This window comes from Mytilus edulis, chromosome 4, assembly GCF_963676685.1.
Source record: "Mytilus edulis chromosome 4, xbMytEdul2.2, whole genome shotgun sequence".
Lineage (NCBI taxonomy): Eukaryota > Metazoa > Mollusca > Bivalvia > Mytilida > Mytilidae > Mytilus > Mytilus edulis.
Genome location: NC_092347.1, coordinates 70,866,039 through 71,010,217, shown reverse-complemented (window position 1 = coordinate 71,010,217; position 144,179 = coordinate 70,866,039). Strand labels below are relative to the sequence as shown.

General features: G+C 32.7%; 2 protein-coding genes and 1 long non-coding RNA gene across 4 annotated transcripts in view; all 3 read left to right on the top strand.

The window, feature by feature from the left end:
* Positions 1–81,570: 81,570 nt before the first annotated feature.
* Positions 81,571–109,310, top strand: LOC139520399 (uncharacterized). Its single transcript, XR_011663878.1, has 3 exons — positions 81,571–81,694; positions 84,148–84,293; positions 109,038–109,310. It is a non-coding gene; the product is annotated as an uncharacterized lncRNA (long non-coding RNA).
* Positions 109,311–125,311: 16,001 nt separating this feature from the next.
* On the top strand, positions 125,312–132,221 carry LOC139520435 (leucine-rich alpha-2-glycoprotein-like). 2 transcript variants are annotated; one of them, XM_071313037.1, is made up of 5 exons: positions 125,334–125,504; positions 126,631–126,702; positions 127,783–127,854; positions 129,743–129,814; positions 132,008–132,221. In XM_071313037.1, the coding sequence occupies exons 1-5, from the start codon at positions 125,431–125,433 to the stop codon at positions 132,066–132,068; spliced, it is 351 nt and encodes a 116-aa protein (XP_071169138.1). In that variant the 5' UTR covers positions 125,334–125,430; the 3' UTR covers positions 132,069–132,221. The 2 variants fall into 2 exon arrangements, with proteins under 2 accessions (XP_071169139.1, XP_071169138.1); XM_071313038.1 differs by lacking the exon at positions 129,743–129,814 and having other exon boundaries at positions 125,312–125,504.
* Positions 132,222–142,405: 10,184 nt separating this feature from the next.
* The window catches only part of LOC139520434 (sulfotransferase 1B1-like), a 13,848-nt gene continuing 12,074 nt past the window's right edge, over positions 142,406–144,179 (top strand). Inside the window, exon 1 of the mRNA XM_071313036.1 lies at positions 142,406–142,513. Coding sequence (XP_071169137.1) covers positions 142,494–142,513 — 20 coding nt within the window. The 5' untranslated portion in view covers positions 142,406–142,493. The remainder of the gene's footprint in view (positions 142,514–144,179) is intronic.

Sequence of the window (144,179 nt, the reverse complement as noted above, 5' to 3'; positions counted from 1 at the left end):
GGTATAGGAAACATGAGTAGAGCACAGGACGTTTGCGCTTTTGTACCTGTTAAGTGATAGGACATTTGCGCTCCAAATACTATATTCCCAAGCCCGAATAAAAGAGGAGGGAAGTCATAAAAACAAAATATTGCAAAAGCGCAAATGTCCTTTTTTCAAAAAGCGGACATGTCTTATGATTTGAAGAGCAAGAATCCAAAATAAAGAGCGCAAATGTTCTATGAAAAAGCGCAAACATTCCGCGCCGCATGAGTACTAAGATTCAAGTTGGTTTGACACCAACTTAATCTACCTTGACCAAAAACTTTAATCTGAAGCGAGCATTATCATTTTCTATGTTCAGTATTAGAGGGAACATGTGACTCTCTGACCATGTTTGCCATTGTCAGATTTATTCTTTTATAGATATCTAAAATATAAGATACAAAACGCATTTTACCTTATGCTTTTTTGCCATGGCGATAATTTGTTGATGCTTCGGGATTATTGTTATACTATAAACCATAAGTATTATTAACCACAAGTTTGGTTGAAATAAGTATTTCAGGCAATAATAAGGCCATAGGAGAAACAAAAACAACATTTAAATTGAATGATACTTTGAAATTCAGGCTTAAAAGTAAATGTGAGTATATTATAATAAACAGCTGCGCCATGAGCGCATGCTTCGCCATGAGCGTTTTCTAAGAATAAAGTACAATAACGTAAATGTCATATCATAAATTCATAAAAAAAAAATAGAGGGAGGTTATCTAAATAGATATAAACCAGTCATCAAAGTTTAATGGAAACTGCTCAAAGCACTTTAAAGGTACTGTTCGAAAACTGAAAATCACCCCTTTTTTATGAATAAAATCCCAAAACTTGGAAACGTAAAATCTAACGTTCCTAAAAATCAAAAGGGAAGCTTACGTCTAAAGATAAACGGGCGTATACAAACATATTTGTATACGAACTTAAAAAACGAAATTGGACTAAACTTGCAATTTTCCCTTTCAAAGTAGGTTATGTGTGTTTGTAAAGTTAATTTTTCATCCACACATCTCAACCTTACCTGTCTTGTTAGACTGCCATGCTTATCACACTTTAATATGCAAACAGCTACTTTAGGTGATTCAATGAAGTCAATGGATATACGACTATATTCTCTATCGTATTTTTCTGCTGGAAAGTATTTTGTCTCAGCTGCAACGTTGAATTTAAATCCTTCATTAATGGCATGATAAACCTTGACTTTTGGATAATATCGATTAAAACCAAGTCTACTACAAAGACTACCATACCTCGGGAAAACATTTGGTAAATATGAGGATTCACGTATATAACCTACAACGAAAATATATTACACACTCTTTATATACAAGACGAAGAAATGATGATAAACGTAATCAATTGATCAATTCAAACTTGATTGAAGTTTAAAATAATAAGGCAAATTGAATATATAATATAAACGTTCTTTTTTGTGCGATCATCTGTGCGATCATCCTCGGCTTATTGAATCGAGGCATGACGGAATGGAGCATTGACTGCATGTTTATTTAGCTCAAAATGTAAAAAACGAAAAAAATGTGTATTCAACGAGCTAAATAAACATGCAGTCTATGTTCCCCTCCGCCATGCTTCGATTCTACGGAACGCCATGACTGTCTTATGTTGATGATCAGCATTATACTGCAATCAGCTATTTTACTTTACACGTCAATGACCTCAACTAACTTAAAAGCCCCGCCTACTTAATTACCGGAACTACTCTATTTCAACAACAACGTCACGTCACAACCATGACGACGTGTAGGAAGGACTAGTAACAATGGTCAAACTTTTATGAATTTAAACTTGTTATGTCTTCAAATTGGTAATTTATATATAATACCATGTTTATTAAATGTTATTAATTAAGTTCATTTTCCCTTTCTAATTCCTTAAACTGTCAATGTCTTACCGCCTGGACTACGCTCATAAGGAAATACCCTAAAATGGGAAGAAAGGGAAATTCCAAACACTTTTTTTTTAACAATACTTGTTGCATATTTTTTTTATTATTTATTTTTTTATCGATTTCAGTATAAAGACAATATGCGTAAAGTGTCTTGAAATATGAAATTTATTTGTATTCGGCACGAAACGGGGAAAATGCTCTGTAAAACCTCGCATTTCCCCCGTTTCCCCCGTTTCTAAGCCTCATACAAATAAATTTCATATTTCAAGACACTATCCGTATATATACGTTTTTTTGTCGATGAAGGTGATGATCAGTGATGGTGATGATGATGATTGATGTATGTGAGGGTGGTGGTTCAGATTCCGTAAAAATCCTGGGTTTTTTTTAGCGGAAATTACCGAATCCATTCAAAATGGTAATGCCCCGCAAACATTACAAATTGTAACAGTTGTTGAAGTCATGTTATCAAGGTAATTCGATTGAAAAATTTATCAGAAAATATTACGCCTGCTATTGTCTGCAAATTGGACAGACATAATTTTATTAATTTATGGGAAGTTCTTTTTGAGGGAATGATGAAACTAAGAGTTGAATGACAGAGCTAGTACTGTTCATCGTAAGACTGAATGCGCATGGCATAATGTAAGTTAAATAATGAAGAAATATCGAAGGAAATTGCGTATAATATATGCCTCCAGTTCATTTCCTACTGAAGAATTTTAGCAAGGTGCCACTTTATAGTCAGTACTCAGTTTAAAAAAGCTTGAATGCATTTTAGAGGGCCCTCATGGGGTTTTTGATTATGTGATTACTTGGCCGTTTTTTTAATGATTATTTGATTATTAAGCCAAATATTTCATGATTATTTGATTACCTAGGACTGTATTTTTAGTTTATGATTATTTGATTACTAAAGATAAGCAAATATTTAATGATTATGTGATTATATTGGCAAAAAAATGGTGATTATGTGATTACTAGGACCCCCCCATGAGGGGCCTCATTTTAAATGATATTGTCGGCTTTCTATAAGACCTAACTCCCATATTACGCTATCTTAATATATATGCTGTGATAGATTCATTATTTAGCATCGACTTTTAGAATTTTGCATTTTTACATGATTAAGTAACAGATATGAAAAATGCAGTTTAAAGAATTTCATTGTAGGTGTTTAACATAACTTTACATCAATTATTCCAAATTATTTACAAGCTTTTAAACACGTCAAGAAGTTTGTATTCTAAATATGAGCAGCAGACTTATATAAAGATATAAACATTCATAAGAAAAACTTCCCTTTTCACGAACCCAGTTACATGTTTGCTTGTCATGTTTTGGAATTTTTGTCAGATTTTCGAAATCCTCTGGTGTTATCCATTTGAATACCTTAAAAAATTAGCTCATGAACCCCCGGTTTTCTTTTTATAAATCTTTAACATGTATAATTATAAGCCAGTTGATAAAGTCTTATAAAATCTTATTTATTTTTAATAGTTTTTGAGAACTTTAACTGGTCAATGATAAAGCTAAGAAAAATCAAGAGTGAACATTTTCCCGCCAAAATTCCAATGGCTAATATCTCGAAAACAAGCATATTGACCCCTATATTTATTTTGCTTTTTTGATTCCTCAATTAATCCCCCATCAATATAAAATTATACTATTTTATGGAAAGTTATTTATTTTAAAACTCAGCAGCAAACATCCTAAACATTTTCATTAATAGTAATTATCTCTCCGAAAAACGTATTTGTGGGAGTGAGTCATGCACGGTTAATATATATATATATATGTCGTGTACAAGTTGCGATTTTGTACAGGTTATAACATGTACAAAAATATTGTACATGTTATAACTTGTATAATGCAAAAATACAAGTTATGACATGTACAAAAGTACCTCATACATGTTATAACCTGTACAAAATATTGCTTAAAAATGGTTTTAACTTGTACAAACTCGAAAAATAAGGATATTTTTCTATTATCGCAACAGATGATATTGACCTCAATAACATTTTTATTATTCCTTCATGTTAGTGTGTTTTGTCCTTTTTTGATACAGTTAATGTCCAGGGGTCAGTATTACGAAACATTCCTAAGACCTGTCATAAGATATATCTTAGGACATGTCTTATGATCCTCTTATGACTACCTATGAACATATCTTTATTTGATGAATTATAATTGTGAGTGTCCACTTTGAAGGCAATAGCAAAATACTTTCATTTTAGTTGACACTAAAAGACATAAGAGGATAACCAGGATAGATGTGTCTACAAATAAAATTGGGAATTGAAATAGGCTATGTGTCTAAGACCTTGAAGAACCCGCCCATGGAGCAGACAACATCCAAAGGCCACAAATCGACATGCTTTCAAAGTAGAGGATATATATTTAAAACATCAAAATGAGATTCGTCTCGTGCAATGATCCTATAGTTTATAAACAAAAATTGAGTTATAAATTTACATAAGTCATGCTGAAGGCCAACAATGTTGAAGAGTATTTTCCAAAATAATTAGGAATCGTTCTCAAATTTTTTGGAAGAATTTAGTTACTAGTATCTAATGTAATTGTCATTGAGGAATGCAAGCTTTAAGTAAATAGTTTCACACTTATGTACAAATGTAAGCCATGATAGACTGCATAAATCATACAATTAGATGAAAACACATTTTGCCAACATAAGTCATGAAACATATATTTCTGAAAGTTTGTAATCATTGTCCTCTACAGAAAAAGACACGTTCTGGCCTATTTATTGTTGTTCTTTATGCATTGGTGAATTTAAATATATATTTTACTTCATTAAGATTTATTTTAAATTTTGTACAAGTTAAAACCATTTTTAAGCAATATTTTGTACAGGTTATAACATGTATGAGGTACTTTTGTACATGTTATAACTTGTATTTTTGCATTATACAAGTTATAACATGTACAATATTTTTGTACATGTTATAACTTGTACAAAATCGCAACTTGTACACGACATATATATATATATATTAATAAAGTAGTATGCTTGCACAGGCACTTGTCTTACAATTTTTTTCTCGATATACCCTAATATAACACAAATTACTTAACTAAAATTTTGAAAAATGTCACCCGGTCGCGAAATTCCGTATTATGCCGATTTCTCAGTTGCCAACCCCACTAAAACTTGTTAAGTCTTAAATCTAAATTGATTTTTCTACACAATGATGTATAACACGCCTACATTTGTTGTCGGAATCATCCGTAGCAATCCTACCCAAGTATGACAATCGTATATACTAATTATTTCTTCTACCGACACCAATTTGGAAACAAACGTCTCGCAGTAAAAGATAATTTCCTACTCTCAAGGTCTAAATGTTTTTCGGAGTTATCTGATCTTATTTCATTATCGACTCCTAGAAATGAACGATGGACAATAAGTCCGTGAATTTTTCTTGTTACCTGATTGGAAGATATTACGAGACGTGAATAATCAAAGTTTATAAGTCAAGAGAGAGTCTGAATGATATTAATAAAATTAGAAAATCTGATTTCTAAAAAACATCGTTAGTTAAAGTCTTAAGTGTTATACTTAAGACTTTCCTAAGTGCAATCCTATGACAATTTCACAAAGCATATCGTAAGTTTTAATCCTACACTTAGGACCACTCTTACGATTAAATATTAAGTCTTATCTTACGACCACTCTTAAGATATAAATACCTTAGCAACGTACTTTCGTTTCATCGAAGCATGCGCAGCGGTATCTCCCTATGTAAACAAAACGGGACGGAATACTTTCCACGTAGATCTGATGGAAATAACAAAAAGAAAGCCACACTATTTACAGAGTGAGATTCTTGTACTCTCTTGCACAGTTACATCCAACATTTCTGTGATTAGGGGAGAGTTCGGGCAAAATCCTGACTATCTAAGACAAAAACAAGTACCTGTTGGGCACAGGTTGTCGAAAGGTACAAAACTGGTTTTTTTTTTTATTGCCCTTGTAACAGTATGGCAAAATTAGGAGAAAAAATGGTCTACCCTTCATTCTAGTGAAAAAGTGCAATTACTTATTTATGCATTTATACATGCAAAGAAATTGCTTCGGCCGTTGAATTAACTAATGTTGATCATTTGTTACATTTGCACAGGCCGGGTGGGTCCACGTAAGGGCATAATGGGCGTATCCCCCCCTCCCACCCCACCCCTTTTGCAAAAAAAAAACTACAATCGTCATTAGCTTATATTCAGTGTATGGCAATTTATCATATTCATTAATTAAACACATACTCTGATTTCTTTTTATACTGATTCCCCTATCCGATGGGTGACTGGGACACCTTTTTAAACAACCAAAACGGTAAGTAAATCTATACATGAAATGGTTGTTTTGCGTGACACTTCCCCAATGGCCATTCTACATCTACCCGGGGGATACGTACTCACTATATATATGATACCGCGGCGGGTATGTTCCGACACACGGGGTTGCATTTTCAGCTTAATTGTTTGAAATTTGGTTAATATGTTTTTCTCCTTGTATTTGAAGGGGTCAGATTTGACTATCTAGAACGGGGTATTATAAATACAATGTTACCCTATTGTTACATAAGGGTGAATGTTTGGTACCATTAACACGTTTAAACCCGCTGCAATTGTTTGCACCTGTCCTAAGTCAGGAATCTGATGTTCATTAGTTGTCGTTTGTTGATGTGATTCATAAGTGTTTCTCGTTTTTATACGCCCGTCAAAATTTTGACGGGACGTATTATGGTATACAAATGTCCGGTGTCCGTCCGTCTGTCTGTCTGTCTTGTCTGTCCGTCCGTCTGTCCGTCTGTCCGGCGTAAACATGTCGCACCGTAACTTGAGAACGACTTATCCAAATTTCATGAAACTTAATATAGTTGTTTCTTATGATGGTCAAATGATCTGTATACTTTTTGGTGAAAATAAGATTTAAACTTTTTGAGTTACAGCACTTTGTAACTAAAACAGGGGTGTGTTTTTTTTCACATGTCGCACCGTATCCCAAAAACGTTTCTTGATTATTGCTTTAAACTTTACACACTTCTTAGTTATATTAATCTTAATATCTGTATACTTTTTGGGGATGATTCAAAATTTCATTTTTGAGTTTTTGAGTATTTTGTAAAAAAGGGGGAGGTTTTTTTTACATGTCGCGCCGTATCTCAAAAACGATTTACGATTATTGCTTAAAACTTTACACACTTTTTTGTTATATTAATCTAAAGATCTGTATACTTTTTGGTGATGATTCAAAATTTCATTTTTGAGTTTTTGAGTATTTTGTAAAAAAGGGGGAGGGGTTTTTTACATGTCGTGCCGTATCTCAAAAACGATTTATGATTATTGCTTAAAACTTTACACATTTCTTTGTTATATTAATCTAAAGATCTGTATACTTTTTGGTGATGACTCAAAATTTTATTTTTGAGTTATTGAGTATTTTGTAAAAAAAGGGGAGGGTTTTTTTTACATGTCGCGCCGTATCTCAAAAACAATTTATGATTATTGCTTGAAACTGTACACACTTCTTTGTTATACTAATTTAAAGATCTGTATACTTTTTGGTTTGATTCAAAATTTTATTTTAGTGATATTTGTAAAAAAAAAACCAGGGTGGGGGGTTCACATGTCCAGCCGTGTCTCAAAAACAATAAATGGTTATTGCTTAAAACTTCCTCAGAAACTATTTATGATTATTGCATAAAACTTCCACACAAGACGTCGGGCGTATCATGCGCTCATGGCGCAGCTGTTTATTATTTATATAGATTAGACCGCTGGTTTTCCCGTTTGAGTGGTTTTACACTAGTAATTTTTGGGGTCCTTTATATCTTGCTGTTTGGTGTGAGCCAAGACTCCGTGTTAAAGACCGTACTTTGACATGTAATGGTTTACTTTTATAAATTGTGACTTAGATGGAGAGTTGTCTCGTTGCGGCACTCATACCACATCTTTTTATATCTACTGAATTGAAAACAACGTTTTAAACCTATGATTGCGTCGGATAAAAACCGCAATTTTTATACGTGTGCATGCAAAACAAATTTCATGGTAAAGGGGTTTAATAGATACAGCACAAACGACATTTTCCCAAAAAAAGACCAAAACTTTGAAAAGGTATATCTTAACAAAACGGGTATTAGTTCAGAAAAAGCTATCGTTAAAGATTTATTTTTCATTTGTCATGCACATTTCATATAACCTTTTAACTAAAATTTAAAACTTCTACCAAAGATTTGATATCCACATGTTAATCAATACATAATTTGAATGATCCGAAGGCAGACGATTTTCACAAAGTCTATCATGGAGGCTGGTATAAAACTTCATGATTTGATGCTAAATTGTTGAAATCCAGGAGCTTCTGACCTTCCCCGTGGACCCTATACAAGGGCAAACGGAATAATGCCCCCCGTTCTTAAAATCCTGTCCTATGACTATTGAAATGTAAAGTAACGCCTTATACCCTAGAATTTGGAATTTCTAGTTATTGGTTTTCTACTGGTTGGATCCACCAACTAATTTTAATGTACCGTGGACAATTAATCGAGAGAATTCGGCATCAATCCTGATACTTTAACTATTAAATATACATGCTCCAAGTCAGGAACCGTTACATAAGTGCATTTTACAATTATTTTATTTTTTTAGCCCAAAAAAGGTCCAAAATTTTTTCAGGTTATATTCTACGCCCCCTTTTTCAAATATCCTGGAAACGCCCCTGAGTGCATAAGCAACACGTACATGTATGCAGGTCAAATCTTCAACTATTAATTGGTGCCTAACAAGGTCCACCAGAGTTATGAGCGAGGATTTCTTGGCAAATAATAGAAAGCTCAGGGTTAGGATTTATAAAACAGAAAAGGTAAAGTTGCAAATATTCATGTTTATTTCAAACGCAGAGAGGTACAACCGGCACCCGTAGCCAAAAATAAATCTTTTTTCTTTATGTGCCTTCGGACTTTATGTTTTGAATTGTAGGTCAACTTTCTATATTTGGTATTTATTCTAAAAATGTTGGTCCAACGTGGTACAAATCATGTAATGCAGGAATAGTATTTTGGAGTTGGGCAATTTCTTATTTTAAGGCGGGGACTCCATGCAGACAACAGCATGTGTAATTAACGGCAGTGTAAATTTTATTTTTGAATAAAGAGAGTTGCCCGTCCTGTACATGGATTAATCGATTAGAAAGCAATATTAAATTGGAAAGTCTCATTCAAGGGATAAACGGATGTGTTCCAAACGGAATATTTGTATCTTATGAACTCTAAATATTTAAAAAAAAAAAAATAGACTAAATGTGAATGGTCTTCTTTGTTTCTCCCATGCCATGAAATTGCCTCCGTTGAAAGTTTGCAAATACCCCATAGATCAAATTACACGGATGATAAATATTGATCATTTGATAAATTGTCGTGTTCTAAGCGACACGCGCATGCAGGTTATAAATTAGTTTGTTGAATGAAACTAAATCTGTATCTACTAATGGGTGCCGTAGGAGGTTCACCGGAGTTTTTAGCGAGGATTTCTTGGCAAGGTGCACTTTGTTTGAATACTGAGTAGGTTATAGACCTTAAAATACAAAACTATCAATGACAATTAGTAGAATTGTTAGAGATAAGCAAAAACACTTATTTTAGGCAGCTATTATGAGTCCTATGATAGTATCTCCTCAGGGTTAGCGCACAGGTACTTCGTCTTATGAATATAAGAAGGGAAATATGAAAAATAACGATTATGAGTAAAAACCTGACACATAGCTATGCATTTTTGCTCCTGTCCCAAGTCACGTGCCTCTGGACTTTGTTAGTCTGGTAGGATTTTTGATTTTAGTTTCTTGTGTATAATTTGGAGTTTAGCATGACGTCCATTATCCCTGAACTAGTTTAAATATTTGTTAAGGGGCCAGCTGAAGGATACCCTCCGGTTGCGGGAGTTTCACGCTGCATTGAATACAATGCCATATGCTGGTGCTCGTTAAATAACTTGTGATCAGAATCACCGCCTCTCCCTGGGCAATATTCATTGTCACCTTGTAATGTGTCCATACACCGGAGTTAGGCTCTCCTATGGAACCGTTATTTTATCGTATCATAATTACGTTAATCCTGAATTTCATGATATATTAGCCACTGGACATTGAGTGACAACTACGCGTCTCTATTCCAAGCATATTTACTGTTTAATTTTCATTATGAAATCCACAATATATATGATGCAAAATTGTAGATTTATTTTCTTGATATACATTAAGGTGCTAATATGTGTATGCTTTGGCCCTTGAATTAGAAAACGGTAGCGGTTTATTATACATATCTAGTGGGGACGTACGGTCTCTACATATGCTTTTTCTACGTAAGTGGCGTATAAAGAAAAAAATTGGCAACGCTGCAATCATTTTATAAAAACTTAAGATAATCGTAAGAGTGATCGTAAGTATTTCTTAGACACTTAAGTGCGGATAGAGGCACCCTTAAGTTTACGATCAAAGTTGGTCGTAAGTTTTGACGTAAGTTCTTTTGTGAAATTGGTTTTTGACTTAAGACTTGACGTAAGTGTAATCTTAGACTTACGATGTTTTGTGAAATTGGCCCCTGACACATTAGACCATTAGACAAACCTCAAACAACATGAACAACATTTATTAGGGTTTGTATCAAATAATCTTTAACGAATTTAAAATAAAAATAATAATTACTATTTAGAGAAAAGCTGACAGATTTTTTGTAAATATTTTTTAAAATAAATCAATCACTGCGGACTTAGTGTTTCCAATCCGGCGTCGGTATACAAAAAAAAAACTCACGTTGACCTGCTTCTGAGGCATGCTACGAATGATCCCGACAACAATGGTAGTCGTGTCATACACCATTGTGTAGATAAATCAATTTAGATTTACGGCATAATAAGTTAAAGTAGGTTTGGCAACCGAGAAATTGAAATAAAACGGAACTTCGCGACCGGTTAACCAGCTCTTTCAAAATTTTTAGTTAAGTACCTTGTGTTATATTTAGGTATATAGAGGGGGGAAATTAGAGACAAGTGCCTGTGTATGCTTGCCAATAGAACAACTTTCCGCAAGAGAACAAATGACACAGAAATTAACAACTTTAGGTCACAGTACGACCTTCAACAACGAGCAAAGCTTATACCGCATAGTCGGCTATAGAAGACCCCGACATGACAAACATAAAATTATTTTAAACGAGAAAACTAACAACCTAATTTAGAATGAAATTCAAAACAGTGTGGCTGTGGCCATTGATTGACACATTAAATTCATCCATTGACTGGGGCAATTTACATGAACGTTTGTCTGTAACGACCACTGTTCACGACGTACCTACGATAGACATTTAAACTGTGGGGTCACCAAAGGTTTCTTAACGCCTTTTATTATAAAATAATTCAAAAAATTAATCAGGAATAACCTTTATGTTTTGATTTATATAACTGATATAAATCAAAACATCGTGTTATTTCTGATTAGTTTTTCGAATTACTTTATTAAGGTGTTGAGAACCTTTGGTGACCCTATAGTTTAAGTGTCTTTAAAAAGTACATAGTGAGCAGTGGTCGTTACATACAAACGTTCACTAAATTGTCCCAGTCAATGGATGAATTTAATGTGTCAATCAATGGCCACAGCCCCACTGTTTTGAATTTCATTCTATGTACAAACAAATGAACGAAAAACAAACATTCAACAAAGAAACGAACGACAACCACTGAAATACAGGCTCCTGACTTGGAAAAGACACATACATACAGAATGTAGTGGGTTTAAACATGTTAGCGGGATCTCAAGTGATGTAACAGAACAACATAAAAACGAACTATATGAAAATCAGTTGAAAAAGGTTTAACTGATCAGATGGATACAAATAAAAATACATCAGAGTGGACGTGGCCAGATTCTTGTATATCTCAACAACAAAAAGACCATAAGTACTGATCTGAGAGTACAAGCAGTTACTGACAGCTAGTTCAAAGCCACTAACAACTAATAAAAAAAATGCATCAAAGTTTTGAATTTAAGCTTGAAACAAACTGTGAGTAAAAAAGAATGATTAACTATTATTGGATAGTAACGATTGTCCTAAAAAAAAAACACACAGAGTTGACGTGGTCGGATACTTGTATATCCAAACAGTAACTCTTCAGAAGCAGATCGGAATTAGTTATGACGTAGGCAGTAAATCATTCTAATCGTAGTCATGTTCATTGACCGTATCGACGATGAAAGCACATCATATAATGACGTATCGACATCATATAATGAGGTAAACCGAACCAGTCCACCTTATATTAAGATTACAAGCACATCAGGGGCGTAGCTAGAATAAAACGATGTGGAAGCAACTACCGCCGAGCGGAGCGAGGCGAAAAATTTTTGGGACCCTTTTCTACAGAAAATTGTTTTTTTTTCGGTTTTCGGTCATAGGACGGTTAAAAGAGGAGCTATATGTAGATGAAAATTTATGAATGTAAAACTATTAATAAATCTTCTGAATAGAGTTATACATAAACAACACATATTTGTCATGTTTGTGATACAGAATTTACTCAAAATTGTCCAAAATCTGCTCTTCGGGTCTGGGCAGAAATAACCTTCTCTATTACTTTGTCAATATTCTCACTGAAATCCCGATGAATATACAGTAATGCTATGTAACTGTCGTTCTTCATTGTTGATCTTACACTTGTTTTCAATAACATACGTAGTACCGTGACTGATAGATCTCCATCATGGCATGGTAGCACTCGCGAGATGTTATAAACCAGCGTACGTGTTCGGCATCGAGCGACCTCCAATTGAATTCGTCAAAATAACATGCCAGGTCAGTTTCGTATGTTTCAGAAAATATTGAGATTTGTTGGTTTTTGGATATTTCCTACATACAACACGATGAAGCAGATACAGCGCAAAGAAGCGATTTTCTGATAATACTTGATGCGACTCCACACTCAAGTTCCCTTATCATATGGTCTATGAACGCAAAAAATAATGAGACTTTCCAATACTGTTTTGGCCCTGGTTGCAGGGTGATTGGCCCCGGTAGTCTGTCGACCACATCGCCTCGGCATAATTTTAACGATATCGAAGGGATCTGATAATTCTAATGCCGATTGGTACATCTCATTCCAAACTGATGAACTGTACACTGTAAAATGTGCTTCAAAACTACATGTCTTAGGCTGAGTATTACAAATTCAAATCTTGTAAAAGATACAAGTTACCTTCCGATTTTGTCATAATCTCCAAAAAAAATTATTTTGAAACCAAATGCCGTTATTTAATAATATTTCATCAATTAAAAAAGTGACAACATAGGTGTTCCTTTAACATTCAATTTATAAATTTTTATTTTGCCGTTTCTTTCTTGCATGCCGAATCAATGTGCACGCAACTGCGTGTTAGCGTATAGGGAGCTACGATCTTTTTCTGCATTACTCGAACACTTGTAACTAGGTTGTCAAACTAATATCCGGGATAGATGAAAAGACACAAACAGTGTCCGAACGTTAACGTTTCAGTAAACAAATATTCTAATCATTTTTTTTTTTTTTTCATTTTTTTTTTGTGAAAACGACGTGGATGCACGTGCTGTCGTGCCTCCGGGTAGCTACGCCCCTGCACATTATGTAATGACACAACAACATCTTATAAAGATATTTGCACATAATTTAAGGGAAAATGCACATCTTATTATCATATAAGTACATTTTCACATCACATTAGTACATTTGGACATCATATTATGATCTTTGCACATGCATCATATAAGGACATTTGCTCATTATAATAGTGAATCAATAGTATATCTGCATATCATATAAGTACATGTGCACATCATAATAGTCATATCTGCACATCAAATTAGAATACTTGCACATCATCTAAGAATGTTTGCACATTATATAAGAATGTGTGCACATCATATCAGTATATTTGTACATCATATAAGTATATATGCACATCATATAAGTATGTTTTCTCGTCATTTATCATATACTTGGCATTGATATGATAGCTTTTGCATATGTGTAATGAGCGGAAGTACACAAGCCATAATTTCCCACCCGGGCTGATAACCCATATCAGGTGCATCTCGTGCACAAAACCCATAATAGTGCATCTCGTGCAAGTTACTTCCGGTGTTTCCGGTATCGGTTGTTTACTTTTCCATTGTGACGTCAGATATTTTTTATGACGTCAAAATTTACGGGAACTTTTGTGGGGAATGCCATTGACGAATCATTTTATAGTACAACAAACCTGGAGTAATAATGATCATAAAACTCTTCCAAATGTTTCAAAATGCCTCTATAGGAAATGTTACCATACATATATATATGGAGGTAGTGATGCTGTTGTTGGACAATTATAGTATATTTGATTCATAATTTAACTTCTTTATAAAGTTTTTGACTGTTTTGGCCTTTTCCATATCAGCCTGGGTATCATCCCGAGACCCCCATATCAGCCCGAGACGGAGTCTTGTACGAATAGTCGGGAATTATATTTTTTTTTAGCGTATTACAAGGGGGAAACTTGTCAAATTGTATAAACAGAAATGTTATTCATATATCAAAAGACAGTACAAATTCAGATTTTAATCTGCTTCCTGTGGAACCATACACATGGGCTTGATTACCGGATATGTTTGAATAATTACATTTTTTTCTTCAATTTTTCGTCGTATCGCTGTCAATTTGTAATAAAATTTTAAAGTTGTTATCAATATGTTATTGTTTACGAGCAATAAGCAATTTATTATCATTGTCCAGTACTAAAAATACGGCAAAAAATGAAATTGATTAAAACATATTTCTATCCACTAACTGAGCCCCTATTGGGACAAACTCTACAAAAACCTATTAACAAATACGGATATTTCTTGGCAATCCTTTAAAAGTTACGGTCATCCTACAAAATTACGGTCATCTTTTTTTTTTACCAATCACGGTCATCCTTGTCATATTTTACGGTCATCTTGAAAATATTTTAATGATGATTTACGGGGCAGAATCAATTTGCGCCAATTGCAGTTTTGAAAAGGTATTAATTGCGCCACTCTCTTTTATTTTGATGGTATTAATTGCGCCAATAAATGAAATGGAATTGCGCTACATTTACTTGTTAATATGTTTTACCTAAATCAAGACAAGACAAGACAAATACTTTATTAAAGTCTCGCCACTTGTTACATATAAAATATACAACTTTTTAAAATACAAGTGAAGAAGAGCCACTCTATAAAGAGTTTTGAGAGACTATAAAACAATTTTTCTTAAAATTATAATGCAAATACAAGTCAACTGTCACGAGTATAAAATACATTTTCGCTTTATTAAAATTTCATAGCAGATTTTGGCAGTATAAAATACCATATTTTCATTTTTAAAAAGAAATATAATTTTTTCATCATCAGTGTCCAGATATTAGAACGTCAATTTTTCAGAACTGCGTGTAAAAGAAAAGCAACCAATGTGTTGTCAGAGCCACCTTCAAAAATAATAAATTCAGAGATCTTCAAAATTGAAGAAGAGAATTTAGAAAAGAAAGATTTGTCTGTGTATAGAGAGAGAAGAAAACTGCGTCCGGCTTAATCTAAAATTCGAGCAGAATTTCACAGAATATTGGATGATATTGGTATTGTTACAAACAAAGATGAAGAGTTTGTATTGTGTAATGATCCAACAAGCGGTATAATTTTATTAGGATGCGAGGCTAATTTGAAATTTCAGTGTACAATGTCAGAGGAATCTTTTGCTGTTGGTACCTAGTCAATCATTTAGTTGTTATATATAAATAAAAAATATAAAATTGGCGCAATTAGATGATTATTTTATTGGCGCAAATGATACCTATAGTTTTGAAAATTAGGTGGCGCAAAAGAGGTATTGGCGCAATTAAGTTGTGGCGCAAATGAGTTACTTTTTGGCGCAAAAAGATATCGCCCGATTTACGGTCATCTAAGCATTTTTTTCAAATCGAATTTCCTGTTTCCTATAAATCTTCCAATTGAAATCTACGGACAGGCATTTCTGTGTCCATTTTTTTTATTATCCTTAAGATGTTGTTTTCCTTGTCAGGATCCCATTTTGTCCGACATTTTTCTGTCAGTTATGACAGTACTCCAGCTTCTATATTGTTGTTTTGTTTTTATGAGCTGCTTAGGTGTTTTAATACGTTATGCGTAGCGAAATGACGGATAACGTATCAATTCAAGTGTAACGAGGCTGCAAAACCATAGCACAAAGCATTTATCGGATTTACCATGCCCGGTATATTTAACTGTGTCTTTAACACAGCATTACAACACTATAGAATTTACAGCGTTGTGAAGGAAATAAAATAGTTGACAAGAGAAATATCGCCAAATTGCTGTTTTAATTTGCCCATATCAAATACTATTATTGATATAGAACGGTGCAATCTTCGTTTCTGTTGCTGTTCAATCAACCTTGATGCAGTGTTCATCATTGCATGTAAATTTATTGGATTTCAATACCCAAGCTTGAAACATTCCGTTCGTGTGTGTAAAGTGCTCCACGAGCTCCATCCATTGCCTTATCATCGACATGAGAACCAAAAGGACAGAGTTGAAGGACATCAATTTCTAAACAACATGTGTTGTATACATAAAAATAATGTATCTTGGTATATTTTCACGTGTGGTCATGGATAAAAGACAATAGATTTTGATTATTTTTCCTGTAGTGTGATCGTAAACTGAAACTATTGGCTCCCTAATTATTGACATTGGTTGTTAAGGGCATAAGATTGAACCGCTCCTGCCTTGATAGTTCATGTATTCGGACCTATACGACCTTTTTCGATTCTCAATTTTGTATATCAAAATTTCTTGTTCTTCAAAATATGAACTCACAGTCAAATATTCACGTACGCCTATACAATGTTCTTTATACAGTTCATGTTTGTAAACATTCGTCACTTGAAACTTCTGTCAACCTAAACTTAACAATAAAACAGTAGTTTAAGGAGAACCAAGAAGTTTGGAGGGAAGCAAACAGGTCGAAAAGGAAAATCACAAAAATAAACAAGGTGTGCATGATCCAACATAAGCATATGAGTGTCATTAAAATTAAACCAAGGATTCCTTATGGAACAGTTAAATTCATCCTTTCTTTTTTCGAACGCCATCGTGGTCTTGTTAACTTTTAGGAATACATATGTAATTACATTTGATCTTTTATTGATTACAGTTATCTCCTTCACATCCCATTTGTGACACCATACTGGTGACACTTAGTCTACAGTACTAGTGACACTGTAGTTAGTCTACTAGTGACACATAATATGCCTTCTCTACCTTTTAAGACACTCGCGATCAACTTAATAAGACGGCTCTTTCTGAATCTTTATACTAGTAACACTTACCTTTCATCTATACATATTATTTTAACATGTTATGTACCAGAAGCACTTTAAATTTATTAGAATAATCATAAATTGAAGTGTGCTTATTTTCATCGTTTTTACCTGTTAAACAGTTGCCACAATAAATGGTTTTTGACATTATCAGATACAATTTCAACAATAAACAATAAAAGATCTAAAAAAAAAAAATTTTTACTTTCAAATGTATTGCTTTAATAAGTGGACAAACAGTGGTGTTTAAAATGAAATTAACAGACTCAGAGAATAAATTTGAAAGAAACAGAAAAAGAGATTTGTATGCAAAACTTAATCTTGTGCCTTAATGCCACAGTCATTAGTTCTTATTTTACGTCAAACCTTTACTGGAAGGTATTGATTATCCAGTAATAGGGAAAATGTGAATCTTATTATGAAAATATTAACTGTTGTGTCCCTCTTTAAAAACACTCCAATTATTTTCGTTATAATGAGTCAGATATTGTATATCATGCTCTAAAAATAAAATACCTTTGGGATGCTTAAGATTTATAAGACTTTCTTGAACTATGTAGTGTTCAGTCTGTAAAGACATGTGTGGTTCTTTGAGTTCGCTCAGACCTTTCGTCACTTTTGATTGTTCCATCCAAAATATGTTCATTGTTTGACTTAGCGCATTTATCTCTTCTGCATATGTCATTTTTGATTGCTCTAAGATTTTCACCCATGACTCGATGCATTTTTCATTAGTTGTTTTATCTCCTAGTCGACTCACAGCCTACAAAATTAAATAATATTTCATATATCAAGGTATATTTTATCTATACACGTTGATTCCATATAAGTGTACAAGCAGTTTTATTAAGCTGTAAATGAATGAGCTAAAGGGAACAATATTAGTATATAGAATATGGAAAGTCCAGAAGAGTATTTCAGTTGTAATACCACCATTGATTTTCTCCTATTATTCTTTGTTAAATTTGCACTTTTCAAAAAAATGTGCAGAATTTATCTTTGTTTCAAATAAAGAAATACTTGGCATGAGTAAATTTTTATCCTGTCCAGTACTATAGAACAAATTTCACATAGCATTTCATTGCATATAAAGAAAATAACCATCATTGGAAGTTAACCAATCAAATTTCTCTACTTATTTTATCTGTGTACCCTGAAGGTTTAGTATGAAAGGCCGATCATGTCAAAAACCCGATAAAGTAACGCGTTAACATTTAATAAAATCAATATATTTAACGCGTTAAACTTATCAAGATTAGGATTTAACCCGTAGGTGAAAAAAAGACGTTTACCGCGATAAAATACCCGTTTCAGTGGCCACATGTGTCATAGTGAATCACATTGACGCGTTAAATTCAACACAATTTCGTTGCGAAGATACATTACTTTACCGCGATAAAACATAGTTTAGTTTTAACGCGTTAAAACATCGTTGGATAATGTTGCAAACGAATACTATGGTCTGTTCGATTTTTTTTTTGTTTTTTGTTCGAAGTATCGTGGTGTACTGGACATTACAGACGAGGAGGATAATGAAGATATTAATTTCTTCCTCTCACGATTAAACCATTCTCTTTAACAAACCAGATTTCAAAATTATAACAAACACGGTTTGTTAACTGAAACCATACAAGTTCTATTTTCCTATTTGTAACAGGTATCTTGAACAACATACTATCAAAAACAAGTGCTGCAAATGAAAACATACCACCACAAACACAAGATTGAAGATGACACCAATGAAGACGATAACATTTTAGCACACTCGGGAATGAATTACAGCCTTCAACGTGTAGCCTTGGCTCACACCGAACAGCAAGGTATAAAGGGTCTTTAAAAAGACTAGTGAAAAACCATTCAAACAGGGAAGCCAACGGTCTAATCTATAAAAAAAAAAAAAAAAAAACACTTATGAAGCACATCAACAAACGACAACCACGGTACCAGGTACCTGACTTAGGACAGGTGCAAACAAATGCAGTGGGTTTAAACATTTTAATAGGCACCAACCTTTATCCAACTTGAAACAATAGTGTAATATCAACTGAAATGGCTTTACTCAATCAAATGACATAGTAAAAAAAACTAATGAAGATACACTGAACGAATAAATTTGATATATGACTCAATGTAAATACAAAATAAAACAATGGGATTAGAGTCAAACAATATCAGAAAGACAATAATAACCTTGAACAAAATTCAGGACTGATAACAGACAGAGAAACAGACGGACAGAGAGACAGTCTCTTTCAGCTTTACAGGTAGGGCTTTAATAATAGCGCCCATTTTAGGGGGGATAAATAATCTGTTCTCCGTACATGCCATATTACGAACAACGCAGTATTTAGAGGTAACAATGTCGAAAATGAATGATTGCGCGGCGAAAAAAAAACCGACTTAGTAAGTAGTAAAAATAAAGAATAACATCCCCCTTTCCCAATGAATATCAAATGGTCAACCTCTTACTTTTGGCACAGATTCATAATCTTATTGGGCATGGTTTACTAGATGCTCGATGCATGCTCTTAAGAGCCTCTTGTTTTAAACATGTTCACAATTCACACACGATTGCTAGCTGATAACTTCATATCAGATACTAGGACTGAAATTTTGTATTTTCGCCAGACGAGTCTACATAAGACTCACCAGCATAGTAGTCAACACTTCGTTGTTGACATGAATATCAATAATGTGGTCATTTTTATAAATTTCTTGTTTACAAAACTTTGAATTTTTCGAAAAACTAAGAATTTTCTTATTCCAGGCATAGCTTTAGTTATCTTAGTCGTATTTGGCACAACTTTTTGGAAATTTGGATCCTCAATGCTCTTCAACTTTGTACTTGTTTGGCATTATAAATATTTTGATATGAGCGTCACTGATGAGTCTTATGTAGACGAAACGCGCGTCTGGCGTACTAAATTATAGTCCTGATACCTTTGATAACTATCACCAATGACGCTCGAATGAAAAAAAATAACACAGCCTCGGTTATCAGACTGACAGCCGTGTAACAATATCCGATTGTAATGTTTAACTGAGGTATGGTTGATAGATATAGTAAAGATATGTCATGTTTTCACCATCTGCAATCACTTGTAGAGACTTATCACTGGTGTCAACGTGATGATCGTAACTGCAATTATGTAAGTATACAGTGGAGATCACTTCTAACCTCTCATTAGAACTGTCAGAATATTCTGTCATAGAACTGTTCTAACTGTTCTAACCTGTCCTAGAACTGTCTAAGTAGAACTGTCAGAATACTATGCGACTATAAGAGTTACATCAAAAAGAGCAAATATGGTCAGTTTTAGTTGATGCGGTCAAATATGGTCAGTTTTGGTTGATGCTGTCAAATATGGTCAGTTTTGATTGATGCAGACAAATAATTTTGTTACATGAGTCAGTCTGAGGTATGAAAACTACTGATATTTGTTTCTGATGGATATTTTGAATAAAAATAGGAAATGCTGGCACTCTCAATTGATACTGATATTTGTTTATGATTCAATATTTTGAATAAAAAGAGGACATGCTCATTGGCGGAACAAGGGGGTCCAGGAGTTGGAACCCCCCTTTTTTTAACGATCAATGCATTTGAATGGGAGCATATAGTTGTAACACCCCTTTACTCATGGGTGGGACCCGCCCCTTTTTAAAAAGGCTGGATCTGCCCCTGCATGCTGGCACTATAAATTGATGCGAACAAAATTGTTTTCCAATATTGCTGTAACTTGTATTGTACAGTCCCTCTTGACCTAAAATGAAAACTGAAAGTACTGTGCAGCTATATAGATTTGCAGAAAGAAAGAGCAAATAATGTCAGTTTAGATTGATGTGTTCAAAAGATTTTTGTTAAACAGGGGCCGGTTTATCGAAACTGTCCTAAGTTCCGTCCTAAGAATTTCTTAGGACAGAATTAAGGATAAAGTTAGGACCGACTTACGACATGTCTCAGCATGCACATCGAAGCTATCTTAGGATTATCTCAGCTAGGACGTTCTAACCAATGTACTAAGTATTGGCGGAAAAGAAAATACAAACTAGAATTGCCATTGCAAGCAATAGCAGATGTCACCTTCCCCCTATTGCCACTAAGCAGCAGCCATTTCAAAATGGTTTAACAGTGAATGCACGTATATGCATGGCAATACATCTTTCTGTAAATTTTCAGTATATTCAGAGCATTTAAAAAAAATCACGTTTCCATGGCAACGGCAGCCATTTTGAAAATTTCAAAGTTAAAAGTCTCATCTTTACTTGCCAGTTAACAATAATATCAAGTTTTATTAAGTTCAAGGTATTTTGAGAAATTTGACTTTTTTGCAGTTTCCATGGCAACGGTGGCCATTTTGGAAATTTCAAAGTAAAAAGTCTCATCCAGACTTGCCAGTCAACTATCATATTAAGTTTCATCAATTTGGGAGAATTTTGAAATTTTTGAAATATTTGATCCTGTACCCATGTTAACATAGTAGTTCCAATGATTGTCAAAAACATTCAAAACCTGTATATAGCGGACAACTATATTGTATAAAAATTTGATGTTTTTAAGTTGAAGCATACTAAAATTATTCACCAAACCCTGAAGTTTTTTGGGCATTTTGACCTTTTTGCATTGTTTCCATGGCAGACATTTTGGAAATTCCAACGCCAAATTCCACATCTACCAATTTTGCTCATCGTTATGCTGAAGTTTCAAAAAATTTGAAGCATTTTGATATTTTTGAAATTTTTGGTGTAGTTTCCATGGCAACATAGTAGTTCCAATGATTGCCAAAATTATCCAATACCTGTATATGGCTGGCACCTACATTGTATTAAAATATCATGATTCTGAGTTCAAGCATCTCCAAATTATTCACCAAAACCAAAAACTGGAATTTTTCACAATTGTTCTGTTTCCATGGAAACGGCAGCCATTTTTTATGGTCTTAGACCCTACTGCAACTCGAAATTTTGTCTCCACCTTACAGTGAACTATCATTAAGTTCCATTTCACTCCAAAAAACCTGCAGGACAAAATAGAATGAAATTCAAAACAGTGTAGCTGTGACCATTGATTGACACATTAAAATCATCCATTGACTGGGACAATTTACGTGAACGTTTGTCTGTAACGACCACTGTTCACGACGTACCTACAATAGACATTTAAACTGTGGGGTCACCAAAGGTTTCTTAACGCCTTTAATTATAAAATAATTCGAAAAATTAATCAGGAATAACCTTTGTGTTTTGATTTATATAATTGATATAAATCAAAATATCGTGTTATTTCTGATTAATTTTTCGAATTATTTTATTTAGGTGTTGAGAACCTTTGGTGACCCCATAGTTTAAGTGTCTTTAAAAAGTACATAGTGAGCATTGGTCGTTACATACAAACGTTCACCTAAATTGTCCCAGTCAATGGATGATTTTAATGTGTCAATCAATGGCCACAGCTACACTGTTTTGAATTTCATTCTAGGTGGAAGTATAATGATAATAATAATACAGAAAAAGAAACAGAGGAAAAGCAATATGTCACCCGACATTTTCGATCGGGTGACATAATTAAATATGAAAAAATAAATATGATATCATATTTTATCAATAATTTTGTTTTTTTAAATATAGTTAATTAGAAACTAATTATTAGTGTTAGATTAAAGATAATAAATGATTATTGTATAATATTTGTACATTCAAACTGTATAAAACAAAACATAAGACAAAAATAATAACTACGTATTATATAAAAATTTAACAAACTAATTGTAAACTAGATATATAATCGGTAAAAATCATTACATTTGGAGTGAGTTGAATTCGAAGTGTCAAGGTTTCAATATGTAAAAAATCTCGTGCATTTTTCATTTTAATACGGAGAATTTCAACGATTTTACTGCTGCTTAACAAAAGACGAAATTGAATAAATCCTAAAGTTAGGACCATCCTAAGACCATTTTAAGACACCAAAATGGGTATCCTAAAGTTAGGACAATTCCTAGGATTTTCCTAAGTTGAGACATGTTTGATAAACCCACTTAGAACTAAGATGTGTCCTAAGTTGGTCTTAGGACACGTCCTTGTCCTACACGGCCGACACTCGGCTAACCGAGAGATTGGTCGGTTAATCTATATTGAGTATGCGGCTATATGGGCGATTGGTCTGTTAATCTGGTTGGTTAATACGTCTGTTAAGAGTAAAACGCTTAATTTAATGTTAAACTCTATTAAATATACAGATTTTTGGCATGTTATAAGAACCAAATAAAAAAAAGAAAAGTGTCTGACAAAATGATATCTATCATAGAACATTTTGCACTTGTAAAAACATTTCTTAGTCTGCGCAGTTTTCAGTAAAACTAAAAGGCGTCGTGCAAGTATGTAGTATTTATGCTTACACGCATAACAATACTTTTAATAAAAGGCGAAACAAACAAATTTAGATATCATTTAAAGGACAAAAAATAGTACTGTGGTTCTAAAAAATAAATTGACATTAGTAAATATTTCATAATTGTAAAATAACGTGAATAATACCACGTTTTAGTGAAAGTTATGGGAATAAAGTCTGTTAATGGGTTGGACAATAGAAATTGTGTCAGTTAAGAGAAATCACTCTAAAGAAGAAAACGGAAATGGGGAGGAATGCAGCTGCATTTGGTTATTTTAAGTTTCAATTCATTTTATTCCGTTAATGTTCTACATAAGTGCAGAGGAGAACTACAGTTGTCTATGGTGGCCGGTGAAGTCTATTTCGCGTTTTCGCGTTTTCGCCTTTCATATTCTATAGGGCGGAAACGCGAAATCGCGTAAGGCAAAATCGCGAAGTCGAAAACGAGAAATCGGTTTCGCGTTTTTGCGTTTTCGACTTTGCAATTTCGCGTTTTCGCCATATAGAATATGTAAGGCGAAAACGCTAAAGCGCTAAAACGCAAAACGGCATTAACCTGATGCATGTAAACTTCTAGAATTTGTCACCAATATAAGTACATCGCAATCCGTTACTGTTTCAACAGCCATCGGTGTTTCATGTGTGTACTCTTAAACAAGTATTATTTTTCTCTCGTTTTTAGCAATGTATCACTCTCTGCTGTCCTTATATATTATTCTATATTCTGCGTTTCCATCCAGATTTTCGTGTATACCATGAGGGTCCGTATTGGGGGTATTGTTTATTTCTGTATTCTTTAAATTGTTATGTCATTTTTTCTACATTTTATTTATCTTACTCATTATTCTTTCTTTATACTTTTCATATTTTGTCATCCCAATTTATTTTACTAGCTGATGTTTAGTTACATTACGACGTTTATCTCTGATTTATATACTGGTTACCAACGTAGATGACAATTAAACAGAATCAACATGATATACGCGATCATTCTTGGATGAAAATTAATATTACTTTAATATTACACTTCTTGAAACCATTTTTATCAATTTTCAATTTCATGTGTTGTTTCCGTATATGTTATGTTTTATTGCTCATGTAATGTTTTCGTTAATTTTAGCCGCTCGTCTTGAGCCTACTCATTTGATCCGTAACACCCTATATAGCAATAAAATTATACTTTTATTGCCATTCATAACTCTTAACAGACCAATTAACAGACCGGGTTTTATACATCCGACCCATAAACAGACCAAGTTTTAAAGTCATAAGAAACCTCAAATTAAAAAAAATCATGCATATGTTTTTTATAACTAAATGGATAGTTTTCATTATACAACTTATGTACATATACTTTTTTCTGAGGAAAATTCTTTAAATGTGTCCACATTTACAAGAAGTGTATTTGTTTTTAATTGCTTGCTTCCAGGAAGCAATTCGCAGACTTATTTTCCGTATGCATAGTGACCTGAGCGTAACCCTCCTCGTAAAAATTCGGCGATCGCAATACGCATGGATCTGTCATTAAAATAATCAATTATCTGATTGTACATGTTAAACACGTGCTCAATACCCATGCTTTTTGTCATTTATTTACTACAAGGTAACAATCGGTAGACTTCGGCTTTAAATCACGGCATTTAATGAGCAGTCATATTTTTTGAATCATAACAGACAGAGAGAAAAAAAATTGACGATTATACGATATATTTGCGTAAAAAATGACAAAATCGTGCACAGAGCTCTAAGTTTATGATATAAACATGCATTGGTTCAAGAATTGGATAAACATTATTTTTCACCACTCACTGGTTTCATATGACTTTAAATTTCACAGATAAATATTAATCTAATCAAAATTAAAAGAGTTACACATAATAAATCAGCCAAATATACCGGTGAGAAACTTATTTAGATATGAGACAGTTTTAAAAGGAATTAATTTATTGATTTATTGAATTATTGAGTTGATAAATATGAATAAAAACGAATATTGAAGTCGATGCATTGAAACTGTTATAAATATGAATTAATTAAGTCAGAGAATGAACACTAATTATGTGATGTTAGCAAGTACTTCAATTTTTAACCTATTTCGTTAATACAAATGCCAAGAATTGGTCGACGAAGAAATGGAAATGGGCGCGCACGAGTGCCCGTTGTTGAAGCGCAACCACTAGAGAGACGACGCGAAATGAGAAACCGTGGAGTTGCTGCACCAGGAATTCAAGATGTGGTGGCAGTTTTTGGTGAAGTACAAGCACCTCTTCCTCCTTTGCAAATTGAAAGACCACCTGCCTTGCAAGGTCCCGTAACACCAGCACTGAACATACAAGCGCCATTTGCGCAAGTTGAAATATCAGCTCCTGTACCAATGCCTAATCAAAACGCTGAGATAAATAATGATCCTATGCGTATACCTACTCAGTCATAATGTGATGTTTACGTATCTCAAAATTTGAAAGAAAAAATATGGAATAGAGAATTTATAGATTTGTCATTACTTCTTTATCAAAATTTTATCAGTCAAATTGACAGACCTCAAAATGTTATAAAGTTATGATAATGCAGCCGGTTCACTTGTAATCACATCAAACAAAAACAGCAAAGTTAAATCTATTCAAAACATTGAGTCATGAACTGATGCATTTATAAATTATATGAAAATATTTATTCAACGTTTTACAAATTTAGCTAGTGAATTGACCACTTATATGTCAATAATTTAAGGTACACAAGTGTCTTTTGAGAAGATTTATCTTTATGACCAGCAGTTTAGATTAAGAATGGCAAACAATACTACAAGATCTTGGTCTTCCATTGATGGCATTTTATGGTACACCGTCATAGCTAATGGGGAACCGGAGGGTAATACAATTCAACAAACACATGTAGGTGATCGACCGTGCTATGATTATAATTTTTAGGGAGCTTCTCATCGACAAAATCGTTTTTACACCCATTAATGTATGAAATTCGGAATGACCCACCCGTTCGCTGGCTGTCCACAACAAGAAAATAGCAACCAGGCATATTTTAGATTTAACGAGAGAAATTTATGTATTACTGAAAAATTATTACACCAGGGTTTTCGATATCACAAACTAGTCAAAACATTTACTAAATTTTATCATCGGTATAAAGACATCATTCGTAAATATAGCTCAACATGCAGACTTCTAATACGTTCAGGTATTTCACATCCAATTTTTTATGGAAATATTCTTTATAAAGCACAAAGGTGTCAGTATTCACCTCAGAAACTTACAAAACCTTTGAATAGACTTATTAAGAAGGGATATAATTACGATACTGTTGTCAAGTCATTATGCCCGCGTCACACTATCCCGATTTTTACGCCGATGGCAACACGATAATAGAAATTTTCAAAATCGGGACTGATCGTATCTAGATCGGGCCATTCGTAGTGCCATCTTTAACCATCGTAGAACCATCGGCCACTTTTTCTTGCCTTCGGGGACAACTTCGGGAAGGGTTCTAAATTTTTTAACATGTTTAAAAATCCCCGAAGGTGCGTCCGATGTTGAGGGTTCGTATTGAGTTTGTATCACCATCCTCACCATCGTAATGTCACCGGGAATGCATCTTTGCACATCGTATTGCATTCGTGTTTCCATCGTTTCCATCGGGCAGTTTTGACATTACGATGTCTACACGAATGAATCACGAAGATACCCGAAGGTCTTACGATGGCAACACGACATCGTGAAGACCTCGTAATCCCGTCGTGATGCCATCGAATAAAAGTACGAAGGCGACAAGATGGAACTACGACGACAATAAATCCAGCTAAATGTAAGTTAATTTTCGCGCTAAAATACATTTTTAAAAAGTGCCATGCGTGATATGCACTGGTCAGTCTAATACGACAGTTAAGAAAGACGTTCACAAAACATGGAGCTCATATCATATGATTCTATGGGAACAAAAAAGGCGACAGCGTTGTTTCTATTAATTCAAATGGAACATGAAGAGCAGCTATTACAGGCTCAGGATTTACTTTTACAAGTAAAATATTATTTTTTGTCAATTTTTCATATCAAGTAACATAATGAAAATTAAACGTGTCTCTTTGACACATTCCCCATTTCCTTTCTCAATTTTATATGCTCGTGCTCAAAATGCAGCCAGAGTTGCTTGAAATTTTGCACCTAGAACTCAAACACATTTTCAAAGAGCATCGAATTCGAATCAAGGATTTAGACCTCGAGGAAACAGATTCCCTGCCCTACGAATGGCCGCATCACATACAATAAACAATTACATTTTATATTTTTCAGAATCTTTAATTAATCCGTTGGACATATGGTGTCTTGGCTTTACTCCGATCAATGTCACAGAATTAAATAAACTCCTTTTCAATTACCCAAATCAACGTGATGCAATGATATTATATAAGGGATTTTCTGAATGTTTTATGTTAAATTATTTTGGACCACGATGTAGGATTGAATAAAAAAATTAACATTCATTCATCCAAAATCCTGGGATGCCATGGGAAAAAGTCATGAGCGAGGTAAAAAATGTTCGCATAGTTGGTCCGTTTTTAACTAGACCTATATCTAATCTAAGGTGTTCGCCTATAGGTGTAATTCATAAGAAAACTGGTGGATTTAGATCGATTACGCACTTATCTTTTCCGCCAAATATGGTGTAAACGATTTTATTGATGAAAAGTATACTACAGTAAAGTATTCGTCTTTTGACAATGCTATTGATATGATTAAAAGATTGGGTTCAAATGTTGAAATTGGAAAAAAGGACATTAAATCCGCCTTCAGATTGTTAAAAAATTATCCAGGGGACTATGATCTATTAGGGTTTAAACTTAATGAATATTATTTTATAGATAAATCATTGCCTATGGGGTACTCAGAATCAAATTGCTTATTCAATGGGCCGTCATGAATGAGTGCAATTCAGATAATCTTGATCATTATCGTTCCTAGTAACGCTAAAACGACAAATACATGTCTTTTATAAAATTATTTGAAAAATAGTTCAAAATCTTGTTTTCCGAATAAAATGCACTTCTAGCGTAATAAAAATATTGAAACTGAATTACTCATAAGAAATAATGACTTTTGATACCAAACATGACTGAAAAAGAATCCAATGCAAAATTTCACAATTTCATGCATTTTTACAACATGACAGTACTACAATGTATGCAAGGCCATGACATTTATTGATTGTAATTCAAATCAGTACAACACGCATTCATTTCGAAGTGCAGCTACACATTTTGCATAATGATGAAGAAATTATGACTTTAGGTCGTTGGAAATCTGCATCCTTTAAACGTTATATAAGAATTGAGCTAACCAAATAACTTATAATTTCAGCTTGTCTTAGTAATGAAATATGGATTATTGGTACTTCAATAATATGAAGTGCTCGTGATCACTCGAAGAACAGACCAGTTAGTAATTTAGGTCTTTTAAAAACAAATAATTGTTTTTTTGCGATGGGCAGGCAAATCTGGTATGAAATGGGACGATGTTGTTGGCACCGTTAACAGCATAATTAATTTAGGCAACAAAATTCCACATGCGTTGATATTGCATTGTGGTGGGAATGACATTGGAAATGTACATAGTGGTGCTCTGCTATATCACATTAAGTTCACAATAGCAGTTCTGTCTCACATGCTCCGGGAGTCCCAAATTGTTCACTTATATGGTCAAGCATTCTTCCCAAGCGTTCATGGCGTTACTCAAGTGGTGACCATACCATGAAAGTTACAAGAAAGAGAATAACTAGGGGAGTGAGATCTTATATACTCAAAGATGGAGGATACGTTATCAAGTATTCAGATTTTGACGATCGTCATCCAGCGCTATATTCTGACGATAGAGTACATCTATCATTTATTGGAAATGATATTTTCTTGAATCAAATTCAATCAGAACTAGAAACATTCATAAAGTATCCAAATTGTGTTGTATTTCCTCACGATCACCTTTAATTTAACATAAAGTTTAACATAGTTCATACTGACAATGAATGAAAATACATGATATTTTGTGAAATTTGGTTGTTATATAAATGTTGAATTCGCAATATCTTTTATTATTTTGATTTTTTAAATGTTGTTGATAAGTTGATTATAGAATTGGAGATAAATGATTTGTCATGGGTAAATTTTGTGGCGGATTATCATTCTGTACTTCTAGTCCGAATGATAATTTTGGCGAAATTAACTTCATTTTATGCAGACTATAGATAGCCCGGCTGCTAATTCTGAAATATTGCTGAATTGACCGCCCTTCAGTACACAAGCTTTGGATCGCCCAGCTGTGATACAATGATTAATTTAGTTTAATCGTCATCAACATTTTATTGATTGACAAATATTTTGGTTGTGTACTGTTGTTGTAACAGTTGTTGTTTTTATGCCCCACCTACGATAGTAGAGGGGCATTATGTTTTCTGGTCTGTGCCTCCGTTCGTTCGTCCGTTCGTTCGTTCGTCCGTGCGTCCGTTCGTCCCGCTTCAGGTTAAAGTTTTTGGTCAAGGTAGTTTTTGATGAAGTTGAAGTCCAAACAACTTGAAACTTAGTACTCATGTTCCCCATGATAAATCTTTCTAATTTTAACAGGTCGAGAACTCTAGATTTTCTGACGTCAGAATATATTTGCATAGTAATTTCCAAAACACAAGGCCTATATGGCCTTGAAAAACTGACCAATCGACTCAATGAACTACAATGCATTGTGGGCTACTACGAGTAAACTACTACGTAAAACACGTGGAATTAGTGGGAAAACAGTCAACTAATATATTGTCTGGGACTCTCATTACCAAAGTTTTTATTCTGCAAATATATTTAATGTAAAATATATAACGTAATCTTCAATTTGCATGCTCAGATTAAAAAAATATTGTTTATGTGCTTCACGATTCGACTTTCTTTTTCGCCTGGCAAAAGTAGTTGGACCGGTTTTGTGCAGTGTCATGAATTGAACCTGCATTAATTTCACGACATGACACAGTGAAATATCCAATGAAGTGACCACTGTCCAGTAAGAAAATCATTTGAGCTCTTTTAAACCTGCATAATGTCATTCCAAAATCATTTCTGCCTAGAAAAACACGAAAACTTTCATTGAAACACTTCTTTCTGTACTGAATGTGTATTTTTTTTTATCAGGACGTGAACTAATAGTAAGAACATCATAATATTCAGTATGCTGAAAATAAGTGTTATGAATGCCGCAGTAGCGGATCCAGCAATTTTAAAAAGGGGTCCTAACCATGGACAAAAAGAGGAGGAGGTTCCAACTACATGTCCCTTCCAACTGCACTGATCGTCCAAAAAGGGGGTCCATCCTCCGGGACCCCTCCCCCTGGATCCGCCACTGAGCGGGTACGGTATATAGCTCAATACATTTTTTATAGTTTCATCCATCGATGATATCCGTTTGTTGCTAATTTTATCACAAAATATACCTCAGAGGTTTCTTATCGTTCGGCTGCTGTCCTGTTGACATATGTAAAATATCTCCAACATTAAAAGTCTCTAGATCAGAGTGGGTGCCATATCACCTATTATTTTTTTCTAAAACGTGCTTTGTATATAGAAATAAGAAGATGAGGTATGAGTGTCAAATGAGACATCTTTCCAACAAAGACATAATTTAGTAAAGTAAGCAGTCATAGGTTCAATGCTGAAAAGTAAGCTATTAATGACCCAAAAATTACTTCTGTAAAACAATCCAAACAAAAAACGGCCCAATTAAATATATAAAAGGACGAGAAATCTATCCAATAAAAAAAAATATTGTATAGGAGCCTGTATTCCAATGGTTGTCGTTTGTTTAAGTGTTATATATACATATACATATTTGTTTTTCGTTCATTTTTTTTTTATATAATTAAGGCCGTTAGTTTTCTCGTTTGAATTGTTCTACATTGTCATATCGGGGCCTTTTATAGCAGACTATGCGGTATGGGCTTTGCTCACTGTTGAAGGCCGTACGGTTGTCTATAAATGTTAATTTCTATGTCATTTTGGTCTCTTGTGGACAGCTGTCTCATTGGCAATCATACCACATCTTCTTTATGTCAAGTCTTCGACTTTAGTCGAAAAAGCGAGACTAAGCGATCCTACATTCCGTCGTCGTCGTCGGCGGCGTCCACACATATTCACTCTGTGGTTAAAGTTTTTGAAATTTTAATAACTTTCTTAAACTATACTGGATTTCTACCAAACTTGGACAGAAGCTTGTTTATGATCATAAGATATTATCCAGAAGTAAATTTTGTAAAAAAAATATTCCATTTTTTCCAAATTTTTCTTTAAAATGGACTTAGTTTTTCTGCGGGGAAACATTACATTCACTCTGTGGTTAAAGTTTTTAAAATTTTAATAACTTTCTTAAACTATCCTGGGTTTGTACCAAACTTGGACAGAAGCTTAATTATGATCATAAAATAGTATCCAGAAGTAAATTTTGTAAAAAAATAAATTCATTTTTTCCGTATTTTACTTTTAACTGGACTTAAATTTTCTTCCAGTTAACCATACATACATGTACAGTCTGCATTTGTTTTTAAAACATTTATAAGATTCATAAACAATCCTGGATTTTAAACAAACTTGGACAGAAGCTTCTTACAATCAGAAGATTGTATCAAGAGGAATATTTTTATTGAGTTTTTTCCTCATTTTTGTTGAGCCTGCGATTTACAGCAAAAGTAGGCGAGACACCGGGTTCCGCGGAACCCTTACAATTTTTTTTATTATAGATCCAACGCTGCAATTTTCACAAAACATATCAAATGTTCCACCTTGTCGCACATACATATGGATAAAATCATTACAGCTTATTTCCTAATGCATGTATAGCAAAACTTTGGTTAGCTTGCTTGCTTATTTGTATATTGTACAAAATATAAAATATACAAGTTAAACTATGCCTATATATATATATTGTTTAAGGATGTCAATCTTATTTTCAAAGCTTACATATATAAACAACTATACAAACAAAGCAAGCAAGCCAACCAAAGTTTTAATTTGCAGGTAAAAGAAATCAGCTGTAATGAGTTTATTCAGTTTGGCAAATGTCCGAGCCCGTTAAAAAACAAATAAACCGAAATTACAGTTGCTGACTTCACTACCTTCAAAACAAAGGGAACAGTTTGGAAGTCCAATATACTGAAATGTGACAAAAAAAAGTACTTATAGATTTTGTTAACACTGCCATGTATGTAAGTATTTCTTCTCCTATTTTACGAACACAAAATTCAAGAATCCCACATTTGCCTTTAATTATCTATACGAACATTGCTGTACTCGTGAATATCAGCACCGTCCTTTATCGACGGATTACTTTTCACTAGTAAGTTTGTCTCATGGGTAATTGTATTTTGCTGTTGTTTCGTTGCTGTCTGGTGGGCAAATACATAAAATCTCTGTGCCATCATCAAACATGTTAATGGCTATATATCGGGTAACTCAAATCCTTTTTTCTTCGCATAGAAACAACTCTTCGTTAATCTGAGCATGGAAGTAACACTTTATATCACGAACTATAAATGAGGATACACAAAATGAAAAACTAAGCGAAATTGAGAATCCCGCATTGCACGAAAAAATGTGTTGTATTTCAGTAAATAACACGTGTTCATGGTTGATGGTAAACACGTAGTAGTCCATCATGCATTGTGACTCATTAAGTGGATTGGTCAAAAACCTAGGTAAAAATAAATTGCGTCACATGTAAATAAACAATTACATGTGCGAGAGCATAAGTATGCTAATTTATGCATTTCCATATAAGGTAGTGGTCCCGACCTGTTTAATGCCAAATTAAAATATTGACCCCAATTTCACGGTCCACTGAACATGTAAAATGATAGTGCGAGTGGGGCATCCGTGTACTATGGACACATTCTTGTTGTTTGAATTTTTTTTTGATTAAATGTTGCCATGACAATTCAATATCCAAACAAATCAGTGTTTGTTATTTGTTATAGTGAAATACAAATCAAGGCATCAATGTTGTCTGTTCGTCAATTCTGATATTTGGTTAATTTACACCAAGTGATAACTTTGATCAAATGATATATTCAATAAATAAGGAAATGACATTATAAGGAATAACAATAAGGTGGAAAAAAGGAATAAGGAATTGACAGTCCCATTCTTTGTCAAGCCGTGGCCGTACAATATTGTACTTTTGCCAAATACAATATTTTTTACTTATCTTTGTATGTCATTTGACCCTACGTTGTCTCAGATAATCAATTATATCCGTGCAAAGACACACTTACAGTTGACATATTTCTCCATGCTGTGTAGAAGTGATCAGTGTCTATTGTATGTATATCATGTTGAAACAGATTATGACTGTACCATTTTATCCTGGCAAGATCAGATCCTGGAGTTGTCTCCTCTTTTAGTGGTAGACTGTTAAACCCATTAATGGGAGGAACAATTGATGTCAAGTTTTTTATCAAACATATCATCAACTTGACATCAAATGTTTTTGAATCAGGTAAACCTATAATATCGAAGACAATTACTATAAGTTCTAAAATTAACTAAACTAAACTAAACTAAACTAAACTAAACTAAACTAAACTAAACAAACTAAACTAAACTAAAAAAATAAAAAGGAGGTTTGATATTAAAAAAACATATGTTTTATATATGAATTAGTAATGAAGGTAACAATCCAAAGACACAAATAGCAAAACAAAATGTATAGGGAGAAACAATAGTGAACAAAGCCAAGAACACATGTACTAAACAGAATTACACACTGTATGTACACGTAAATGCTTTAACGTACAAATAGAGATATCTAATAAGTTGACAATATTCGGTGAAACCAAGCTAGTTACATTACTTTTTGGGCATATAAACATGATGAAATGTATAATTGACTACTTGCATTCATGGTTGTTTGAATACACATTCTTTGCTTGCATATATTTTGGTTCAATACGTATTTTACTCTTCAATTTTCGATATTTTCCCATTGACAATGACCTGTTAAGGGCATACGATACAGGTACAGGGGAGGTAATGACGTTGCTAACGTAAATTGTTATTTTTGCGACGTCAAACTATGACTATCGGGAAAAGATTCAGTTTTCGACTGATTTTTATCACTCAAACTTATTTAACTTGACAACGGGTTCATGGATCCCTCTTTTATAAAATGACATTCGGTTTGAATATGCGAGAAGATTATGTGTGCCAATTTTCATGAAAACGTAAATAGTGCAATATTTTTTAATTTGATAAAAATATAATTTAATTTTGGATATAACGCGTCTTCTGATTTGCTGACGTTATTTTGTTATCAGCCCATAGACATAATTTAGTCACGTGACCGTGACGTCATCAACGTTTTTTTCATGGTTTTCTACGGTTTAAAATGAAATTTATAATTAGATTATAATCTATTCGAAATAACATAAAAAATACACACTGTTAAATAACCCACTACGCGTGTTATTCAGTGTGCACCAAATTTTTTATGTTATTTCTTCATAGACAGAAAAAATATATGTCATTCCTTAAATAACAAAAAAAGATGGGTTTTTTCTACATTCATGAACATTTGATAAATATGAGTTATTTCTGAATAAAAACTGTATAATTTTTTTTGAATACTTATAAAATACAGAAATTACAAATTATTTAACAAAAACAATTTGTGTTTATCTTTTAAAACAAAAAGTCTTTCTTTCGAAAGGGAAAATACGGCCACAAATCCGAATTTTACTCAAAACGTAGCACACGAAGGTATATTTTTTATTACACATTTGATTTAATCAGGTAAAAAAATTGTCTATATGGAAAGTTTTAACAAAATGTAAATACGGGATCAAAACTGTATCGTATGCCCTTAAGGGAACGCATGATCAGTTACAGGACTGGTACAAACACATGCAGCTATAATAATTCAGGAATTCAAAATGACCCATATATATAAAATATGTGCAGTGGGTGACATTTGAAGTCTGTTCTTTAATTAAACTGGTTTATTTTATATATGTAAAACTTTACTGTAATATGTATATAAATGTAAAACTTTACTGTAATATGTATATATAGATTCTACCACTGCATCGAGTGTGATACGATATGTATCCACTCGAGACAGTTGAATTTTCAAATTTAAAACGCGAGGCTCGCCGAGCGTTTTAAATATTTAAAATTCAACTGTCGAGAGTGGATAAATATCGTATTACACGAGATTTGGTGGTGGAATCTGTTTCTCTAATGATTTTCAAACAATACGCAGGCAAACTTATTCCTTCTTTGCGACTGATCTGCAAAAAGATGTGTTCTTTCTATGTGACGTCATCAGACATGGTCGACTTTTTTTTATGCCGTCACAATAGGAAATTCAGAAAAAAACAAGAAAATTCGATGTCATAATCGGATTTTAACCAATGAGGAACTGAGATCAAACGAACCACAGGTTGGTTACATTTTTTTATACAATGGGTGCAGAAAGGGATAAATTGACGACGAATTAGAGAAATAAATGTAAAATGTTACATGTAAAACTTTACTGTAATATGTATATAAATGTAAAACTTTACTGTAATATGTATATAAATGTAAAACTTTACTGTAATATGTATATAAATAAGTATAACAGATTTGTTTTTAAAGTTTTTCCTCTAAGAAGCGGTGTATATTTGACCTTTCCTAAATGGATATGTTAAATATATACATAGAAGTAGGCTACATATTTAGACGAATACATCAAAACTTATATTGGTTATTATTAATAGGGGGTAACTGCTTTTAATTTTTTTTATGAGTGAGTACTATTTGCTCAGTCGAGAAACATTTTGATTGTTAAAAAGAATTTAAATTCAAGCAAAAACAAGCATTTAAAACGAATTAATTGTAGGCAAGTGAAAGACAGTGCAAAACAAAACTTAGTAAAATCATTATTTAAAGGCAATAAAATATTATTATTATTATAGCTATAATGAGTCGCCTGACGATTTCGATTATGTTATCTCCTTTGACGTGTTCTGTTTTACAATTTAGTTTCAATTTTTCAACTACAACTTTCAAGATAGTATGCATAAATAAAACCAAAAATTGTAAAAATCGCCAGTTAAGGGCTATAATCCTATATGAAGTTGCCTACAAATGTTGACTTGATTGACTAAATCTCGTTTTACTGATATCTTTTATCAAATTTTTTATAGTGTTAAATAATTGGCAAAATACATAAAAAAAATGTAAATAAAAATAGAAATCATCTTTTTGGGGCATTTATACCTGTAATAGTCGGCTACCAATTGCGGCCATGTTTGACATTGATTTTAGATCTTTTTCCTGCGAATTTTTGTCTCTGAAATGTGTATATATCTTTTTACAGTTTTTAGGTTCCCAGTATGGGAACGGAACTACGATTTTTGATTTTTTTATCATTTGAGAGACTGTCAAGCGGGCTCCGACATCGAAAAATAACAAGTTTCTAGATGGAAAGTTTGATGAACTCAAATGTTACTATATAACGTTTTTCTGCTTCAAGATTTGGTAACGAAAACGTTCTATGTATAAATATGAACCAATCAAAATAATAAAAACAATGTATTCATCCTAAAATTTTCCGTAGAATGATGGAGCTCCGAGTAAATAAATAAAAACTGTCTCACAACAGCGATAAAAATGTAAAAAAAAACCAATTAAAAACCAAATCGTTGATACCAGAATGTACCTTGTCTGATATATAGTTTTGCATAACTAAAAGTTTAAAAGCAATTGTTCCAGTAGAAAACTAAATATATGCGTGATCTCACAGGTCGGATATTTAGATTGACTGTACAATCACTTGCGAGTTTACTGTACAATCACTTGGGCATTAACTGTACAATCGCTTGGCTAACTTGTTCCTTGTCTATCTTATTATATTCTACAATATTTGAAATAAAAATGAACATATTAAATTCAGTCATTTTTAGTAGGGTGCCCAGTATCGAAAAAGACGTCTAGTTAACGAGTTTAAGTTAACGGATAACACACGGCTATATATTTATATGCAAACTATTTGAAAATCATTATATTTTCTAATCATGAATGTCGTCGTAAGGTCACGTTTTCAAAAAATTTTTGTGGTTTCTTGGGGTACCCAAAGATACCTCACCATACAGGCCATCGGCAACACGAAAAATAAAATTATTGCTTTCTGTGGTATTTGTTCAAATGATACTTATCATTTAGCCTTAAAAATTAAATTTATCATATGACGAAAGCTGAAAAGATTTATATAATTTAAGTATAAGTATTTCATGATTTTTTTTAGCTGAAATTTACCACATTTTGAACGAAATAAAACTAATTGCGTGTTACTTTCACGGGATTTTTACTCTGACTACATCAATAAGACATTGTTCATATGTGTGCTAAATATCTTTCCTGTAATGATAATCGGTGAGAGGAAAATAGCAATTTAAATCACAAAGGACTAGGGGCTATAAGGGCCATTTTTGGCCCCACCCCCAAATTTCATTTAATTTGTCATGTTGTGGGTCTATACCATAGACCATCTGAAAATAATCGAATTTTGGGTCTAGCTCGTTTGTTCTGTTGCCTAGCAACCACTAAAATGGCGGAGTTAAACTCATCAAATATGATTATTATACAGCTTTAATATATCTATATTTGAAATTGAACCTGTTTAGCATGTAGTGAACTTTACACTTGTACACTATTTAAATATTACATAATTAATTGCACATTTTTGCCAAATTCACTGTTGTTTCTCCCTAGCAACATATCTGTGCCCATGGCAACCGCGATTTGTTTTTTATTTACAAGATTTAATTTCAAATATATTGAAACAGAAAGGCAATTTAAGATGTAAATTGTAAAAAGAAACGAACTCCAAGGTAAATATTAAGGGGGAAAGCAATATTGAAACACCAACAAACAAAACAAAACACCGGGTATTGCCGATATATACAGAATGTGCATCTGATGCTGGGTTGGGTCTCACTTATCAGCGACTAGAAGAATAATATATTAACAGTTAAGACACATTTAGCGCTAAGAAATCTTAATATTGATTATCTTAAATAAATAGATACAGACACATGCATTAAAGGGTGTTTTCAAAAGTCAGTGTATTTCCATGACAGTAGTTATGTTTCCGGAAGGGATTGGGGTTGAAGGGGGGCACTTCTATTTACACCTTTTTAAGCTTGAATAAGTGAAAGGTTAAGAAAACTATCAGATATATATGATATAACTTTTTTTCCTACGCAATTTATGAAAAGGTATATATTTTTAAAATGTAAAACTGGGTAAGGTGACAAAACAGCGGCACCCCCTATCAATTAAGTATTGAAGTACCCCCCCCCCCCCTAGACTTATGTAAAGGATCGTTAGGGTTGACTTTTCGAAATTCATCTTATTTTTATTATCTATTTCAGTCGTCCAGACTTAAAACCGTATCATTCTATAGAATTACAAAACTGGAACATGCTACTATATCAAATAAATCTGTATTCTTAGATATATATATATATTATTTGTTTTATTGTAGTTTTTGCCATGTGACTAGTTTACTTTTCGCCTTCACTAATCTTAGTGTCGTATGACTTGGTCTTTGATCATCATGACAATATTCATTATATATTCGTCAAAATTATTGAAAACAAGAATGTGTCTTTAGTACATGGATGCCCAAATCGCAAGACTAACAATGGCCAGGAAATCCTAGATTAGGACAGGCCCAAAAAATCGGCAGATTTAAACATGTTATTTTTCCGATCTCAAACCCCCTCTCCCTTTACCTCTAGGCAATACACACAGTAAAATTTAATTCAAAAAAAGTCTGAGTCTGATGTCAGATTCAACTACCTTGACCAAACACTTAAACCTGAAGCGAGACACAAGGACAATCGGACGAACAGACTGACATACGCACGGACGAACAGACGCATAGACCAGAAAACATAATGCCCACAAATGGGGCTTAACAACAAAGCCGGGTCACATTTTGAAATTTACACTTCATTTTTACGCATGATTATGAAACTATTCAAAACCTAACCTTTAAAAAGGTAACAGACATGTAGGATGCTTACGGACTTCAGGCTCTTGTTTCTATGCATGGAAAGGTCAATTATCCATATATATATACATTTGCAAATTTACAGATCTTACATTGTTGGGTTGATGTTTAGACGAGTTGTATATACATAATGTACACAGCCATGTATTACCATCACTGCTGGTGATATAATGGATAAATCTGTTGTAGAGTTGTCACAGGCTCAGGCGTACTTATATAATTATATATACATGTTTATACGGATATATGGATAGTCTACCTGATGCCATTTCCGTTTTTTACCATCAAATTTTATAGAACTTGTTCTCTATGCACATTTCCCACAAAGACACACCCAATTGGAATATAGGTAGTTTCATTTTCGAAATAAATCTCGTGTTTCTCGCCAATTATGGAAATTTAAGTAAAATACCCCCCCCCCCCTTTTCGTTACATAAATCATGGATCTGACCCTAATACCAGAGAGAGAAGATTGCCTCATTCAAACAACAAATTTTGAATTTATAATTAGCAAAAACATCAGAAATGAACAGATCTTGTTATATTGAAGGTCTATCTAAAATTTCATAATTAAAAAAAATGTCCTCAAAGTTGTTATTGACTGCCTTACACATGAAGTTCATTGCTGTCGGATTTTTTAAAAAAGTTTAACTAGATAAACTTACGGAAATATAATTAGGAATACACTTTACATTCATAAACAAAAAAAAATAAGTTTCTATAGGCATAAGAATGTATAAACTAAACTTTGTCAGATGAAAAGGTCCAATTTGGACGGCAAATTTCAGCTTTTTATTGCTCCGCTTGGCTATGAAAAATATAAAATAAACTATCGCACCAACCTTGCACCAAAAAGATTTTTTATCCGAAGTTTGATATGTATGAACTTGTCAAAATGTTAAAATTTCTAATTGGTGCAAGCATGGTGCGGTGGTCAAAATTAAGAAAAACCATCAAATTTTCGGTATTTTTGCTTATTTTCCCAATAATGACGTCATTTGCACCTTCCATTGTGACGTCATTGAACCTTTTTTAGGTAAATAAAAACATTTTTTTTAAATCATTTACTCATATTCTAATAATTTATGGAGAAAAATCTGCTCTGTTAGAACTTTTATTATCTTGTAAATCTGGGGCCATTTTAGGCCATTAAAGCCCCTACTCCAAATTTAGTGATAATTCTGCCTTGATTCAAACATGCCTTTTCTCGTGCCGTTAATCATTTTGTAGCTTACACTATCACTAACTTCATTTCTCTTTTACAGGGGCGTAGCTGCCGTTAGGCACTTTAGGCACGTGCCTACACATAATTTTTTCACAAATATTTTTTTTTTATTTAAAAAAAAATTAATAAACAACGTTATATGTAGATGAACTCCAGTGAAGTTGTCACAACTCTAATTATCGAATGTCATGTGTACACTAGTCTCTCGTCCTTAGTGAATGGAATATTGGATAGAATTGAATGTTTTTTTTATGTGTGTACCTTATATAGAAACTATAAACTAGAACTTTGGTTCAGATCATTTCAATTTTATCAACAAAAACTTGAATGAACCTCAACTTAGACACATGAATTTTTAATTAGTTGTTGTTAGTTTTCAACTAGCTTTCCACTTTGTCTTCACCCGACTTGCCAATGTTGGTCGTCCGTTTGGCTGTGCAGGATGTATAAATACGTAGTCACGTCTGGTCAGAATGGGGACATTTAATCTTATGCCTAGTTGTAGAGAGAATGCCACTCTTTGAGGAGTTCTTAGTTGGTCTACTGAAAGGCAAAAGTTTCTGCTCCTATCCAATAATCCCTCATTTTCCAATGCATGGCATTTTCAAATTTCCAGACCTTCGTCCTGTACAACACCTATTACAGGACTAAGCTCCCTGTTGTGTTTATTGTAAATAATCAATTTTTTTTTTTTTTTGTTCTAAACTTGCATAAATATTTTACACTGGATGTTTAAAAATCAATCTATCAACTAGCTTTCAGTAGTTTTGAGTACTCTCAGATCTACGTGTAATGACCACAATTATTCAAATTCCTTAGCAGGTAGGGATTTTACAGTAGATCGGGATATAATGAAATACGAATTTCTTGAATTTTGTTACGTTAGTATGAACAGAAAAGAACTTTTGCATTAGGCATCGACTATGTGTGCATGTGTTTGTGTGGCTAGGGTGAAGGTTTAAGTATCAAAAGATTGGTGGTTGATGTCTTTCTAGCCAAAAGGATAGTGTTATTATATAGTAATATCAGTGTTTACGTGCACGTGCCTATTTTTTTTAATGAAGGATCGTCAATACGTACTATCAATTAAGTTAAACGTATATATCGATCATAACGGAATAGATTTGAAAATACCAAACAGGGTGTACTGCTTAATTAAAGGGATACGCGGATCTATGCTGGGCAGTACATATTGTAAATAATTTTTTTTAATATTTGATTTTCCAATTGTACTGCGTTATTTAATTCACCATTCAGATGTTATGGTAAATTATTCATAATTCTTCGAACTTTTCATCATGTATATTATAATTATCATGATTAAATAACCAGAATATTTAATATTTTTGTGCATTAAATTTTGCAGCCAAAACGCTGAAATCTGTTTTCTGTCGGGGGGCTTTGCCCCCCCCCTGACCCCCCTATATGGGCTCTGCCCTGGACCTGCTGGGGGCCTTGAGCCGCCCCCAGACCCCCTGCCGATTTGTGCCTACAGTTGAATGAATACCTAGCTACGCCCCTGTTTTATGCTTGTTGTATGGTCAATTTGTATGTTTTGAATAGTCAAGTCATTTTGAAATCGTTGTTTTATTTTAGGAAATATTTTTTTTGTTGGTTTTTATAACTTTAATTGTTTTTTTTTTTTTATTGTTTTGTCATAATTGTAATATATAAAAACAAATCCTTCGGTCACGTTTCAGACCCGGAATATGGCACACATTCACAGTCCTGTACAACTATGCCCATCAAGCCTTAAACGAAGTAGGAATGACATATAATGGGATAAGTGTGTTATATGTCAGGGCTTTACTACTGAATTTCTTATTAATATGCGAGGAATTATTAAAAAAAAAGCTTTATCGATGCTATGAGAGCTCTGAAAGAACATGTATATTTTAGTATATCGCATGATGCTTCAGACCTAGACCATCTTCGTACTGATGATTACAAATTATCGCACCGCTGGTAAAATATCACGTTGTGATTGGTTTAGCGCCGTCACGTGGTGACCCCCTATGGATCTGGGGGTTAGTAAATTTCATAGTGGGTCCATGACGTCACGTCCTATTGTTAATGGTGACGTCGTCTATTGATGTTGTTGTCTTTCATTATTCATTTTTCTACAAAACGCAGCAGAAAAAATGTCCTGCGTGCGATAAATTCGTTATACGGTTCACTACTGACCCCCTACGAATCCATAGAGGGTGAGTAAAATCCATAGGGGACTCGGCCTACGGCCTCACCCCCTATGGATTTTACTAACCCTCTATGGATCCGTATGGGGTCAGTAGCGAACCATATAACTTATAATATTGTACCACCATTTTTGCTATAAATTATACACTAGCAGACACAACTGCAGTTATTTTAAAGCTAAACCAAGTTCTTGATCATCTGTAAAAGTGTTTCAGGTCATATATAGAAGGTCGTCAAATTCCTGACTCGAAAAAGTTTTTTTGAGTTAGTGAGAACCAGCAGGCCTTAATCAGATTTCTTGTCGAGTCGATTGTTCAGCATCATGATAGATCAGCAGTTATTATGATACATGAGGAAGTCATTTATCGAGCTAGCACTTCCAAGGACCCTAAATCTGCTCAGAAGAAGCATTCAGGTTTTTAGAATTATTTTGTACTCTCGATGAAGTAGATACTCGCATGATTGTACATGCTATTTATGTAGACAAAGAGTTCGGTGTGAAAGGAATCAAGGGTGGGATAATAACAAAGTCACAAGATACAGATGTTCTGATCTTATGCGTTCATTACTTCCCCTCCATGCAGCATACGCATGAGCAATAGTTCAAAACAGGCACTATAACTTGCACACAAGATATGAGCCTCTATATATACCTGTCCACGAAATATGTAAAAGTCTCGGGTTTGCCATCTGTAATATTCTACCAGCCGCACATGCTGTAACATGATGCGATATAACGTCATCCCTGTTAAGGATCGGTAAGCGAATGACAACCAAGCCATGATGATTTCACCGATTTGTCAAACCTTTCTAACTGTGACATCGATGAATCTATAAATGCAGGTCGAGATCTTGTTGTTAGGTTGAATGATCTCAAGTCAAAGCTCAAAATAGATCATTGTGATCTAAACAAATTGAGAGTGAAATTGGCTACAATTTAAAATTTCTCCCTTGTCAAACCTTCTCCTTGTGAGTCTACTTTTAAACAATATATAACAAGAGCTTCACTCCAGATATACATTTGATGACTTCCCATGTAGCAAACATACCCTTACATTCTCCTCTTCAGTTCGGATGGGAAAAGAAGAATGACTTGTTCCTGTCTATGTCGAAGGTCAGATGTCATATTAATTTCTGCAAGATTTAGTTTGTACTTGTAAGGGGAAATCTGTGTTTTCAAAGGGTTGCATTTGCTTCAAACTAAATCTATCATGTACAGATTTATGCCCATGTGAGGCAAATGACATATGTCAAAATGTGAATATTCGTCTGGTTGCAATTAGAAACATTGATGACGATGTATAAGATTTCATTTTTCTGTTTGTACCTTATGAATCATGGTTAGCTATCGAATAAAAATTAAGCAGTCCATAATATGTTCTAAGCAATAAATAAAACATCTACTCAATTTTGAAATCGTGGGAAATATAGTAAATAATCTATCTAGTGGGGAAAGACTTGTGAAAAAAAAACAAACAAAAAAACAAACCCTGACATATTGTATCTGACCTTGACGTGGTTGGTGGGCTTGAACTGCAGGAGACCATAGAACGAAGTAGGTAATACTACATGTAGCTTCGATCATAATTTTCTTTTTTTGCTATGCTGTTGTCAGGTTGTCTTCATTTTATAAGTTTTTAACGCCCTTTGGTTTCTCACGCCTTTTTTGTTTGCAATTGATTAAAACAAAAATACATCGATGCTGTACATAACCCTCATCCTTATTATATTTTTGGAATTATCGTAATCATTATAGCCAATTGTTGCTCATTTAGTCATCTGTATATGTAGTCTATGGTGTTTTACCTGTTTCTAATAGACGTTTTGCTTTCATAACTTTAACATCCTTTTTCTCCGTTTGCTGTTATTTTTTACTTCGCTTTATATTCAACCAAGTTCGACGTTAATTTTTCACAAATTTCGAAACAAATCATTTATAATACTCTTTTACACCCAATAACAGAAATTTTATATTTACCTAAAAATTGACGAACACCTTACTATCGTAAGAGCTGAAAAACACATTTTTTTCGACAAATTATTAAAGTTAAGATCTAAAAAACATCTTTAGATTTTACTTGTAATGAATTGAATACAAAAAAATCAAATTTAGAAATTGAAAAAATGTTATTTAACAGCTATTTGAAATTTTCAAATTTGCACCCATATATGCAAAAAAGTCAATCTAAAGTCATTTTTGGAAATAAAAATATAAAACAAGTTCTAAATGTAGATACAAAAGATATTTTTCTATAAATTAGTTGTTTTTATTTTGCCCCAAACGCATATATGTAGGAGAAACAATATATCTAAATGTGACTGTCCATTATTCTGTAATTTTTGCTTTAACCTTTGACCCTGATTTAAAAAAAAAACGTGACCACGACAGACAACGACGACAACGGTATTTCGATGAGGCTTGTTCTCCTCTTTCCAGTGATATTAAATATAGCCGTGTGTTATTCCGTTGATAATCGATAAAATTTTAAAGCACGGTAACAGTGTCTATTCTGAGACAAAATAAAAATTCGAACAAGACAAAATAAAGGGATGATAAAGGATAATACAAATGTAAAGAAATCACTAATAAGAAAAAGGATGCGCGTACAAAACAAATATCATAAAAAGATGATTTGGTGCCCCGGAAGAGAAAGCATATTGTTAGGTTGACTTCATTTATTATTTACCAGTACTGAAGAATAATATCAGGCCACACCAATTTTATTACTTGTTCGACGGACCCGCCCGCACCTATTTTTTTCAAAACAGATTTTTTTTATTTTTTTTATATTCCCGCTTCCCGCATCCGGAAATGAAATCATGTCCATTTCTCGCACCGTTTTTTTTTTGTAAATATTATAAAAAGATATCAACATTTGTTTTTAAAATCACAGTCTAACCTGTATATAATGATTTTAAACATGAAAGCACCCTGTGAGAATATTTGTTTCAGCATGAAACCTATCTATCCAAAGTGGGATTGCTACGATATAAATTTATAACAGCGGAAATACATGTAAAGAACAAAAAATTGGTTTCTTTCCCCCTTACTCATATTCCCTATCAAAAAAAATGTTCGTTGTTGAAATAAAGTACAAAGAACTTCTGAAGGATTTGCCTTCAACTGTAATTATATTGTATGCTGGCGAAACAAAACTATTCATAGCCGCTGCATGTTTATGCACCTGTCCTGATTGATTCAGGGGCCTGTCGTCAGCAGTTATCGTTTGTAGATGTTGTTCAATGGTATTTTCCCGTTTGGATATATCAATTAGATCGTTGGTTTTCCTGTTCGAATTGTGTACGGTAATAATTTTTGGGTCCTTTATAGCATGCTGTTTGGTCTGTATCAAAGCCCTGTGTAAAAGGCCGTACTTTGACCTGTATTTGTTATTATCAGGTTGAGAATAACCCTCCCTCAGACAAGGGGTCATTTTACTGATGTAGAAAAATAAATAGAAATATCAAGGATTTGTACAGTTCTTCTATACAAAACCTTTGAAAACTTAGAATTTTGTACTCAAAAAGAGGAGAGTTAAATCATATTTAAACAACTTTTTTCTAAAAGAGGGGTCAACTTATTTTGAATAATATTAAACTGTTAAGTAAATGTGTTAATTTAACATGGTTAAAGTCCAGGAATATTACAAAATTTTTGGACATGTTTTGACCATTTAATACCAGATAGATATATAGTTCTGTGAGAAAATATGAGCCCTTTTGTACAAACAAATGTATTATAACTTATATTGATCCCTCATAAAACATGTAAAAGGGATATTTATAACATTAAGGGGTTGCCCCCAAACTGATTATGACTTAGATGGAGAATTGTCTCATTGTCAGTCACACATACATAGACCAGATTTAATTATTTCTTGGTGAACAGGGAAAAAATACTTCAGAAATTAAAGAAATGTCAAAGTACAAGTGATAAATCAAGATTTAATATTGTCAAAACATACTATTTTATGTTTACCAAAAAAAATTATAATCGCTCGCCTTTACTTTTCAAGCTTCGCCTCAAAAATTTTCAAATTAAATATTTTTTTATTAAAATTTTCAAATCGCTCGCTCGCCCCAAATTTTGAGTCCAAAAATCCGTAGAACAAGAAATTAAATTGGTGTGGCCTTATTGTATAATACTGATAAAATTTATAAAAAACAGCACCGCAGAAAAAGGATACGACCGGGCAAAAAAGTTAGATAAAGGTATTGGCTATGCAAAAAAAAAATCGTTTTTTGCCTGCGTTAAGCCGGTCCATTAAAATCGTTAAATATGCATCTTTTGTCTTGATTTGTCACTGTCTCCACTAATACGTATATGAACAATACAACAAGTAGAGCGGGATATTAGTACCTGGTACAGGTATTTGAATGTGGAATGGTTGAAGCTATTCACGGAACGAAGAAAAGACACGCATATGTTAACAAATATCGTGTATATATAATAGCTACTGGTGGTACAATTCCCATAAACATCAATTATATCAAGGATTGGGGTGCGAGTTGTTATCTGAAAGACAGAGAAAACCCTATCTTCGCCAATTTCACGAGGAGTGAATTAATTAGAACCACATGTTTTCAAAGCTCATTTCTATCTTCAATATAAAAATAAGGAGATGTGTTATGATTGTCAATGAGAAAACTATCCACCAAAGTTCAAATGAAGTGGATGTATAAGCAATTATATTAGGCAACCATACAGCCTCCAACAATGAGAAAACCATATACTGTATAGTGAGCTGTAAATGGCCCCGATATGAAAAAATATGAACAGTTGCAATTGAGAAAACTAACGTCCTAATTAACAACAAAACAAATTTCGAAAAACAATTCTGACAAACATGAATCAACGACAACCAATGAACTACAGACTCCTTCATGACTTGGAACAGACAAATAAATGATGTGGTGAGGCTTAGGATGACTGTAAGCGCTTGAGCCCCCTAAACTTGGACAGTAATGTTACAGAAAAACATTAGACAAACAATAAAAAGTCAGTTGAAAAATCAGTGTAGCATGGAATACAGTAACTATCACGGGCAATATCAGACAAGGTGTCGGTTTCACAAATAAATTTACGACTAAGATTGGTCGTTAGTATACTGAATTATTCATCTTAGTTGTAAGAGTTTTTGTGAAACCGACTCCTGGGGGTGGTTTAAGTCATTTTAAAACGGGGTTTCCAGCACTTGGAACACCATGAAACGTTCACGTGATTGGAAAAAATAGGGTTTCAACCATCTGAACACCCACACCTCCCATGCAGACTAATGCAGACTAAATCCATTGAAATCGAACCTGCATGCATCAGTAACACTTTCGAATGACATTGTGTAATTGAGGTTTTAATTAAAATGTATAATAAAAAGACCAACTTACTGTTATTTAATCGTAACACTTACATACAAGTAGCAGGGAGGGGGAAATCATGCCAGACATATTTTGAATTGGATTGCAGTAGTTTTAATGAACATTATGATAGAAATTTCATGGAAAGTAAAATCGGTTCATGAATGTGGCAGAATATATATCCAGAATTAAAATTATTCATAGCCCGAAAAAGTACAGTAGAAACTCTTTTCTTCCATTAAAATATCAAATCACTTTTTGGCCTATAATGACTTCCTCTTTATTTCGAATTTGATATATGTAGGTACAGCTTTGACACACATATCCTGGTGACAATTTTTAACCATTTGAATTGCAGTAATTTTCATTTTTTCTGTTGACAAGGACAATGAAGGAGACGGAAAAAGAACAATAGTTTTTTTCTGAATCTTTTTGTGTATAACTGCTATCATATTATGAGTTCATGTCTTTCAAATAAAATTTAATATCAGTCATATTTTAGTCTCTGATGCATGATTTTTTATTATTAATTGTTTATGGCTTTTAACTCGCTGTCAGTAACTGCGAATACTCTCAAATCGTATTTTCTTGTTAATTCGACCTGTTGATACTTTTAATAATGTTTTTTTTGTTGTTGCTATTTTATATTAATATGGATCTTGTCTATATACCAGCTTTGATTATTTGGAATATCTACTAATTTTCACTTCTTCGTACTACATTTGTAAATGTATGAACGTCAAGATTATTCTCCTTAAATCTGTACAGGGAAGTTTTAGCTAGCTCTAATTGTATAGTTTTATTGTTGATATTCACCCCAATTTGTATCTAGTGTAAAATTATGTATTTATATGACATAACTTTCTTGGTATTCCTAATTATTGAAAGAATTTTATACGCATAAGTAGTATACCTAAAACGACAAAGTTATTTTTCATTTACCTGTAGATATTATAAAAACCGGTCTTTTTCAAAGGGTTGAATATTTCGCGGTGGTGTTTTGCCATGGCTTTGTTTAAAACTTTTTTGTTTGCTTTTTGGCCTTGTATGTTTGTCCCTAATGTTTTATTAACTGTGCATTTGCATTCCGGTATCGCAGATCAAATTTATTCGTTCATATAGTGTGTTAATTTACGTTTTTTTGATTGAGTTAAGCCTTCCAATTGATATTTTATCGTGTGGTTTTTTATGTTGTCATGTTATGCTATTGTTTAAGAAAAAGGGAGAAGGTTTGGTACCATTAACACGTCTAATCCCGCTGCAAATGTTTGCACCTGTCCTAAGTCAGGAATCTGATGTAAAGTAGTTGTCGTTTGTTTATGTAATTTATACGTGTTTCTCGTTTCTCGTTTTTTATATAGATTAGACCGTTGGTTTTCCCGTTTGAATGGTTTTACACTAAGTACTTTTGGGGCCCTTTATAGCTTTTTGTTCGGTGTGAGCCAAGGCTCCGTGTTAAAGGCCGTACATTGACCTATAATGGTTTAATTTTATAAATTTGTTATTTGTTAAATTCGTAATACTAGTCAAACAAATAAATCCAGCTAAGATAATTTCTACTTTCTTTCAATTTTTGTTTACCGAACTTTTGTAGTTGTTCAAGCGATTGTACAGTTTAGGTCCAAGTGATTGTACAGTCAATCAAAATATCAGATATTGAGATAATGAATATATATTTAGATTTCTACTGGTTTTGAACTTTCAGACATGTAAAACTATGTATCAGAAAAGGTACATGTGAAAATTCTGGTAGCAACGATTAGGTTTGTAATGTTCTTTTGACATTTTTTTTTATCGCTCTTGTGAGATAGTTTTGATTGATTTTCTCGGAGCTCCACCATTATACGGTAAACATTTGGATGAATTGTTTTTTTTATTATTTGATTGGTTCATATCTATATTTAAAAAGATTATTTTTTGTTACCAAATCTTGAAGCAGAAACGTTAAATAGTAAAATTGGAGTTCTTCAAACTTTCCTTCTAGCGACTTGTTATTTTCGAATGTCGGAGCCCCGCTTGACAGTCTCTCGAATGACCAATAATTAAAAAAAAACGTGCAGTTCCGTTCCCACTCTGTGAGAATGATGGACGTAAAAAAAGGTAAAAATCATAAACGTTTACATTTCCCTCCTTAATAGATAATATGAAAATCCAATAGGATTTCAAAAAATGGGAAAACATATTTGATTTAGAAAACAATACAAGAAAAAAGAGAACATATGCTACATTTTATCTTCAAATATATACTAGACAATATATTGAAAATGTTGAGATGGAGATTTCTGCATTACATTTTACCAAACAAACAATTTACTTTTCTCCTGGAAAAAGAACTAAAACTGCGTTATGTAATATATAATATATGTAATGTTATCCAAGATAATGAACATAATTTTCCACATGCAAATCTGAAATCATTTTCAATCAGATCAAATAAAACTATTACATGATAAACGTAAAATATGTTTGTAATGAATTTGAATAGAAATACCTACTGTACAGTAGTAAAAGAGTTCTCGTCATCAATATGGGATTTGACGTTGGCAGCTCTTTACCTACATTAGATAAGTTCATAATTTACCGTAAGTTTTAGATGTTTTTTTGTGGGTTTTTTTTTTTGTGTCGGTAAGTTGTTGTATCATTGACGTATAAACTACATCTTTTTTTCATTCGTATTTATCAAAACATAACTACAAAACATGAACTTATTTCAAAACATACCACGTATTGGATATAAAAGATTCCATTGAGTCTTGTTTAATATTCTCCCACGTTGCAATTGACGAAGATTATTGTAGTTTGAATTTAGCGCGGAAGACAGATTGGCAGGTGGAAACTTCCTGTCAAAGAAGGTACGAACTGCTCTAGGTGAAACTCTAATAAAAAACAAAGTCAATAGGAAATAATAATGTTCCTCTTCATTGGAAAAGGTTTTCGTCATTTTTTAAAATCTGCCTGGTTTTTTCCCTCAAATAAACCCTGGACTTTCTTCATTTATTATCCATGTCTTATTTCTATGTTTTACAAAAGAAATCTATATCATTCTAACTTCAAAATCTTCCTGAAAAATAAAATTTAAAAATCTTCCTTTATACAAATAGACATGTTACTGCGGTGATCTATATTTGTCAATTTTTCTGTCATTCGGTCTCGTGTGGAGAATTGTCTCATTATAAATGATGTCACATCTTCTTTTTCCGACGTAGTCGGTATAGTTTCGGTTTGTGCCCTTTGAACTTAAGGACGTTTAACTGTGGCACCAGAATACGCATGCTCGAAAATCCTTTCTGTGATTGGACAAAATGCTGTCATGATGGGTGATTTGGTTGTGTTTGAAAAAACGTCTCGTTAATTATATCGCAAGTGAAAAACTATAAATATTTGATTAGATCTTACAAAGATTTATATTTTTATTAAAATAATTGTTTCTCCAATAGCTCTTTGCATCCGTTACAGCTATTTATTCGGGACAATTATATAATTTTTAATGTAAACTTTGTTGTACGAACGTACATGACTTTTAGAACGCACCTACGCATGTGAGATTTCCGCGGGGTTTTGGTGAATGTAAACAGAAAGATACGAGGACCGAGAATACTGAACACAAACAGAAAACGTTATTTAAATGGTATCTTTGTGTTTCTGAAGGTTATCGAAATGATAGTTTTAAACATAATACTCAAATTTAAATACGTCGGATAACTTTTTTAAAGATAGTTCTTGTTTTATATACATGTATGTATAAAGTAAAAATAAAACCAACAAAACTAATGGATGCAAGGACCATGTGGCTGATTTACGTCGCACGTTATAATGTCCTTGATCGAAATATACATTAAAGTTTTTGCTGACAAATGGCTACACATATTTCTATTAAACCAGTAAAAATGTTTTTCATGACAATGATGTTCTCTGTTCTTTGTCATTTCTACGAAACTTTGATGGTAGTAATTAAGAACTACATGTAGGTGACCCCAGTGTATAATACCAACTTGGATCGGTTAGGGTGTTTTTGTTTAAAAATTGTACCAGCGTCTCTGATGTTAGCTAAAACTGTGTTTTTTTTTGTATAAATTTCAAGATTGTGATAGTGTTATCATTAGAATAGATTGACACGATTCATTTTAAATCGTGGTCATACTGAAGAATGATATAGGATGAAATTCAAAACAGTGTGGCTGTGGCCATTGATTGACACATTAAATTCATCCATTGACTGGGACAATTTACGTGAACGTTTGTCTGTAATATAACATGTGACACATCTAAAAAGAACGTTAATGTCAGCAGTGGATTTGGGAGACCTGGGAGATGCTTTTATTTTCATGAGAGAGGCCATTGGATAAGACAGTGTCAAAAAGTCACAAAAGAATAAGATAAGTATAAATAGTACTTACAATTTTAGTCACATAGAATCGAGCGCACCTCTGTTGTGTAAATAAATATCGGCTGATTTTAAATCGATGAAAAGTGCATACACTATGTCAAGGTAATGGTCATGTGTAGGCTATTTAAAAGAAAGGTAGACTCGTGGAAAGAGATAGGTGCTACAAATTTCGTTGTTGATATAATAGAAAACGGGTATAAGATACCATTTAGTACATTACCTCGAGACACAGAATTAGAAAACAATAGAACTGCACGCAACAACTCTAACTTTGTCGTCGATGAGATAGAAAAACTATTAGAAAAAGGTTGCATACGTCGAGTGCGAAGTAAACCTCACGTTGTTAATCCATTGACTAGCATATAATAAAGGCACAAAATTAAGATTGGTTTTAGATGCGAGACATTTAAACCCACACATTGTAAAATTCAAACACATATATGAAGACGACACAACTGCCAGACAGTTGTTTGAGACAGGAAACTATGTATTTTCCTACGATTTAAAAAGTACATATTACCACATAAAATATGTCTTGAGCAGATACAACTATTTTAGGTTTCAAATGGGCAAATGAATACTATGAGTAAAATGTTTTGCCATTTGGATTATCCTCTAGTGGGCATATATTTAGCAAAGTATTGAGAGAGATCGTTAAACATTGGAAAGGTAGAGGCATGAAAATCGTGATGTATTTGGACGATGACCTAGGTGGAGGTAACGGTTTTGATAACGCTTTAGAATCAAGTAAAGCAATCAAATCCGATTTAGAAAGGTTTAGATTTGTTTTGGTACATGAGAAATGCAACTGGTTGCCAGTTCAAACGTTAGAATGGCTAGGTTTTTGTTATGAGACATGTCGGACGGGGTTTTAAGACTCACAGAGAAACGCATCACTTATTTTAAAGGCACTTTGGTTATTTGCATTTACCAGTTGAAAAGTGGTATTAGGCTATTCAGAGTTAAATTTGTGGCCAGTGTTGTAGGCCAAATTATATCTATGCAAGCAGTATTAAGTAATCAGGCACGATTAAGAACAAGATATTTATATGAATCTATATGTATATTTGATCGCAGATTCAAAGGATGCACCATTGGAAATGTTTGGAAGTTGGTCAGTAAATGGACAAAACAAAAGCTCAACTTGGTGAGAGCTAGTAGCAGTTTTACAAATGTAATGAAGGATAAGATTATCCGGGTATACACAGATAACAAAAACGTAACGCACATACTCAGAGTCGGAAGCCGAAAAGCGTCACTACATGAAAACGTGATGTATATACATGAAATGTGTAAGAACCATTCGATTAAATTAAGTTATGTTTGGATTCCACGTAAACAAAACACACACGCTGACATGTTAAGTAGACAGTCGGAATGCAATAACTGGGAGGTACAGGACGAAATATTTACATATCTAGATCACTTGTGGGGTCTCAAAACGCCGATAGGTTTGCAAATGACAACAACACCAAGTGTAACCATTTCAATTCAAAATATTGGTGTCCAGGAACATCAGATATTGACGCTTTCACAGTTGACTGGAAAGGTAAAAATAATGAGCTTGTAGAACCACCAACTTTGATTCCAAAAGTGTTAAACAATTAAAATAAGAAAAATGCAATGCTACTTTAGTCGCACCAGAGTGGACCTCTGCACCGTACTGGCATATGTAACATTTGTAATAGATGAGAAAGAGAACATGAAAGTTTTTATAATTTATTTTTTTTAGGGAGAAAACTTGACCAGGGAGGGCCGCAGTCAAAGTGGCATATTCGAACAACAATTTTTGAAATTTAGATTGATTGGTTTAAGATCAAAATAAATATTTATGATTTTTCTCTTTTTTAACAGGAACCAAGTTAGATCGTACAGTAAAGGAGGCCATTAGAAATAGCGGCATCGATGGTGACAGTTATCTTTATGGGCTTTATCCGAAAATTTGCGAACTTTTAGTTAATAGCAGAAGCGATAACACAGTCATATCTTATTTTGATGCTTTCAAAAGATGAGAACGTTTTAATATATCTCTTCATGGACATCTTGCTTTGCCAGCTCAACCAGTGCACGTCGCACTATACCTTACAGACTAAAAAAAAATAGAAGTTCGACTTATCATCCGGTAAATAATGCAATATATGGAATAAAATGGGCACACGAAATCGACGGTTTAAAAGATCCTACCACAAACACTTTTGTTACTTCGAATTCAATACTAGAAGCGTCCAAAAAAGTCGCGCCAAAGAAGACTACCAAGAAAGATCTAGTTACTACAGACGTTATGATAGAACTTCGTGCTAATTTTAAAGATTGTTTTGATCTACTTGTTAAGAGATTTGACTATGATGCTACTTTGTTTTGCAGGTTTCCTTAGATACGATGAACTTAGTTCTTTGCGTTTACTTGACATTGATATACAAGATTCTTTTCTGATTTTACATGTAACTAAGAGCAAAACTGACCAATACATGCAAAGCAATGAGGTCATAATATCAAAAGGCTCTACAATCGCATGTCCCTATAATATGTTAGTTAAATACACACGTTTGGCTGGTTTTAGTAGTCATGAGAATAAAAAAAAATTTCGTCCTATATATAGGTCAGGAGAGGTGTGTGAATTGATTAATAAGGATAAGAAACTCAGTTACACGGCGGCTAGAGAGTGTCTTCTTAAAAGAATCAGAATTATTCGTCCTGGTTGTAACATAGGTCTTCACTCGTTCAGATAAGGTGGTGCCACAGATGCTGCTCACGCAGACGTTAGCGATAGGTGTTTAAAAAACACGGTAGATGGAAATCTGACTCGAGTAAAGATGGTTATATCGTAGACTCTATAGAAAAACGTTTGAAAATTTCTCAAGTTTTAGGTTTAGGAGATAACTGTATTGTATTTTAAGCTCCGACGGCATCAATTGAGGATTTGATGGTCGCAAATTAAGTTTACTGGCGACGCGTTAGCGGAGATAGTTAACGGGTATTTGCGACCATCAAATCCCCAATTGATGCCGTCGGAGCTTAAAATACAATATTGTTATCTCAAATCTAATGAAACTAACAGAAAACAACGTTAAAACATGTATTCAAAATGTCATATGCCGTCTGCGCTTGCGCGTACGTCCCATAGCATCATTTGACAATTGATGCCATGTAAATAAGTGACGTTATCCAATCAAAATGAACGTTACACACGTTGTTGCATTAGAATTATAGTTTCATATTTGAGATCGTGTACCCTTTTTTTGTATATTTCTATCACGTTCGACGGGCTGTCGGCAAATTTATACTTGACAAATTGTGTTTTAGTTTTATTTGGTCATGGAGTATATGTAAAACTTGTATATTCCCGCGGTTCGTATAGTAAAGCGGGAAAATATTGTATTGTCGTTACATTTTCATAAATATTCATAAGGCATGACAAAATTGAACAATCGGAAAGTCGAATTTTGTGTTACGATGTATTGGTGTTTTTCAAGCCTGTCACTTTCTAGCCGCCGTTCAACATAGTAAGCTCCGTTTTATAATTGCTGGTTGCAATCAAAGTTGTTTTTCTGATTTTTTATTTACTTTAGTATACGTATTTGCTCATTAAAGGTGTGGTCCGACACTTTTATCCTGAGATAGGCTCGAGCATTGGCATCGGGTACAGGTTAAATCATTGATATTTGAACACAAGAGATCACACTTTAAATTAGTTATCTTCATACTGTCAAATTCATATATTCTTTTTAACAAGTAATCATGCGACCTTTAACACCGGTCCGGGAATCATTTTGTCACCTTCTAGATTATATTTAATTATGGCACCCTCAACTGTAATTCTGTAACTTGTGTCACATATTTCTAAGGAACGATTTGATAATTGATCTAAATATTTATAATGATGTTTTATACCGTAACATTAAGTTATTTTCAGATATGCCAAACTTCCAGTTTGAAGCTGCATTTAAATTTGTTTTCCAATTTCTTTAATTCATAATACCGTATATGTAATAAAGAGTGGAATTAAGTTTGGACATCATCATGTGCTACTCTTTGTGGCACATTGTTATAATGAATCTTTATCCTGGCCAGCATACAAAATTCAAGTTATACTAGTGTACTCGTACAAGAAAAAGGATCTATAGCGGTTCCAGCACCCCCCTAGACAGTGGAATCAATATCAGGTAAACAATCAATAGATATTAAAATAGTTAAACTTGCAGTGTTCACTTTTAATTAGTATACAAAGGGTATAAGCACCAGTTATTGTTTATGAAATCAACAAACGTATTGCTAAGCAATACATGCACCAGTAAGTAAGACGTGTTTTAACAACTTTCCAACATGGAAGTGTATCAGTAAGTGCACATATTTAAACAGGGGCACATCATTTATAAGTTTTCAACAAATATTTCTTCGCGCAACAAACTTATCTGATCGTAACTTGGTTAAGTTAATTAAAGCATGTAGCATGTAAGATTTGTACTTATTCATTGTTTAAATACACATTGCTTGAAAGCATAAATTATCTTGTACTGTTATTTTAAATCTTTAAGTATTTTCCTATTCAATCTTGAGTGATTAAATTACAAACTTTTAATGAGATAGGTTAACAAGTTAGTTGTATTTGAATAAACTAATCAATTACAATTCAATCTTAATTTTATTTAAGTCTCATCTCTCAATAATATAGAATGAAATTCAAAACAGTGTAGCTGTGGCCATTGCTTGACACATTAAAATCATCCATTGACTGGGACAATTTACGTGACTATTATGCATTACATTTAGTGTAAAAATATATAGATATAAAAAATAACTCCTCTGTGAATAGGACATTGGAATTGTACAGTATTTTTCAGTTTCAAAACTTTTCTTTAATAAATCACATATTCAAAGTTTGTTACCACCTTTAACATGTTTAACAGATAGCACGAATTGGATTGCCACTATTGAACATACTTACTAAACTGTTTAGACACAATAATATTAAAAACTGATGTACTATCAACATATTCGAAAAATTTAAAAGATCGATTTCTTTTGATCACGTAGTACAATCATTTAGAAACTAAATTAAATGTTTAATGTGACTATTTATATACTAGGGCATATATGGGCGTTTTTCAATAAAAACGTACTTTCTTGTCCCAGACACTTTTAAAAAAATGTGTTTGATCTTTGCAAGTAATTTTTTGTGCAGTCAGTACATTGAATTAGATATAACATTTTTAAGCAAAGAAACAGTTTATTTTTTTAGAGGGATTGATAAGATATTGATTCCTGAATGGTCCAAAACAACCAAAATGGCATGTCCCTAGACCGCCTGTTCAACATTCATACTCTAAAATATCGTAAAAAAATGTAGAAATAAATATTAATTTTACTTAATATAAGTTCTTTAATAATTCAAAAGTATGTTTTTAGCCAACATATTTTAATAAACAGCTTTTAACATAGGATTTTTTATTTCAGAAGGTGTGTCCCTAACACAATGTCCACTACGAAAACGAAGTCATTAAAACTAGCTTATAAACAGTTTTATAAAATCAATGTAATTTTTTGTTTGCAAGAGATATAAACATTAGGGTCTTACAAAAGAAGTGATGCTTTTATAACGGCAATCAAACTGTTGGCAAGAAAAATTGAGCACATCAAATGGACCAGAGTGATACCGTATTTTTATAAATGTCCACTACGAAACGGGTCAAATCTCTTTCAGTAACTGGTTTTAAAATTATGAAAAAAATATCAGTGTACAGCTCAATAACGCTTTGATGAATACAGTCCGTCTTGTTACTATTGCAATATAGGGGTTGTGAGAAAAAAATAAAATATGTGAATAAGTCCCCTACGAAACGGTCCCCTACGAAACAAGTTTTGGAGAAAAACGTTTCGTAGTGGACACTGCCACTACCATGCAGTCTTTTTTTACTCTTTTTTCAATTATATTCGTGCAAAGCAAATAACAAAGGTTAGTTTCATGTAATTTTTATTATGTTTTTATTAACATAGAATAGGGTTGAGTTGTACCTTCATATGTGAAGTACTGTCTAATCTTTATCGATAAAAAATGGTTCACCAATTCAGAAAAAAATGAGATTTTTCTAGTATATAAAGTAAACAAATTGGAATGTCTATAGGAAACATTTAAAATTGCAAAAATATGTGTGTTTAGAAGCAGTTTCGTAGGGGACAAGACAAAAGTCCCCTACGAAACAGTACACAAATTATGAAAATAATATCATTTTAAAGAGTATTTAAGATTGCACTTTTTGTTTACAAACAGGTATATAATAGAGGTATTCAAAATAACTCTTGAAATTTTTTTTTAGACTAGTTGATTTTCCATTTATTTAGGTCTGAAAGGAACGCTTTTATTGAAAAACGCCCATATTTGTAAGTCTTGAACGGTTATAAACAGAAAAAAAAATGACTATGACACATAGTTGACCTTTCATATGAACATTGGGAATTGTCGTGTTGAGAATGTAACTTTCTAAAACTTTGATACATGTATCACTACCAAAGTCCATACCGCATATATATATAGTCAGCAAAAAAAAAGAAAGACCCGAAATGATAAATGTAAAACAATTCAAACGAGAAAACTAACGGCCTAAAATATGTACAAAAAATGATTGAAAAACAAATATGTAACACATCAACCAGATACTACCACTGAATGACATATATAATGTATGTATGTTGTCGGAAAATATAAAATTTAATTATTTGTATGAGCTTTTTTTCCCTCCTGTCTCTTAGCGAGTATATTTTTGTTTTACTTTATCCGACAATGTGCACTTATTGTGTTTAGTCTGAAATTACTCCCAACAGTTGAAATAAGGATAATTATTAGTTAACATTCGACTAGCAACAAAGCGACAGATTTGAACTGTATTGATAATAATTTCCAAATTTGAATTCACATGTTGTTCAATACTTTCGATTACACAACTTACGCATTCTTCTTCTTCCAGGTAAGGAACCGGATTCAATGCTGAAGTTAATGGTTCCGCGTGAAAACTTTACGCAGTGTCGGGAAAGATTTCTCTTGGCTATTTACAAATGGCATACACTGTTGACGTACCTGATCTCGTTTCTATTTGAGTTATTGTGTGATATTGTCACAGTTTTTGCTTGTTTTCTTGATCTTCTTTTTCTACATGGAATAACAAACTAACGCTTTCTACGTGAAATTATTTAATTTCAAGCCTTTATAGGTTCTTTGTCTTGAAAAAATATCTTGTATGTCCTTTCTGACTGATTTTTACCGAAGGGTAACCACAACTTCATTACGAAACAAATGATCAACAGTAAGGTGACAAGGGTGTGAAAGAATATCATGATGAACATCAGTCAACGTGACAAGGTACTAGCAGACAGGACGACGTGTTTACTCAATGGGACAGTACTTGATATATATTAACATTTACTGATAATAAATGTAAGGTTCATTTATTGATAATAAATGTCAGGTTTACTTTGTAATATAATACTTTTAAGATATGCGTAATGTTTAATTGTGCTTTACTATTAAATTTATTGGTTATATACAAGTGTGGACACAGATGAGTGTGGATAGTATGTTTGGATGTTTGACAGTGTCTTAGGACAAAAGGAGTTCTATGTTTTTTCCCACACAGCTACTTTTGCATAGGTACTATTTCTGTACTAAAAAAATGCAGTACTGGAAATTTACTTTTAATATTTAGTACTATTTCTTTACTTTAAAACTATTGTAATATTTAGGTATTTGTATTTTACAGTATAAAATAAAATTGAGAATGGAAATGGGGAATGTGCCAAAGAGACAACAACCCGACCATAGAAAAAAACAACAGCAGAAGTTCACCAACAGGTCTTCAATGTAGCGAGAAATTCCCTCACCCGGAGGCGTCCTTCAACTGGTCCCTAAACAAATATATAGAATGAAATTCAAAACAGTGTGGCTGTGGCCATTGATTGACACATTAAATTCATCCATTGACTGGGGCAATTTACATGAACGTTTGTCTGTAACGACCACTGTTCACGACGTACCTACGATAGACATTTAAACTGTGGGGTCACCAAAGGTTTCTTAACGCCTTTTATTATAAAATAATTCAAAAAATTAATCAGGAATAACCTTTATGTTTTGATTTATATAACTGATATAAATCAAAACATCGTGTTATTTCTGATTAGTTTTTCGAATTACTTTATTAAGGTGTTGAGAAGCTTTGGTGACCCTATAGTTTAAGTGTCTTTAAAAAGTACATAGTGAACAGTGGTCGTTACATACAAACGTTCACTAAATTGTCCCAGTCAATGGATGAATTTAATGTGTCAATCAATGGCCACAGCCACACTGTTTTGAATTTCATTCTACTAATGAACTTGATAATGTACTTGATTTGTACTAAATATATTTAGAGAAATAATACAATATTCCATATTTGAAAATCATAACTTTAAGAGATTTGAAATAGAAAAACTTTCAAAATGCTAAAAATGTAACGGTATACGTAGTAACCAAAAATATGTAGTACCTAAATTTCAAGTACAAATAAAGTACTGTAAAATACAGGTACCTAAATATTACAACAATTTTAGAGTAACACAATAGTACTGAATATTAAAAGTTGATTTCCAGTACTACAAATTTTTAGTACAGAAATAGTACCTATGCAAAAGTAGCTGTGCATATGGTGTTATTAACTGTGTTGCACGATGACAACCAATCTGAGCATTAGGAGTGTTATTTACTTTTTAAAAAAATGTTAAAGACGGGCATTGAGGAGACAGTAATTGCATTAGTTACCAAATGATTATGATAGAATATGTTCTAAATCTTTGATTTTGGATACATTTTGTAGCTAGGAGAGCAACACATAATAGGTTCATTTTTTCACATGTTTTTTTTCTAAATGGGAGATGCTATCTAGATTTGAGAACATGATATAAGGAGCCTGTAATTCAGTGGTTGTCGTTTGTTTATGTGTTGCATATTAGTTTTTCGTTTATTTTTTTAACATAAATAAGGCCATTAGTTTTCTCGTTTGAATTGTTTTACATTGTCATTTCGGGGCCTGTTATAGCTGATTATGCAGTATTGGGTTTGCTCATTGTTGATGGCCATACGGTGACCTGTAGTTGTTAATTTCTGTGTCGATTTGGTCTCTTGTGGAGAACTGTCTTATTGGCAATCATACCACATCTTTTTTATATGTATTTGCTTACTATTTGTATGGTTTTACTTTGTGGTGGATCGTCAGTATCATAAGAATTTTTTTTTGTTAAAATGTCAAATTGTTCCTCAGATTAGAATACATTTATTGGTTTTTAGTAATGACAATGCCTGACATGATGCTTGGGGCTAGATGAGCTAGGAAGTAAACTTCTGTGCTGATTTTTATTAATTCTTTGGTTATATCTCCTCCAAAGCTCGTCGAAGCAAAGAACAATTTGACCAATATGAAAATGATTTCACCAAAAGAACCTTTGTGAGCATTCTTCAAAGACTCACGACTGCTCCATAAGTAATCTGATAGAATTTCAAGCATGCCAAGTGGATATTTATAATATCAACATCAACTTAATTAGTCTTAATATGTCTAAAATGTAAAAAAGTTATAGTGTTCAAAAGGTATTGCAAAATTATTCCTTTTCATTTTTGTTTTTGTTATATGGATACAAATATAACTGATACATGTACCAATACAGTATTTGTTGTGGTATGAAACTGTAGTAATTAACATTTACTGTAACAATGTTAATTCACACAAATTAAGAAATAAACAAATGAATGAAAAATGTTGAACATGTACAATGAAATATAGTTTTAGAAATCGATTAGGCTAGATAGGCCTCGAAATAGAATGCTTTATCTCCCTAATACTTACATTATACATAGAGGTAATACTACTTTGACAAATCCTTGTAAATGAATGTTGTCTGTCAAATCTTTATTTCACAAAGAATGAATTGCATAACAATGAACTGAGCTCAAAGCAAAGTACTTTAATAATACACTTAGACAAAGAGCTAAATCCAGTGATATACTTTGTACTACAGTTTCTTCATGAACATCCATCGACCAAAACCATATCTCAATAACATTCCATACGACATTGTTGGATTCAGAAGTCCTGAAAAAGACATGATTTTTTCCCCGTATTTTAAGTATATATACACAGCTAGGTTAAAACTTTTGTTGTGGTATAATCATTCAGTATCTAGCAACTATCAATTTGCTTCATGCACATATTGATATAGGTTGAGTGCCCCTCTGTTGGAAATAAGAACACATATCCATCTAATTTAAGTCAACTGATGAAGAAACATTCAAAACTATAGAATGTTATGTAAGACTTGTCAGTGTCTTTTTACCATTGCCACTGAATCAGTGATATATGTACACACAATTATATACATGCAAGACTAAAACTGACATTCGGTCTTTACTACATCTTCATTCCCCAAGTCATTTTCAAATCTGACTTCATGATAAAATAAAATTCCATATCTGCAACCAATGAAAATCAAATATCTCTCTAATAGACTAGCATTGAAATCCCAGTTTTCTAAAATGGTAGCTAGGTGGAACCTAAAACTAAAAAAATTGAAACAATACATCTTAAATATTTCAAATGCATGTACATATAATAATATAAATTCTCCAAAATTCACTATATCTTTCCCTTTTCTGTCTTCTGTTCGCGCCTGTATATTGACCTCTAGGTGTCTTTCAATTACATTCAGTTTGGTGTGGGTTGATGTTTGCTTGTTGTACATAATAATACTCTGTCAATTCGCTATATCACTAAGATCAATTTATATACTATAACGGCATTTGACTATAATACTCTGTCAATTCGCTATATCACTGAGATCAATTTTATATACTATAACGGCATTTGACTATAATACTCTGTCAGTTTGCTATATCACTAAGATCAATTTTATATACTATAACGGCATTTGACTATAATACTCTGTCAGTTTGCTATATCACTAAGATCAATTTTATATACTATAACGGCATTTGACTATAATACTCTGTCGATTCGCTATATCACTGAGATCAATTTATATACTATAACGGCATTTGACTATAATACTCTGTCGATTCGCTATATCACTAAGATCAATTTATATACTATAACGGCATTTGACTATAATACTCTGTCGATTCGCTATATCACTAAGATCAATTTATATACTATAACGGCATTTGACTATAATACTCTGTCAGTTTGCTATATCACTAAGATCAATTTTATATACTATAACGGCATTTGACTATAATACTCTGTCGATTCGCTATATCACTGAGATCAATTTTATATACTATAATGGCATTTGACTATAATACTCTGTCGATTCGCTATATCACTGAGATCAATTTATATACTATAACGGCATTTGACTATAATACTCTGTCAGTTTGCTATATCACTAAGATCAATTTTATATACTATAACGGCATTTGACTATAATACTCTGTCAGTTTGCTATATCACTAAGATCAATTTTATATACTATAACGGCATTTGACTATAATACTCTGTCGATTCGCTATATCACTGAGATCAATTTATATACTATAACGGCATTTGACTATAATACTCTGTCGATTCGCTATATCACTAAGATCAATTTATATACTATAACGGCATTTGACTATAATACTCTGTCGATTCGCTATATCACTAAGATCAATTTATATACTATAACGGCATTTGACTATAATACTCTGTCAGTTTGCTATATCACTAAGATCAATTTTATATACTATAACGGCATTTGACTATAATACTCTGTCGATTCGCTATATCACTGAGATCAATTTTATATACTATAATGGCATTTGACTATAATACTCTGTCGATTCGCTATATCACTGAGATCAATTTATATACTATAACGGCATTTGACTATAATACTCTGTCAGTTTGCTATATCACTAAGATCAATTTTATATACTATAACGGCATTTGACTATAATACTCTGTCAGTTTGCTATATCACTAAGATCAATTTTATATACTATAACGGCATTTGACTATAATACTCTGTCGATTCGCTATATCACTGAGATCAATTTATATACTATAACGGCATTTGACTATAATACTCTGTCAATTTGCTATATCACTAAGATCAATTTACATACTATAACGGCATTTGACTATAATACTCTGTCAGTTTGCTATATCACTAAGATCAATTTTATATACTATAACGGCATTTGACTATAATACTCTGTCGATTCGCTATACCACTGAGATCAATTTATATACTATAACGGCATTTGACTATAATACTCTGTCGATTTGCTATATCACTCAGATCAATTTATATTGATTTTTGACTTTTTTATTTATTGTGTCTGTTTATTTAACGCATCAATGTAAAAATATCGGAAATTGATGAGACTGTCATTAAAGTGAGAGGGTTAGCGCTATAGAACCAGGTTTAATCCACCATTTTCTACATTTGAAAATGCCTGTACCAAGTCAGGAATATGACAGTTCTTGTCCATTCGTCTTTGATGCGTTTTGTTATTTGATTTTGCCATGTGATTATGGACTTTCCCAATTGGTCTTCCTCTAAGTTCAGTATTTTTGTGATTTTACTTTTTATATACTTTAACGGCATTTGACTATAATACTCTGTCAATTCGCCATATCACTAAGATCAATTTATAAACTATAACGGCATTTGACTATAATACTCTGTCAATTTGCTATATCACTAATTATATGTATATACCATAAAGACACTTTGATACAACATGGAGTTAGCTTTTCATATTATTCTGTCATTTCACTTTGTTATGAAGATAATATTTCATACTATGAAGACATCTTGATATAAAATTTTACGAATTCATTTAGTGTTTGCAAAGACATCGTCTGGCCAGAAAGGCGGTTGGGTGCACTTCAATACTCAATTGATAAGGGATGCCGCTGGGGTTCATGTACGCTACCCTTTTCGTATAATCAAGATTTTTAAAATGTATAACATTAGACATTTGCGTACATTTTGATTTGGTTTCATCTGATGTGTTAAAGAAATGACTACCAAAGTGTCGAAGAGTGACTATTTATGGTTAGAAACACAGTCATGCAGACTTTCGGCTGTGAAAAAAAAATGCCGGATTTTTTTATATAACAAGTAATGGGAACTTTTGGGGTCATATCATACGTTTTTGATATAATCTACCTATTCACATATTATTTAGCTGACAAAAATGTGACCTTTTTCAGCTGAAATAAAATTGAGAATGGAAATGGGGAATGTGTCAAAGAGACAACAACCCGACCATATAGAGCATACAACAGCCAAAGGCCAATAATGGTTCTTCAATGCAGCGAGAAACTCACACACCCGGAGGCATTGATGTTTCGATTTTTTATTATTTGAAGTTGTTTCAAAAAAGAAGTGTTCAGGTGTTAATCTTTGATTTACGTGCCCAAACCGAACGGTATTCCCCGCAACAACACCAGACAGGAACGATACTATCGAGGACCTATAAAGTGTGAAACGAACGAAAGAAACCAAAATAAACGAAACAAAATAAGAATTAATCAAACATATAATATTAAACATCGATGCGAAATATATATATATATATATACTATATCCCGTTGAGTTTTGAGTTTAAGACTGGATTGTTAATTGAACAAAATGGATGAAAATGATGAGCTAGTGTTTAAGGTCCAGTAACAAATATTACATTCATATCGGAATAGGAGTCAGTTATGGTGGTTTGAATATGAACATGTTTCATACAAGGCATACATGTTGAGTTGGATTTTATACGTGTCAATTGTACAAAAAAAAACAGTCTACAAAGACGACATTTCATCCTTCCAAGACGCATTTTTCCTACACATAGCAGACATGCTCTCCCTGCTCAACTGCACTGACACGTATATAATAAGTAACATTTCAAGTTGATTATTATTTTTTTTCCGGGCGACAGCACTAATCCTTTAACATTAGAGAAAGTGTAACAGCCACCAGAACAACAGAAGAGGTAGGCGAAAATATCAGAAATATATAAGATTGAAAAATAAATGTTATTTCTTGTTAAATAAAAAGACAGGTATTTTTTCATAGCCAACAATCTGAGTGTTTATGGCTGTGTTTCTGTCCACAAGTTTTCCCTCTTGTCACTTTGGTAGTCAATTTTTCAACACACCTCATGAAACCAAATTTTGAAATGTTATGCATTCTAAGAATCTTAATTATACGAAAAGGGTAGGGCACCCTATCAATTAAATATTGAAATGCACCCCTCCCTCTTTGACCGGAAGGTGTCTATAAAACGCTAGATAAATTCATAAAACAAATAGAAAAGTGAAGATTTGTCAACTTTCAGCATGCCAATCTGGCTGTCAGCTGTTTGTTCATACTGATATTTAAAAATACAGCTAAATTGTAATAGGTACGGGGAAAGTTTGTAAGGGATACGTTTTGCATCGTACCTGTCAACATGATTTGCAAACACGTGCTAAAAATAAAACTACCGAAAAAAGACAGGTTGCTTTCATGTTAAAATTTGGGGAAAAGAATATAGGCCATCTTTTTGTTTAAGGCTTGTATGTTATTCGTTTTTTAGCTCACCTGGCCCGAAGGGCCAAGTGAGCTTTTCCCATCACTTTGCGTCCGTCGTCCGTCGTCGTTAACTTTTATTAAAACCTTCTCCTCTGAAACTACTGCACCAAATTAATCCAAACTTGGCCACAATCATCTTTAGGGTATCTAGTTTAAAAATGTGTCCGGTGACCCGGCCAACCAACCAAGATGGCCGCCATGGCTAACAATAGAACATAGCGGTAAAATGCAGTTTTTAGCTTATGTCTCAAAACCAAAGTATTTAGAGCAAATCTTACAAAGTAAAATTGTTTATAAGGTCAAGATCTATCTGCCCTGAAATTTCAGATGAATCGGGTAACCCGTTGTTAGGTTGCTGCCCCTGAATTGATAATTTTAAGGAAATTTGGCCGTTTTTGGTTATTATCTTGAATATTATTATAGATAGAGATAAACTGTAAACAGCAATAATGTACAGCAAAGTAAGACCTAAAAATAAGTTAGCATGACCAAAATAGTCAATTGACCCCCTAAGGAGTTATTGCCCTTTATAGTCAATTTTTAACAATTTTCATAAAATTTATAAATTTTTACTAACTTTTTCCACTATAACTACTTGGCCAAGTTTATTATAGATAGAGATAATTGTAAGTAGCAATAATGTTCAGTAAAGTAACATCTACAAACACATCACCATCACCAAAACACAATTTTGTCATGAATCCATCTGTGTCCTTTGTTTAATATTCACATAGACCAAGGTGAGCGGCACAGGCTCTTTAGAACCTCTAGGTATCAACCTGTAAATTAATTATGTGAAAATATCTGATTTTGATTGTATTGTAATTTGTATGTGAGGGCCACATGGAAGATTCGCTTTTTGTAACTATCTGATATAAAGAAGCCGAAGATTTAGTGTGATTGTCAATGAGACAATTTTCCAGAAGAGACCAAATAACACAGAAATTCTAGGTTACCTTACGGCCTTCATCAATGAGCAAAGCCAATACCGCATAGTCAGCTATAAAAAAAAAATCCGAAATGGTCGAAATGACATTGTAAAACAATTCAAACGAGAAAACTAACGGCCTAATTTATGTACAAAAAAATGAACGAAAAATAAATATATTCATTAACACATAATTAACAAGCGACAACTACTGAAATACGGGCCCCTGATGAAGAATATGACAGGGTTAAACATGCTAGCCGGATCTCAACCTTCCCTAACCTTGGACAGTGTTATAACAGTACAATATAAGAACAAATTATAAAAATCAGTTGAAAAAGGCTTAACTCAATAGACGGATTGAAGAAATACAAATACTACAAATACAAGTGGACGTGGCCGGGTACTTGTACATCCCAACAACAAAAAGACGCTTTTAAGCACAAATCTGAGAGTACTCACAGTTAGTTCAAAGTCACTAACAGCTAAAAAAAAATTAAAAAATTCACGCATCTTAGACTAAATTATCAATCAGTACACATCCAACATCCAATGGATTTAGCCGGTGTAAAGACGTCATACACAGTCAGAGAAAATACGACCTTGTACAATGCCATGATACAGGTATCGACAGATTGTAGATCCATGAATGTTTATATGTATATAACATAATAGAAATATTTAGTTTGCTTTTAATTTACTGATAACAAAATCAATATTAATACCAATAAAAAACAATATTCAATGATCTAATTACAGTTTTGAATCAATTATTGGTAACCTTTTAGAATAAGTTTACCAGTATTTAAAGGATCGATAAGTGTACCAGAATCGTTTTTAAATTTCCAGGCACGGTTAACAAAATCCGTAAAAATGAGGATGATTGAAATAAGTTTTTTAATGGTACAACCAAACTTTAAAACCAAATCTTTAATTATATCTATGGAAGAAATTAGTAAAAGTTTTAAGTATTTGGTGGTAACGAAATTCCTGGCTTGAGTTTATTCACTTTTACAATAAGGATTTTTTTATACATTATTACTGTATGTGTCGCCTTTCGTGTCTTTTCAGATCCGCATAGCTTAAGTCGATAAATCCATTCATCTGTTAAGCGATTTCCTATGGTCCGCAAAACAACTTCCTTCACAGTCTTTTTTTTATTATTTACAATTGATGTTGCTGATGAGTTTCGCGGGTAATTTTCGCCGCTATTAATAGATTTGTCTTATGAGAATAATATGAAAAGCTACATTTTAACTCCATGTTGTATCAAAGTGTTTTATGGTATATAAATATATCTTAGTGATATAGCGAATTGACAGAGTTTTATAGTTAAATACCGTTATAGTTTATAAATTGATCTTAGTGATATAGCGAATTGACAGAGTATTATAGTCAAATTCAGTTATAGTATATAAATTGATCTTAGTGATATAGCAAATTGACAGAGTATTATAGTCAAATGCCGTTATAGTATAGAAATTGATCTTAGTGATATAGCGAATTGACAGAGTATTATAGTGAAATGCCGTTATAGTACATAAATTGGTCTTAGTGCTATAGCGAATTGACAGAATATTATACTCAAATGCCGTTATAGTATATAAATTGATCTTAGTGATATAGCGAATTGACAGAGTAGTATAGTCAAATGCCGTTATAGTATATAAATTGATCTCAGTGATATAGCAAATTGACAGAGTATTATAGTCAAATGCCGTTATAGTATAAAACATGCGCTTCATAATATATCTCTATCCTTAAGGATGTATTCTTCTGACTTTTCAGTCTCGTTCAGTCTCGTTGAAATCTCGTTCTTAAATTATTTCCAAAACATATGATAGAAGTGGAAAATATCAATGAATTTTAAAAATCTTATAATCAAACATAACTCTGTGAAAAAATTGTGTATTTACCATGAACGGTTTTTGAATAATCCAGTTTTCAAATTTTACGACCATTCAAGTCAGTATTTTTAGTCAAAATTTTGAGAAAATGGGTGAGGGATACAAAAAATGATTTTACAAGAATAATATACATCCCATCTCATTTTGGTCTTTTCAAAATTCTTAGATATGTATTTTTTCAATCATTTATAACAAAAAAGTTGAATTAATATGCATTTTGTTCTTTAAAATGAGAAAAATCATAAAAATACAAAATTGGCAGTATGGTAAATTTTACACAAAAAAGCATCAAAATATGATAAAACCTTCTTATATTAACACCTACCTATAGTTTTTGTAAGTTAAATTTATTCAGATTGGTCCACTTCATCTTTATGGAAAGTATGAAAAAAAGTTTAATTGTGGAACTGTGATTTTTTTCACGATAATAGCCCAAAAATAGGTAAAAATCGATGAAAAGTGAGAAAAATCATCAAAATTGGGCATTTTCAAAGGGCCGTATCAATAAAAGAAGCACACCACCATATGATTTTTTCTTCACCAATTGTTTTGTTACAGTCTTATAAACCTAAAAATCAGGTTAAGAAAAAAAGTTTAATTCTAGAAATTTTTGGCTCCTCAGAGGTGTACATCCTTAATGATATGGTTATTGTTATCATAAGGCAGCTGTGGCGTTCCATATGGAACGCCAACACTGTCTTGTTGTGACCATTTTCATTATATGATGTGCATTTACCTTTATATGATGTGCACTTGTCATTATATGATGTGCAAACACCTTTATATGATGTGCAAATATCCTTATATGATGTGTAAACATCCTTATATGATGTGCAAACATCATTAAATGCTGTGCACATACTTATATGATGTGCATATATACTTATATGATGTGCAAATATACTTATATGATGTGCAAATGTACTTATATGATGTGCGAATGTACTAATATGATGTGCAAACATTCGTATATGATGTGAAAACATTCTTATATGATGTGCAAATGCACTAATATTATGTGCAAATATCCTTATACGATGTGCAAATATACTTATATCATGTGCAAATATACTTATATGATGTGTACATATCATTATATGATGTGCAGTTATCATTATATTATGTGCAAATATCTTTATATGATGTGGTTGTGTCATTTATATATTATGTGCTTGTAATCTTATATGATGTGGGTTGGTTTACTTCATTATATGATGTCGAAACGTCATTATATGATGTGCTTTCATCGTCGTTATGGTCAATGAACATGGTTACGATTAGAATGATTACTTTCTACGTCAACTGATTCCGATCTGCTTCTGTAAACTATAATCCGGCTCAAATATGTGTCTGTCGCTAGCGAGAATGCAATTAATAGGAAAAATGAGACAATGCAATTTAACAAAATCAACGTTTCAAACATTTAAGCCTCGGTCACACCTTACCGGATAGCTCGAACGGATGCCTAACGGATAACTTTTTTTCAATCCGTTCATGTTCGTTAGACGTCCGTTCTTATCCGTTAGACGTCCGTCCATATCCATTGCATGTCCGTTAAGCGTACGTTTTATCCGTCGACCTCCGTTCTCTCCTGTTGAAACTTTTGAGCATGTTCAAAACTTTGAACGGACGTCCAACGGATAAAATGTCCGTTGAACGTCCGTTAGGCGTCCGTTTTGTACGGTACTGTCCGTTTCGTTTCCGTTTTGTATCCGTTACGTGTCCGTTATACATCCGTTGAAGGTCTGGAGGATAAATTCACCAACGGACTTCTACCGGACGTTTAACGGATAAAACGGATGTTGAACGAATGAGAAACGGACTTCTACCGGACGGTTAACGGATAAAACGGACGATGAACGGATTTGAAACGGATAAATGCTAATTGAACATTTTGCGTCAGAAATGCCAATTATTGGAATGTCAGATTTCTTAAGGTTCATGAATTCTTATTATTCATAATCAATCTTATAGAGTAAGGGCACGTCTTCACAATCAAGCAGCTCTTATTCAGGCCAGACACTGCCCTTTGGTGGCATTTTAAAGAACAAACCAAAACCAGTTACACAGAAACATTTGAATATTTATGTGATTTACATGTATTATTACTGAAACCTTTAATTTTTCCGTATATCTTGTTCATCCGTTCTACCCGGTACGCTTCCGTTAGGTGTCCGTTTTATGCGGTACTCGTCCGTTGGATGTACGTTCGACATCCGTTTTGTCCGGTACGTTTCCGTTTCTCGTACGTTGCATATCCGTTGTGTGTCCGTTATGCATTCGTTACACGTCCGTTTTATTCGGTCAGTACATCAACGGATTCCCAACGGATAACAATTTTGTCAACGGACAACTTTTATTTTCATCCGTTAGGTGTTAGGCGTCTGTTCGTGCTATCCGGTAAGGTGTGACCGAGGCTTAAGGGTCCATAACTCACAAAATTAACCAAACTCCCCCTTTTTTTGGTATAGAACCTTGTCGTACAATATCATACAAATTCATTGACTAACACTGAAGGTATAGTCAAGTTATTGTCCGGAAATCAGAAGATACTTGTTTTTGGCTCCTAATTCCTATGAAGTAAATTACTGCTACTGCTTACTATTAAATTTATTCCATGATTTTTACTTCTTAAATGAATATTGCGTGACGTTTAAGGTGTAAATTGCTGTGGATTGATGTTTCGAAATAGAATTGGCCAAGGATTTGTAAAGTCGTACTATACAAATCCTTTATTTGATCTTTGGTACCTATCATAGCTATCGCGTATTTTCAAATTTGGCTTATTCCCCATAATGTATATGTTACAGGCATTTTCTAAATTTAGGGATTTTGTAAAATGTCTTTTCACTTAAGGCATTGTCTAAAATGCCTGGTCATTCCGGTGAATCCCTTGTTTCACTTTTCAATATTGATGATCTTTCTTTATATTAATGAACTTTCTTATCACATTCATAACCTAACTATTGCTAATGGTTATATTGAAGTTCGCACGATAACGGTGTCAAATGATGTTGAATTATGCTTTTACCAAAACACTGTTTCAAATTCTAGTGATACGAATTTCGAAAAAAAATCAAAGCTTACTTTATCGTCTAGGTCGTTGATAATTAATAATTATTTTATCAATTAGGAAGTAATGACTTTCTATTGCATTCTAACCATTTATCAGTATGATGGAAAACATAGGATGTGGGTATCCTTCAATGACACACAATCAGGACATGTACAGCAAAAATCAAAGAAGCAGCGCTTTTCTTGCTGCACTTCATCATCGCAAAGTGGCCTTCAACACCATGCAAATCAAATGCTTACCTCACTGCAAGTTTAAGACGATCCTTAGCACTGGCTTGAGCGAAATTATTTGCAGAAATATTTGGATAGACTTTGTAAGATGCAACACAACCTTATATGACCCGGTCAACATAGAACATACTGGAAATCAAAGGTGAAGGACTTTTGACTTTTGTAAAACATACATTTACAGACAATTTTTAATAATAAAAAAATTTATGAAGAAAATCTAAAATTGAGGGCATTTATATCTTGTTTCTCAGATATAAAGTGCCAGATTTGGTGTATCAGAAATTCCGGTAACCAGTGCAGTAGGGTCTGATGTATAAATACAGGTAAACTGATCCCACTTCCATAAAATGTTTTGAAGTGATGCATTTAACATGTTTAACTTATATAGAAAACATGACCAAGAATAAGTCTTTTGCGTCTTATAAAATTATCGCATTTGTTTACCACGTTTTAAGTTGCTTACTATTTTCTACATAGAAAAGTTTTGTTATGAACTGTCACAAATGTAAAGGAGGAAGTTATGATATTTTTCAGGATCGTAAAGAGCAATCGAATTACAACGCTAGATTGGAGTTTATTGCAAGGCTTGACTGCTCTTCAACACTTGCAAGTAATTAGTTTCCGTTTGAAAAATCAACCACTATTATATATGCATTGTCGGTTTTCCGTCTCATAACGTCTCGCAACACTGGGTCTTTTGTTCCTTTATATTTTTTTGACATGATATTTTAAGTTGGTCATCGATTTGAATCATGATCATCCCTTTGGTTTCTACTTTGTCATCTCCCGCTTTTTATTCACGTAAAATAACATTCTTTGATTGCGTTTTGCAATTTTCCTACAATATGTGTATTTTCCTGTGATAACATTTTGTCGCTCGTTATCTGTTTTTGGCTCCCAGGAAACAGGAAACAGGAAACAGGAAAGACATTATTTTAATCAAGTATACATTAAATTTTCCTGCACAAAAATACCATTATCTATATACATCCTTGGTGATTAACTAATATCTACAGAACAACCAACACATTGTACTCTAACTATTTTCATTTACCCTTGTGAATGTGAACGTTTAATATTTTATCCAGTTATACACATGCGAAAATACGAGCATATAAAATTGAGAAAGGAAATGGTGAATATGTCAAAGCGACAACCACCCGACCATAGAGCAAACAACAGCCGAAGGCAACCAATGGGTCTTCAATGTAGCGAGAATTCCCGCATACGTAGGTGTCCTTCAGCTGGCCCCTAAAATATGCATAATAGTACAGTGATAATGGACGTCATACTAAACTCCGAATTATACACAAAAAACTAAAATTAAAAATCATACAAGACTAACAAAGGCCAGAGGCTCCTGACTTGGGACAGGCGCAAAATTGCGGCGGGGTTAAACATGTTTATGAGATCTCAACCCTCCCCCTATACCTCTAGCCAATGTAGAAAAGTAAAAGAATAACAATACGCACATTAAAATTCAGTTCAAGAGAAGTCCGAGTCCGATGTCAAAAGATGTAACAAAAGAAAATGAATAAAATGACAATAATACATAAATAACAACAGACTACTAGCAGTTAACTGACATGCCAGCTCCAGACCTCAATTAAACTGATTGAAAGATTATGTCTTCATCATATGAATATCAGGTACAATCCCTCCCGTTAGGGGTTTAGTGTCATACTATCATAAAATATATGAGAAGAACATAACCCGTGTCATGCCAACAACTGGTTTTTTTAGAAATAAATGTGTTTAGTTCCGATGCAAAGATCCTATCAGTGAATCAATGTTAAAGCCAAAATATGCAATCTTTAATGACCTGACAACAGTATCGTAACTATATCCCCTTTTAACAAGTCTATTTAAAGGTTTTGTTAGTTTCTGAGGAGAATACTGACATTTTTGTGCTTTATAAAGAATATTTCCATAAAATTTTGGATGTGAAATACCTGAACGTATAAGATGTCTGCATGTTGAGTTATATTTACGAATTATTTCCTTATACCGGTGATAAAATTTAGTAAATGTTTTGACCAGTTTGTGATATCGAAAACCCTGGTGTAATAATTTTTCAGTAATACATAAATTTCTCTCGCTAAAATCTAATACATTGTTACATACACGAGCGAATCGTACAAGTTGAGATATATAAACACCATAAGATGGTGACAAGGGAACGTCACCATCTAAAAATGGATAATTAACAATAGGAAATGAAAAATCATCTCTTTTATCATAAATTTTTGTATTAAGCTTCCCGTTTATGATATAGATATCAAGATCGAGGAAAGGGCAGTGGTCATTGTTATCATTAGCTTTATTTAAAGTAAGTTGTACAGGATAAATTTCTTTAGTATACATACTGAAGTCGTCATTATTTAGAGCCAATATATCATCCAAATATCTAAAAGTATTGTTAAATTTTTGTATCAAATGTTGTTTTGATGGGTCTTTGCTAATTTTAGTCATAAATTGTAACTCATAACAATACAAAACCAGGTCCGCAATAAGTGGTGCACAGTTAGTCCCCATTGGAATTCCAATAACTTGACGATATACGGAATCTCCAAAGCGAACAAAAATGTTATCAAGTAAAAATTCAAGTGCATAAATAGTATCAAAGCATGTCCAATTGACATAGTTCTTTTGTTTATTGCTACTAAAAATGATCTAAAAGAGTTTGAACATATGTACTCGCATTCCGACTTTTTAAATGCCCAGTTAATTAGGGATGTGATTTTTTTCTTAATAAGAATATGAGGCAAAGTGGTATATAGGGTAGAAAAATCAAAACTTTGAACAGATTCAAAATCACCAATATATGCATGCAATTTATCAAGTACTTCCAACGAGTTTTTGACACTCCAAAAGTAATTAATTCCACTATTTTCAAAGGCCTTATTTGAACAATTTATTATCAGGTTTTTTATTGTACCAAGTGTACTAGTAAGTAAAACAGACAATTTAGTAGTTGAACAATGGCTAGAAGATGAAATAAATCTATATTTGTAAGGTTTTTTGTGCAGCTTCGGAAGCCAGTACATAGTTGGGACTTTCATTGTGTTTGGTTCTGCTTGTAAAGAAGTAGCTAAAAGTTTATGTTTGTTACAGATGTCGTTTTCTGAAAATGAAGTCAGTTGGAATGTTGGTGAATTCGTGATTTCCTTTTGCAGAACCTCTATATAAATTTTACGTCAAACAATGATATTATTAGCAGCTTTATCAGCTGGGACAAAAACAAATTCCTTGGCTAGTTCTGTTAGTTTATTTTTGATACGCGAAATAGGGTTTTTATAGTTTTTGTTGAGGGTAAAAATGTTCTTTAAAATGTTGTATTCGAATATCAACTATCTTCATTACTGAATTAAAAAAAAGAGTCCAAAGATTTTTTGTCAGCTTTTTCCCGTTTTACCCATTTCAAACAGTAGGCACGGAGTGAGTCGTTGATGATATTACGACACTCATTCCAGTTAATAGTTGACGGGGGACGATATTTAGGTCCTTTACTGAGAAATGATTTTAACTCTCGGTCGCGAACGATGTTAAGGTCTCCTGTTATAACATGGGAAATTGGTCCATAGGTGTATTCTGAATTACTGCAATTACACGACATAGGTGTATTTTCAGTGATATTTACATCTTTACACAATTGGCTATAATTAAACACATATTTTCGGGTAGATTTCTTGTAAATATAACAAATGAGAGGGAGTTCAGTATTATCAAAATATCCAGGAATTTGGTCTTTAACAGAATGGTCGTTAAAAATACCGGCAATATTTACAAAATCAAAACCTTTATTGACATACTTTATTTTAATAAAATATTTTTTATGATCTTCAGGGCGATCAATTTTTGGAAACAGTTTAGAATAACAATATGCCATTATAATTTGGACAATTTCATACTTAGGACTGTAATATGAAATTGTGTTGCAATCCTCTTAAATTTTATTTAATTTATTTATAGGTAAAGAACAAAGCTTGGTTAACAGATAATGTCTGCCGTTGTTTTTTGAAATGGAAATTAGGTCCGAAATATTTGTATGGTTGGTCCGAAATTTTCTTTGATTGCGATTTTTTCTGCGTCCATGAGAACGATTTTTACGAACAGTTTTAGAAACTATATCTAAAATGTTAACAGAATCGGTTCTTGATATATTGCCAATTCCCATGATATTATCATTAAGACCGAGAGGGTAGACTGTCTGTAATTTTTTAATCCAATTTAATTCATTTATTTTTCGTGATCGTACAAACTTGGAATGAGATTCACCAGGCTGCTAATTTACTACTTCTAAAGGTTGAACTGTTAAATATTTAATAGGATGACTGTGCTTCTTAAGATGTTGATAAATGATACTTTTGAATTTATTGGGTCTTGTAAAACGATACAGGTGTTCTTGCGTGCGTTTAGATAAATATCGCCCAGTTTCACCTACGTACTGAATACCGCATTCCGGTTTGTTTCATGTGAGTAAATAAATAATACTGTTTGTTTTTCAAGTAATATCAGTTTCAAAATTTAGAGAAAATGTGCGACCATTAAATGTGGACCTTACTGTATTGTTGGTGGAAAGACGGGGACACGTAAGTCATTTTTTGGCATGACACGTATCGATAGAAGGGTAACCACGATTTTTATTGTTAAAAACGTTAGCGATGGTAGTATTTTTAGATAAGCGATTCTGAAGATTGAGACGTGTAGATACCCTTTGAACGAGTTTAGTATTTAATATTTTTCCATTTCTAAGCTTCATATTTGATTTTTGGTATGTAGATTTATTACAAAGGAGCAAAGACTGGCGTCCAGAATATGAACCATCACACAGTAGATTAAATTGTGTAAAAATGATAAAACTGTTCGGCTCAAGACGTAAAATGCTTATTGTCATAAGTTACCCGACAAATTTAACAAAAGATAGGGTATATCAAGGTAGCGACTGACGTCTGACTAAATAGATGAATGGGGCTGAATATTAAAATAATACTTTTTGATAGATATTCCTAAAGTAATGCACATAGAGAAGTTCTCGCTCGGACACACACTCCCTAATCTAGTATAATATAAGAGCATAAACCTTAAGCACGGGGAGGCACTCTACTGTCATATACATACATTCAACGTAAGAGAAGTCAAATTTAATTTTGTCGTCATTAATAAATCGAGTTTATATAAATTTATCAATATCCTTTGCGATTAAACAAGCTCCAGACCTCAATTAATGACTCATGTTTTTGTTGTTCACAATTGTATTGTTTCCGTGAATAGTGCGTATGTTTTCTTTATCTTTTCCTTTTTTATTTATTCTAAAATTTATGAAAGAGAAATAAAAATGAGTGTTGGAATACATTTTTGGGAATGTTATTTTTACTGTTCCACCTATGGAAGGAGCTTTAATATTTCTGAATTTTGTCTACAAGGGGGGCAAATATACCAATATTCAAACTCACGTGTCAATATCATACTGATAACATCAAGGCAAAAAAAACCACTATGAGACAACAACATACATAACACACCAGAGAAAACTAGCGACTATTTAATTTGGAATGAAAAGCAGATCTTGCTTGACACGTCGCATCCGTCGTGTTGCTCATGTGAGCACACACCCGATGATAAGTCTGATTTAGTGGGTCACATTCAAGGAATAGAGGATAAAACTGTGATAACGACAGTAGGGACATATCAATGTAAAATATGCATTGCACCTTTATATGACAAAAAGTTAAAAGTCGCAAAGGGGAACTGGTTTATATAAAATTGAAGTCAACCACCAGCCGTATCGAGATAGCGCTATTAAATGGAAATCAAATTTGACTAGTTTTGTGCGCCTGGATCGCTTTTTCTATGTTAATCTTCATCAAGAACACTGTAATACATACATGACAAAGCCGAGGATGTTTAAAATTTGATAAAGCAATTAAAATCAAACATTTTTTAGTTTAAGAAAATGGTCAGCAATCAGATAACAACACTAGAATCTGCTGGTGCGCCGTCGTATACATATAAATATATATCGAATTTTAAGTTTCTGAATACATATCATGATTCGAGTAAATTTATACTTTGTGAATAAAATTTCTAAAGTTTTTTATGATCTAATCTTGAAAAACGTTTCTTAAGGAGGCTAGTGGGTACCAAAATTTCGGCAAAGAATTAAACATTTGTTTTTTCATAACATATTTTATTGGTTACACTATTAGTTATTACTTTATGATATGGTACAAAAATCAACCAATAAAATCGATTCGGTTTGGCCCCAGATGACTTTTAAAATGTTTTTATCTTTGAAAAAGCTCCAAATTAGCTCCCTTTGGTGCAAAAATGCCTTTTTTTATATTAAAGTTCAAATATCTTCTTTAACTCATCGGTGACCTATATTTTTTTTATTATTGTTTTCAAATAAGCTTTACATAAACTAAATAATTTTAGCGATTTTTGTAATTTAGTTCTGTTTTTATTTCGATATTACCTTTATTTCTCCTATTAGTTCAACAGAAAAAAGAGACATTAACAAAAATGTAACTATGCTTCTTTCGGAGGCAGATTGTGTGCTTAAATGAACGGTGACCCCATTTTTTTATTTCATTTTTCTATTAAGTATATGATAAAGGTTATTTATGAAAAAATATAGAGAAATCCTATATTAGAAAAAAAATAATGATTTAGACCCGCGAGCCCCCTTACGTGTCCTAGAAATAAGAAAATTTTCCTATTTAATATCATAAAGTTTCACGTTAAAGTGTATCATTTCTAACAAAAATAAGATTGCTTTGCATCTTAAAAATCCTCAATTATAAACAGATTTTGTCGTTCGAATCTTGTTGATGATTGTCTTAACCTATCAATCAAACGACAACTGAGATAACCGGATTAGATAATGGCTGGTTGTTAATATATTAGCACCAAATTTTCCTAAAGGGGTGTATCATAATCAATCAGAAACTATATCCTTTATTATTATCAGTGTAAACCAAAATAAACAATGCCATCGGACCAATCAAAATCATTTTTGGATGTTATGCAAATTACTAAGAAATTATCCTGCAGTTACTACATTTACCTACAAAGATAAACTGTATACTATTTTTGAGCTAAATGACAAGGCTGCATAAGAGCCTTTTTTTCCTTTGATTTTAACATTTGTTTGTAAAGTATGAAAAAAAGGTAAAGGTATTTATACAAAGCGGAAATATCTTAATATTAAAGAAAAAAATAATTATATGGATTTTTCTTTATCAGGAAACACAGTGTTTGTAGTAAAGATGTCACTTAAACCAACGAAAAGATACATACAGTTATGACTGTGCTAGTCTGTTTCCCGGCCGTTATTGAGGTGTCAGACCACCAATTACTCCCTCCAATTTAGAACGTATGTAAAAGTAGTCCTACTTTGACACAAAATAGTGCTTTTGATGTCATTGTTTACTTAAACTTACCAACAAATTTGCAGAAATGAAACTTTTGGTGAAAGGGAAATATATTTAGACCATTTTGAGCCAAAATTCACTTGTCTATGAGTTTGCATTAGAAATTCAGGATTAATGCGCTACATAGTACACTAATTTCAGATTTCCAGAAAACCGGGAGTTATTTTGGTAGTACCTGTCTTTTCAAAATCAGAAATTTGTTACAAGACTTTAAACATTGGTTGAAAATAGGCATGTAGGAAGGTGATACATGTACAATTCAGGATATACCTGGTTTCCTTGAAGTTAAACTTAAGGTAAAATATTTAGAAAGCTGTGAAAATTGCAAAATTTGGTTGAACAGATAGGGATTTTTAATTGGTGGTCTGACACCTATTGAAATTATGACAATACCGTCCGGTATGGGCTAATTTTACTATTTGAAATGAACGATCTCGAGCATGCGCAGTTACGCATTGTTGTTCCTCTTTGCCGCTTCGAAGATGGTAGTGGGTTACAGAAAGCCACGTTACAGGTGAGTGGAGTAATTTTAAGTTGCCCATCTTGAAAGTAAGATAGCCAAAACTCACCCGATTCGTGTGGTATAATTTTTTTGAACAATTATTAATCGCCCACAGATGGGCAAGCTTTTGAAGTGGCCGCGAGGCCCTTCTTTTTATGTTAAACTCGCAACTCTAGCCCAAAAAATTGTTAAAAACAACTTTGCAAGCTTTCTAAGTAAAATATAAACGTGCTGCTCGTTTTTTTGACGAAAAAAATCAGTAATTTCCTCTATTTTTACAAAGAAAGATTTGTACAAGTTGTGTTTTTATGATGTGAAACATGGGCGAGGGGTCTCAAAAAGGCATACACAAGTCACAACCAATTTCAGAAGCAGTGATCACTGGTGATCCTCAAAACATGTCTACAACTCAAATACCTGGGTTTATAGTGGGCCCGGATTCGTTATGTTATGGTAGACCCCCTCCAAAAAAAGGGGGGTCACCCGGTGTCATATTTATATAGAGGCATATACAGGCCTCAGAACACATTTATTCTTCCCCTTGGCTACAGTGCATTTTTTAGTTAAAGTCAAATTGAATAAAAAAATTTGCACCGCTACAAACATGAAATAAATTTAACTGCTTTAAATATAGACCATTATTATTCTGATAAAATATACTTGTCCCAGGACAATCCATCAGTGCTTTTTCTTTTGAGGGCCCTATTAGCATGCCAATGGTAGGATTTGAATCTTGAATAAATGACGAAGGCTAATTTCTATCACTACTTTCACTTCCAACAATAATTTTTTTCCACATGTTTTACTTATTTCAATATAAATGCAACTGATAGGACCACTTTAATAGTAAACATTTCAAAGAAAACAGTAGACAGATTACTTGGGAAGAAATACCCTATATAATAATTGGGAACTATATTCCTAGACCACGAACAAAGGAAATTAATTTTGATCTGAGGCCTACAGCTACATCAAGTGAAATTTTGGAAAGAAGTACAAATGTACAAGCCTAAGATAAAAAAAATATATTGATAAATTTAGTAAAGGTTCTCAGGCTGTCTGTATCCGATGACGCTTGTAATGTTGTTAGTCCAAATAATTATGAGGTATTGAAAGGCTTTTACAATTTTTTTTGCTTTGAAGCCTTACAGCTATGTATCACAAACTTTGTGTGACCCTCAAAATGTCAGACAATAAATCATTTGGTCATACAAACCCTAAAACAGTGGGGCACATATTAATGCTTTCAGCACGGCCACCAGAAATTTCCACATTTTTACTTCATAAGACCCTCAAAAATTATTTTACTAAATTTGTATCTATTTTAAATTTGCATGTACCAGACTCAGACATTGGGCTTGTGACTCAAGGCAGACTTTTGCAAGGCAAAATATGTATATAATAATACCTTTAGAACATGTACATTGTTTTTACAGTTAAATTTTTGGCCTTTTTAATTCAATGTAATTTATCTTTGTAAAAACAACATGTGATATGACAGCTAGTGAGACAGATCTCATTTAAGGGCAATCTTAGGCGGTACTGTTGGGCCAGGCCCTCCCCCCTTTTGTGAGAAAAATTTGGTTGATTATATAGGGAATCACTAAAGCATGACTGGAGTGAACACCCCCTTTAGTTCAGTCAGTGGGCCCTCCTTTATGAAAAGTTCTGGATCCGCCAGCCCACTAATAATAATACATGTATATATACAGAAATAGACCTCAACTTTCACATTAATATGATTTAGAACATAGAAAATATCATGGATTTAAAGCTTGTCAAAAGCAGAGATGGAGTTGGAGGGTTTTTCAGGTAGCTGGGCCATTCCTTATTTCCTTATGCTTGGAAAAATATAGGGAATCACTGAAGCATGACTTGAACAGCCCCCCTTGGGCAGTCGGTGCCCCCCCCCCCCCCCCTTTCCTCTTTCCTGAATTTTTTTGGAAATGCCACTGAATATTATATAAAACAAACACTGAAACAGTATTTAGAAAAATTGTCAGTGTCTGTTTACATGTACAAATGTAGATGTGCAAATTTTGTGAGCTTGCATATGTAAAGTGTATCAAGAAAATTTCATCTTTTCACTGCTTGACTCGTCATGTAAAAAAAAAATCTGTAGTGAGAATCCTGATAATGGTCATCCTCCTCTAACAATGTATATTGTCACAAGTGTTTTAATCTAACAGTACTAACTACATGTATATTGTTTAAGCTTAAACATCCTTTAAAATCATTTGAATATCTGTTTTAAATATCATTGTTTATATAATAGAGTATTAAAATTCAGGTCAACAAATCTCATGAGGGAATTTGAAAGAAAGCAGGTCTTGAAATTTGTTTATATTCTATAGATCTAAAACTTGTTTTGATTAAAACATGTAAAAGACTATTTATTGACCTCACTTTGAATTTGTGTTATCCGAATTTTTGAAATCAATGTTTATAGTTGAATTGTCTTTCAGAAATGGTCTACCAGTATTTGACACGAGAGGGCCTAGGTACAGTAGGACTAGCTTTCTTGCATGTTTGTCAGAGGGATGACCCTAGTAAAAAGGTCTGACATTCCATACCTGATAATAAAAGAAAGAACCAGAAACTATTTACTGAGGTGATTTTAAATAGACTAAATGGGATTTCATATACATGTATGAACATAATTAGTCCCTGATTCATAAAAATTGTACAGTATATTTAAAGTACAATAAAATTAAATCACTTAGTTTAGTGTTTTATTTATACTACTAGTACTTTTAAAATTGGTGATTATTAAAGAAAGACAACTCTTACTTCCAACATTTCTGGACAAAATGTTACTTGAATCAGTGATTTAAGATCACCCATTTCAGTCTAACTGATATATACAAGTATGTACAAGTATTTATATACATGTATAAACTTGTAAGGTTAAACAAATAAGCTAGTTTTCGATTTTACCTGTATAAGAATGATTTTTTTGTGGATAGAATCAGTCAATCTAATGATTTACCTTTATTTCACTTTCATTGTTGACATTCTTTTCTAATAACTGATTAATAGCCTAACACACATCAACCATGCATAATCCATTTCTAGCTAAGGGTTTAATTGAAGATCACATGAATAGGGATTCAATGAGGTTGAATTATTCACTTGCAAGTATCTTAACTCATCATCAGTGTTTATAATTAGCTTAATCACAAGTCAGAAATATGAAATTTTACCTCTGTCAAATGATAAATCACAAGTCAGCATTTTTTTTTAATTGCTGCATTAAAAATATCAGAAAATACCATGACATATAACAAGAAGAAATATATATACAAAATGTATAAAAACTAGAAGGGGATTTTTTTCCATGCCACATTAATGGACATGATGTATGCATAATTTAAGAAATAATTCATGGAAGCCATAGATTTGTTGGAAATTTACACATGGCCTGGGCCGTGATATTTGAATTTTATCCTGAGCGTTAGCGAGGGATAAAATTAACGAATATCACGGCCCAGGCCATGTGTAAATTTACAACAAATCTATGGCTTCCATGAATTATTTCGATTCTAATAGGACAAATACGATCATTAAAAAACTGAAGCGATGATGGGTATACACCGTGTGTGTGGCTGTTCTATTTTACCCACTGTTTGATAAATGTAAAACAAATTTAATAAACCTGCATGAATGATTTCTTAACTAACCGCTAGAAAAAAAATGTGATTCCTTTTGTTACTTCTCAGTAAACCCAACATTTGCAATTTTAAATTTACATTTTTTATCGTAAGCTACCGTCAAATTCACTGTTGACATGTTGTAACCAAGGAGCCGCCATGTTGACTTGCTGAAATCAGTAAATGTGCGAATAATGCAATAGAACAGAAAACAAGCAACACCTACCTCAATAATTTATTTTAATGCAATTGTATCCGAGTTTAGAAGGTAAACGCAATAGAAAAACCTACAGCTTTGACGTTTTCATACGTATGACGTCATGTTTTGAAATGACGTTAATGCGCCAAAATCATTACTGGAATTTCGCGGAATTTTAATTTATTTTGTTTTTGTCCATTTTTCCGTTCTCTAATGTGTAAATTCTTTTTGTTATGCGTCAGAATCAGAATAAATGTTCTGTAGGGTTTTATTCAATTGTAACTGTTAATACAACGAAATCCACAACCGTTTACACATAGGTAACGATACATGTGGATTTACGTGGGAGGCATATTTAAACAGCCATTTGTGTACATCTTGGAGTCTGCGCTAAGTATAGATATATCGAGAATTTTATCACGGTGTTGTTTACAAAGCGAAAGAAGCACGTCATATTAGAATTTTTGTTTTACATACATTGTACAACAACATGTATATATGTTAGTGTTGTCAACGGTTAACCGGTCGAACGACCGAATACCGAATACCAAAATCGCTAACCGGTTAACCGGACTTTTTTAGCTCACCTGGCCCGAAGGGCCAAGTGAGCTTTTCTCATCACTTGGCGTCCGTCGTCGTCCGTCGTCGTCGTCCGTCGTCGTCGTCCGTCGTCGTTAACTTTTACAAAAATCTTCTCCTCTGAAACTACTGGGCCAAATCAAACCAAACTTGGCCACAATCATCATTGGGGTATCTAGTTTAAAAAATGTGTGGCGTGACCCGGTCAACCAACCAAGATGGCCGCCACGGCTAAAAATAGAACAAAGGGGTAAAATGCAGTTTTTGGCTTATAACTCAAAAACCAAAGCATTTAGAGCAGATCTGACATGGGGTAAAAATGTTTATCAGGTCAAGATCTATCTGCCCTGAAATTTTCAGATGAATCGGTCAATCGGTTGTTGGGTTGCTGCCCCTGAATTGGTAATTTTGAAGAAATTTTGCTGTTTTTGGTTATTATCTTGAATATTATTATAGTTAGAGATAAACTGTAAACAGCAATAATGTTCAGCAAAGTAAGATCTACAAATAAGTCAACATGACCAAAATGGTCAGTTGACCCGTTTAGGAGTTATTGCCCTTTATAGTCAATTTTTAACCATTTTTCATAAATTAAAGTAATCTTTTACAAAAATCTTCTCCTCTGAAACTACTTGGCCAAATTAATCCAAACTTGGCCACAATCATCTTTGGGGTATTTAGTTTAAAAAATGTGTGGCGTGACCTGGTCAACCAACCAAGATGGCCGCCACCGCTAAAAATAGAACATAGGGGTAAAATGCAGTTTTTGGCTTATAACTCAAAAACCAAAGCATTTTGAGGAAATCTGACATGGGAGAAAAAATTTTATCAGGTCAAGAACTATCTGCCCTGAAATTTTCAGATGAATCGGTCAATCGGTTGTTGGGTTGCTGCCCCTGAATTGGTAATTTTGAAGAAATTTTGCTGTTTTTGGTTATTATCTTGAATATTATTATAGTTAGAGATAAACTGTAAACAGCAATAATGTTCAGCAAAGTAAGATCTACAAATAAGTCAACATGACCTAAATGGTCAATTGACCCCTTAAGGAGTTATTGCCCTTTATAGTCAATTTTTAACAATTTTCATTAATTTGGTAAATTTATGTAAATTTTTACCAAATATAGTTCTCTGTTACTAATGGGCAAAGTTCATGATAGATATAATTGTAAGAAGCAAAATCGTTCAGTAAAGTAAGAACTTCAAACACATCACCATCACCAAAATACAATTTTGTCATGAATCCATTTGTGTCCTTTGTTTAATATGCACATAGACCAAGGTGAGCGACACAGGCTCTTTAGAGCCTCTAGTTTAAAATATTGGTAGATTTGTAATAAATTTGTTTTGAAATCATTAAAAAGATATGTTTTATTTATAAATGAATTTGTCGTCTTGGTAATTTATTAGACAGATCAATTGTCCATTATATTGATTGCTATTGTTAATCCTAAAAACATAAAATTAATTAGAACTTGTCTCTCAGCTTGGGGCAGGATCTTAAAGAAACATAATTAGTATACATGTTTTTTTAACAGTAACTTTAAATCAGTAATGCGATTAAATTTTACGATTTACTTCATTAGTTCGTTTTTTATCTAATTTTGTGTAGATCTACATCTAAATGTGCAACCTCCGTCGTGCAAGGCTTAGTCTTACTTTAAACGGCGAAATGCTAACTAAAAAATTGTGGAATGCAAACCAATGTGAATATACTCAATGTATACGTGATAGTACGAGTAACATGCTTAAAGAAATAAGCAAACAAAGCAAAAAAAGGTCGTACGGTGACCTATAGTTGTTAATTTCTGTGTCATTTTGGTCTCTTGTGGAGATTTGTCTCATTGGCAATCATACCACATCTTCAAATTGAAACACTCCACATTATTTTCGGAAACAACAAGAAAAAAGGAAAGAATAATCGGTTTCAGACATATTCAATTCTACGAGATCAAGAAGTTTTGTTTTTTTTCAATCTGAAGTTATGACAGACGCTATAATAGTTGATACGGTGTATTTGATTATTAAAAGTCAAACTTCGCCAGGAATCCTCAAAGACAAGCCTAATAATGCCAAAGGACAATAATCAATTCTAAAAGCGTAAATTTATGACTTTGATGAAAGGTTGTCAAATTGACACTCATACCACATCTTAAATCTATGTGTAGGGTACTAATGATAAGGCTTTCAAACCCCAATTTAAACTATACCGGTTAACCGGTTAATCGGTCGAACGATTATCCGAAACATGTTCTTGGATTAATTTGCACTTCTCATAAGTGCAAATTGGAACCACACTTTTTTTTGTCGTAGAATCATCAAATTTGGCAATAATGTACCTCTGGGGATAAATAACACAATACAAAAAAAAATTGGTGTGGCTCGCCCGGTTCGGCAACTGGAGTGAAAATAGTGACAAAATCCTGTAGGATATTTTTTTCTCCCATAGGATTTTTAAAAATCCTACAGGATTTTGAGAAATCCTATAGGATAAAGTCATAATCCCATAGGATATTTAAATCCTAAGGGATTATAAATCCCTTAGGAGAATAAAAATATCCTATAGGATATAGTTTCGCCCTTAGGATTAAAAAAATCCCTTAGGAAAAATAAAAGCATTTCCTATAGGATATTTTTTATCCTACAGGATATTAGTCTAATAAAATAATCCCATGGGATTAAAAATATCCGATAGGATTAATAAATATCCTAAGGGATTTCATAACAGAAAAAATATCCTGTGGGATAAAAAAGAATCCTAAGGGTAATAAATAAATCCTAAGGGTAATAAATAAATCCTAAGGGAGATTAAAAATCCTAAGGGAGATTAAAAATCCTATGGGAGATCAAAGCAACTCATAAGAGAGAAAAAAATCCTATGGGAGAAAGAAATATCCTATAGGAGAAATATATATCCTATAGGAGAAACAAATATCCTATGGGAGAATGAAATATCTTAGAGAAAAATCTATTTGTGAACTCAACCAAAGAACAGAGAATAGTTTTATATGTTTTTGTAGTAGGTAAGGATATTATTTTATTGGAGTAGACCAAATATTCCCAGATATTATTGTTTAAGAATTGTTAATTTTTCTACCAATGACACAAACTACCGATAAGTGTACTTCAAACATGGAGCTTGCATTGAGTTACTGCTACTGGTCCGTTTGTTATTTTATGTTTATTGTTGCCATTTGCGTAGTTTCTTCTGTTACCTATTTCTACATTTGACTCTGGCTTCTTTTAAATCGAGTTTTCTCTTGTTTAATGCATTGTGGTTGTTTATTCCTCATTTGCTAAAGGAATAGGGGCCGGTTGAGATATCGAAAGTCATGAGTATACATCCATCGCCTGTCTCAAAGCAGAAACCTTTATCCTTTGGTAATCGCATGTGGTTTTTTTTTCAATTTAAGTTCAAAAGTGCATTTTAGTGTTTAGTGTAGCAACCATTTCTCTGAACTATTATTCATTATTGTTTAGTGACCAAAAGAGGCCCGCCTCTATGTGCGGAATTTTCTTTCTGCATAGAGGACTCATCATTTTGAACTCATCAGGGTTCCTGTACTCAACCGACTTGTTGGGTACTGAGACATGACTGTGACACCATCTGAACAAAAACTGTGAATAAAATCAGAAGCAATTTTAAAACAACACATGGTGTTGGGGCTAAGAATACCACCAGCTTTTCATTGAAAGTAATGACAAGACAGAAACATGCGTCCAACGGGTATATCCAATACACTATAATTACTTAAACAACTTTGAAAATCGTACATAAGTGTTTTTTATTTTTTTATTTAGTTTAGCTTGCTTTCCGTGAAGATATTTTTATTGTGGAGATGCCTGGATAGATTTGCCAGTAACCATACTTCTTCTATTGTGTCCTCAATATGCATGTAGTATTTGCAACTGAACATTTACATTAACTTTCACCAATAAATTCTTCAACAAAATTTGATAATAACTGAAATTTTATGGAACTAAACACTAGATGTAACTAAAGACAGTATTGTTCACCTAGGTCTATGTGCATCTCTGACAACAGACACATCAACACGTTAGGCTAGAATATCACGGTACGTCTAAACACTGCTAAGGACTCCTTAGTGCACTAAGGACTATACAATGCCACTAAGGACTAGAAGGAGTGCTGTTGTGTGTATTATTTTTACATATTATGTTAGAGATTGATATTTCATGCATAAATTTTAAATTTTATAGAAAAATAATCATAAATAAACAAGATATTCAACATTATTTAGGCACGTGCCCGTTTTTCTTTGATATGCCGAAAATCAATGAACCGTTTGACACGTGCCAAATGACAAAACAATTCATTAAACAATCATAATCTTTTTATTTTAGGTAATAAACAATTGTATCTAAAAAAATGTATGCTTAATATTTATAATTAAATGTGTTGTTCTTCTGAAAAATGATTACAGAACTGTTACAAATAATTTTGTTTTTGTTTTACTTCTTTCCCGACAAAGTTATTTGCCACAGGTGCACGACTTTGATGTGCGCCTACTAAATGACTAATAAGTTAGAGTGTGGTCAGCTTGTTATGTAAGAGATATGAAGACAAAATAAATATATATATTGATAAGTGTTTTGTTTTTATTTTAATTTCGACAAAGATGCGTGTATATATACAAATGGTTTCACTAAAACAATACGATGGAATTGAGAGAGAGAAAATTATGTGTCGTTCTTGGGGTTTATCCAAACCACTAGTTTTCAACCAGCTTGATATTTGTTTACAAAGGCTTCATACGTTACTTATTTGTTTGTATATTTCGACATTTTATTATTCTTCTAAAAGTAAAAGAAGTTAAAAAAAATCATTTCCCGATTTTAAGTCAGATTAAGTTTCATTTTCAAATATATAAAAGAGACAAATGTTTTAAAAATGTTCCACACTTTTTAGTACAGTATTCACGAATTTTTTTTCAGTATGTGTAAATTTAGAGCTAAAGATATAATTCTGACAGAGAAAGAGAATGCTTCGTATGAATGCCTTGAAAATATGCCTTTACCACATGATGTGTAAATAATTATTTTTTGTAATGCAAAATATAATCAGAATAATTAAACCTAAATATATCACGCGAAAAAAAGAAAAAGCCGACAGAAATATTTTAAACTAAAATTTCTTTAAATCTACTTTTCTTAAAGAAGAACAAGTTTCACAGGCACTTGTCTCAGAAAAGGTATATAGGAATTTTTTTTCTGAGACAAATGCCTGTGGCAAGTATGTCAGAAGGAAATCCGATTTGTATTGTTTTTAACAAATTGTCTGCTTAACATATCGTACGAAATAATTTATGAAATAATGACTATGTGCTATGCGCTTCACTCACTGTTGAAGGCCCGAAATATATTACTCAAACGGGTCATATAGGAACTTAGTGTGTTGCATGTAGTAAAAATGCATTATCTTATTGGTTTCGTTTTGTCCAGTTATACATTTCTTAAAATGTCTTTATATATGAAAATAAATTTTGAACAGTGCACCATAAGAAACAAACTAAAGTGTTCCAGCTCCAAACCAGTCTATTGTTCAAACGCATGTCCGTCGTCGCCTGTCACCACATTAAAGCACGCTTGCAAGAAAAAATAAACAGAATAGAGATACGGGTATACAAAACACATTATAGATAATGTGTCCGACCACCTGAAAAATAAAATTGGTTCAAGAGACAAAGAACGCTACGAAATATTAGATTAATTTTTCGGTACTACCGGGCTTATCACAGCCCAATAACAAGATGAATTTAATGAAAACGCAACAAGCATCTGCCGGTTATCCAAACTTCAACACGTACTTTAAAAAAAAATAATATAAATGTGAATTAAATATCTATAAAAATTTGTATTTCAGTCACTTATTAATATGAACATCAAATAAAAATCCGACATTAGATATATTTCTCTGGTGACAAATTTATTATTTACAAGAAATATACACTTGAGAAAATACTTCTTCATTCAGATTTTTTTGTTAATAAAATTTCAACAACAATTCATTTATTAGTATCCAACTTTACCAAAAGGATTCCCGTGTAATCAATTAATATGTAATTTGACACGTGTCAAACGGTTCATGGATTTTCGGCATATCAAAGAAAAACAGGCACGTGTCTAAATAATGTTGAATATCTCCTTAATTTATTATTATTTTTCTATAAAATTTGAAATTTATGCATTAAATTTCAATTTCTACCGTAATATGAAAAGAAATTGCATGTAACAGCTCTCCATCTAGTTCTTAGTGGCATGTTATCAGTCCTTAGTGCACTAAGGACTCCTTAGCAGTGTTTAGACACACCCAGAATATCATTCGTAACTAAAACTTTAAAAAAAAAAATCATTATTGCTGATAATTTCAGAGATTAAAAGGACAAATCATTTTGCTTTTGTTTTATTTCTCTTCCTATAAATATTTTCGTGTGCATGGCTTTGATGGGCGCCAACTCTTAAATTAGAATATGGTGAGCTGGTTAAAATGTTTATACATGTATTAAAAAGTTTTATCAAGAAAATGTAATAGAAATGTCGACAATAACAAACTGAGATATTCTATGCTGAAAATAGATATAAATATAATTAGTGGTATGAGTGCTAATATTACAGTTGATTTGGCAATGGAGAAAAATGTTCGTATCCATCAAAAATTTTAAAACTTTACACACTCTGTGTTCTCTTTGATTTTTATTTTTTTATAAAAACCTATCTTCATTTCCAAGTTGTGGTCCCTTACGCGGAATTTTGTTGAAATTTGAAGACTATTAAAAATTTAATAGGTCAAAGAATAGCCTTCAACATTTGAGGCTTTTTATAGCCAAGGCTGCGTTTAGTTTAAACATATTTTATTTAAAAATTGAATAGGTCAAAGAACAGCCTTCAACACGGATCCTTGGAAATTAGAAAATTTGCAATTAGAGGCCGCAAGAATAGTAACAGGTCTATTAATATTTACAAAACCTGAAACTTTATATTCTGAGGTTGCCTGGGAATCTCTTTTTGAAAGAATAAGGATGTAGTCGTAATTGCGTGTCGATATCTTGTCAATCGTACTGTTGTTTTATTCGACTAACTAACTTTATACGGAAAATTTTTGCATTTTTTTTAAATTACCATGGTCTGTTGTTTTTAATATTGGAATTAAGTAAAGAGTCAAAGTTGAAGTCATGAATAAGTGTTCCGTGAAAATTGTTTTCGAAAATATAATTTGTTCATAATTCTTTAAAGTAATAAACTTTTTATACGACCGCAAATTTTGAAAAAAATTTCGTCGTATATTGCTATCACGTTGGCGTCTGCGTCGTCGTCGTCGTCGTCGTCCGGCGTCCGAATACTTTTAGTTTTCGCACTCTAACTTTAGTAAAAGTGAATAGAAATCTATGAAATTTTAACACAAGGTTTATGACCATAAAAGGAAGGTTGGTATTGATTTTGGGAGTTTTGGTCCCAACATTTTAGGTAAAAGGGCCCAAATAAGCATTTTCTTGGTTTTCGCACCATAACTTTAGTTTAAGTTAATAGAAATCTATGAAATTTTGACACAAGGTTTATGACCACAAAAGAAAGATTGGGATTGATTTTGGGAGTTTTGGTTTCAATAGTTTAGGAATAAGGGGCCAATAAAGGGCCCAAATAAGCATTTTTCTTGGTTTTTGCACAATAACCTTAGGTTAAGTAAATGGAAATCTATGAAATTTAAACACAATGTTTATGACCACAAAAGGAAGGTTGGTATTTATTTTGGGAGTTTAGGACCCAACAGATTAGGAATTAGGGGCCAAAAAGGGACCCAAATTAGCATTTTTCTTGGTTTTCGCACTATAATGTTAGTATAAGTAAATACAAATCTATGAAATTTAAACACAAGGCTTATGACCATAAAAGGAAGGTTGGTATTGATTTTGGGAGTTTTGGTCCCAACAGTTTAGGAAAAAGGGGCCCAAAGGGTCCAAAATTAAACTTTGTTTGATTTCATCAAAATTGAATAATTGGGGTTCTTTGATATGCCGAATCTAACTGTATATGTAGATTCTCAACTTTTGGTCCCGTTTTCAAATTGGTCTACATTAAGGTCCAAAGGGTCCAAAATTAAACTTAGTTTGATTTTGACAAAAAATGAATCGGTTGGGTTCTTTGATATGTTGAATCTAAAAATGTACTTAGATTCTTGATTATTGAAATTTTTTTGGTCCAGTTTTCAAATTGGTCTACATTAAGGTCCAAAGGGTCCAAAATTAAACTTTGTTTGATTTCATCAAAAATTGAATCCTTGGGGTTCTTTGATATGCCAAATCTAACTGTGTATGTAGATTCTTCATTTTTGGTCCTGTTTTCAAATTTTAAATTCTACATTAAAGTCCAAAGGGTCCAAAATTAAACTAAGTTTGATTTTAACAAAAATTGAATTCTTGGACCTCTTTGATATGCTGAATCTAAACATGTACTTAGATTTTTGATTATGGGCCCAGTTTTCAAGTTGGTCCAAATCAGGATCTAAAATTATTATATTAAGTATTGTGCAATAGCAAGTCTTTTCAATTGCACAGTATTGTGCAATGGCAAGAAATATCTAATTGCACAATATTGTGAAATAGCAAATTTTTTTTTAATTAGAGTTATCTTTCTTTGTCCAGAATAGTAAGCAAGAAATATCCTATTTGTGCAATAGCAAGAATTTTTTTTAATTGGAGTTATCTTTCTTTGTCCAGAATCAACTTAAATCTTTGTTATATACAATATACAATGTATATACACTTTTTACTACCAACTAATAAATTTAAATAATCTTTACCATTCAGTGATAACAAGCAGTTTTTTTACATCTTAATATTTTATGATGTATTTAAATGAGTAGTTATTGTTGCAAACTCCATTAGAAATTTGAATTGATATCAGTTTTGAAAAAGGGAAACGGGGATGTGAAAAAAAGGGGGGGGGGGTTAAATTTTTCTCATTTCAGATTTCATAAATAAAAAGAAAATTTCTTCAAACATTTTTTTGAGAGGATTAATATTCAACAGCATAGTGATTTGCTCAAAGGCAAAAAAAACCTTTTAAGTTCATTAGACCACATTCATTCTGTGTCAGAAACCTATGCTGTGTCAACTATTTAATTTTAGATTTAAAAAGTTTGAAGAAGAAATCTTTAATTGATTTGTAAAATCTTGGCATTTGTTTTGTGTAAAAAAAAAACCATGTAATGTCAAAAATTTGATCACAATCCAAATTCAGAGCTGTATCATGCTTGAATGTTTTGTCCATACTTGCCCCAACTGTTCAGGGTTCGACCTCTGCGGTCGTATAAAGCTGCGCCCTGCGGAGCACCTGGTTTCAAATAAATTCTGATCTTCCCTCATCTGATCACCAGCATGGCTTAAGGTATTACTTCCAAAGGTATTGTAAGGGGTGTGAGGTGACAATTCCAAGTATTCAAGCGATTTCCTGTCGGACTTGCAAGTTCATGCATCGTTTCACTTCTGCAGGTAATATTCAGTGTACACGGCCGATAACTTATAACTTTCCATTTTGAACTATCAGATGTATAATATACAAATCTGTCTTACTGGTCATAACTAAACTCATACGCTTGTTTATAAATAACATTTCTGGTGTAAAATAAAAATATAAATAATACCCGAAAAATAAGATTTGATGAAATTACAATCTATTTAAATATTTTTTCCAAGGTTGACTTTGGGAAAATGTAATATATACTCGATGTCAATAGTGAAGGACAGATTGGAACATACCAGAAATATTGATTTAAAAAAATGTACGCACTTGTCGATGATTCGTCTATACGACTGGGTAGAAAGTTACGGAACTATAGCGCAATTTAAAATATATACATGTATACATTAAACATAAGAAAAAAACATATATTTTGAATAAATTGGGGTAAAAGTTTTGTAAATAGACTAGTCCACGTATGTCAACAGTATGTAATCATCGAATGTCGATAGACTATTGTATACCAAAAGAAGAAGACGAAGAAGAAGAAGAGAACCAATTTGATTTAGATACAGGTCGATGTTTAACCTGCTTTGGTTCATCGAAGTTGTGGACATAGTAAAATCACAGATTTATATTGACGTTACGCCCGGTATTGGTGCCACTTAGCGTAACACGACGTTCCTAATAAAACAACGATTTTGACGTTGTTCCAAAAAATGTACGCTCTTGTCGACGATTCGTTTATACGACTGGGTAGAAAGTTACGGAACAAGACTGAAAAATACGGAACAAGACGGAACAAGACTGAAAGTTATGGAACAAGACGGAACAAGACTGAAAAAGTTTCAAACGTTGACCTTATATTTTACTCATGTGAAAATGCCGCTTAAAGTACAGAGAATTTCGATGTTGCTTCTTTATATGTTTTTATTTTTTTCAAGCGGGTGCAAATGCAAAATTCCATTTAATTAAAATAATTTTTAATATTTGAAAAGAATTGTCTGCAACAGTAACACAAAATAACAATTTGATGTCTTGTAAAATGATTTAAATACATAAAAAAGATGTGGTATGATTGCCAATGAGACCACATTTCACAAGAGACCAAATTGTCACAAAAATAAACAACTATAGGTCACTGTACGGCCTTCAACAATGAGCAAAGTCCATACCGCATAGTCTGTTTTACAAGGCCCCGAAATGACAATGTAAAACAATTCAGTCGAGAAAACTAACTGCCTCATTCATGTTACAAAATGAACGAAAAAGTCTGTTTTGTATATTTTTTTACTTTTTTTTTTTTTATCTTCGAAATGTTTTTAAACTTTCAAATGTGAGGCTCTTATTTTATTAACACTTTAATTCTTGGACTATTATACTAACGTTAATATAATAGTCCCAGAATTTTATTTTTTATTTTTCTTAAACAGTGACTTATATATTGTAGGCAAATAATTAAGAAAATTCAGGTTATCAAGGAATTTTCACATTTTGTACATAAATCAGGCCGTTAGTTTTCTCGTTTGAATTGTTTTTACATTTATCATTTCGGGTCTTTTATAAATGACTACAAGGTTAGGGTTTTGCTCATTGTTGATTGCATATAGAAATAAGATTGTTATGTATGCCACTGGACGAACACTAATTGTGAATATTTTGATGGGAAAATATTGAGTATCAAAGTTCCAAATTAATTTCGGGATTTATTTTCTTTCTCGATATTCAATAACAGAAAAAAAAATTTGCTTGTCCGCTAAATAGGGATTTTCTTGTTAAACATCGTTAAAAAGATGTGTGTCTAAGGTGAACGCCACAAGAACCCTGTAATACTAGTACGAGAGTATAGCATGTAAACATTCCTTCTTAATGATATGGTTGTTTTGGAAATCTTTTCTTACAACTCATGTCGGCGCTAACATGTCCTTAAGTAGTTTTTTTTTCCAAAAGTCCAATTTCACGTTTCCGCATTTTCGTGCATTACTTTTCCGAAATAAGTAGCGGCGTTTTTACGTTTCCGCAAATTGGTATTACTTTTCCAGAAAAAGAAATTACTATTCCGGAAAAAATTTAATTAAGGTATACCTATTGATTGAATTAATAAAAATTAAATATTTATTAAGTTAAAGGTCATCATAACAAAGTCTACAGTAGTACATATACATTCACCGTTTACTAGTTTTGTATTTTGGTCAAGAAAGAAGTCCATCTTTTCCTTTTCATATTTCTGAACGTTTTTTTTTTTTTTTAAGTTAGAGTTATCATCTTTATGCAAACTTGAATGATTTCGTATACTAGTAGTATTACGTTTTCTGTGTCTCTTAGATTTTTTAAGAATACATTTTCGCATGCTTAAACATGATAAAGAAAGCACGTCAACTGTTTATGGTGGCCGGTTAAGGCCATTTCGCGTTTTCGCGTTTTCGCGTTTTCGCCCATCATATTATATAGGGCGAAAACGCGAAAACGCGAAAACGCGAAGTCGAAAATGCGAAAACGCGAAATATTTTTTCTTTCCGATTTCGCGTTTTCGACTTCGCGTTTTCGCGTTTTCGACTTCGCGTTTTCGCGTTTTCGACTTCGCGATTTCGCGTTTTCGCCTTTTCGCCTTTTCGCGATTTCGCGTTTTCGCGATTTTGCGTTTTCGCCTTTTCGCGATTTCGCCTTTTCGCGATTTCGCCTTTTCGCGTTTTCGCGATTTCGCGTTTTCGCCTTTTCGCCTTAAATTATAGGTATATTGATCCAATATCCACCCGTTTATAGTATGGATCACATTTCCGACCTTACATTGATTACGTGCTACGTGTACAATGTTTCGAGTTCTTTCGGAATTATATTCCAGGTAACTCTCTTCAGAGGTCGTCCGTTTTATTTTTATTTTATATAGCTATATACCAACATATAAATAAAATTCTAAACATCTTTCCACACAAAAACAAAATATTATTTCATAAACGTATGAAGGATGATGGATATATTTTATTTCAAGGTACTACGGAAGAAGTTAAACTTCTTTTCGAAATAGCAAACACAAACCACAAACCACGAAATCGCGAAAACGCGAAAAGGCGAAATCGCGAAAACGCGAAAACGCGAAATCGCGAAAACGCGAAAAGGCGAAAACGCGAAATCGCGAAGTCGAAAACGCGAAAACGCGAAAACGCGAAGTCGAAAACGCGAAATCGGAAAGAAAAAATATTTCGCGTTTTCGCGTTTTCGACTTCGCGTTTTCGACTTCGCGTTTTCGCGTTTTCGACTTCGCGATTTCGCGTTTTCGCCCTATATAATATGATGGGCGAAAACGCGAAAACGCGAAATGGCCTTAACCGGCCACCATAACTGTTGGACTCGTGAAAATATTTTTCAACTTTTTAAAGCTTCATCTGTGTGATTGAAATTGTCGAAAGATTCTTATGACAATTTTAATAAAAAGTGATGCAAGTACAAGGGACCAGACGATATGATATAATTGGCACTAGGGAATGAATTATAGAAGTAAACTATTTCAAAATAAATAATTCAATATTTTATATTAATAACATCTTTAAGAATTACAAAATTTAATGTTTTATCGACACATGCCACGTTCAATATTGATTGCAATCTGTGTAATCGATTGAAATTCATGATCATTCAACCATGGACCGCTAATCACGCACGTGTGTACAAACAGTTTGACTATGAATATGTTTTTTCGGCGACTGTTTTTTCGTCATGTGTTTGGTATTTCAATTGGTTTATAAAACAAATTATGGATATCAATAGGTCAATCGGGAAAAAAAATATTCCATTTATCATAAAAAGCTTCACAAGTTCCAAGAAATGGTTTGACACGAAATAAAGATATGTATCTGCTTTTAAGCTATTCTATAAAATATATATATTATAACGTTACTTAAAACTGCGAAAAAAAAACTGAACCATTTGTCGATAAAAAACGGACGAAAGAAATTGGATAAAAATATATATTATCTTTAAAATTTTTTAGTATATTTATTCTAGTTTATAAATCAAAGGTTGATCACCAGCAGTATGTGTGCCTTACTAGTTTATAATGTCGTGGACTGTGATGTATGCTGCCACCTTCGAGACGTATTTGCTAACGGTTCATTAAAAAAGAGGGTCAGGATGGGGTCGATGAATAGTGAATAATGGGTTAATCGTGCCGAATAAAGGAAAATAAATAATGACTACAGAAACATAGAGAAAAAGATAAGGAATAGAGAATGACGAAGTGCTTATATATATAAAGAACACAGAAAAAGACTGAACAATTATAGAATTAATACAATTGACACATCTTATTTTCACACCTAGCAGTTTCTTGGTATATACACATAGTGGTCGGGCGCAGGACGTTTGCGCTTTTTTACCTGTAAAACGATAGGACATTTGCGCTTTTAATTTTGATTCACCTGTATTAAATTGACCGGACATTTGCGCTTTTTACCTATAGTCGACTACCTGTAATCTTAATGAGAAGTAATCATTACGTAAATAAATTTAACTTACATGTATATTTGTCATTAGATAGTTCACATTTAAACAGTGAACATGGATTTTAAAGTTATAGTGACAAGTAAAGAAAAAAAATGTATATATCAGCTAAGAGTGTATGCAAAACGAAAGGCTGCTGACGACCTCACACAGAGACCATCAAAAATCATTCGTGCTGGATTGAAAGATGTTGGTGAGGATTCTTTACATCCTAAGGATTTAAAGTCTGTTTCAAAGGCAATGTATAGAGTGAGAAGAAAATCCCAACCGAATTTGCCTAAGTCAAGAGAAGAGGTTCACACTCTCTTTGAAGGTTATCCTGTACAGACCTCAAAATTCGAAAATTTTCTTCAAGTCAATGACAGAGAAAATGGAATAATCATCTTTACATGTACAACCAATTTAGAATGCTTGTGTTATGTTGAAGAAATTTTTATGGACGGAACATTTAAATTTTGCCCTAAATTTTTTAATCAGCTCTATACCATTCATGGATTTAAAAATGGGAACTATATTCCCCTTGTATTTATTCTGTTGACTGGGAAGTCTGAAGAAATATATCATCATTGTTTTACCAAACTAGTTGAATTATGTAATGATAGAAATTTGACTTTGAAACCTAAGACGGTTCATGTTGACTTTGAAGACCGGGTTATGGTTGTAGTTAGAAATTTATTTCCATCAGCCCTCTTGAAGTGCTGCCGTTTCCATCTGTCCCAAGCCTGGTGGAGAAAAATTCAAGCATTAGGACTCTCTAAAGAATACAAGGAATGTACAACTGAAGTGGGAAAATGGTTGCACAAATTTTTCGGACTTTCTTTTCTTCCGGATGCAGATGTTGAAGACTCTTTTGTTGAAGACATGATGGCTGAAGCACCTAAAGAACCGAGATGTTCCAAATTTGCAGACTACCTGACAGAAAATTACGTTACAACTGAATCAAGATTTCCACCAATATTATGGGCTGAACAGCCATCTTACAGTAAGCGTACAACAAATGGTCCAGAATCATTCCATGCTCACTACAATGCACAGTTTTACATGACTCATCCTGCCATTTTTATATTTTTGAAGACCATTATTGAACAACAGTCAGTAAATTATATTAAGATTCGGTACATTGATGAACAGGCTCCCCAGTCAAGAATTGAGAAGGAGAAACTCGATCATTTATTTGAGATGTGGGCTAAGTTCCAATCAGGGCAGATAACAAGAGCAAAATTTGTTCACTCATTGGGCTTCAAATATCAAGCTAAGACTGACTTGTAATTGTGATGACAGTACTTGATTTTATTTCTTAAGAATGTTTACTTTTAGCTGTACATAAACTTTTAAACATATATCAACAATGTGCTATGACATGAATGTGCTATAATGGATTTTTAAACTTTTAACCATAAAGAATGACTTTAACTCTGCCAGGTCAAACCTGCCGGTCCCAAGCCCGGATAAAAGAGGAGGGAAGTCATATATATATATATATATAAAAAGCGCAAATGTCCTATGTAAAAAGCGCAAATGTCCATTTTTAAAAAGCGCAAATGTCCTATGTTTTGAAGCTCAAGTGTCCACAAAAAAAAGCGCAAATGTCCTATGAAAAAGCGCAAACGTCCCGTGCCGTAGTGGTCAGCGTACATCTGCAATGTTCAATTAGGTGTGAAATTTTAATCTGGTAATTGAGATTAAATATAAAAGATGAATATAATGATTATTTCATTATAGTGTCGCACATTGGTCTTACAGTTAAAACAAAGATCGATAGCCAGCCTTCATAAAATTACGAGACACTAAATTTACAATAAAATTAATTAAAATATATACAATTATGAATTAGTTACAACAAGGATTTGTATAGTTACACACACATCTTTATCAATGAAATCCAGGATTTGTTTAGTAAATCTTTGATGAAATTAAAATAATATCCACATTTGATATAAGCAGAGACATATAATACATATATGTATTATATGTCCCTGATATAAGTAACAAAATAAACGAATAAAATCTTTATTAAAATGCTAATATTCTGATGATGGATATTATAATAAAATTGTCAATTGAAATTATCTTTGCAAAAGAAAATAAAGGTATATAAACTTGGGATTTTATTTGAAACACATCACAGTAACCTTTATGTAAGAAACAAATATGCACAAAGAAAGACAAAAATAATACTGAAGATATATTGTTTGTAAATCATAATTTCATAAAAACTTTTTTCTTCTAATAAAAAAACTATTTTATTGTACGAGCTAAAAACTTTTGTTTGTATTTACAGTTCATATGAGCAATACATCTTTTCTCTGTGTTCATTCTGTCAAAGTTAATATGTTCACGTGATGTTTTAAAAAGTTCATATCGGAAGTCTGTATATAAAAGACAGACCATTAAAACATGTATTTCGTTTTCCACACAGTTCGAACTACAAAATTTACAAAGTCTATCATTAAATGGTATCTGCGGTATGGAATATCGTTCCGTCTTAAGGCAGCAACCATTTGATTTTCTGGGGGGGGTGGCTATGGGTTTTTTTTCTGTACAAACATTTTTTTCGCCTATGGCGAAAAACAATCTATTTTTTTCGCGACAAGTCGAAAACAATTTTTTTCTTTCAATTTTAGCATTACATATAGTGGCAGCTGGGGGTGAAACAAACAATTTTTTTCTCTCACAATCAAAAACAAATTATTTTTTTCTCCAAAAACTGGAAACAAACTTTTTTTTCCAAAAAAAACCATAGCCCCCCCCCCCCAGAAAATCAAATGGTTGCTGCCTAACGGCTAGCAAAGTTATGATTTCGCAGAAAAAAATATGAAGATGTTAAATAAAATTATTTAAACCTTTCTCACAGACTTTTTCCCTACGTGTAAACTTTGATTACATTTTTGTGACTTTCGTCCTACTTATAAAAACATGTGCGACTTTTCCCTCAGCATACATGTAAATCATGGGATTCGTAGAAATACTACAAAGGACCTCCTTAGTGCACTAAGAACAAAATTGTACACTAATGACCTGATGGAAAGATACTATCACAACGGATATGGCATCTAGAAAAAGACTTTGTAAAAAATCATAAAATCAAATTTTATAATTATGTCATTTTTAATTAGAAAGTTATCTAATATTTTCTCGACACGTGCTTCAATCGGTTGATTGCCACCTTTAGTGTAATCAGTAGAAATTCATGTTCGCTCAACCCTGTCCCGTTTATAATCCGCTTGTATATACCGATTTTAACATGTATATGGTATTTCAAATTGTTCTCTTGGTTTTTTTTCGTTTGTTTGTTTCTGCCGTGTGTATTCTGTCTGGTAAATTTTTTACTTCTTAGGTAATAGCGTCTTCTCAAATATTTTCAGTTTTTGGAAATGTTTATCCTTTTTTTTTTATTTTAAAAATACAAATAATTGTAAACACTTCACGGAAAGGTGAGGTTTAATACTTGGTTGCTTAACGTCCAGTGGCCTATACTTCACTTTTTTTTCTGATGTCAGAAACCATGCCTCACCGCAAGGTTTTTAAAAGGATAGAACACAGGCAAATGCAAAAAGATTCTAATGACTATCTTTGCTGCCTAGGTCTCTTTATAATGATTTATGTTTTATGGGATACTAAACTCCTGTTCTACAAAAACAAATATATTCAGTTTAAGTGAGGTTTTAGTCTGATCTAAGTTCTGATGTGATTTACTGAGAATGTTTCACTTATTTATAAGAGGCAGTACCAAACATGTTTATCTTTAACATGTGGTCAGGTTAAATACATATAGGGTTAAACACTTTCATCGACATGTTTAGGAGAGGAACATATTTAGGGTACGAACTTGTTTACAAATGCATTACAAGTATAGATATGTGTAATTTGATGTTCAGGCCCCGGCTAAACACATTTTTAGACTGTAAATATGACTTATTTATTTCTTACAGCTACTTCAATTTCAACGTTTGTGGATAGGTGTTTCATTGACAGCCATACCACATCTCCTTTTGCTTATTTTTGTTGTATATATTTTTTTTTCATTTTCCTTGTCTTTTAAAAAATATTCCATTATAAATTTTATTTGATGCAGAAAATAAGAATACGAAGAGTTATTTGTTAAATGCTATAACTAAGCGAAGTAAAACAACCATTAATAATTGTGTATAAGAGCATCATATATATTTATAAAAAAAAATCAAATACAAGCAGACATACCATTTGTGACACCAATTTCATTTATTTCCAAATCTTAAAATCTTATATTTCCACAGTTGTCCAGTTCTTTAGCGTCTCTTAATAATGACAGAACGGGCTTTAGACTCATATGATTAAGTTAACTAAATTATTTAGTTCTCCCATGCACATTGTGAATTATATTTCTTACATCACTGCTTATTACATTATACAATAAAATGGTATTCATCTTCAATTGTTGAATAAAGATGAATTGTTAAAAAAAAAGCATTGACATCAGTTTTAAAGTTATCGTTCATAGAAGACAGTTATGATTTATATTCTCTTTTAAAAACGTAATATAGTATTTACCCCTTGGAGTTTTTCTATATTACTTCTGTAATCGAATTTGAAGAACCCCACGGACGCCACATACTCTCATATGTCTCTCAAGGTATAATGATAGTCTGTAAACTCTAGTGTTGTAAATAAGGAAATGAAATCGCAAAAGCTTTGTTTCTCACTTTGTATCTCAAAATTGGCTTCTTTAAATAAACAAAGAAGCTTACATACCAATTTCCTTAGAAACAAAATAAAACAAAGGCAAAGTAAACACAAAAATTTTGAATTGTGGTTCCATTTTGCAGGCTTTCCCTGAATCGTTTATTCCTTCTATAGTTCCTGAGTGGAATAAACCTGATACAAAACATTGCAGTGTCAACTCTATATCTAAATTTGAGAAAGAATTGAAAACAAAAACCAATATCTTTTGGTAGGAAATTAAATATTAATTTTTAACGCAATTGCGATGCTCCGCTTTATTCTAAAACTATGAAATTTTTCCAGCTTATATTACAAATGACCTGTTTTGCAAATGTGTGTCAGATATTGTGGATCGGTACGTCTAAATAACAACACAGGACTTCCTGTACGAATAGGGACATAAAAAGTATACCCAAGGCAAGTTATAGATATAGGAAGATGTGGTGTGAGTGTGAGATATAGGAAGATGTGGTATAGATATGCATTCGGCACTTTATTTATTTCAAAAAATATTCGTGTATTGAAAAATTTGTGTAAATTAATTAGAAATATCAATATAGACGTATGTTCTCCAGGTTGATCCCCAATCTCTCATTCTTGTTGCTCGTTTTGTGCAAACTTGTCATGCGCAAAATCTGTATGTTATTATATGAAAAAATATCGTTACTTTTTGTTTTGATAAAATCAATTCAATATTTGAGAAGCTATTTACAAAAAACGTTAAATACACTTTTCGTTTTGTTTCAACTTTATAATGAAACTCGTCCTCAATTTCACCTAATTTTACATAAAGTATATATAATAAATGAAATGTTCTCTTTAACTATTTTGCCATCTACCAATTTCAATAGACATTTTTTTAATTGTGTTCAAAGTTCTAAATCTACAAAAGAATAACTATTTTTGTAACATTGAATACCAAAGAAAGCTTCGCAAGTTAAACTGTTTTTTGGCATAATTGTTTTTATTCCCCCTTTTCTGAAACTCCTGATAGAATAGAACATCACAAAACAGCTTACACATGCACATTTGTTTAAAAAAATATTTTTCGCCATTAAAACTCATTCTTGTCCCGTATATATATATGACATTTCCTGAACGAGTGAAAATCTGAAATAATTATTTTATTAAGCTTATATCTTTATTGCGGTAGCCTATTATTGAAAAAGGGTATAATTTTAAATTTCATGAAGTAAGATTCATACCATCAGAGACATTCAATATACTAGTAAACAAAAGAAACGACACAAGGCAATACATTAATCATATAAAATAAAATTAGATACAAAAGCTTTGCTCATTGTGGGAAGCCATAAGGTGAACTACATGTATAGTTGTTAATTTCTATGTCATTCGTCTCTTTGGCAATCATACCACATCTTCTTTTTTTTTATATAAATTTGCGTTCATCAGCTTCATGTGGACCTTGGTGGAAAGCAATAGTTTGAAGTTGTCTCATTCACAATCGAACCACATCTACTTTTTATTCTGTCCAAAACCAGGAATGATAGCTGCAATAGGCAGCGATTAAAAAACAACAGCATAAAGCATCGTAGTGGCCATCTTAGTCTGTTAACTAATTTTCACGTTGGTAGGAATAGGGGGGGGGGGGGGGCTTTACTTTTTCAGCAAGGTTAAGTCGAAAGTCGAGCTGATGAAGTCAAGAGTGGACAATATTTCTGTGCTCAAGTCTACCCTTTGGGTTCGAAAAAAGGGATTAAGAGTAAATATTGATGAGACAACAACCCAACAACACAGACAATCAAGATATTGAAAGTTATTTTTACAGTCTTTTGGGTTTTTTTTATTATAGAGAGATCCCTATACACCTTATCAAGCCAAACAAAAACGTTCCATGTATAAATAAAGTAAGGAGCTAATTTCATATTACCTGCCATTTAAAATATCACAAAAGGCACATACATATTTTGTGAAAAGTTTAACCATACCATTTTTATAATATCAATTCGTGGAAATCAAACCAAGTACATGAAATAAAAATCAGTACAAGGAAAATACTTCTTTATTTATTAACGATTTAGTAGATATATAATGAACGTTGAATATGCCTTATATCCAGACCTGTCCAGAGACAAATTCAAGTTCCAAATGTTATACTGAATATGAACCCTGTTCTAGACTGATAGTGTCGAGAAAGATTTTTAACGTGCTAGTTCACAAGGTAACACTCCGCATTTGGACATCATTTAGCCACTCGAGCATACCAGTCTTTTTTTACAGATATATCATGTAATGGAGGAGAGGTGTAATTAAATTATTAATTCCACTTGCTTAGCGGAGGAACAGCAATTTTAAATGTTGACGTATTTGGATTGACCAGGCCGGGATTTGAAACCACGATTTCCCGCACTAAGTGCAAAAACATAACCAAGAGAAATCTGAAATATAGTATCATACCAAAAAAACTAAAGTGCTATAAATAATCCAATCTAAAAGAACTCTCCCTTTTATTTATGCCATCAAAATGCATTTAACCAGTTGATATTATTAAAAACTGTACTTGAAAAACGATGGTCGATTTAAGCATAGATTTCATGCACGGAAGACTTCTGCACATTTGGTACTCTTGCACAATTAATTGAGGCAGCTCTGTTTTTTATTCAATATATCCTCATTTTGCATTACCATTCCAAGTTCCATGTCCATTCTCTCAGTCAACCTTTTATATTTGCTATGAAAAGCCTACCTATTGTGTTCTCGTTATGAACATACATGTAATATTTGCCACAGGACGTAAAACAAACAACATTTATTAAACAGACTCATTAATAATTAATATCATGAAAACCATATACGAAGGCAAGATTTGCACAATCCTATAAAGTAGTATTTCCATGTATCCGTTTCGATAATTATTGAAACTATAACGACCCTTTTCAGGGTTGCGTTCAATATCGTAGTGCGACGTAAATTTATGACTATTGAACGAGAAGCTAGCTTAGCTGCTATTAATATCTATGTAGCAGCTAGGCTAGCCACCCGTTCAAAAGTCATAAATCTACATAGCCCTATATAGCCGATAAGATATTGAACACAACCCAAGGTCGTGTTCAATATCGTAGCGGTTACGTAGATGGGTGGAGTTCAATATCGTAGCAGCTACGAAGTGCTACGTAGATTTTGACTATTGAATGTGTAGCTATAGACTAGTTGTTACATAAATATTGATAGCAGCTACGTAGCTGCTACGATATTGAACCCAACCCTGGGACGCGTTCAATATCGTAGCAGCTACGTAGTGCTACGTAGATATTGACTATTGAACGTGTAACTATAGACTAGTTATTACTTAGATTTTGATAGCAGCTACATAGTCGCTACGATATTGAACTGATCCCTGGTATCAATATCTATGTAGCAGCTAGGCTAAATACAAAGGTTGAGTTCAATATCGTAGTAGCTACGTAGTGATCAATATCTATGTAGCAACAATTGTTAACGTTTGTAAGAAACCAACAAAACTGACGAATCCATCTTAGATGACAAAACGTATCAAAATTTAATCCTATGGGAGAAAAAATAATCCTATAGGACAAAGTTAATCCTAAGGGAAAACAAAATATCTTACAGGACAAAATTTATCCTAAGGGAGAGAAAAAAATCCGGTAGGAGAAAAAAATATCCCATGGGAGAAAAAACATCCCACAGGACAAAATAAATCCCTTAGGAGAAAAAAATATCCTAAGGGACATTAGTTTCTGTCAAAAAGTCTTTCATGATAATCCTATAGGATAAAAAAAATCCTATCGGATTTAACACTTTTTTTGAAAATCCTACAGGATTTTAAATCCCATAGGATATTAATTTAATCCCATAGGAGATAAATTTTCCTATAGGATAAATAAATCCGATAGGATTTATATATCCCATAGGATATTTAAAATATCCTACGGGATTATGACTTTATCCTATAGGATTTCTCAAAATCCTGTAGGATTTTTAAAAATCCTATGGGAGAAAAAAATATCCTACAGGATTTTGTCACTGTTTTCGCTCCAGTTGCCGAACCGGGCGAGCCATATCAAATTTATTTTTGTATTGTGTTATTTATCCCCAGAGGTACATTATTGCCAAATTTGATGATTCTACGACAAAAAAAAGTGTGGTTCCAATTTGCACTTATGAGAAGTGCAAATTAATCCAAGAACATGTTCCGAGTAACCGGTTAGGCAAAAGTGTACGATTTGACAACACTAATATATGTACAATAATATTTACTTTTTTCTTTCAGGAACAATGATAAACAAGTGAACTGATGGTTTAAAACTACCAAGATGTGAAGTAATGAACTAAAGAGTAACGTGAAGTCAGACAATACAACCTGAGGTGTCAGAATTTTTGCAAAATTTTTGTTATTTGCAGATATATGGATGGATTTTTGTCAAAATATGAACTGAAACACTGGGATAAAATTATGATTTTTTTTTTCGTATAAAAGATCCGGTTGTGTCTCATAAATGTATTTCTAATAATGAATTTAAGAATTAAAATCTATATTTATTTACTGAGTTTATTGCTGCCCAAAAAGAGGTTATTGTCTCTACTTTTCTACAACTTATTATATCATAAAATGATTGTATATCTTCTATAATGTTTATGTGACAGAAAATATTGATTAATAGTGCCCTGTTGTTGACATTAGTCCAATATAGTAGTCTCTGGTTTGTTTGGGCAAACATAGAATGTATTTGAAGAATTAAGCAATTTATACAAACGGTATTGTTTCAATGGGGTTTAATTCAAAGTCTTGAAATTGTGGGGTCCTTTTCTATGCTATTTTGGATTTTTGGGTCCCGTTTTTACATTGGTCAACATTGAGGTCTTAAGCATGTTAAGGGTCCAAAATAAAAAAAAACTTTGTTTGAATTCATTAAAAAATATATTATTTAGTCTCTTTGATTAGCCAAAACTAACAGTGTTCACACTATTTCTAATTTGTATGCCCCACCTCCGATAGTAGAGGGCCATTATGTTTTCTGGTCTGTGCGTTTGTTCGTCTGTCCAGTTTCAGGTTAAAGTTTTTGGTCAAGGTAGTTTTTGATGAAGTTGGAAGTCCAATCAACCTGAAACTTAGTATATATGTTCCATATGATATGATCTTTCTAATTTTAATGTCAAATTAGAGTTCTGATCCCAATTTCACGGTCCACTGAACATGGAAAATGATAGTGCGAGTGGGGCATCCATGTGCTGGGGACACATTCTTGTTTAGTCCTTTTTGAATTTGGTCCATATTGAGCTAATTTTAATTTTGTTTGATTACAACAAATATTGAATTTGTTAGTTTGGTTGATATGCTGGATATAACTGTGTGTTCAGAATTTTCATTTTGTGTCTTAATTTTTAAAATTGGTCCATTTTAAGGTTCAAAAGGTCCAAAATGAAACTTTTTGAGCCCTTTTGAAATTTTGTCCACATTGAATGTAAAAAAGATGATGTGGTATAAATGCCGATGAGACAATTCTCCACACGAGAAATCACAGAAATCAACAACTATTGGTTACTGTACAGCCTTTAACAATGAATAATGCCCATACTGCATTGTCAGTTATAAAAGGCCCCGAAATGACAAAAGTCTTTTTCGGTCCAAAATATAGTTTTGTTTGGTTTCAACATAAATTGAATTTTGTTAGTTTCTTTGATATGCTGGATCTAACAGTGTACTTGATACTATTTGATTTTTGGTCTGTCATGGTTTAAACTTTTCAAATTGGCTCATATTAAGGTCTGTAGGGTCAAAAATTAGTTAAATATATATGTTTTGTTGGTGGTTTAAAATGCTAAATCTACCCAAACATTTAGATTTTGGATACTGGACCCTAATGCAAATGTAGGTATATGTCTAATTTTATTTTTATACGACCGCAAAAATTAAAATTTTTTGGTCGTATATTGCTATCACGTTGGCGTCGGCGTCGTCGTCGTCGTCCGAATACTTCGAGTTTTCGCACTCTTACTTTAGTAAAAGTGAATAGAAATCAATGAAATTTTAACACAAGGTTCATGACCACAAAAGGAAGGTTGGGATTGATTTTGGGAGTTTTGGTTCCAACAGTTTTGGAATTAAGGGCCAAAAAAGGGCCCAAATAAGCATTATTCTTGGTTTTCGCACAATAACTTTAGTATAAGTAAATAGAAATCAATGAAATTTTAACACAAGGTTTATGACCACAAAAAGAAGGTTGGGATTGATTTTTGGAGTTGAGGTCACAACAGTTTATGAATTAGGGGCAAAAAAGGGGCCCAAATAAGCATTATTTTTGGTTTTGCACCATAACTTTAGTATAAGTAAATAGAAATCTATGAAATTTAAACACAAGGTTTATGACCATAAAAGGAAGGTTGGGTTTGATTTTGGGAGTTTTGGTCCTAACAGTTTAGGAATAAGGGGCCCAAAGGGTCCAAAATTGAACTTTGTGTGATTTCATCAAAAATTGAATAATTGAGATTCTTTGATAAGCCGAATCTAACTATGTTTGTAGATTCTTAATTTTTGGTCCCGTTTTCAAAATGGTCTACATTAAGGTCCAAAGGGTCCAAAATTAAACTTAGTTTGATTTTAACAAAAATTAAATTCTTGGGCTTATTTGATATGCTGAATTTAAAAATGTACTTAGATTTTTAATTATTGGCCTAGTTTTCAAGTTGGTCCAAATGGGGGTCCAAAATTAAACTTTGTTTGATTTCATCAAAAATTGAATAAATGGGTTCTTTGATATGCCAAATCTAACTGTGTATGTAGATTCTTAATTTTTGGTCCAGTTTTCAAATTGGTCTACATTAACTTAAAGGTCCAAAGGGTCCAAAATAAAACTAAGTTTGATTTTAACAAAAATTAAATTCTTGGGCTTATTTGATATGCTGAATTTAAAAATGTACTTAGATTTTTAATTATTGGCCTAGTTTTCAAGTTGGTCCAAATTAAACTTTGTTTGATTTCATCAAAAATTGAATAAATGGGTTCTTTGATATGCCAAATCTAACTGTGTATGTAGATTCTTAATTTTTGGTCCAGTTTTCAAATTGGTCTACATTAAGGTCCAAAGGGTCCAAAATTAAACTTAGTTTGATTTTAACAAAAATTGAATCCTTGGTGTTCTTTGATATGCTGAATTTAAAAATGTCCTTAGATTTTTAATTATTGGTCTAGTTTTCAAGTTGGTCCAAATGGGGGTCCAAAATTAAACTTTGTTTGATTTCATCAAAAATTGAATAAATGGGTTCTTTGATATGCCAAATCTAACTGTGTATGTAGATTCTTAATTTTTGGTCCAGTTTTCAAATTGGTCTACATTAAGGTCCAAAGGGTCCAAAATTAAACTAAGTTTGATTTTAACAAAAATTAAATTCTTGGGCTTATTTGATATGCTGAATCTAAATATGTACTTTGATTTTTGATTATGGGCCCAGTTTTCAAGTTGGTCCAAATCAGGATTCCATATCAAGTATTGTGCAATAGCAAGAAATTTTCAATTGCACAGTATTGCACAATAGCAAGAAATATCTAATTGCACAATATTGTGCAATAGCAAATAATTTTCAATTAGAGTTATCTTTCTTTGTATAGAATAGTAGTTGATAATATATGTTGGAAATTTGCCAGACATGACTATGATGTCATTTTCTATTTTTATTTGCCAATAACTTTATGTAAATAACTTCATTGGAAATTTGCCAATATAAAATGTTGCTGATGAAGCTTTTTTTCCTTATCTTATCTAAAATGTTTATAGATAATGTATGTTGGACATTTGCCAGACATGACTATGATGTCAGTTTCTATTTTTATTTGCCAATAACTTTATGTAAATAACTTCATTGGAAATTTGCCAATATAGAATGTTGCTGATGAAGTTTTTTTATTGTTTTGTACAATAAACAATGTATATTCACGTAATATGTTAAGTATTTGGTATATTGGTTCCTTGCAATTTCTACATGCCTATCAACCTCTGCGGTCGTATAAAGCTGCGCCCTGTGGAGCATCTGGTTGTAGTTTCCAGACATTTACTTGTGTTTAAGAATATCTATCTAAACTTGTACTACATGTACAAAGAGAAGGCTGGGATTGAGTTTGAGGGTAATTGTTCTAGGGCTATATATAGTATTTTATTTCCTGTATTAAGATATAGCTTCACCTTAGGTTTATATCTTTTCAACTAGTTAAGATGGCAACAGAAAAGACAGTCTGACGTTTAACGCCATTTCAACTGGTACCGTATGTGGACGTCGTCAAACCGGGAACCGAAACGTTCAAGTTCAAGGCCATCATTAGCTCATACCGACCGTTAATATTTGTATATTCCGAAGGCATACTGAATGTTTTACGGAGGGGACCAACCTATGACTGTGCATGCTAGAGAAAAATTGTATAACAGTACCAAACAACATGTACTAAAATAAGTCAACGTTTTAACTTCCATTGTAACAGTTTGTGTATTCTATAATAGTGAGTGAATAAAAGTGGATGTTTCAGAAATAAAATGTACTGTTTTGTTGATATGAATTCTAGGGAACTTTATTTTTTAATAATGGAGTTGATATTGATAATAATATTTACTTACTTAATTTATCCTATAAGTCATATGACTATTATGCGACATAAGACACAAAGCTATTGGCAATTTACCTAGGCACCCGATTGGTTCACTGTTAAACAAACTTTTTAACTTTTTTCTCCAAGCAACTTTAAAAAAACTGGTAAAAATCAATTCTTTCATAAAAAAAACATAAAACTCAATCTCTTGATTTGATATCGAGTACCACTAATGGATGTTGTAATTTAAATCTTTTTTTTTAAATTAATAAACAGACAATAATTCAGTTTCAATTTTACAACATTTTTAAAGAACATTAGTTATGGGTCTATTAATCAATTTCCTCTTTTAATTCTTTTAATATGGCTTTGAATTTCAACTTTATCCTAAAATTTCTAAAAAAAAGACACAATACTAGTATTGGTTCGTTAATGAGTGTACATGCATTTTATCATCCTTACTTCTAAGTAATACAATTATATTTGTTTTCATAACAGCCCATTGTTAGCTTCAATGTTTGCAAATATTGACATATAGTTAAACTTATAATTTGACACATTTATCGAACCTACAAGATTGAGGACATCCTAGGCCGTGTAAACATTCATTAAAAAATTAGTAATTACTGGTAATAACTGGGCAGTTTTAGGAATTACTTGTATTAACTAAGTTCATCAGGAATTACATGTAACCCCTAAATTTTTGCAATTACGGGTAATTCCTAATTTCATCTATATAGTGTAACATATATTAAAGAGATGATTTCAGCTTTCCAATTGTGAACTTTCCATTTCTAAGTAGCAACATTCCAGCAGCACCTGCATACGGAGTATATATCTCCCAATTGATACGATATTCCCGTGCTTGCATTTCCTATCATGATTTTCTTGATAGAGGGTTACTGCTCACAAGGAAGCTATTAAACCAAGAGTTTCAAATGGTGAAGTTGAAATCATCCCTTCGTAAATTTTACGGACGCCATCACGAGTTGGTTGACCGTTATGGAATAACCGTTTCACAAATGATATCGGATATGTTCCTTACGTCGTAACTACAACCCCCTTCCCTTTCATGAATGTGACCTACCGAATTAGACTATTTACCGGATTTGTAATCACATAAGCAACACGACGGGTGCCACATGTGGAGCAGGATCTGCTTACCCTTCCGGAGCACCTGAGATCACCCCTAGTTTTTAGTGGGGTTCGTGTTGTTTATTCTTTATTTTTCTATGTTGTGTCATGTGTACTATTGTTTCTCTGTTTGTCTTTTTCATTTTTAGCCATGGCGTTGTCAGTTTGTTTTAGATTTATGAGTTTGACTGTCCCTTTGGTATCTTTCGTCCCTCTTTTACACATTGACATAGTTATGATTTCAACTATTTGAAATCAACATATTTTTTTATTCAAAATGTATGATTTTTACTGGTAATTATAATAAAAATTAAATAAAGTTACATGTGTTATTATACCTATCACCTGGTATTGCTAGGTGTGACAATTTAAAATGTTAAACAACAGCCCCAAATAAATGATGACAAAACATTGTTTGAAAGTAATACAAGTTATATTCGAAGACTCCCTTTAACCAATAAAATATTTCCTGTCCATTCAACTGTGAAAGACAAAATCTTCTTCATGCAGGAGATGGAAAGTTTGAAACAGGTACGAAACAGTTTTCATCTTTCACTTTTAATATAAAATACTAAGAAATAAATAACAATAAACAGATGAAATAGAAAAGAAAGCATTAAAAATTACTTTACACTTTCATTACTTCATAACTAACAGTAATTGCCCAGATAAAGAGTGGTTTTTATAGTAATGACCACCAAAAATTGTAATCGACCAGTAATTGCCGGTATTTGCCAGTATTGACCGGTTATTACCGGTATTTACCACTGGCATGCGCTTTTGCCAACCTTGCTCCCATTTGATACACTATTTCAGAGCTAGTGTTTCCAAAAGCATGTATAATGAATATATAGACTGACGGTTGCTGCTTACAAACAAGTAATTGAACCAAGGATTCAAAGTAAAAAAAGTTGACGTCATTCCTTCATAGGTTTTACTGACGCCATCTTAAATTGATGAACCGGTAACGACATGGTACATCTGTGACACTGATGACAAGAATGTGTTCTTATTGTGGTAACCACTATAGTTTCCTCGTTTCTCTTTCCTTAATTGTGACACCACCTCATTTGAACTCGCCATGAGCATCATAAGTGCTTCATGTGGAGCAAAATCACCCTACACTACTGGATCTCATGATATTATCCCAGAGTTTAAGTATTGTACAGTCTTGAGATTTGTATAATGTTGTATAGACTGTTTGCCGGTGATCGGTGCTATATTGTTATGACTTTGTTCCGGTCCTTTCGACACATTAGTTTAGAATATTCCTATTGTACATTTCACTTTTTTGTTGATGTCCCACTGTGAACCACTGGTAGAGTCCTATTTAAGGTAAATCAATTTGTCTCCAAGTTAATATGCATGATGTTTCAGCAAATATCGAGGTATTTCTACAGTTACTTTTTTAATTAATCTGAAGATTCAGAAGTTACAGAAGGAATTCAAATTCTTCAATAAGTTGAAAACAAGCAGACAATTCCATTACAAACTGAAATAAGAAACATAAGAACCTTGATACAGTTATACATGAATACTAGTTTTCTCTCTACGTCAATTTCATGAATATTACTAATGAAATGCAGACATAATTTTTAAAAGCGTTTTTTTTCTCAGGAACTTGAACAGAAAACTGATCACCATTATCGTTGCAAATTCAATGGTCGACGGCTCTCTGAATCTTGTAAGTAAATTGGTTCTGCAACAAATCATTTTCGACATGTTCTGTTGTTAAACTGTTCTTATATTCCTATTTCATGTACAAATACGTTAATTTTGTAGGGTAGTTCAATTTGTTTAGTCCATTTTTTGTAATATCTTTTTGGCGTGCCTCGTTATTTATCCTCCCAATGTGGTATTATGCTGTGCTCATATTTTGTATCATTATCTTTCATTTTTGCTTATCTGCTTTATATATAGAGTGTCTATATGCCATTTTGTATTTCTTTGTGTGACATACTTTTTATAAGTGATTAAGATTACTCTACAATGTTGACTACTGTACCCATATGTTGACATGTTTACCAGTTATGTCTGTTTTGCTCACACATTGTTGTCAATATAATGGAAATATGTGACTGTCATACAACTGAGTGATGCAGCTAGCTAAGAATCTAGGTTCAACCCATCATTTTCAATAAAAAGAAATGCCTATACCAAGTCAGGAATATGACAGTTACTGTTGTTTTCCATTCGTATGAGCTTTTGATTTTGCCATTTGATACGGAACTTACGATTTAAATTTTCCTTCGAGTTCGGTATTTTTGTTATTTTACTGATCTCTATGATCTTTTTCTTGTATTTTAAAAAATATTTTTCAATTTTCTCAGATATAGAAAAATGTCGTTAATGATATAATGTCATCATTCGTTAAAGGTGTTCTCATAATTAGAAATAGAAAATATGGGGGAATAGACTCTTTTAATTGAAATAATGTGATAAAGTACCCAATTTCGCAAAGTAAGGTATAAATGTCCGGATTAAGGAAGGCAAATTATTTAGCACTACTTAATAAGGTTCTATGGCTTTTATTTACAACCTCTGGGTCTATGTCACTGCTGGTGGAGTTTTAATTCCCTGATGGTATTACCAGCCCAGTACTTCTGTGCTGACATACATTATAATTGATATGGTCATATTTATAAATTAACTGTTTACAAAACATTAGAATTGTAGAAATACTAAGATTTTTCTACCTTAGATTACCTTAGCTGTATTTGGAAACAGATTTAGGAATTTTGGTCTCCAATGCTCTTCAACTTCGTACTTTATTTGGCCTTATTAACTATTTTGGATTCGAGCGTCACTGATGAGTCTTTTGTAGACGAAACGCGCGTCTGGCGTAATAACAACATTTAATCCTGGTATCTATCATGAGTTTATTTATCCGGACCACTTTTAGAATTTTAGAGTTGAACACATTGGCTATTGGCATGAAAGAGCAATGTTGATGTCAAAAGAAGCTAATAAAATGTTTCAAGTATCAACCTGTGTAAGAAGATCAGTCAACGAAATGGTTCTTTCCGGTGAAGCCCTTGGTTCACTTTTCAATGTTGATGATCTTTCTTTTTATGACTAAACTTTCTTAGCACATTCATAACCTAACTATTGCTAGTTGTTATATTGACGTTCGCACGATAACGGTGTCAAATGATGTTGAATTATTTACCAAAACATTGCTTCAAATTCCAGTGATACGAATTTCGAAAAAAAATCAAAGCTTACTTTATCGTCTAGGTCGTTTTTAATTAATAATCCTTTTATCACTTAGGAAGTATTGTCTTTCTATTGTATTCTAAACATTTATCATTATGATGGAAAACAGAGGATGTAGGTATCCTTCAATGAAACACAATCAGGACATGTACAGCAAAAATCAAAGAAGCAGCGCTTTTCTTGCTGCATATCATCGCAGTGTGGCCTTCAACACGGAGCAAAATAAATGCTTACCTCACTGCAAGTTTAAGACGATTCTTAGCACTGGCTTGAGCGAAATTATTTGCAGAAATATTTGGAAAGACTTTGTAAGATGCAACACAACCTTATATGGGCCGGTCAAAATAGAACATACTGGAAATCAAAGTTTTGTTACGAACTGTCACAATTGTAAAGGAGGAAGTTATGATATTTTTCAGGACCGTAAAAAGCAATCGAATTACAACGCTAGATGGAATATTTTTTGCATGGCTTGACTGTTCTTCAACACTTGTAAGTAATTTGTTTCCGTTTGAAAAATCAACCACTATATATATATATGCATTGTCGGTTTTCCGTCTCATAACGTCTCGCAACACTGTGTCTTTTGTTCGTTTATATTTTTTTGACATGATATTTTAAGTTTGTAATCGATTTGAATCATGATCATCCCTTTGGTTTCTATTTTGTCATCTCCCGCTTTTTATTCACGTACAATAACATTCTTTGATTGCGTTTTGCAATTTTCCTACAATATGTGTTTTTTCTGTGATAAAATTTTGTCGCTCGTTATCTGTTTTTGGCTGCCAGGAAACAGGAATCAGGAAAGACATTATTTTAATCAAGTATACATGGAATTTTCCTGCACAAAAATACCATAATCTATATACATCCTTGGTAATTAACTAATATCTACAGAACAACCAACACATCGTACTCTAAACTATTTTCATTTACCCTTGTGAATGTAAACGTTTAATATTTTATCCAGTTATACACATACGGAAATACGAGCATATACATTTAACGTAAGAGAAGTCAAATTTAATTTTGTCGTCATTAATAAATCGAGCTTGAGGTTAAATGTGGTCACTGACATAAATGTTTCCTTATATAAATTTATCAATATCCTTTGCGATTTAACAAGCTCCAGACCTCAATTAATGACTCATATTTTTGTTGTTCACAATTATATTGTTTCCGTGAATAGTGCGTATGTTTTCTTTATCTTTTCCTTTTCTATTTATTCTGAAATTTAATCAAAGGGAAATAAAAATTAGTGTTGGAATACATTTTTGGTAATGTTATTTTTACTGTTCAACTAATGGAAGGATCTTTAATGTTCTTAATTTTGTCTACAAGGGGGGGGGGGGGGGGGGGGGCAAATATACCAATATTCAAACTCACGTGTCAATATTATACTGATAACATCATGGCATAAAAAACCACTATGGGACAACAATATATATAACACACCTGAGAAAACTAGCGACTATGTAATTTGGAATGAAAAGCAGATCCTGCTTGACACGTCGCATCCGTCGTGTTGCTCATCTGAGCACACACCCGGTGATAAGTCTGATTTAGTAGGTCACATTCAAGGAATAGAGGACAAAACAGTGATAACGACAGTAGGGACATATCAATGTAAAATATTCATTGCACCTTTTTATGACAAAAAGATAAAAGTCGCGAAGGGGAACTGGTTTATGTAAAATTGAAGTCAGCCACCTGCCGTATCGAGATAGCACTATTAAATAGAAATCAAATTTGACTAGTTTTGTTCGCCTGAATCGTTTTTTCTATGTTAACCTTCATCAAGAACACTGTAATACATACATGACAAAGCCGAGAATGTTTGAAATTTGATAAAGCAATTAAAATCAAACATTTTTTAGTTTAAGGAAATGGACAGCAATCGGATAACAACACTAGAATCTGCTGGTGCGCCGTCGTATATATATATATATATATATATATATATATATATATATATACAACTCGTCTAAACATCAACCCAACAATGTTAGATCTGTAAATTTGCTTTCGCAAATTTTTGGTTCTTCCCTCGCCGGGATTCGAACCCATGCTACTGTACGTGATATCGTGACACCAAATCGCCTGCACTGCAGCCGTCCCGCTAGACCACACGACCACCTGGGCTCTCAAAAAAAGAGCTTTCGGTGGGCATGTGTTACCTTTCCACGTCAGTTTTAATCTAGCCGCGTACTACAGTACATGATATATAAGGCATGTCACTGACTCAGACGTACTTATGAATATAATTATTTTCTGTGACTGTATCTTACATTAATTTGTAGGATCCTTTACTATAGATAATTTAGCTGATCTGTAACAATAACATCTTCATGCCTTATATATCATGTACTGTAGTACGCCGCTAGATTAAAACTGACGTGGAAAGGTAACACATGCCCACCGAAAGCTCTTTTTTTGAGAGCCCAGGTGGTCGTGTGGTCTAGCGGGACGGCTGCAGTGCAGGCGATTTGGTGTCACGATATCACAGTAGCATGGGTTCGAATCCCGGCGAGGGAAGAACCAAAAATTTGCGAAAGCAAATTTACAGATCTAACATTGTTGGGTTGATGTTTAGACGAGTTGTATATACATTATGTACACAGCCATGTATCACCATCATTGATGGCGATCCGATGGATACATCTGTTGTAGGGTTGTCACTGACTCAGACGTACTTATGAATATAATTATTTTCTGTGACTGTATCTTACATTAATTTGTAGGATCCTTTACTATAGATAATTTAGCTGATCTGTAACAATAACATCTTCATGCCTTATATATCATGTACTGTAGTACGCCGCTAGATTAAAACTGACGTGGAAAGGTAACACATGCCCACCGAAAGCTCTTTTTTTGAGAGCCCAGGTGGTCGTGTGGTCTAGCGGGACGGCTGCAGTGCAGGCGATTTGGTGTCACGATATCACAGTAGCATGGGTTCGAATCCCGGCGAGGGAAGAACCAAAAATTTGCGAAAGCAAATTTACAGATCTAACATTGTTGGGTTGATGTTTAGACGAGTTGTATATACATTATGTACACAGCCATGTATCACCATCATTGATGGCGATCCGATGGGTACATCTGTTGTAGGGTTGTCACTGACTCAGACGTACTTATATATATATATATATATATATATATATATATATCGAATTAACGTTTCTGAATACATATCATGATTCAAGTAAATTTATACTTTGTGAATGAAATTTCTAAAGTTTTTTATGATCTAATCTTGAAAAACGTTTCTTAAGGAGGCTCGCGGGTACAAAAATTTCGGCAAAGAATTAAGCATTTGTTGTTTCATAACATATTTTATTTGTTACACTATTTGTTATTACTTTATGATATGGTACAAAAATCAACCAAAAAAATCGATTCGGTTTGGCCCCAGATGACTTTTAAAATGTTTTTATCTTTGAAAGCTCCCTTTGGTGCAAAAATGCCTTTTTTATATTAAAGTTCAAATATCTTCTTTAACTCATCGGTGACCTATATTTTTTATTATTGTTTTCAAATAAGCTTTACATAAACTAAATAATTTTAGCGATTTCTGTAATTTGGTTCTGTTTTTATTTCGATATTACCTTTATTTCTCCTTTTAGTTCAACAGAAAAAAGAGACATTAACAAAAATGTATGCTTCTTCCGAAGGCAGATTGTGAGCTTAAATGAACGGTGACCCCATTTTTTTATTTCATTTTTCTATTAAGTATATGATAAAGTTTATTTATGAAAAAATATAGAGCAATCCCATGTTAGAAAAAAAATTGATTTAGACCCGCGAGCCCCCTTAAGTGTCCTAGAAATAAAAAAAAAATCCTATTTAATATCAAAAAGTTTCACGTAAAAGTGTATCATTTCTAACAAAAATAAGATTGCTTTGCATCTTAAAAATTCTCAATTATAAACAGATTTTGTCGTTCGAATCTTGTTGATGATTGTCTTAACCGATCAATCAAACGACAACTGAGATAACTGGATTAGAGAATGGCTGGTTGTTAATATATTGGCACCAAATTTTCCTAAAGGGGTGTATCATAATCAATCAGAAACTATATCCTCTATTATCATCAGTGTAAACCAAGAAAACAATGCCATCGGACCAATCAAAATCATTTTTGGATGTTATGCAAATTACATAAGAATTATCCTGCAGTTACTACATTTACCTACAAAGATAAACTGTATAATATTTTTGAGCTAAATGACAAGGCTGCATAAGAGCCTTTTTTTCCTTTGATTTTAACATTTGTTTGTAAAGTATGAAAAAAAGGTAAAGGTATTTATACAAAGCGGAAATATCTTAATATTAAAGAAAAAAATAATTATATGGATTTTTCTTTATCAGGAAACACAGAGTTTGTAGTAAAGATGTCACTTAAACCAACGAAAAGATACATACAGTTATGACTGTGCATGCTAGAGAAAAATTGTATAACAGTACCAAACAACATGTACTAAAATAAGTCAACGTTTTAACTTCCATTGTAACAGTTTGTGTATTCTATAATAGTGAGTGATTAAAAGTGGATGTTTCAGAAATAAAATGTACTGTTTTGTTGATATGAATTCTAGGGAACTTTATTTTTTAATAATGGAGTTGATATTGATAATAATATTTACTTACTTAATTTATCCTATAAGTCATATGACTATTACGCGACATAAGACACAAAGCTATTGGCAATTTACCTAGGCACCCGATTGGTTCACTGTTAAACAAACTTTTTAACTTTTTTTTAAAAATCAATTCTTTCATAAAAAAAAAAACTCAATCTCTTGATTTGAAATCGAGTACCACTAATGGATGTTGTAATTTAATCTTATTTTTTAAATTAATAAACAGACAATAATTCAGTTTCAATGTTACAACATTTTTAAAGAACATTAGTTATAGGTCTATCAATCAATTTCCTCTTTTAATTCTTTTAATATGGCTTTGAATTTCAACTTTATCCTAAAATTTCAAAAAAAGACACAATACTAGTATTGGTTCGTTAATGAGTGTACATGTATTTTATCATACTTACTTTTACAATTATATTTGTTTTCATAACAGCACATTGTTAGCTTCAATGTTTGCAAATATTGACAGTTAAACTTATAATTTGATACATTTATCGAACCTACAAGATTGAGGACATCCTAGGCCGTAACCTAGGATGCAATATGTTTTGTAACCAATAGCTAGTATCTGAGGTCTACAACTACTCCAATTCAATGTGATATCAATTGTATCCGCTTGATATACATCTTTTCTGAAGAAACTGTTTATTTTAAATTGAAATGTGGTTTCTGTAATCAAACTGTATAACTGGTCATAAATATTAACCATGTGTTGTAGAACATCGCAGTAAAACTATCATCAAAGTGCACTGTAAGAAAATAAGACATATTTTCAATCGGTTAAGATTTGATTCCACTACATACTATATATAGCTAGTATCTACAATGCTCGAGTGGAGTAAATTTGAAGGATATATTGCAATTTCACATTTATATTTATATTACTGTATATATTATTTTTGTAAATATAGATAATTACTTTAAAGAAAGATGGAAGGAAAACCCAGTTTTAATATTTATACAGTTAGTCAAAAATCAATACCTTTCACTTTGGAATCGTCATAGAAACAATATGTATAGAAACATAAAGCAATGCTTTAATCATAGCCTGGAAAGGGAATTCAAATGTAAATAGATTGTAAGTATGCTTTATTTTATCACCTTGTACTTTGGTTTTATTTCGCTGTGTTTTATGTCAGTAATTTGTTAAACCGTTTGCATGCATCGAAAAAATTGCAATTTTATCATAATTTTGAATGAACTGAATGAGTTAAGAAAGAGGGACGAAAGATACCAGAGGGACAGTCAAACTCATAAATCGACAATAAACTGACAACGCCATGGCTAAATTAAAGAAGATTCACAGTAATAATAACTTCACGGGTTTTTTTAACCGACTTTTATTTTGATGATTAATACTGCAACCATTATGTTAACAACTTGAAAATCCCCGCGCTTGAAAAATTCAATTCTATTGCCTTACTAAATGATTTCCTTTTAGTTTACTTCCAATTTAATGAGCGATTAAAACATATGTGTTATTCATTTGCTTATCTAATATACATTTCTTCCATATTTCTTTGTCTGTTAGATGATTGATAACCTAGTACTTCATATTTTGTAAATAAATATATAAAGACACTCTACTTGTAGATTTACTGCAAAAAATAAACAAAATCAACATTAGCTTATATATTTTTTTTAATTTAATTTGTATTGTCTAACCCTATAAAATTAGTATGTCCGGTAAAAGCCGATTTTGGCCTCAAATTTTAGGTCCATCCAATGAAATATTTTGGACACTTTGTTAACACTTAAGTACGAACTTCAGTCGATTCAATTATTTTATGTTAATGATTTGAACTGATTTAGTCATTTAAGTCGCTCAAATGCTATCTGAAATATGAAAAATCTATCAAATATGCCATAATATATCACTTTTCGAATATTTATTGTCAAAAATGAAGGTGGCCACATCCGTGTTTACTCTCAACCTTTATATATGATATGTATCACCATGAAATACAACTTACATTTAAATATTAAGAATGAACACAAATGCGGCCACATTCATTTAAGACCGACTAAAATTTAACTCAAATGTAAAAATTATGAAGATTTCAGTAATAAATCATAACTTAGGAATGCTAGTACCCGATTATATGGATTGCATTGTCAAATAGTTATCAGATGTACCAGGACCATAATTTAAAACGCCAGACGCGCGTTTCGTCTATACAAGACTCATTAGTGACGCTCAGATCAAAACAGTTATAAAGCCAAACAATTTCAAAGTTGAAGGCATTGAGGACCCAAAATTCAAAAAAGTTGTTCCAAATACGTCTAATGTAATCTATTCCTGGGATAAGAAAATCCTTAGCAAAAAGAGCCGATATTTATGTAGCAGAAGTGTTCTATTTTCCAATAAATAGCTAAAAGTTTACATTTTAACGATTTTGTAAAACTGCTATATTTTGGGGCCAAAAAAAGATTTTACTGAACCTACTCCTTTCTAAATAAGGTCATTGATATTTTTGTTATCTTTACCATGACACAACCGTGCTGTTTCATGATTGGATGATATTTGATCAAGTTATCAAATATTATTAAATCATAACATAAATATCCCCTGCTAAATCTTTCCTGAAGTTTGTCAAATAAATCAATTTACTGTTTCCTTCACTTTGACTGATTGATTGTTGGTTGCTTACCGGTCAGTGGCAAATATTTCAAAGTGTTCAAGAAAAAATCTTTATTGTGTGTTGTGTATATTATATATTTAATCCAATCTCGTCATCATAGAAATTTCAAATGAATAGGAAATAATTTGTTATTACAGAAATAATAATGTGGTTGAAGGCGAGCTAACTCGAAATAATACTACAATGGTGATTCTATCTACATTAGCAATTTCTTTATTGGATAAGGTTTGTCACGGACCAATAAAATAATGTTTTATTGAACGCGCAAGTCGGTGAGTAATTTCCGTTGACTTTCCCAAACGGATATGATAAGTTGCCGACCACTGTTACATACATGCTGTTTAATACACAGACACACGTTAAAAAATAAATTAATATGCTCTTTTAGCAAACATTGTCGGATAGAATTTTAAAATTAAGTTAAACACATCAAATAAGAAGATTAATATGCATTTGTGTATATCAATTCATACTGAACTAATGGGATTTACCTTTGTTAAATGGATGTTTGTGCAGGACAGGTAAGTAAACAAAAATCACCTTTTATTGAAATAAAGTAGAGAAGACGATTTCCTTTTAAAGAATATCAATAAAAATGAATATGCGATTACTTTTCATAATATTTAAGTTTGGTTGTTTCATTTTTAGCAATAAGCGTTTCTCTTCTTTAAATAGTACAAGGAACCCCAATATGATTTATTAAAATAACCAACTGTATCTATTTTCAAATCATCATAAGTGTATCTGTGTTGATGTCTTCTTGTATTGACCAAAAACAAATAGGTATATATTAGGGCTATATTATAGTTGCATTACAAATAATTTAATGAAACATCAGCTGTATGTTTCAAAAGGTAAAATGTAACGCTTAGCTATATTTGGCAAAATTTGTAGTAATTTTTGGTCCTCGTACTTTATTTGGCCTTTATAACATTTTATTTTAATCGAGCGTCACTGATAACTCTTTTGTTGATAAAACGCACGTCTGGTGCAGATATAAAATCTTAATCCTGGTATCTATAATGAGTTTATTTAACAGAGTTAGTTCTGTTTTACTCCATCATGTTATAAATATTTTTAAAAAAGTTAATAACATATCACACTTTCTTTACTTTTATATAGCATTACCTTACAACATATTACTATATATACACTAAGTAGATTTTATTTAAAATAACTTTGTACTTGATAAAATCGTATACAGACAGGAAACACTTAAAATTGTAATAAAATGTTAAAACTCGTGGTATCAAATATATAATCCTACTTAAATTTAAGATTTCAAAGAATTCTTCTCTGTTCTGCTATGACCCTTGTCATGAAGCTTTTCTGTTTAGGGAGGAAGTGAGTGGTTTTCAAGCTAGGGAAAATAACAGGAAAATGTTATAACAAAAGAGAAGCGGCTGTGATGGGAAAAACTGGCCCCATTTCCGAATCTATTGATATTCCTTTCATTTTGTAAGACATTGAAGATTATAAACATGTGTAAAGCCATGAATAATGACATTAAAAAATTATTTCAGTGTGTATGTATTATGTTTCAAAAGTTTTCAACTCTCTCTTTCCGATGCTATTTAAAACGAAAATATGTTTGTATTTATAAATATGATCGGATTATGACTAATGCATAAAACCACTATTTTTTAGGCACTTGTACAGCAATCAGATGAGAACGTTAAGTGCAAATTTATTCCAAGGTTTGACTTCTCTTCAAGACTTGTAAGTAAATCAAATTGAAAAAAAATATTTCTCCTTTCATGTTTTGCTAGTCCTTAAATCGTAATCTTACTAACGTTTTACGATAACAAGAAATACGTGTATTTCATTTATAAATTAATCTTCTGTTTAATGTAGGCCATTACTGTCATTAATGAATGAATAAAAATACATAGATTATTTCGAGTAATTAGATAAGATAACTTTAAATTGTGTGAATTAAGTCAATACACATGATTCATTGTATGAAAAATTAGCGAGAAAGACCTTGCTTTTTTTTTTATTGAGATCAGGTCTTCAAAAAGAATAATAATATTATCAATTTGCTGATATACACCCTCGATATGTAAGTGACTAATAACATAAACGGTACTACTTTTTCTGCACTACATGCGCATTTCAACAATCCATGTCACTTCAATGATGCTATAGTCCAAACTATTTGAAAATCTAAAGCCACTCATCTACATTTTAAACTATAAATTGCAAATAGGAGTCAGTTAATGACATAACTTTAGGACAGCATAGATGATTTTTATACACTGAATTGTAAACTGGCCGTTTTATATATCTCCTATTTGATACAATATATCGTTCTGCAAACAAAGAAGTTATTGAACCAAGTGTGCAAAGTGATAAAGTTGACGTCATCCCTTTGAAGGTTTTACAAACGTCTATGAAGCAGTACCGATATGGTAAATCTGTGTCAAATATGAATGAAATATGCTCCTAATGTCGTAACCACTATCTTGACCTCTTTTCTTTTTTTCGATTGAGACCTTACCTTATAATACATCACCAAGTTTTAATTAACAATGGCCATCACCAGTGTTGCGTTGTTAAATAAGAACTCAAGAAGCAGAGGATACCGAAGGAATTCAAATTCTTTAAAAAGTCAAAAACAAACAGAGAACTCCATTGCAAACTTTAAAAAATCTCAAAAAGAAGAACCATGAAATGATATCCTATACCGCTAATCAATACAGTTATACATGAGTACCAGTTTTCATACAAATAGCTACATCAATATCATTAATATTACAAATGAAATGCATAAATAATTTTCAAAAACCTTATTTTCAGGAACTTGAACAGAAAACTGATCACCATCATCGTTACTAATTTATTCCAATGGTCGGAGGCCCTTGGAATCTTGTAAGTAAATTGGTTCTGTAAAAAAATAGATTACCTTAGCTGTATTTGGAAAAACATTAAGGAATTTTTTGTCCCTCATGCTCTTCAACTAAGTACTTATTTTGGGTTTTTTACGGTTTTTTTTAATCAAGCGTCAATGACGAATCTTTTGTAGACTAAACATGGGTCTGGCGTAAATATGAAATTTCAGTCCTAGTATCTCTGATCAGTTTATTTACAACCTCTGGGTCGATGTCACTGCTGTTGGAGTTTTAATTTCTCGAGGGTATCGCCAGCCCAGTAGTGAACACTTCTGTATTGACTTGAGTTGTCATTGATAGGTTCATAATTATAAATTAACCGTTAAAAAAACTATGAATGTTTGAAATACTAAGGCTTTTCTACCTCAGGAATAGATTACCTGAGCTGATTTAGCAATGCATTTAGGTTTTTTTGGTCCACAATGCTCTTCAACTTTGTACTTTATTTGGCCTTTTAAATATTTTTTGTTATTTGAGCGTCACTGATAAGTCTCTTGTAGACTAAACGCGCGTCTGGGGGTAAAAATAAAATGTCAATCTTGGTATATATGATGAGTTTATTTGTGAGGGTATTTCATTTTTTTTAGTTTATTTTTGTAACATCCTTTAGGCGTGTCTAGGTATTTATATCTGCCATTTTGATATTGTGCAGTGGTCATGTTTTGTTTCCTTGCCTTTCATTTTTGCTAATCTGGTTTCTCTGTAGAGTGTCTTTACCAATAATGACTGTTTTGTTCAAAATGCTCCTATCTGAATGAAACTTCACAAAATGATAATTTGAATGTGTAGATGTACTCTTTGACTTTGGAATCTTCTATATTGTTGCCGCTCGCCTGGCAATAGGGAAAGGGTGCCATCCGCTATTGCTTGCAATGGCAAATTTAGTTTTTCTTTTCTTTTTTGTGTCTAAACTTACTTAGCACATGCATGTCCTAATTATAGCTAAATGTTATATTGAAGTTCGCACGTGAACGATTTCAAATGATGTTGAATTATCGATTTGACAACATTAATCTTACGTACATGATATATGTTTTGCAAAATTTATTCAAAATAAATGCTTTTACAAAACATTGCTTCAAATTCCTCTAATATGAATTTCAAAAAAAAATCAAACGATACTTCACCGTCTTGGTAGTTTTTAATTAATAATCATTTTATCAATTAGGAAGTAAAGACTTTCTATTGTATTCTAAACATTGATCAGTATGATAGAAAAACAAAGGATGTGGTTATCCTTCCATGACACACAATCAGGACATGTACAGCAAAAAGAGAAGAAGCAGCGCTTTTACTTGCTGTATTGCATCATCGCAGTGAGGCCTTCAAAACGAAGCTAAAAAACAATGCTCACCTAACTGCAAGTTTAAGACGACCCATAAGCACTGGCTTGAGCGGATTTATTTGGATAGACTTTGTAAGATGCAACAACACCTAATCTGTACCGGTTAAAAAAGAACATACTATACTTTAAAGGTGAAGACTGTTGATCTTTGTGAAACACACAATTTACAGACAATTTTGAATAATACAAAAATGTATGAAGGAATTCTAAAATTGAGGGCATATATAGCCTGTTTCTCAGATATAAAGTGTCTGGTTTGGTTTTTCAGAAATTTCGGTAACCAGTGCAGTAGGGTGTGATGTATTATTAACGGGTAAATTGATCCCGCTTCCATAAACTTTTATAAAGTGATGCATTTAACGTAGATAGGAACCAGGACCAAGAATACGTTGTGAGCGTCTTATGAAATGATCGCATTTTTTACTTCGCGTTTAGTTGCTTACTATTTTCTACATAGAACAGTTTTATTATGAACTGTTACAAATGTAAAAGAGGAAGTTATGTTAAAAATGATATTTTTCAGGACCTTAAAGAGCAATCGAATTACAACGCTAGATGGGAATTTATTTCAAGGCTTGACTGCTCTTCAACACTTGTAAGTAATTTGATTCCGTTTTAAAAACCACTATACATTGTAGGTTTTCCGTCTCATAACGTCTCGCAACCCTGTGTATTTTGTTCTTTTATATTTTTTTGCCATGATGTTTAAAGTTTCTCATCGATTTGAGTTATGATAATCCCTTTGATTTCTACTTTGTCATGAAAGGTTTCTTATTCACGTAAAATAACATTCTTTGATTGCGTTTCACAATTTTCCTACAATATGTGTATTTTCCTTTGATAAAATTTTGTCGCTCGTTATAATGTGTGCCAGGAAACAGGAAACAGGAAAGACACAATTTTAATCATGTATACATTAAATTTTCTTGCACAAAAATACCGTAATCTATGAACATCTTTGATGATTAACTAGCATCTTTAGAACAACCAACACATTGTTCTCTAAACGATTTTTATTTACCCCTGTGAATGTGTACGTTTGATATTTTATCCAGTTATACACATGTGGAAATAAGAGCATATACACTTAACGTAAGAGGAGCCAAATTAAATTTTGTCATCATTAATAAATCGAGCTTGAGGTTAAATGTGGTCATTGACATAAATGTTTCCTAATATAAATTTATCAATATCCTTTACGATGAACCTAGCTCTAGACCCCAATTAATGACTCATATTTTTGTTGTTAACAGTTGTTTCCTTGAAAAGTGTGCTTGTTTTCTTTATCTTTTCCTTTTTCATTTATTCTTATATTTAAGAAAGGGAAATAAAAGTGAGAGTTGAAATATATTTTTGTGAACATTATTTTAACTGTTCCGATAATGGAAGGAGCTTTAATGCAAAATACCAAGGAGGGTATATGAGGTTTTTTTTTCTTTAAACTTTAAGCCTTCTGAATTTTGTCTACGAGGGGCTAAAGGTATCAAAGGAATATTAAATCTCACGAGTCAAACAAAACATCATGGCAAAAAAAAGGAAAAAATTTTAAGACAACAGTATGCAAATCACAACATAGAAAACTAGCGACTCATCAAAAATAAAACTATCCAAAAATCGGGGATCATCTCAGTTCTTTGGAATGATAAGTATATCCTGCTTAACATATCGCATCCTTCGTGTTGCTTATGTGAGCACAAACCTAATGATAAGTCTTATTCAGTAAGTCACATTCAGGGAATAGAGGATAGAACTGTGATTTTGACAGTAGGAACATATCAATGTAACATTTGCATAGCAACTTCATATGACAAAGAAGTAAAAAGTCGCAGAGGGAAACTGGTTAATATAAAATTGAAGTCAGTCACCACCAGACATATCGAGACAGCGCTATTTAATGAAATGAAACTCGATTACCTTTTTGCGTCTGAATCGCTTTTTCTAGGTTTACCTTCATAATGAATACTTTAATACACACATGAAAAAGCCTAGGATGTTTAAAATTTGATAAAGCAATCTAATTCAAACATTTTTATGTTTAAGGAACTGGACAGCAATCAGATAACAACACTGGAATCTGATAGTGTGTCGTTACATATATATCTCGAATTTACGTTTCTATATGCATGTCATGTTTCAAGTAAATTTACACTTTGTGAATGGAATTTCTAAAGTTCTTTATTTTCGATTCTTGAAAATGTTTATAAATTTTCATAGAAATAAGAAAAAAATATCCTGTTTGATATTTTAAGGTTTCAGGTTAAAGTGTAACATTTCTAAGAAAAATAAGATAGCTTTAAATCTTGAAAATCCTCGATTATAAAGATATTTTGTCGTCCGAATCTTGTTGATGATTGTCTTAACCTATCAATTATACGAAAACTTAGATAACAGAATTAGAGAATGCCTGTTTTTTTTTATATTGGCACCAAACCTTCCAAAATAGTGTATCATAATCAATCAGAAACTATATCCTCTATTATTAAAAATATGTAAACCAAGAAAACAAGGTCATCGAACCAAACAAAATCATTTTTTGAATGTTAATCAAATTATTTAAGAATTATCCTGCAGTAACTACATTAACCTACAAAGATGTTCAATGTGTACAGTATCCCGAGTAATATTGTTGAGCTAAATGACAAGGCACAAGATCCTTTTTCCTTTGATTGGTAAGTTTTACCTCACTGTATTATTGATGATAACATAAAAAAAAATTAAAGGTATTCATTCTAAGCGGAAATATTTTGAAATTAAAGAAAATATAATTATATGGATTTTTCTTTATCAGGAAACACAGAGTTAGTAGTACAGATGTCACTAAAACCAATGGAAAAGATACACATAGTTGATGACAGTGCATTCTAGAGAACAAATGTGTAAAAGTACCAAGCTACATGAACTAAATTAAGTCAACGTTTAACTTCCATTGTAAATGTTTGTGTATTCTATAATAGTGAGTGAAAAATAGTAAATGTTTCAAAAATAAAATGTACTGTATTGTTGATAGGAGTTCTAGGAAACTGTTTTTTTTATTACAATGGAATTGATATTGAATTTCCGTAATAATTTAATTGAAAAGTTAGAGCCTACAGTGAATTTTTTAAGTCTTTTGTACATCCCTACTCTGTATTACAACTATATTGGTATACACTCTGTATTACAGCTATATTGGTATACACTCTGTATTACAGCTATATTGATATACACTCTGTATTACAGCTATATTGGTATACACTCTGTATTACAGCTATATTGGTATACACTCTGTATTACAGCTATATTGGTATACACTCTGTATTACAGCTATATTGGTATACACTCTGTATTACAGCTATATTGGTATACACTCTGTATTACAGCTATATTGGTATACACTCTGTATTACAGCTATATTGGTATACACTCTGTATTACAGCTATATTGGTATACACTCTGTATTACAGCTATATTGGTATACACTCTGTATTACAGCTATATTGGTATACACTCTGTATTACAACTATATTGGTATACACTCTGTATTACAGCTATATTGGTATACACTCTGTATTACAGCTATATTGGTATACACTCTGTATTACAGCTATATTGGTATACACTCTGTATTACAGCTATATTGGTATACACTTTGTATTACAGCTATATTGGTATACACTTTGTATTACAGCTATATTTATATACACTCTGTATTACAACTATATTGATATACCTTTCTTCGTTAACACTCAAGCCTTTACTTGTATAACATTTGTTTCATAGTTTATACTTTATGACTGTCTTTTCAGTATTGTTAAATGCATTTATTTTAGTACTGTTTCAGTCTTTTTTTAATTACATTTTCGATATTCAGATGCAGTTCAATAGACACAAGATGAGTACAAAATTATATCTACGTTGACTTATTCTAATTCCCGTATTGACACGTTAGCTAAATCTTGATGGCTTGGTAATGTTGATGTGATATTCGTTTCTCGTTTTTTATATAGATTATACCGTTGGTTTTCCCAATTGAATTGTCTAACACTAGTCAGTTTTGCAGCCCTTTATAGCTTGCAGTTTGATGTGAGTCAAGGCTTCTTGTTGAAGACCATACTTTGACCTATAATGGTTTAATTTTATAAATTGTGACTTGGATAAAGAATTGTCTCTTTGGCACTCATACCAAATCTTCTTATATCTATCTATCCTGAATTTCGACAGAAGGCTGTCTCGAAATTGCTTAATAAAACATAAGATTAAACAGCAGAGTGACCAATAACATTTAACAGTACTAATAACATCAACACCAACACTCGGTGCCGATAAAACAGACGACAAAAGGGAGACAAAAACAAAGGAAAATCATATGGTCCAGAAAGCCTTCAAGTAAGTATTCATAGTCTGTGTTTCGTTTTTTGTTTAGAGCTGTAAGTGTGTGACCTGGTCGTGTTTCGTTTTTGTTATTACATTGTAAGTTTGTTTTCGCAGTTTTAAAGCCCACTGTTAGTCGCTACTATGACAGTTGTTAGTCATTCGTTCGATGGGTTTGAGCTTTTGATTTTTTCATTTGATTAGGGGCTTTTCTTTTTATATTTTCATTTGACTTGAGTATTTTTGTGATTTTATTCTTTCTAATATTACAATATGATTTTTTTTTACGAAAGTGTATTTACTAACACTAATCAATGCATTCAATTTATGCAGGTAAAAAGGAAACAACTTTATTTGAAGAAAACAATTCATTTACCTTTTACAATCATTTCAATGTATGTATGGATAGTCTGCTACATAAACGCAATATACGTATCATCTGTTTTGATTTCTCAACTGTTTGATACTGAACAACTTTGTAACTCTTTAAATTTTATAGGCAATAGAATATACAAATAGTTCTTAATTATAAAAAAAAAAAAAACATAGGCGATGGAGTGTACCTAGTGTCTACAGCTCTACAGGTAACAAGCCACTGTCCGTTAAAAGACAATGAAAAATAGTGTCTGTCGCTACAAAAGTGAAAAGTACTGAACTCTTCTAATGTGTCTTTATCGGATACTAACAGTGCTTGTAGGGTATACTGTATCGACCCTTCGAAAGTCTTGGTCTCGAACATAATTATATAAGTTCCACTTTGTTATGAACTATCTCAAACGGAATGCTCAATATATTTGTGTCATTTTCCAAAAAATCATAACTGGAGAGATCACATTGTTCAGAATCGACACAAACATTCCATGTTTCTAAAATCATATCTCGGACTTTAGTGCTTTTAGAAAATACGAATTTATCAAAATTCATGATGAGAATAACATTAAAAACTGAACGATGTTCAAAATTTTTTTTTTAAATCCTGACCAAAAAAAAAAAGTCTAGACCAAAAACCTGTTGTAAAGCGGATAATATTTGCAACATCCGTTCATTTTCCTGGTCCAAGTTATATGAGATTGATAACATTTCAGTTGCTTGTAAAGCACCTAGCATGTCTAAAGCTATTTCTGTATCACTTTTATAATTTGCAATAGCAAACATCATTGTTTTTTCTATCCTGCTTAAGGCAAAGTTCATCGTGTCAGGTGAAATTTCTAAGTATGTATAATCTGAAACGCATTTAGGGATTTCAGTTTCAGCTAATCCCGAAACAATAGGAACAATAATTGGCTGTTTGTTCTCGTTCCTCATTTTTCCTGTGTCAACAAAACACATATAGCAACTGAGCTTTCAAGGCAGAAAAATCTCATGATACTCACATACAAATCCTTTTGACTCCATCAAAGCCTGTATTTGTCTTATAGAAAAACAATCACTTTTGCAGGTTTTATAAAGGAAAAAACATGCGAAAACATTTTCCAAAAGGTAAATATTGCTGGTGAACTTCTGCCAGTTGTCTCTGGGACGCTTGATATCGCGATAAACTCATTGTGTTCGTCTGAAATTAATAAACTATTAATAAAAAAAATGACATTATATGTAAACGAAATTTTGTAATATTTAATCGTTTTAAACACTTAGTCAGTAAGTATTTCTCATGAAACTGATACAAACTTTCTAGGATGTTGTGGTTGCAGAGGATATGATTTGTAGATCATTTCTTGTTAATTTTGTTTGCTATATGCATACAAGTTTATGTCTATCTATAAAAGTTTTCAAGATTATCGACTAAAATTGTCATTCGTCAGCTGATTTAAAATATTTCTATTGCAAAAAAACCTTTCCTATTTGAAAACCCACTTGTGTCAAAATGTTAAACCCCACTCTAGTCTTCACTGAGTCTTTCTACCTGAGACTCATATCAGACGAGTTTTAACCGAAAGTTACGATATGGCTCTAGGATTGATAGCAGGGCTGACATGGACGGATGGTTTAACACATACTGAAATTACAAATCAAACAATGCTCTTGAAATTAGTCTATTCGTTTATTAAATTTGTGTATTTATTTGTCTACAGTTTATACATTGTAAAGTCTTTCAATGATTCCTCATTATCACATATATTATTCTATGCATTTAAAAGATTAAAAGAGGGTCGAAAGATACCAGAAGCCTCGGTCACACCTTACCGGATAACTCGAACGGACGCCTAACGGATAACTTTCTTTTCAATCCGTTCATGTCCGTTAGACGTCCGTTCTCATCCGTTAGACGTCCGTCAATATCCGTTGCATGTCCGTTAAGCGTACGTTTTATCCGTCGACGTCCGTTCTGTCCGGTGGAAAATTTTGAGCATGTTCAAAACTTTGAACGGACGTCCAACGGATAAAATGTCCGTTGACCGTCCGTAAGGCGTCCGTTTTGTACGGTACTCGTCCGTTTCGTTTCCGTTTAGTATTCGTTACGTGTCCGTTATACATCCGTTGGCGGTCTGGAAGATAAATTCACCAACGGACTTCTACCGGACGTATAACGGATAAAACGGATGATGAACGGATCTTAAACGGATAAATGCTAATTGAAAATTTCGCGTCAGAAATGCCAATTATTGGTATGTCAGATTTCTTAAGGTTCATGAATTCTTATTATTCATAATCGATCTTAGTGTATAGGCACGTCTTCAAAATCAAGCAGTTCTTATTCAGACCAGACACTGCCCTTTGATGGAATTTTGAAGAACAAACCAAAACCAGTTACACAGAAACATTTTGAATATTCATGCGATTTACATGCATTATTATTGTCGCCTTTGATATTTCCGTATATCTTGTTCATCAGTTTTATCCGGTACGCGTCCGTTAGGTGTCCGTTTTATGCGTTACTCGACCGTTGGATGTACGTTAGACAACCGTTTTGTCCGGTACGTGTCCGTTTCTCGTACGTTGCCTATCCGGTGTGTGTCCGTTATGCATCCGTTACACGTCCGTTTTATTCGGTCAGTACACCAACGGACTCCAAACGGATAACAATTTTGTCAGCGGACAACTTTTATCTTTATCCGTTAGACGTCCGTTCGTGCTATCCGGTAAGGTGTGACCGAGGCTAGAGAGACAATCAAACTCATAGATTAAAAATAAACTGACAAAGCCCTGGCTAAAAAAGAAAAGTACTAAATGTACTATTCTAACAAGGATGTAAAAGTGTCGGATTGAAGTAATATTGCAAGAGGTGTGTTTTAAAGCTGCATAAATTAAAAAAAAAACTCCCAGGCAAATAAAATAAACGGGTAATCCATAAAAACTGACAAAATAGTTCGCTATCAATCAACAAAACAAGAAAAACACAACTGCCATGATCCTGATTTGGTACAGGCTTTTTCCGAAGAAAATAGTTTGTTAAACCTGGTCTAATATGAAGCTAAACATAGCTCTTGTATGACAGTTTTGTTTGGGGTTATATTTTAAAAAAAAATTTAGGTGAGCAACGTAAACGTAGTCGGAAGTCTGGTAAACGAATTCAAACGAACATTCACGTTTCTTATGATAGTGATAAAAAGTCAATAACAAAACTATGCCGGTGACGATACTGATCAAAAGAAAGTTCGAATTATTTAATTATGTAAACAAAGGTAAACAAAATGAAACCAAACTTAATAAAACTATGTGTGTCCGAAATTGCATCTCAGTATCCACGTGCACCGAGAATTATATGACGGATGCAAAAATACCCTGTCATTTCAAACGTCATACAGTCAGGATTTTACTTCGTCAAAATTATCTCCCCATTACGCCAGTTAATTTTCCAATTGTAGAAAGGGAAGCCATTGTAGGGATGACGCACTGCCAATTTTGCTCTTGAAAACCGATAAATTTATCCGCATAGCACCATTACGATCCTTATATGTCAGTTGTATTTTAAAAGACAAATGTATCTACTAGCTTATCAGCATCAGTTAATGATCTTGTCTGCATTGATTCAACTTAGAATTATTGTCTAATCGGTTGTCAGGTGGAATTTTTGAAAATTCATAAATATTTAAAAAAAATTCTAATTAAATATTTCGTGCAAGGGCAGACTAGATTTTTTTCGTGGTTTAAGACTATAAACCTTAGTTATCACACACAAAAAATTATAAATTTTCGAAGATATGCATTTTCATCATGCAACTTGAAAGACTGTTGTCAAGTACTTTTGGTAAAAAAAATAGCTATTCGAACACACTCTGTTTTTATGATTCATTAGATAGGTATTTCACTTGACCCGTATATTTCATCTTTTAGTACCGGTTTTTTTAGGTTATAAAGTCAACCTGTAGTTTTGATATATAAAAATGATAGAATCTGAAGCTAGATGATGTATCAAATATTCTTGCATTGTACGCTTTCGAGACAAAATATTCAACTCAAACACGCCCTACAATAAAAAATTCATAGCTTTGTCAAATTTGTTGACGTCTTTTCTATTATATTCATGTGTTATGGTAAAGAAAATTAATCATCGCCTTCATTTATTAGATTTGATTTTGTTCAAGGTAATCTGTACGATAATTTACGTTTCAAGTTGGATTCAAAACAAACTAGACATATAACGTAACGGTACCCAAATTGCACCGAGTACCCAAATTGCACCTCTTTAGCAAAAATAGCAGTGGACATCTTACAAGATTTCCTAGAGACTAAACAATTTGTATTTTTATGATTTGATACTATGCACATCTTTCAAGATATGTAAAAATATTCAGATATGCACAAAACGTTTACAGTATTTATCAATAGATGAAGTGTTTACTGAAAAAGCAGAATGTCCTGAAACGTCGCCATGCGACGTCATCAAAACGTCATCTTTTCAAAATGATCAAATACAATATGTTACAAGTATCCATTTAAAAAAAATGAAGAGTAATCATGGACTAATATTCAATTGTTCAAAATATTTGAAGAAATTAAACAAAAGCTCTGTTAGTAGACTTTTGATGATGCGAATTTAAGCATGGATGCAATTTGGGTACTCCTTATTTCAGAATCATTGATGGTTTGGAGGTCAGATTAGACCAATTTTTCTATGAATCCATATGGATTAAAAATCAGATTGGTGTACCTATATAATAAAGAAGGATACGGCTACAAAATAAACACAGAATGGACATTTTTGTCTTTATCATAAAAAAACGTAGATGAAAAAACTGTCAAAATAGATGCAATTTGGGTACCGTCACGTTATATATATATTATAGTTAATTGCTATTAATAAGTATTGCAATGTGCATTGTGTTTAAATGTAAAATCAGTATTTAGTTTATTATTATCTTAAATCAATCCTAATTCTATCTCACTTTTGAGATATAGTTTTTCAAATGTGACGTCATTTTTGTGATGTTTCGGAAATTCAAATGTGACGTAATTTTTGTGCCTTTTCACCACTTCATATGTGACGTCATTTTTATGATTTTTTGCGTTGAGGCCTGGACTAAGTCGGGTGTGGTCTATTTTTCTGTGTGGTCTTTGCATTATGTATTCGGGTTTTGTTTTCTGTAATTAGTTAATACTTCAGTTTCATTATGTATATCTTTTATATTCTTTTGATAAAATTTACTGTTTGCATAGCATAAATTGTTCTAAATAATAAGGATGTTCTTATCCCAAGCATAAAAACATAGCCGTATTTGACACAACCATTTTCAACTTTTGATCTTCAGTGCTGTACAACTTTGTACTTTTCTTGACTTTCGATCTTTTATATCTGGGCGTCACTGGTGATTCTTGTGTGGACGTGGCGCGTTTTTGGCGTATTGAATTTTAAACCTGTTGCCTTTTGTTGTCTATTAATCATGTGTTTCTTTGTCTAATACGTTCTCCTATTTATTTGTATTGTAGTCCTGTAATAATATTATGTTGTCATTTCAATGTTATATTTAACATTGTCATTAAAGTGCGAGGTTTGGCATGCCACAAAACCAGGTTCAACCCACCATTTTTATCTTTAAAACTGGCCTGTACCAAGTCAGGAAAATGGCCATTGTTATATTATAGTTCGTTTCTGTGTGTGTAACATTTTAACGTTGTGTTTCCGTTGTGTCGTTTGTTTTCTCTTATATTTGAGTGTGAATTCACATTACTATAAGACGTGTCACGGTACTTTTCTATCCCAAATTCATGTATTTTGTTTTGATGTTATATTTGTTATTCTCATCGGATTTTATCTAATGCTTAGTCCGTTTCTGTGTATGTTACATTTTAATGTTGTGTCGTTGTTCTCCTTTTATATTTAATGCGTTTCCCTCAGTTTTAGTTTGTTACCCCAATTTTGTTTTTTGTCCATAGATTTACGAGTTTTGAACAGCGGATTACTACTGTTGCCTTTATTTAGCACCTAGAATCATTAACTCAACACCATCTTGTATTGTTTGTGAAGTAGCTATATATAAAGACTGAATATTCATATACTTTCCGATGAACACTTTGAGATAAAGGAAGAAACGTTCTCTGATAAAACCCTTGCTTATTACTTCTTTTCTTTTTATCAGAAACAGATGAAGGTTTACGAAGTCCGAGTAGCATCTGCAAATTCTTGAATATCATTTCAGTTAAACATGTGTGCTCCGTATCAGAATGATCGATCCACTCGAGTGTATGCAGATTTTATAAGGGCGGACATCATGGTACTCGTATTGAAATTGCATAGAAAATGCAATTCAGTCTCATAGTCGTTCTCATGTCTAGTGTGATCTGTTATGTCTTTTCCTCGGTATTGCAAATGGAGGTTAATACGCGAAATATATTGGGAAATTTTAAACCGGAACACTGGCAAAACAATGTCCGTCCCCTATAATAACTCATCACTGCATGTTCGTCGTTCGCCAATACTACTTTATGTGTATTTCAATATGAACGCGACCTGTTTAAACCAGGACATTCTGTATGTTCCTGTCTAAAGGGAACAGGTAGAAATCCCGTTAGTGGCTTTCTTTAAAGATTGTTTTTATTCGACTTTTGATCTTGAATGAAATATTTACTAATTTTTTTCTTTTTTTTCACATTTTGTTATCACAGCGTAAACAATTCTACAGGGCTGCCTTTTAATGTTTTTACTTATTGATATGTGTAAATGTTTTCATTTAAATACATATTAGAAGTTATCATAGTTGAACTATGTTTACTACCTGGAAATATTGATTTATGTAAGCACGTTTGTCATGAAAACAACTGCATAAAATTGAGAATGGAAATGGGGAATGTGTCAAAGAGACAACAACCCGACCAAATAAAAAACAACAGCAGAGGGTCACCAACAGGTCTTCAATGTAGCGAGAAATTCCCGCACCCGGAGGTGTCCTTCAGCTGGCCCCTAAACAAATATATACTAGTCCAGTGATAATGAACGCCATACTAATTTCCAAATTGTACACAAGAAACTAAAATTAAAATAATACAAGACTAACAAAGGCCAGAGGCTCCTGACTTGGGACATAACTGTATTTATCACCTCTACACTACAAAACATCCACAGAGACATACTGGTTTATTACAACGAATGATTTGTCGATGGGTAAATCAAGAACAGTTTATTTAGGTTCATTATGCAACCAAACAGATACGATATAAAATAGGACTTTGAATACCTCCAGCTTATTTATAGACTGAGATGGAAATTTATCTTCATAAATATAGCTTCGAGTTAGATTACATTGTACTAAAAATAATGTTTGTTTTATTTGCTTAAGCGGAAATAACGATTTCAAACTGTTGGGATATCAACTATATATATATATATATATGTGTGTGTACGTCTAAACCAATGAAAACTCTACAACAGATTTGTCAATCTGATCACCAGCAGTGATGGTGATACATGGCTGTGTACATTCTTTATATAAAACTCGTCTAAACAATAACCCAACAATATTAGAACTGTTAATTTGCTTTCGCAATAGTTTTTCCCTCGCCGGAATTGGAACTCATGCTACTGAGATATCGTGACACCAAATCGCCTGCACTGTATACGACGCGCTAGACACTCGATATATAAATATCTGTCGTAGAGTTGTCAACAGTTCAGACGTACTTATAATTTAATTTTTTTCTGTGAATGTATCCAACATTAATTTGTAAGATCCTCTATGATATATAATTCAGCTGATCTGTAAAAAAAAATCCATCTTCATGCCTTACATAATTATCATGTACTGTATTACAACGCTAGATAAAATTTGCGAGGGAAGATAACATACAGCCCCCGAAAGCTTTATTTTTGTAGTGGCTTGGTGATTGATTGGACTAGCACGTCCGGCATAGTGCAAGACGATTTGGGGTCACAATAAATCAGTAGCATGAGTTCGAGTCCAGGCCAGGGAAGTACAAAACATGTGCTTCCAAACATTTACAGATCTAACATTGCTGTGCTGAAATTTAGACTTGTATATACATAATAAAAGCAACAGTAGTATACTGGTATTCAAAACTCATAAATCGATTGAGAAAAAAAACTTATCCGGGTTACAAACCAAAACCGAGTCGAACACATCATCTATGAAAGGGAAAAAAGCACCAACAGGAACACCAAAGTGCAACAATAACAGACGTCAACAAACATAGATGTAACTATTTGTTCACAGATGCCATATTCTGGACTTGGTACAGGACATTTAAGAAAAAAAGTGAGTTGAACCTGGTTCAATGACTTACATAACCACTCGTTAACCATGCATTAACCTAGAAATCTTGTGACTTGTGTTATAATTTTATTTACGTTTTAAATTAAAGTTACCTCATTGCACTCATCATTTAAAAGGTGTTTGGTACATTTAAAAGTTTTAAGTATATCGAATACACAAGATTGTTATATCAAGTTTTAGACATTGTCACTTTAAGTACATTTTATTGTAATATCTATATTGTTGATACGCTTGCTTTGGTAGATTGAAACTTGAATAATGGCGGAGAAAGAGAAAAGGTAATTTTACAAATACTTTTCATTTCAAAATAGGAATTTATACAAATACTATATGATCATTAAAAGGCTTAATATTGAAAGTAATTACTGTGGTTTCATTATTATTCGTTGGATATCAATTTTCGTGGGTTTCGTGGGTACATGTGAACCACGAATTCAAATGTTCAACGAATAACATATTTTCAAAAGCCTTGTATACAGGGATTGTCAAAACCAAGAAATCAAATATCCACGAAAATGCAAGTTTTCAGCAATCCAAGAAAATTTATACCCACGAAAATAAATGAATCCACAGTACGTTATATCTATAGATCCGTCCCGTAAAGGTCAAATTTACTACTGAATTACTATCTATTTCCATTTTAATTAATATGTTATAGGTAATTTTCACATTCATTAAAAGAAACATGTGTGTACATTGAATTGGTTTGGGTCATTCTATTTGAAATATCGAGTTGGGTGTCCAATGTTAAAAAATGTCCTCCGAGTTAAAGTGAACGGGGAAAAAAACCATACAACTAAATTGATTTGAAATGTATAGAAAAATCATTGCATCTTATAATTATGTATGTTTTGCTAAGTTCCTGTTGTCACAATTTTATAAAATTTACAGGGTACACCAAAATATGGTTTTATACGGAGAATAATTACCATAAAAATGATAATAATGCGTTCTTTGTTGGTTGTTTAAATGTTTCATGATTATATAAAAAAGAAGATGTGGTAGGATTACCAATGAGACAACTCTCCACAAGAGACCAAAATGACACAGAAATAAACGTCTATAGGTCACCTTACGGCCTTCAACAATGAGAAAAGCTTATACGGCATAGTCAGCTATAAAAGGTCCTGAAATGATCATGTAAAACAATTCAAACGAAAAAACTGACGACCTAATTTATGTTAAAACAAATGAACGAAAAACGAAAATGTAACACATAAACAAACCACAACCACTGAATTACAGGCTCCTGACTTGGGACAGGCACATAAATACAGAATGTGGCGAGGTTAAACATGTTAGCGGGATCCCAACACTCCCCATAACCTGTGACAGTGGTATAACAGTGCAACATTAGAACGAACTATAAAAATTAGTTTAAAAAGGCTTAACTCATCAAATGGATACAAATACAAGTGGACGTGGACGAGTACTTGTACATCCGAACAACAAAAAGACACATACAGGTACAGATCTGAGGGTACTCGCATTTTAACTTACTGTTAGCTCAAAGTCACTAACCTTCATAAAAGAATAATGCGTTTAAGACTAAATTATCAACCCGTACACCTCCAAGATCGGAGGATTAAGTTTATATATTTAAAATAACATAAATAGAAATTAAAAAGTGATTTTAGTAGAAGCAAGTTAATAGTATAGTAGGACTAAACTTTTACCCGATTTGGATTTTAACAACTAACGCTCAAGTACCGGGTGTAAATTGCAGTATGTGTTAATAATTGTTGAAATGTAAAATGTATTTGTACGCGATACGAAACATAGGAAAATCTCTGCGAGGCTCGCTAAATCGTCCTGTTTGTAACGCTCGTAGGCATAGATTTTATTTTTTCGACAATGTAGATATATTGTTTATTGACTCTTTATTTACCATGTTTTAATTCCGAATGTTTGCTTTTATTCTATTTAGAAAACAAACATTGAAAA

Bases quoted from the DNA above. Each gene is read 5' to 3' on its own strand.
- LOC139520435 (XM_071313037.1), top strand. From the start codon at position 125,431: ATGCATTTGTGTATATCAATTCATACTGAACTAATGGGATTTACCTTT. The intron at 125,505-126,630 runs GTAAGTAAACAA...ACTATTTTTTAG, and splicing joins TGGATGTTTGTGCAGGACAG to GCACTTGTACAGCAATCAGA. The intron at 127,855-129,742 runs GTAAGTAAATTG...GATATTTTTCAG, and splicing joins TCGGAGGCCCTTGGAATCTT to GACCTTAAAGAGCAATCGAA.